Source organism: Cibotium barometz, chromosome 5 (assembly GCF_041138505.1).
Source record: "Cibotium barometz isolate CiBa-2024 chromosome 5, ASM4113850v1, whole genome shotgun sequence".
In the NCBI taxonomy this organism is placed as follows: domain Eukaryota; kingdom Viridiplantae; phylum Streptophyta; class Polypodiopsida; order Cyatheales; family Cibotiaceae; genus Cibotium; species Cibotium barometz.
The window spans coordinates 32,205,819-32,349,997 of record NC_141050.1 but is presented as its reverse complement, the minus strand read 5'-3'; the positions used below and the strand labels follow the sequence as shown (position 1 = coordinate 32,349,997).

The 144,179-nt window shown below is 45.1% G+C and overlaps 1 protein-coding gene across 2 annotated transcripts; it reads left to right on the top strand.

The window, feature by feature from the left end:
* Positions 1-30,484: 30,484 nt before the first annotated feature.
* LOC147638364 (aromatic aminotransferase ISS1-like) lies at positions 30,485-133,207 on the top strand. 2 transcript variants are annotated; one of them, XM_086798293.1, is made up of 9 exons: positions 30,485-30,676; positions 44,089-44,136; positions 44,246-44,374; positions 44,555-44,614; positions 46,410-46,566; positions 46,678-46,790; positions 46,993-47,051; positions 114,454-114,562; positions 132,366-133,207. In XM_086798293.1, exons 1-9 carry the CDS (start codon positions 30,614-30,616, stop codon positions 132,816-132,818), a joined length of 1,191 nt encoding a protein of 396 aa, XP_086654419.1. In that variant the 5' UTR covers positions 30,485-30,613; the 3' UTR covers positions 132,819-133,207. The 2 variants fall into 2 exon arrangements, with proteins under 2 accessions (XP_086654419.1, XP_086654420.1); XM_086798294.1 differs by having other exon boundaries at positions 30,604-30,676; positions 44,076-44,136.
* The last annotated feature ends 10,972 nt before the right edge of the window (positions 133,208-144,179 follow it).

Here is a 144,179-nt window from a genome sequence, read left to right as displayed (position 1 = left end):
ATCTATGCAATGACCAAATGTGATAGTGAATGGAAGTCCTCTTTTGCATTTTCTCAAGCCAAAATCTTAAAACATTGATTGCATAGTAGATCTTCTATCCCCACTCAAAGCAAGAGGAAAACCAAGTGTAGGTACCAACAATTCACAAATATTACTCTTCTTTTTCTTGGCTACACTTGTAGAGGTTTTAAAATCATTCATTGCACATTTCCTTCTTCCAATCACTCCCTTTGAGGAAAATAATGTTTGAATATGTGTCTCATTATGTACATCAACTTGATACATGGGTATATCATTCTTATTTGTCCCACCTTGTTGCATAGGAGTCCTTAGTGCACTTGTCCCCTCTTGAGATCTTTGTCTCCTTGTATCAAAGAAATCTTGCCTAGAGGATATCCAAGTGCTCATTTCTCCCTTACCAAACCACTAGGCATTAACAATGCATAGCTCCTTGCTTGCATTGCCTCAATATCCTCATCAATTAAGAGTTGCATGTAAGTATTGACAAATTGAGCCAAGTCTTTGTACTCTTTCTTAATGAAACTAGGCATTTCCATCCATATATCATGAGCTTTCCTATGCCTTTTGGTGAATGACATATGCTCTTGCAGCAGTCATACTCAACTACATCACCATCAACATACAACTCCTCTTCAAACATAGAAGATTGATTTCCCATGGGATGTGAAGATACTCTTTTAGGTTCTCCAAGGTTTGGTTCCACATGTGTAAACCAAGATGTATCATGCTTCCCATGTAGTTGAGAGAGACCGGCTTGGAAAGATGTAGGGTTCATGTCCCTCACATGAGAGGTCTTCTAGCCTTCGCCATGAATCCACTTGAGGCAGTCTTTGTAAGATTCTCATAGGGAGTCTTTGTAGAAGCCTCTTACATAGTTTTCTTGCCATGCTTATTGTTGAGATGTCAAGCTCAACATGAGCTAACACTCACGAGACGCTTGCATGACTATTCACATTTATATCACTAGCAGGTTTAGTAGTTAGAACCGACATATCTTTGCCATAGATTCGATAGCTGGACTACACTGACTAGTCCACATCTACCCACTCCTCTTAGTGTGTTCACATTATGGACCACTTGTATATACTCTATTATGTATGTTAGTCACTTTATCTTCTTTTTAGACCTCTTTTATTGTGTGAAGAAGAAGAATAATTTTCAGCCTCTCACATTGTGTGTTCTCTTCTAGGGTTTATGTGAGTGTGTGTACTTGCAAGAGATCAAGCTCTCTTTTCCCTTGCATCTTTTCACGGTATCAGAGCCTCGTTCATGCTAAGGGCTGAGCAACAAGTAAGAGAAGCACAGGAAGCGATATGAGGGTAAGAGCTTCATTTACTCTTCCCCCTTTGTGTTGGCTACTACACCCTTGTCGCGCAAGCTCTTTGGGAGACATCGGCAAACGAACTCCGATTGAGGAGATTTCTTCATGGGAAGAGAGCTACCAGGGCAACTATATTGTTTGTTGGATGACATTGTTTCGATCGAAAACTCATTTCGGGCGCGTCTGGACCTCCATTTTTCAGTTTTCACACAGGTGTTCACAAGCATTGAGGGTATATCATTCTTATTTGTCCCACCTTGTTGCATAGGAGTCCTTAATGCCCTTGTCCCCTCTTGAGATCTTTGTCTCCTTGTATCAAAGAAATCTTGCCTAGAGGACATCCAAGTGCTCATTTCTCCCTTACCAAACCACTAGGCATTAACAATGCGTAGCTCCTTGCTTGCATTGCCTCAATATCCTCTTCATCAATATCCTCATCAATTAAGAGTTGCATGTAAGTATTGACAAATTGAGCCAAGTCTTTGTACTCTTTCTTAATTAAATTAGGCATTTCCATCCATATATCATGAGCTTCCCTATGCCTTTTGGTGAATGACATATGCTCGCAGCAGTCATACTCAACTACGTCACCATCAACATACAACTCCGCTTCAAACTTAGAAGATTGATTTCCCTCGGGATGTGAAGATACTCTTTTAGGTTCTCCAAGGTTTGGTTCCACATGTGTAAACCAAGATGTATGTTGCTTCCCATGTAGTTGAGAGGGACCGGCTTGGAAAGATGTAGGGTTCATTTCCCTCACATGAGAGGTCTTCTAGCCTATGCCATGAATCCACTTGAGGCATTCTTTGTAAGATTCTCATAGGTAGTCTTTGTAGAAGCCTCTTACATAGTTTTCTTGCTGTCCTTATTGTTGAGATGTCAAGCTCAACATGAGCTAACACTCACAAGGCGCTTGCATGACTATTCGACATTTATATCACTGGCGGGTTTAGTAGTTGGCACCAACATATCTTCGCCAGAGATTCGACAGCTAGACTACACTGACTAGTCCACATCTACCCACTCCTTTTAGTGTGTTCACATTATGGACCGCTTGTATATACTCTATTATATATGTTAGTCACTTTATCTTCTTTTGTTGTGTGAAGAAGAAGAAGAATTTTCAGCCTCTCACATTGTGTGTTCTCTTCTAGGGTTTATGTGAGTGTGTGTACTTGCAAGAGATCAAGCTCTCTTTTCCCTTGCATCTTTTCACGGTATCAGATCCTCGTTCATGCTAAGGGCTGAGCAACAAGTAAGAGAAGCACAGGAAGCGATACGAGAGTAAGAGCTTTATTTACTCTTCCCCCTTTGTGTTGGCTACTACACCCTTGTCGCACAAGCTCTTTGGGAGGCATCGGCAAACGAACTCCGATTGAGGAGCTTTCTTCATGGGAGGAGAGCTACTAGGGCAACTATATTGTTTGTTGGATGACATTGTTTCGATCGAAAACGCATTTAGGGCGCGTCTGGACCTCCATTTTTCAGTTTTCATAGGTGTTCACAAGCATTGAGGGTAAGTTTCGATTCTCTGCAGAACTCTGTTTTTGAAACTGCAAGAAGGGTGATTGGCTATGCAGACATTGTGTGTGCTGCAAAGAGGTCTCAAAGTTGCCATTGGATGTATGTATGCAAAGTAAGGTCACTGGTTGTGTAAGGGCCCTGTGAGATCCCTGTCCCCACCATGCGACGGATTCGGGGTACTAGCAGTGGAAGTAGCACATCTTGCATGGGCCAGGGTCCCACACTCGGGGCCTCGCCCATGGATATCCAGACAAGAGACTAATCCGTCGTTTTTTCCAAAACCGAACCCGGAAAAAACTTCCCTTATCCAAAAAACATGGGCGATTCCAGGAGGATAATTTTTTACTCTAACGTAGTCAAGACCATTACTGATCAAACTGATCCGACTGCACCTCTAAAGGTACTCGGTCAGTTCGAGGAAGAAACTTGCCCTTGGATCATTGGAATCAACGCTTTTTTCCCCATCAAGAGGCACAGCTGTTGATTCCTATCCATAGAACAATTACTATCCGGGATTTACTTCATCTATCGTAATAACAGAATTTGAGTCTCGATTTACGGATCCATCAGTCCAGCCTAACCCCATCCAGTCCCAAGGGTTAGCCAACCACCCAACCACTGTAGTGATGCGATCCAATTAGGAATTTGGTTAGGTTTTGTCTCGGGTACCAAGGAAAAGAGTTCCAATGCCCCCTAGCCGGAAGTTCATGCAAACATAAAACTAGTCACACCACTTACACACCCAATATAAAATTACCTTTTTCTCAGCATCAGCTAACTTTAAAACAATCCTTTAATGAAACCATTATGTCACTGATGACAATCCTCAAAGTCTCTAGTTGAATCCTTATTTCCAGTCATTCATTCATCGGTGTACTTATGGCATCATTGGCAACCAGAACGCTCACCACCTGTTCACTCAGGGGCCTTTTCCATAGTTCCTAACTCATAGTAACCACAGCAATATATTCATATAACAGAATGGAATCTCCGTGGAAGATCAGCAAGATCGACCCACAGATCCATATAAATGAGCCATGGACTCATTCGTTGAGGACCAGCAAGGTCAATCAACGAGATCCATGCCCGATTTTAGAAAATAACTCTTATTCCTTATTCTAATATCTTCCACGACACACGTGTGGGTATCTTCGGCGACCCAGAGCCCGAGCACCGTATGGTCAGCACCCTCTAGGATCCTTCGCAGGTGACCTAGCGCTTCACTCATAGGCCGCTTCCTTGGTCCCTAGTCCACCTTACTGGAAGCTCACTATTTAAATCGAATCGAGGCTGGTCAAGACCTCGGCTGACCTTACTACACTAGACGTCCTCCATTGACTCTCCGTCAGCAGTTGCAACTTTATCAGTTAGGTCTCCATGACCTTAATCCACAAGACGATCATAATGCTTCCCCAGCATTCTTGACATAAAACAGTCATTTACAAATAGTTCACAAAATACAGTTTCTATATCGAACTCTCGTCTTTCCATTTTCTGGAGCAACCTCTCGAGACTCATTGATGTGCGTGTCTCTCTCGGGGTGATATTTTGGTGCTTTCGCGAGGGAGCCATTTTGCTCGCCTTCTTGTAGTCTCCGTGATGCCACAAATCCAACGCTTTAGTCAGATAATAATTTGGAGCTCATTTGCTCAAGCTATGAGCAAAAACCCCCTAGGTGTGAATCACCTCTAAGAGGCTAAAAGCCCTTACTAAAGTCCACCCGCTAGGGGGGGAGGGAGGAAAGGTGTCCTTAAACTGGATTTGCAAGGAGAAGGCTATAGCTAGAGGGAGAGGAGGGGGAGTCCTCCCTTAAGTCTATTCACACGCGGGGGGGGGGGGAGAGAGAGAGAGAGAGAGAGAGAGAGAGAGCAGCTAAGGACACTCTACCCTCTAGTGTGAGAGGAGGCAATAAATTTTCTACAGAGGGCTTACTTGGAGATAGGCAAAAATGGCTTGCTGGAAGACTATCGGGTACAGTATGGTATAGTGCTCCACAAAGTGCCGGGTGCAGACCCCTGGGTACGGGTGCTTAGCAGAGTGACGAGTACAGGCAGAGCAGGGTGCTGGGGTGTCTCGACCATGAGGTGATGGAGGGTTTATATAGGTATGCAGATACAGGTACGGGTGCAGGGAAAGGGAGAGCAAAGCGTGGGTGCACAGGATGGTGTACAGTGAAAGTACACCAACCTGTGGCTTGCATGGGCATGGGGAAAGGAATGGTACCTGTGCGTGGACAAAAGCTATGGGCATGTTACATCCTTCCCCCCTTAAAGAAATCGAGATGTCCTCATCTCGTCTCATGAATTTGGGGTAATCCTTTGAGTGTCGCTTCATCTTCCCAAGTTGCATCTTCTTCCTGAGGGTAATCTTTCCACTGTACTAGATGTTCTACAAGAGTTCTATTACGGAGTTACCTTTCTCTAGAATCTATGATCGTACTAGGCTGCAACTCAAGGACTCCCTGAGTTGGGATTACAACTTGTTCATCATCAAGAATATGATCGAGACTAGGTACATATAAGGCTTTAACAAACTTACATGAAATACATTATGAACCTTGATATGGACTGGGAGCTGAAGCTTATAGGCACTTTTACCCAAACACTTGATAACTGTATAGGACCCACAATATCTTGGGCTGAGTTTCTTATATTTTCCAAGTGACAGAGAACTACACTTGGGGTCGCACTCGTAGAAGAACTTTGTCTCCTTCCTTGAAGATCCTTTCAAACCTCCTTGTGTCAGCATAATGCTTTTGCCGATCTTGAGCAGCTTTAATATCTTTTTGGATCGCCTTGGTCTATTCTTCCATCTCTTCGAGCATTTTTATGGATGCCTCAACTCTTATGGTTGGATTAGAGAAATTTAAAGGAGATAAACATTCTTGCCCATAGAGTGCTTTGAATGGTGACATTCCTATGCTCTGATGATAAGATGTATTATAAGCGAATTCTACCAGAGGAAGGTATTGAATCCATCTTCTTGGTTCCCGTCCATAATATGCCCTGAGAATGTCTTCAATTACTTGGTTAACTCTCTCAGTCTGGCCACCACCGGTCTCTGGATGATAAGCTGTACTAAAGCAAATTTAAGTTCCCAAGGCCTAAAATAAGGACTGCCAGAACTTTGAAGTGAAATCAGAATCCTGATCTCACTGACTATCCTCTTTGGAAGACCATGAACCTTGAAGACCTCTTTGACGAATAACATGGCAACATTAGAAGATTTGAAGGTTTTCTTTGCTGGTATAAGATGAGCTACTTTGGTAAGCGAGTCCACCACCACTAATATGGAATCATATCCTCCTTGTACTGTGAGACCCCTCTTCCCCCTCCCCCCGCACCAGATTCCTGGTTGGTAGCAGCAGAAGTAGCTTCCTCTTGCGCGGAGCAGGGTTTCCCACTCGGGGCCTCGCCCTCGAATGTCCGGGCACGAGACTGATCTGGTGGTCATTCCAAAACCGAAATCGAAAAAATTTTCCTTGTCCAAAAAACGGGGACGATTCCACCTTTTTTATTTTCTTTAACGAATTTTCTAACAGGGTCAAGAGGCTAAACTATCCTTCACCTGATTAAACCAGATAGAAGGAAAACTATTAGAGACTTAACTTGAAGAAATCATCGCTTTTTTCCTAACCGAAATCAGGCACAGTCGTTGATCTAATCATTTGAGAAGTCTTCAGGTTTTTATTTAACTACTCGAGTTCTAAGCGTATTCCTATTATTCAATTTCATTATTAAAAGTCTACTGATTCCAGCCATCCGGCCCATGGGCTAGCCACCACACTGGAATTGGTAGAACCAGACAATTACTCACCTACCCATAATTGAATGCCTTTCTTAACTTTTGCTTTCGAATACAGATACGCACACACTCCTCTATAAGACTTTAACTTATAAAACAATCCATTGACAAATAGTTATTGGTTACAGATGTCATAACTCAAAATTTCATCCAGTCCTTGTTTCTAAAAAAAACAGTATCACTCTGGACTCTCCGTTTTGAGACTAGCTGGTCAGCAACAACGAGATCCAGTAACAAATTACAATAAGCATTTGTCCATCATACAATCTTCCACCACATACGCATGGGTGTCCTAGGCACCGCCCACGAGCCCGTGCATCGCCTGCTCAGAACCCTCGAGGATCCTCCTTAGGTGTCCTGGCACTTCACTCAGGGACCGCTTCGTCGGCCCTCATCCATCGTACCGGAAGCGCACCATTTTAACCGTACCGAGGCCTGGGCAAGCTTTGCCGCGTGAGCTATCCTTTGAACACTCCCCGCCGCCAGCATTCTGGCATAAGACAGTCTTTTAAGAAAACAGGGTTTCTATGCAAGTTTTCAATTTGATTTTCTTTTGAATACAATGAGTGTATCTTAAATCAGTATCCCCAAAACTTCTTGATCAAATTTTTGAATTTCATAACAGAATTCCTCGAATTCTGTAACCTTGATCCACATATCAATTCAAAGGGTCTCAAAGTTTCAGATTTGGCGAGAGTTTCGAGTGTATTTTCTTGAGCTGGTCACATCTTCTTTCCTCGAAACTGACGAAAGAGTTTGGTCTTGGTCATAGTCTGATTCAGGGTTCGAGTCTGATAGGATTTTTCCTGAACTATCTTTCTCAAAAAGGATTGATAATTCAGTTACTAATTTACTGAATTTCATTCTTTAAATTTTCACTTAATTGATTTCTAAATTAATTACCAATTCAAATGAGGAATAAATTAATCATTTATCTGAATATTTTGACTTCGATAGATTTTTTGAATTTTCTTTTTACAACCCGAGTGAATATAAAACGATAGAAATTTCTCTCTGAGAGTATTTACTTATTCATTTATCAAATACTCATAGAAATTAAACATAGAATTGAAGAGAATTCTAATTTTGATATAAAAATTCTTTGTGCATCTTTTTATGCATAAAAATCAACCTCAATGGGAATAACACTTTTATAAAAAAGAAAATCCTTTTATGTATCTATTTATACATAAAATCAATTTTAATAGGAATAACACTTTTAAAATAAAAAGAATTTCTTTATGCATCTATTTATGCATAAAAATAAATTTTTACAAAAATAACGCTTTTATAATAAAATTTACTTTATGCATCTTTCTATGCATAAAATTTAAATTCAATGAAAACAACACTTTTATAATAAAAATTTTCATTATGCATCTTTCTATGCATAGAAATTAAATTCAATGAAAATAACACTTTTATAATAAAAAAATTTCCAATATGCATCTTTCTATGCATAGAAATTAAATTCAATAAAAATAACACCTTTATAATAAAAAATTTCCATTATGCATCTTTCTATGCATAGAAATTAAATTCAATGAAAATAACACTTTATAATAATAAAAAATTCCATTATGCATCTTTCTATGCATAGAAATTAAATTCAATGAAAATAACACTTTTATAATAATAAAAAATTCCATTATGCATCTTTCTATGCATAGAAATTAAATTCAATGAAAATAACACTTTTTATAATTAAAAAAAATTCCAATATGCATCTTTCTATGCATAGAAATTAAATTCAATGAAAATAACACTTTTATAATTAAAAAATTCCATTATGCATCTTTCTATGCATAGAAATTAAATTCAATGAAAATAACACTTTTATAATAAAAAAATTTCCAATATGCATCTTTCTATGCATAGAAATTAAATTCAATGAAAACAACACTTTTAAAATAAAAAATTTCATTATGCATCTTTCTATGCATAGAAATTAAATTCAATAATTAATATCAGTGATATCCATGCATATTCATAGGTGAATATGTACATGAGGTAAAAAGGAATATTTCTTTTAGAATGCACAAACGATGGGAATTACTCTTTTGGAATAACATAGAAACAAACTTTCTTTTCCACAAAATTCTAGAAAAGATTGCCATAACCTCCTTTGTATGGCTGACCATTTCTCATTAACATTCTATTTTCAATTTAAATTAACCCCAACTAGATGTAAAGGACTCTAATCTACACAATTTTCAATTTCCAAGAGAGTAAACAATCAAAAAAGTTTAATTAATCTTTTTGTTAAACATTCTAGGATAAAGAAAGGCTGAATTGTAAAGAAGAGAAGGGGGTGGTCTTTTCATCAAGGCATAGCATTAGAATTTACTTTAATCAACTATAAAACAAGAAAATCAAGAAAATCATAAATTTGAAATTAAAAAGTTAGAAAAATAAGCTTACATAGAGTTGTAAGCTTTCCTTTGGCTTGAGGGATTAAGGGTTCTACTCTTGTTTGAAGCAAGAGTGGCAACCAATTACTTTGGAGAGGATTAGGCCAAAAACAATTGAATTATCAAGAGAATTCAATGTAAATGGCTTTGGGTAGGAGTAGATTAACAGTGCATAAACACTATTAAGCTTTTACAAAGGGGGAGGCTTCTATTTATAGGAAAAGTGAGCCTCAAACCAAGCAAACTGATTCTAGAATTTTTCAGATCAATTTGGTCAATTTTTGACCATTTTTGGGTCAGTTTAGCTTACTTTTTGGAACTAGACTTGAATTAGGAGAGAGGAGAGATAAAATATCTCATTTAATTGATTTAAAATTAGTATTTACTCATTTTTGGGGGGTTTTTCTTTTATTCTTCAATTTATCTCCTCCCTACATTTGGATTAATCTTATTGGTCCCTCAGAACCTTAATCCAAAATTTTTAGAAAAATCTGGACCCTTAGGCTAAGGTCTTTTCAACAGATTATAATTTATTTCTAATGCACCTTAGGTGGTCGTGGATATTCACCTCAAAGAGGTAGAGGTAATTCTCGTGGAAGAGGACGTTGGCAAGGCCAACCAGCATCTATGCAAAATGTGGAATGCCATTACTGTGGAAAGTTTGGTCATATGGCTCGAGACTATTACCGCAAATAGAATGATTTGAGAGGGGGTAGAGCACAACATGGTGGAAATTATACAAATAGTGGAAATTTTGGAGCACAACATGGTGAAAATTATGCAAATAGTAGAATTTTTGCATCAAGCAGTCATGATGGTAGTGAAAATCACTTGTTTGCCATGAAACATGTCGTGGGGCCTATGATGACACATGGTGACAGTGATGACACTTGGTATATGGACTCTGGAGCATCAAACCATATGACTTGTCATAGCGAATGGTTTGAACATATGAAGCTAATGGATGTGAATTTATTTTAATAAGAAAGGATATTTTTCCATCCAAAGATATCTAAAAACTGAATTATCTCTCTCTAGAATATTTTCTCTCTCTAGGTCAAAACAGGTAAAAACGAGATCTTTTATTATTCTAAAAAGGGGATTGATTACAGGGAAAGAAACTGGATATCTTGAGGGGCTGGGGAGGAATCTTACATCCTCTCCCACTACTTGAAAAATGCGAGATGTCCTCATCTCGCAAATTGGGGGTAATCCCGCATTAGTTCGGCATCTTTCTCCTAGGTGGCGTCTTCAAAAGGATAGAACTTCCATTTGACTAATAGTTCTCTCAGAATTCTGTTCCTGATTGAGAACCTTTTCTTGAACATTAAGGATTTCTTCAGGTTGGAGTTTCATCAGCCCTTAGGTTGAAGAAGTTAAGAGTTCATCATTAAGCACATGATTCGGGCTTGGTATATACTTCTTAAGTAGGCTCACATAAAATAAATTATGTACTTTGAGATGAGGAGGCAGAAGAAGTTCATAGACTAAGTCACCTACTTTCTTTGTAATCAGATATGGCCCACAGTATCTGGGGGATAACTTCTTGTACTTCCCAAGAGATAGAGAACTTCTTTTGGGGCGTACTCAAATGAAGACCATATCTGCTTCTTTGAATTTTCTATTTGACCTTTTCTTATCTGCATACTACTTCTGTCTATCCTGGGCAGCTTTTATATCCTTGTTGTTGCGGATTGACCGCATCTGCTGCTCCATGTCACCAAGCATCTGTCTAGACATCTCGACCCTAATCAATGGGTCGGACCAAGTTAATGGTGTTAGGCAGTCTTGTCCAGACTTTTGAAAGGGCTCATCCCGATACTTCGGTGATAAGAGGCATTGTAGGCGAACTCGACTAGGTGCAGATAGCTTAGCTACTTCTTCGGTTCCTTGCTCCACAGCATGATCGAAGTATATCTTCAATTACTTGGTTCACCCTTTCTGTTTGACCATCGATCTTGGGGTGGTAAGCTGTGCTGAGATCCAAGAAAGTTCCTACTCTTCAAAAAATACAGTCTAGAATCTTGACAAAAACTTAGGATCTCGATCACTTACTATCGTCCGATTAGGAAAAATTTGGACTATGAAATGGGCCTTGTAAGAAATCCTAATTTTTAGTAATCTTTTGATTAAAAATGCTAATTTTGATCCCATAGTGGAAGACAAAGCAAATGATTTCCCTATTTTTTATCAGGATTTTAGATCCTACCATCTACATTTTATCCACTCTCTCACTAGCTTTTAGTACTTTTATAGTCTATAGTTTTGGAATATTTGAACCCACTACTTTTAGATGCAAGTTGCATCACCATTCCCAAGGTTTCACTTTTCGGCCATAAGAGGGGCCCAAACTTTAACTTTTTCAAAATTTTTATTTTTTTGAGTTTCCATTAAAAAAACTTTCCTTATACATATATAAACCCAAAAGGTGAATTTTTTATATCATTTCTTAGTCATAACTACCTCATAACAATCTTGTCATATCTTTCTAACTTCTATATCTAATGATTACAAGGTGCATTCTAATATTTTATACCAAAATAAAATACAAGTTGCATTACTTTTAAAAGTTGCATCACCATGCCCATAAGTGTTTCTTGTAAACTACATTTCCTTCAACGCTCTACAAAACACAGACTTTCTGACAAATTTCTCACTCAAACACAATCAAAAATAACTCACACATGCCAAGTTACTCTGTGAATAGAAACTCCATTACATCCTCAGAAATTCATATTACAGAAGTACATCAAAGAGAAAACACTTGCCTGACAAATAACTTGACAAAACAAAACTGCCAAAAAACTACCAACTGCTTACAAACATGATTCTTCTTCCTCAGCGATTACATGTGTCTCAACTTCTACGCCAAAATAACTATATATCCCCAAAAACTACTTCACATGACTTTCTAACTTCCAACCAGATTTTAAAGGACACTTCACACTACATCTGATTATGACAATTTAAAAGACTAAGGTTTTAGACAAAAAATATCATCCAATATTCAGCCCCCCTTAAACACTTGGCACAGCTCGGTGGCTTGAGCCAACAGCAGCTGACATCAGACCCACAATCCCTTGATCCGTAAACTAGACAAGCAAAGAATCTTGCAAAGATAAAACCAAATCAGCATAAACGCCATCAGAACATCCTCCTCTTTGAAATTTTGCATATCCGCTGACTTTCCATTTGAAACATAATGCTCTACTGATTTCTGACTAATCTACTACACTACTGACTTTTTGCTGATCTGACTTCCTATCCATTCATTAAAATATTGCTTCCTCCGCATTTTGAAAATCGGACCATACTCCCTTGTCAAGCTGAATGAAAGAAACTTGATTGGCAAATTAGACAACACTTCTGGAACACTTGAAAATTTCACCACATAATTCTGCCTTGAATCCGATCTAATCTTCCACACCTATTGTGACATAGTCAGATTTGTAAAACCTGCTTCACATCTGTCAAATATCTGCACTTGAATGCTATCAAAACAACCTTTGTTATATAAATCTGAACCCAAATCTGCCAAATAGTCAATTTGATCACCAACTTTCTTCACAATGAAAACATCTTGAAAGCTAGATTGAACATTTCTCATCAACATCAGAGATTCAGATACTTCAAAACCAAAACTTTGACCCTTGACAACTTTTGCAACTTCCCTCATATAAGAGTTTGACATTCCGTTTGAATCCTCCAGCGATCAAAATCAGCCTCAATCAACTTGTGTAGGTTTATTTGGCCATCTGCTATGAAAATGTGACACCAATATGCAAGAAACCTGTATTGATACACACAGACCAACTTCGCTAAAATCTGAAAATTTCACCAAAATCAAGCAAATAATCTGCATATAATCCGCTAGGATCTACTGGACCTCTTTAGATGCAACCTGATCTACAAACCATAGAAATTGATCATTATGCACCCTGTAATGTAATCTTCTTTGACCAATTTGCAACTCCAAAATTTGCAACACATGAATATCTGAATTTTGACAATCTGCCAACCATCATCTATATTTTAGAATTTGTCATCCACATCTGACAATCCATTTTGCACAAATTCACCTCCATTCTGTCATCAACTTGAAAGCACACATCATTCAACAAAAATATATTTGAATTGACAACTTTTCCCACCCAGTTTAGAATGCACATCCATCAAACTTAAGCTTAAAATTTCATCAGCTCGCATTTCAGGCATCATATGCTGATCCCCCAAATATGTCAAACCTGCTTTGTACTCTTTAACAACTTGCTCTTGACAATCCTCCTGCTCAATTTGATCCATAAGACCTATATTTGATTCAGACCAAAAATCAATCCACTTGTTCAAATTCTTTGCAACCGAAACATCTCCTTGCTGAATACCAACCTGTGACATCAAAATATGTCCTTCAAAACATTCAGAGTCAAAATTTTGATTTCCCTGATCATCCGCAATATCACTTATATTAGTCAAAAAATCCGCTTGAATCTACCAACTATCAAAATTAGCATCTGGAAACTGCTCTGGTATTCCTGCAGCACCTAAAATGTGACCATAACAATTATCTGCAACAACAACCATGCTTTGATGTACAAGAACAGATTTTGCTCTTGTTCCGCCATATTCCTCTGAAATACACCTGCTTGCTGGAAATTCCTCCCACTAGTTTTTTGATTGTAAAATCTGTTTATAGGGTTCAAATATCAATTCTGTAATATCTTTTGGTGGCTGCAAATCCTCCTGTGCGGATCTTTCTGGTGGAAATTCTTCTTGAACTGACATATTTGCCAAAAATTCCTCTTCAACAAATCTGATTTCAGGGAATTCCTCCTAAGTTGATTCTTTATCTGTAATTCCACACACATCATCCATGGAACCTAGAAACAACTGAATCACATCATCCATGGAACCTAGAAACAACTGAATCACATCCTCCTCTTCATTCATCTTGGTATCCGCCTCTTCAATTGCGCTTTGAATGACATGAACAACATCATTGCTATGTATGATCTTCTTCTTCTCAACAACATTCCTTAGATGCAAGTGACATATGTAACCTAATGTTGAGCAATGAATCTTCCTCTTCCACTCCATGAGCATACTCTAGTGGTAGGTTAGGGGTATCTAGGGGCTCTTCTAGGCTCTCTTGGCCAACCTCCTTTTGCACCTCCTTCTCCTCCATCTTTGGTATCCCCACTTGATGGATTTCAATCTCCATGCCAACCCATCTGTCATCATCATCACTCGATTCCCCATTGAACTCATCCTCATGTGCATCCCTCAACTTCTCACATGCTCTTTGTAACTTCCCAATGCTTTTCCTACTTGAACATGACCTTCGCCTGTCTCCTTTGTGATCAGCTAACGATTCATATGCATTCTCTAAGTCATCCTCAAAATCCGCCAACCTTTCAAATGCAGTCTCCATTTCCTCCCAAGATGATGCTTTATGCACTTTATGGATGATTTTATGAAACTTTGTGCATAGGTCAACCATACACCATTTCCTACATGCATCTTTATTTGAGCACTCATCAATTGCACATGGAGAATCATCCACCTCATGCTTCCTACTCATGCAAATCTTGCACTTCTTCTTCTTTTTACCTCCCATTATGATCACGTCATTAAAATATAACAATCATATTCAGCCCTCAAAAAACATCTATCCATTCACATCTATCTGATTCACATCACATCCCATCACATCTCATCACCTCTATTCACATCACATCCATCCATCCATTCACATCTATCTGAATCACATCACATCTATTCACCTCACATCTCATCACCTCTATTCACATCACATCCATCCATCCATTCACATCTATCTGAATCACATCACATCTATTCACCTCACATCTCATCACCTCTATTCACATCACATCCATCCATCCATTCACATCTATCTGAATCACATCACATCTATTCACCTCACATCTCATCACCTCTATTCACATCACATCTCATCACCTCTATTCACATCACATCCATCCATCCATTCACATCTATCTGAATCACATCACATCTCATCACATCTATTCACTCACATCTCATCACCTCTATTCACATCACATCCATCCATCCATTCACATCTATCTGAATCACATCACATATCATCTATTCACCTCACATCTCATCACCTCTATTCACACGAAATTTTTATAAAGGAATCCCACCAATATAGTGGTTGGACGGTTGGCTAACCCATGGGCCGGTTGGGGCTGGATGATCGGGGGATTCCTATGATACAAATAGTTACGATTAAGTTACATTAGTTTGAATAAGTCCTAGGAAGGCCCTTGTTCTATGGGAGGGAGGTTGTGCCTCGCTAAAGGAGAAAAAAAGCAGTGATTTTATGGACCAAGTGCAAGTCTCTTCCTTGATCTGACCATATGACCTTCGGGTTCAGTCGGATTAGTTTGGTTAGTTAAGACTTTAACTTGATACCACAAAGGAACCACCAAGTATATTGCCAACAAATGGTATGTAACACAGTTTTTGCCCATAAAGTATATTGCCAACAAATGGTGTGTAGCACAAAGATATATCATAGTACTCCATCTCCCCTATCACCTGACTCACTTAAAAGTGACTCCTAGATCAAGGGAAGTACCCAGCATGCCTACCCAAGGTAACCATGGTAATTGGAAAGCTTATAATCTTAGTACCTCTATCCCTAAGGTACGCATAGCATTATCCACTAAGGTTTAGTGTTAATGGATGATAGATCACTAAAATCTCAACACCCTCTCTTGATCTACATCCATACCATGCAGGATGTGTAGTCAAGAAGATCACAAATAGTGTCACATAGACTCTTAAAAACATAATTAACACAAGGCTTAAAAAAGTGAATCAGTCACATTGGCCTCATGATAGCTACTCCCAGTCTTCTTGTCTTTAATCTTCTTATTCTCTTCATCCCGCTTCTTCATAATAGAACCTAGCTTCATATCCCTTTTTCTTGCAATAGTATCAAGTGTAGGGGAACTTCTTTTTCTTCTTCTCATCCATGATGAGAGCTGTTTCAACTATAATCTAGGAAGTAGGTTCCTTGGAAGTCTTCTTAGCTTCCATCCTAGTCTTCTTGTCTTTAATCTTCTTAGTCTCTTCATCCCGCTTCTTCATAACAGAACCTAGCTTCATATCCCTTTTTCTTGCAATAGTATCAAGTCCGGGGGAACTTCTTTTTCTTCTTCTCATCCTCTCATCCACGATGAGAGCTGTTTCAACTATAATCTAGGAAGTAGGTTCCTTGGAAGTCTTCTTAGCTTCCATCCTAGTCTTCTTGTCTTTAATCTTCTTAGTCTCTTCATCCCGCTTCTTCATAACAGAACCTAGCTTCATATCCCTTTTTCTTGCAATAGTATCAAGTCCGGGGGAACTTCTTTTTCTTCTTCTCATCCTCTCATCCATGATGAGAGCTGTTTCAACTATAATCTAGGAAGTAGGTTCCTTGGAAGTCTTCTTAGCTTCCATCCTAGTCTCTTCAAGAATCAGAGGAGGCAACTGATGCAAGAATCATGTTGGATTTATTTGCAAGAGCAGACACACACTACTCATAAGCATCACAGGCATACTAGAAAGTAATATGAAGACAGCTTCCTCCTTATCAATGTTGACCCCAGCTCCACTAAGCTGATCTATGAGACTCCTTACATTGTTAACATGATTAGCCACTTTATGTTTTTCATCCATTTCAAGCCTATACAATTTCTTTCTAAGGAATATCCGAGCTACTACATTAATTTGACCAAAGAATGTCTAAGACGGTTCCAAACTTCATTAGAACTCTTAGAAGAGCTCACTTAATGAATTTTATTGTCAGCTAATCCACAAATGATAAATGAAAGTGCCTTGGAGTCATTGCTTGTCCACTTAGCAATGTTGGCAAGGTCCTTGGTTGGCTTTTTCTCTCTGCCATTGATAATGGCCAAAGATCTCGATCCACTAAGCCCATCTGTATCTTGATGCTCCATGTGTGAAATTTGGAGCCATCAAACTTCTCAGATTTCTCCAAGAAATGACCAAATTGATGACTAGATGAGTGAGACATGATGCACACACTATGCCAACTCATAGACAATGATGGGAGAGATCCTTTATTAGTCACGGGATCTTATACAACTAGCAAAATGGTATGGTAATCAAACTCAACTAAATGACCCCTCACATAGAAAGGTGCCCATTATAACTAGAGGGGTACAACAATGGAAAACACTTTTCCCAGATCCCACTTACACAAAGTGATGGAAGAAACTACCCCAATAAAAATTTGCCTTCACCAAAGAGATGCATGACTGCACATAAATTTTGAGAAATCAAGTGATTTTACAAGGTAATAGTAGTAGGACTGTGACTTCTCCTTTTTGATTGTCTGAGACTCTTGAGATAATTTGAGTTATGCTTTGGTTTTGGTATGAATAAACCTAGGCATTTCTCACTGAACAAATCCAACCCTTCACCGTCACAAAATGAGATGATATGTTGCTCTTTATATCTTTAGAGCATGGTACATAATGCTTGTCACAAAGAAATGCATTCACTCTCCACTTAACATAATGAAAGACAATATGCCAAGGATGTGATAACTACTTTATCACAAAGTATTTATTAAATGCCTCAAACCCTAGAGTAATGTGACCCTTTAATCAAAAATCACCAAGGTAACTTTGAAATGGACTTGCCCTCTGGGAGGAAAGTTGTGCAAGCGGTGGAGGCTGATTCCTCCTTGATTCTTGGACCAAATCGACGTGCAAGAGGATGATATTTGATGGAAGTGAGATGCCCTAAAATGTGCAAGAGGATGATACTGGCAATCGCCTGTAATTAGCCATGAATTAGAGACAAATTAAACGTGTAGCTAACACCCGTTTTTCTATAATAACCAAGCTCACTACCCCTTTGTTGTTTTTGTTGTTGTGTATGCATCGATTTTGGGACAGACTTTTGGCTGGGCTGAATTGGCTTGTGTAGAGCCTAACACGCTACCTGCTGCTGGGTATGGCTAATTAAGGCCTCCATATCGCCACCTTCTTCTGCTCAACAAGAACTGAGATCTTCTCTTGATATCAGATCAATGGTAGTCATCATGGGCTTGATTTCTACAGGGTGAAGTTCTTGGCTTCAACGCCCTGAGGTGAGCTTCACAATCCCTCAACAATTTTCCTAAGATGATGCACACAATGCCTCAATTGAAGCCTCCAATCAAAGCTATTTTTGCACCACTCAGAAAAAAAACAAAAATTGATACCTTCTTGATGTTGATGCTTTTAATCATCAATGTTGTACACCATTGAGATCCACCATGTTTCTTGCTGATGATGGATTTGAGAAGGATCTCCAAACTCAATTTCAAGCTTGCCTCTTTCTCCTTCTCTCTTAATGTTTTAATGCTTGGCCCTCTCTCACACATAGAATGCTTATCTCCTGTCACTCTCATGTGTACCCAAGATGAAGATGAAGCAAGGATCTTCACTCTCTTAATCTTATGCATGCCACTTACACAAGCATACTGAAACAAGTACACCACAAGGCAATGTTCACAAAGATGATACTGACTAAGAGATTAAGGATATTAGAGATGCTCACACAAATGAAGGTTATGAATCTACTCACAAAGAGATTGATTAAGACTTGAATGCTTCAAAGTTCCACTCAATGAAACAAGAAAATTAGCCCACCCTTGCAACAAATGTAACAAGAAATCTCTCATCGATTTTCCACTTAATGGTAGTAGAGGATGATGGTGAACAAATAACTCATGGAACCCACACAATTCTCACATAGATAAAGCTCCCAAGAAGGGAGGCTTTGATACCATGTTAGAAAATAGATAAGGTTTCAATACCAATGATGTTAATCACTTAGATTGAGCAATAGCTTAAGCATAAAAAACCCCATACTTGAGCATACACAATGCGAATGACCTAGAGTGAAATAGATGCACTAAGAATTTAATTGATTAAGAAATAATCATCATAAATGGAAATGATAAATGATAAACAACATGATTACCTCAATGCAGTAGAGAGAAGCCTTTTTCCCACAAAGGAACCACCAAGTATATTTCCAAAAAATGGTGTGTAGCACAAAGCTATATCATAGTCTCCTCTCTTACCCAAAAAGAGTGTAGAGAACACACTTATATAGATCTCGAAGAGGGAGGCATCTAGAATCCCTAAATCAACTCCATCTCCCCCAGATTATCTCACCTGACTCACCTAAAAGTGACTCCTAGATCAAGGGAAGTACCTACCATTCCTACCCATGGTAACCATGGTAATCGGAGGGCTTATAACCTTAGGACCTCTATCCCTAAGGTGCACATAGCAAGGTTTACTGTTAATGGATGCTAGATCACTAGAATCTCAACAACATTTTTGAGCTCATATTTTTGTACCACCATGCGAAACGCTTCACGTAAATGATTATGGGAAATCTCCAAGCTTACGGCTTGTGTAATGTCAAAAGATAGTCAAAACCAAGCTTACAACTTGTGTAATACTTGTAGTATATATGCTTATACTATGAAATCAATCTAGACTAGCTTTTGGGCCCCTGAACATTACTTAGGCAGCTAGGCATTGTAAGTATCGGTCTTGTATATAAGACATTTTGACTAATGAGAAAACACATAATCCCATTTTGACTAATGAGAAAACACATAATCCCATTCTCATAATTGAGTTTAAGTGTTTCTCACTCTTATGATTGATGCTTTATTGTATGATTTCTTCTCTTTGCTTGAGGATTGTGTGGGCGAGTGATGGTGTGTTAATGCTAGCTCTCTTCTCTTCCCTTCTCCCCCATGCTCTCACTCACCAAGGCATTAAGGTAGAGGTTGAGCTTTCCAGCTCTCTCTCTCTCTCTCTCTCTCTCTCTCTCTCTCTCTCTCTCTGCTCCCCACCCATTTGCAAAGCTTCCTTGTATAGTAACAATGGGGAAGGCAAGGGTGAGGACACTAGCTCTCCACAAGAGAAGGTTGCACTACTAAGAAAGGATAACGATGCAAGATGGTAAGACCCTTGCATTCTTCATCTTCTTCTCTCTATCATGTAAGGCTCGAGTGTTCCCAAGTCAACAAACATCTTTGGTGCCTGCTAGGGAAGCACCCTAGCTTAGGACTCCCTTGCTATACTTTGCATTCATAGTATTAGCATAGCCCAATTTATAAAACCATAGGTTGGTATTTTTAGCTCTTGTTTTGTTGTTTAATTGGCTACTTTGGTGTAATAGAGCACCCTCCAAGCTCAAGTTGCATGTGTTTAAGTGTTCTCTTCCATTTCCTTTTATTCGAGCTCTTTTTTCTTGCATTTGCTACTTATTTGAGTTTTGGTTCATTTTAGGCATTAATTTAGCCATTAAACCTTGTAGAAACACTGTTAGGCTACATTGAGTATATCATTAGATAGATTAGGAATAGCTAAAGCATCCTATCAAATCAAAAACCTAAAAAATGCACCATTAAGCAAGAGTTAGAGGAGCAAACCTAGATTCTTAGCCAAAATTATGAAATCTGCTCTCGGGTTTTCTTGCATACGTGCTCAACAGAGCACATTCGCAAGTACGAATGCATGTTCTTATGTCTGATAAGAAAATTTGGAAAATATTCTCATTAAGGAAAGGTTAGAAAATATTTCCTCGGAAAGGTTAGAAAATATTTCCTCCATAAATGACCATAATGAAAAAAAACATCTAAAATTTGAACCATCATGTGGCCCGAAATTCCACCACTATAGTTGTTGGTGGAGCTATCAAACTGATGTACACACGTACCCAGACTTGTGAATGCATGTTTAGAAGTCAAACAAACACATAGTCATGCACGTTCCTATCTCATCTAGCCATGCACATTCCTATCTCCTCTAGCCATGGACGTTTGCAGATTCCCACACATGTTCCCAAACTTGTAAATGCATATTCACAAGTCAAACAGGGATCTGGCCATGCACATTCCTATCTCCTCTAGCCATGGACGTTTGCAGATTCCCACACATGTTCCCAAACTTGTAAATGCATATTCACAAGTCAAACAGGGATCTGGCCATGCACATTCTCATATCACCTGGGCATGCATGTACCAAAGTAGGAACACATGTTTCCAAGTCACACACAAACTAATTTTTTTTTAAAAAAAACCAATAGAATCTAGAGTTTCGAGTGCCACCACGCTACTTGTGAGACTGACTGTGTGCTCCACTAAGATGATCACCCTTTCACATACACAAGATTAAGAAGGACTTTTGGACTCAATCCCTAAAAAAAAGGGAGTGCCTTGAATGATTCAAAATCAAGAGCACCTTCTCAAGAGGAATCACTCCACGCTTCACAGTCCCTAGGACCTCACAATAGCCAAACAACCCTAGTGACTAAGTATTCAAGCGGAACCTTCTCAAGAGGAATCACTACACGCTTCACAATCCCTGGGAACTCACAGTAGACAAGAAACCCTAGTGACTAAGTATTCAAGCAATAGCGAAGACACTAGCTTGAGTGAGGCCTATTACTAGAAGCCTATCACTCTACAAGACCTCATATGAACCAAGAAATCAGACTAACCGACTCCCCTACATCCATTCAAAGGAGTTCTATAGATGTAATTAGATATGTTATCATAGGAGATCCAATTAACAAGAGAGTGGAAGTCAAAGAATCATCAAATTGGCCAAAGATTTTTGACTAAAAAGACCAACCATGGAGCCATGAGTTCCCAACATGAATCCTAACCAGTCTAGTTTAGGAACTGAAAGCGCCAACCCTAAAGGGGAAGGAGTAATCCTTCCTAGAACCACAACCAGCATAGCCACAATAGTGTGATAGTAGTTACATCAACAATTTTTTGCTCGACTTGCTCTCAAAATATAAACCTTAGATTGTTCAAAATTCCTTGGAAGCCTACCACATCTTTGGGCTTGCAGTATTAGACCCTGTCAGTTTTGCAACGTTAGACCTTGTCGGTATAAGCAAGGGATTTTAGGTTCAATTTTTCCACCAGGGTTGCAACAAAACAACCCAGGCCACTAGGACCAAAGAAACAACCCAAGTTACTAGTTACAATACAATAGGAATCTTACAGTTTGGAACAAGAGGCTTAGACATAGGTCCAGCAAACGAAAGGAGCCCACATCTAATAGTATGACCTAGCCTTAAAATACTACCCTCTATAGTACCCCAACTTACCTCAAGGGCAAGTATAATATCTTGGATATACCATGCATTGACTACCAGTACCCATATTATCCCTCACAGCCATTACCTCAACATCCAACTGCACTAACCACGGAAGATATCTTGAGGATCGTATCATAAATAGGGAGGAGGGTAGCAACAAGACTCGTAGAGTAACTCCACCACTAGATGCAAATGCAACCTCATGATGATGAGTGAAATGGGGGACCTTCAAGCTAAGGCACAACACTAGGTGTTGGATCTCCAAACCAAGCTCTAATTCCAATGATGATCGCAAAGCCCTAGAGCAATTCACAGAGAGAGAGCTAAAGGCTATAGAAGCTAGGCTGAAAACACAATTGTTGGTGACATTAGGAAGGACGGTTGGATCAGGCCAAAGAGATTTATGAGATTATCTGCACCAATTATGACATACAGGTTAATGACCTTAAGACAACACTATAAGATCTGCAAACCAAACATGTGACTATGTTAGCCACCAACAAGTCATCTGCAGCGTGAGTAGTACCAAACCCTAGATAGCAAAATATGATTAAATCAATGTTAAATGCAAAGTTAATGCCAAAGTTTAATGGGACGGAAGATCTCATTACCGAACACTTGGAAATGTTTGATTAAATGTATGATACATGATGACTTGGTAAGGGTGAGTGCTTTTGACATCACATGGAAGATCATTGAAATGTTGAAAATACAAGTGAATAGGGTGTGTGTGGGAACAAGCTCTTGGATAGAGGCTGTAAAAGAGAAGATGTAATTGTGAAAGAACCTGTGAAAAGGTGAGAAGAATCTACTGGGAGAGAATAAAGGGTAGCATGAGAGAATTTAGGAGTGTAGAGTTATTCTGGGAGATATTCAGGGAAAAGAGAAGAGGTGGAGAGAATCAGGCAAAAGGTGGAGATATTCTGGGAGTGAATCATGGAGAAATCAATGGGATTTGATGCTTGATGTAAACTCTATAAATTGAGGCATAGCCCTAATGAGAATTTGCTGGTTTTTGAGTATCCATGCCTACATTAATCTATTTATTAATTACCCACTAATTACATCTTAATTATTTGCTAATCACTTTGTTAATGATGTTGATTCTAGTGTTTGATCCACCATAGCTCATCACAATGCTCAAATTTCAACATGGTATCAGAGCCATGCCTAGAATCAATTAGGTTTATGAGCCCATTATAGTTAATTAATTAAGATTAGTAGAAAATAAATAATCAAAATTTTAGTGAGTTTTCACTTCTCCCCTTCACCCCCAGCCAATGGAGGATCTCTAGCACCTTGCACACATAGAATTAGGGCACAAGCTTCTAGCACATGGTAGCTAACATCTTTGGCTACAAGCCCATCAAGAAAACGCAGTAAACCGTCGGCGCTATCAGGAGAATTCGATGTTTTTTCCAGCGCATTTTTTTCTGAGTAAACTGCAGATTTCTCCTTGCTCAAATCAAATTGTTTCAATTTCTCCTAGCCCAAGGTGTAATCAAGCATGCTCTACAAGCTGGTGAAGACAGAAATCAGTTTCATCAAGTCTACAGTGAGATCCAAGCTCTTCATCAAATCTGCAGGTGACTTTGGTAAAACAGAGATTAAGCTTTCAATATTTGGTCAAATCTTGTGTTTCTTGGCTTAATCCTCTACTAGACTCATTGCTATTGATGCCTTTGAAAGCATTTGAGCTCATTTGAAGTGGAAGGCACCAGATCTGGACTCCCCACATACTCTGTTTTTTGAACACAAAATAGATCATTAATTTATTAATCAGTGATTAATCAGTGCTAATCACTGTATTTTGATGCAATTGAGGGTTCAAATTAACCATTAGGTATCTGATACAGATCCCTATAACTTCAGATTGCAAATCGGAGTTGGTTTGATACTCCAACCATCCCGTACAAATTGGTTACCCTTGATTTAATGTAATTTCTGGTAAAATTGTGCTGATAAAATTGTGAAAATCATCATTTTGCATTTAACCCTTGGTTAATGCCTGTAAATCTCACTCAAAATCAAGATTATTCACAGCGAGAGTTGCATTTGGAATGTGCATGAGAATGAATGCTATACGCATTATGTATTTGGCACATTGCATCAGTGTAAAAATGGGAACAGGCACTGCCCTTGTCTAGATTAAGGCAAGAGGTAAGACCTCCCGCATAAATTTGGGTTTGCATTGCATAATGACAAAATATAAACATAAAAAGCCCAAAGGAACTGTTAGCAAAACATTGAAACATGTTGCTCACATGGAGCAAAATGACCTGACGGACGAGCTCATGGCCCCAGCCATGAAAGAAGAAGAATATCTCTTTCCAAGAAGAGGATCCACACCGAGAAGAAGATCTGAAGGAAGACATGGCCACGAGAAGAGAAGCTGCCACGAGAAGAGAAGTTGCCCCAAGAAGACTGAAAGAAGAGACGGACGCGTGGAGAGAAGCTGCCACGACAAGAAGACTGAAGACAAGAGAAGATGTGAGGCTCCAAAGAGTGAGGAGCCATGTGAAAATCTCTGAGAGAGAGAGAGAGAGAGACCCCACAACCCAATGTAACGTGCCCCAACAAAGTAAAACCACCTCTGAGCCACCGATGATGTAGGCCACGTGGTAGATGTATGTGTGAGCACTTTAGTCAAGGTCGCGGACACTTATAGTAGCCTTGGACACATAGAGAGAGAGAGTGTCAAGGACTATGGAGTTTAGGGACTTGAGGCACTGGTCGCGGACTGTCAAGTAAGAAAGAAACTTGATACAGGGTCCAGGTGTGGTGAGATAACTTGAGGGGAGGAGTAGACACTGGTCACGGACTATCAAGTAAGGGGAGGCAAACTTGGTATAGGGTCTAGGTGTGCTAGGATTATTCACTTGAGGGGAGGTGTTGAAAATACAAGTGAATAGGGTGTGTGTGGGAACAAGCTCTTGGATAGAGGTTGTAAAAGAGAAGATGTAATTGTGAAAGAACTTGTGAAAAGGTGAGAAAAATCTACTGGGAGAGAATAAAGGGTAGCATGAGAGAATTTAGGAGTGTGGAGTTATTCTGGGAGATATTCAGGGAAAAGAGAAGAGGTGGAGAGAATCAGGCAAAAGGTGGAGATATTCTAGGAGTGAATCATGGAGAAATCAATGGGATTCGATGCTCGATGTAAACTCTATAAATTGAGGCATAGCCCTAATGAGAATTTGCTGGTTTTTGAGTATCCATGCCTACATTAATCTATTTGTTAATTACCTACTAATTACATCTTAATTATTTGCTAATCACTTTGTTAATGATGTTGATTCTAGTGTTTGATCCACCATAGCTCATCACAATGCTCAAATTTCAACATGAAACTGGAAGACAAGGCTGACTTTGACACCTTGAAGACCATATTCACAATTGGGTATTCCCATATATACCTTCGGCCTCACATGGAAGATCATTGAAACTAGAAGACAAGGCTGATTTTGACACCTTGAAGACCGCATTGACAATTGGGTATTCTTGTATGGGAACCCAATCGACCAACTCTCTACCATGTCATGCAACTAGAGAAAGAATCAATCTGAGACTACATCAACAGAGTGAGATACCTCCACTCTCGATATACTGACACTACCAAATTCTCTAGTGACGCTAGAAGGAATCCTTGACTCAACCCTGCACAATGCCTTGTACTCTAAAAAGCATAAAAGCTTTAAGTCATGTTGTAGGAGTACCATAGATTTTGATGATAACTTCATGGGAACTACTTCAAAGAATCTCTCTAAAGGTACCCCATCTAAAGCATCAGTTGGCACAAATGGCTTCAAAGGTCGATGACAAAGGGCTTTAAAGAATCATAGGCTGCACCACCAATAATAGAACACCTAGTAGCCGCACTCATGTAGTAAATGACAGAGTATGGAAAGTTGGAAGACCTAGACGCAAGGAGGAATCTGGTGCATATAATATTGTATGAGGGTAGGAAATCATGATATTTTCTATTGCTATAAGAATCAACCTATCCATTAATCACCTAGCCTTGCCTACACTGGTACTACCCATCCCAAAACCAATAATTAAATGTCAAAGAAAGCAGTAAAAAGAGTGGAGGAAAGCAGTGAGGATGGTGGTAGGATCAAAGCAAAAATAGAAGAAAGTAGGAGTGATGGAGAACTAGAGGAGAGTCCCCACAAAAGTCAACTAATCACGTAAGTGGTTCTCTAATCATTAGCTTTCTAGGTACATCTCAGGATGGGGTGGGCCCATGGTGGGTGAAAACCTTATCTATGGGATTTCTAATAATCAGAACAATACTAATTAAATGCATTTCCACAGGCATGGCCTAACACCGCACTTTCATATTCACTAAGGTACATCTCAAGATGGGGTGGGCCATGGTGGGTGAAAACCTTGTCTATGGTACAACCCATTGCTAGGATTGCTAATGATCAGAACACCACTAGGCATGGACCAACACCATACCAGCATATTCATTAAGGGCCTTTTTGCATGCAAAGTCAAGTATACACCCTTACGGGCACACAATTCACCATGTCTAAATGTATGCAAATCCCAAAAAAAATGCATGTTTAAGTTGTGCATGCATGTTCCGTTCTTGTGCATGCACATTTGAATTTGTGCTGCACATACGTCTATCACCCATATATGCACGTTCCATGCTCCGCACCCACATTCAATCTATGCATGCACGACGTTACAATCTACACATGCATTTTCTCACGTTCATGAGTCTTCGCATGCACATTCCATGCTCTGCATGCACATCCATTTTATGAACACATATTCGAAGAAAATCTTAATAAGACATGGGTAGGTGTATTCTTACAAATCTTCTTGGATGTTCCCGAGGGTTGCTACCCTCGACTTGGCTTAGAGCCTTGTAATGGAATTGAGGTTGTATAGATTAGTCCTTCATACACACTCAATAAGCGAAGGATTGTTGAAGTGGCTAACACTTCGTTTCCCACAATTATCACTCTTTTGTGATAATTTTTAAAGGCATGCTTGAATTCACACTTGTAACATCATATGCCTCCGTATGGACTGACATTGGGGTTAGGCACTAGATTGGACAACATTGTTGGGTTACTTGGTGCAATGGCTTTATGAGGATTTTTGGCAATGTGGTGCAGGCCCTTGCAATGGAAGAATTGAAGGTAGACCACATCATTGAGGTTCTCATTCTCTATTACACAATGCCTTTGAATAAGGAGGCATAATCTATGGTTGTTGTAGAGCATGTCTTGGAAGATACCCATAAGGATCATAATTATGCTCGCATACTATGCTTGTGTGGGTCTTACTACTAATAAGACTCATAGCTCTCCATGTTTAGGAATCTCTACGATAGAGTCAACCAGCACTATTGTTGTGTGCTAGTGTGGTTCATGGAGGAACCAGTTGGAGTGGTAATACCGGAGGTGGGTAAGGCAACTAGGATGAGTGGTTAGGCTAATAGTTACCTTGGGAGTATCTATCATGGTGCTAGAATCCACCTTGTCAGGTTTTCTTGTACCAACAAATGAGTTGCATCATGATTCACATGGCACTAGCAATGAGCATAAAACTATTGTAGTCTTGGCCTTAGCAATAGGAACTTCATGTTTGAATGATTTTGATGGAAATTATTCACCTAACCATATTTCTTCATGGAAATAAGGAAACTGGGATGGGTGGTAAGGCTAACAGTTACCTTGGAAGCATCTATCATGGTGCTAGAATCCACCTTGTTGGGTTTCCTTGTACCTTCTTCATGGAAATAAGGAAACTAGGATGGGTGGTAAGGCTAACAGTTACCTTGGGAGCATCTATCATGGTGCTAGAATCCACCTTGTTGGGTTTCCTTATACCACCAAACTATGAGTTGTATCATGATTCCCATCACACTAGTAATGAGCATAAAGCTATTGTGATCTTGGACTTAGAAATGGGCACTCCATGCTTGAATGATTTTGATGGAAATTATGCACCTAACCATATCTCTTCGTGGAAATAAGTGAGGGTGTCTGGATTGTGGGTCTGCCTTCAGGTTTCCCTTGGGAATGACCCTACCAATGCTAGCCTCATCATTTGAGCAAATTGTTTGCCAAATCATCCATGCTCATGTCCTTAACTAGAACCCTTTCTGGTGGTGATGGGGCTCTCTTAGCTATGGAGTCCTTGGATGATGTATCCCCTATCTCTTGGTTCAGGCTCTTTGTTCAAGTGGATGACTTCTACATCCCTATCTTGTACATTGTCTACTAGGTCCACTACCTCATGACAACACTTATCAAAGTAGTGTCTAAACATGTAGAGGTGGTTGTGAAGCCTTTTATTAATGTCTAAACATGTAAACATATAGAGATGGTCATGAAGCCACTTGCTCTTGAGACTAACCACCATGAAGAATTAGTCAATGAGTAACATGTCATCCTGAAGATGTATCATATGGAGATACTGTTTGGTAGACTCACGTCACGTTTGGGTAGGCTCATCAGTTTTGGTGAGCTCACCTCACATTTGGGTAGGCTCACTCGAGTCTAATAGGCTCACGCAGGTCTAGATAGGTTTATGGCACATCAAATTGGATTGCTAGGTTCATGTGGGGTTGGTGAGTAGATTTGGATGAAATAGGCTCTTACACAAATTTGGTGAGCTTGGCTCCCCCATCATGTGGGTTTGGTGAGCAGATTTGGATGAAATAGGCTCTCATATCAAATTTGGTGAGTTTAGCTCTTACATCACATGTAGGTAGGTTCATGTCTAGTGGGCTCCCATCTACTGGCTCATGTCTAGTGGGCTCACGTTTAGTTTGGCTAGGCTCACACGGATTTAGATGAATTAGGCTCTCAATTTTGTATTAAATATGGGTGTGGAGGACGAGCTCTATCTGTCTAAATGGAGGCAACAAGAGGGTTGCCTTCACGGTGGTTCTCACTCATAAGAGGTCTTACAAAATATAGGCTTACATCGTCGTCTTACAAAAGATAGGCTTCTGTAATATGCGAGTAAGATGGCAAAGCGTCTTACAAAAGATAGGCTTCTGTTACATATGAGTAAGATGGCAAAGCATCTTACAAAAGATAAGCTTCTGTTACCATATGAGTAAGGTGGCGAAACGCCTTATGTTTGGATGGGTGGGAAAACCCATATTAGCATGGACTGTCACCAATCCATGGCCCACTCGACCACCTAGAGTCACCTTGGACCACCACTTGGGACCACACTCACCAACTCATTGATGTCCATACGGCTCTCCAAATTTGCAGCAACCCTCCACAACACAACATGTTTAGATCGAGGAGATTCTCTTGCAACATAGAGACACTCCTCCACATGGCGAGCCTGTTCACAATTAGATAGGAGGGCCATTGACATCCATATGAAAATCTACATCAGCCCTCTACAACACAACTCTAGATCGAGGAGATTCTCTAGTGACTTAGGGACACTCCTCCACATTGCAAGCCTCTCAACAATTAGATATTCCCACATGCTAGATATTTTGGATGGGGATGAGGATGATACCCACACACATGGATCTTTTTTGTGTATTGATGCAAGATTGATATATAGATGTATTTCCACATGTATTCACATGCTCACTATAATCATGATGATGACGCGATAGATATATAACTATTGTATTTTTTTGGAGGAGTCTTTTTAGTTTTTTTTCAAGTCATCATATGGCCCTTGTACCGCATTTGGTCATAGGCCCATTTGGTCTTCAAAGACAATAATATAACTTTCTTCCTCTCTCTCTCTCTCTCTCTCTCTCTCTCGTGGGGTCGGATCATTGTGGAGGGACTCCATCTCTCACACAATGCTTCACCCTCGCACTCTCTCTCTCTAGGCTAGGTGGGGGAAGACCTAGATGATCACTCTCATGTCTCTCTGTTAGAGCTTAGAGGATAGGGGGGGGAGACCTAGATGATCACTCTCATGTCTCTTTGTCAACTAATTAATGAATTTTATTTATCGCTCATTGTGTGCCCCTATTGGCACGAATGTTTTTGGTCACAAATGTCTAGCACGGTTAGACTTTGGTAGCACGGCACAACAGTCAAGGGCTCGTGTTTACATGGTGGTCGCCCTGTAGGCTGTGAGTCATGTGTGCAAAGGGACCACCGTCTATTTGATGTGGTCATCACTGCTGACTGCAACTTTGATTTTGCTGACCGGGCAAACAGTTTGACCACCCTTTCGTCCTTTCTGGTTAATTCGGGTCTTTAAACACACGTGACCATGTCATTGTAGCGAACACTGCTCCTCTTCTGAAGCAACTACCTGCTGCGTCTCTCTCACGCTCTTCTGTGCAACTGCAAAGCCTGTCGCGCACCCCCGTGATCTACACTGCGTGCAGACCATGGCGGGCGCCTCTCGACTAGCTAGACGTGTTCTGGCCACCGAAACCCCTGTCATGATCCAGGTATGCCTCCTTTGCGTCGGTCAATTTTTTCTCTAATTTGTAAGATTTTATGTTTGCGCAATCTTCCATTATCAAGTATTTTCTGCTAAATCGATCATAATATAAGTGGTTAGATCTGTTGATGCTGCCCAATTCTTGGAATCTTCCACTTGAATTGTATGTTTCAAGGGCAAAAGGTCCTTCTGGTTTCATATTAGGTTACGCTTATAGTTATGTGGGAAAATGGGACCTGTTCAAAGCAAGTCGATCGTTAGACCCAAGAGACAAAATACTACAACAACTATTATCAACCAAGCACAGAGAGATTGCTCATGCATCCACAGCGCAAAGGGAAAAGCGAGGTTGTTAAAAGAACCATGGGAGAGCAACCCACACATTAAGGTGATATTTCTGTCGGCTGCAGCATATGTGGATGGACCTGGCTGTCGGCCAGTGCATGGAAGAGGCCTCTACCTTGCAGCTCTGGCCAAAGAGGTGGGTTAATTGTGGTCTAATTTGCTTATGGTAATGCCTATCAATCTGGACACTATTGCTTCGACACCTGCTCCTCTACCCTTTGATTATGTGTAAGATGTCATAGCACATACTCTGGGTTATGCAAACCTTAAACTTGAAGAGTAAGGGCTAATAGCCAATGTTGCTGCTGCCACATGCTCCTACTAGGTGCTACCAAGGGTGTTGTGAAACAAATAGGGCAAGGTTGAATCAGCTTCGGGTTTCTTGGAAAAGCTCAAGCTGCAAACAAGTTTTCTAAGGTTATTAAGCGGAAGCGAGTGGGTTTAAGTTTCCTTACCTTATGGTACTTTAGGGCTAGAGATTGTACTTGTGTATATATGAGGGTCACTTAAAAAAAGAAGAAGGCACGTTTTATGTATGAACAGCCTCTTGTCAGCTGAAGGTAACTTGATCTATGTGCTTTTTGGCCAAAAAAAGAAAGAATTTGCCTGTTGCAAATATGCAAGTGAATATGTGGTGGCCATGGTGAGATCTGCTACTGAAGGCTGTTGGGTGTGTCTCTAGAGTTGGGCATGAGGATGGACTGTATAATGTGTGTTTAGATTTGGGCATTGCATAATGCTTTCCAATGAGAGGGAAGAGCTGCTGTGGTGCTGTTGCAGCAGTAGAGCAAGCCCATGGTGTTGGCGGTTTGTCGTGTTTCACATAGTGTTCTTCTTTCATGCTGTTTGAAACATGGTGAAAAATTCTTAAGCCTCCTTGTTTTTCTGTTATTGCTCAATGTTTTTTCAAGGGTAGAGTGGCTGCTGCTTGTAGGCAAGCAAGTCCTCCTGTAGAGGAGGATCACAGAGTTTTATCTCCCTTGGGGGATGTGATGAACCTCTTTATCCTGCTTTCTTGTTGCCCTTGGTTGGCAGAGGGGACACGCTTCGTGATTGAGAGCATTACTCTGGTTATTATGTTCCTCCAGGTGAGTTAGTGTCTTGTTTGTGTTGCTATTTGCTAACAAAACCTAAATCCTCTGCCTCTTCCATCATACGACACATGCACCTCAGAGCACCCGTGGGCTTGTCAACGTCCAACTTGAGATAGCCCTTCAACCTTGCAAGGATAGAACCACCACCTAAAAATGGCGGTGGAACATTGAGCGATTGTGATAGGCAAGCGTAGACCTTGGAGCCCACTTAACTAGTAATATGATTAAACTCAATAATCACACACAATTTACAATAACCATGACATGAAACACAAGGCTGGAATGCGGCGCCGCAACCCCCCCCCCCCCCCCCCGCCCCCAACAACAACACACACACACAAATCTTTCCGCGCCCAAGATATTATTGAAGGGAGTATTTGTGAGTGCTTCCAACTACGAAAAACATATCTTGAGCCTTCCTTGAACTACATCAGCATACACTCTCTGTATTGGGCCAAAAATCGCAGTCTGTACTTGGCTACCAATTCCCACGGGAGTGAACTGAGCTTTGCTCCTTCTCTCTGTTGTTGAGCTTGTACACAGGTGTCTTCAAAATGGTATTGGAGATGACAAACTCTGTGTTTGCTGAAGATAGAACTTCCTTTGCTTTGATTCTCAAGTGGCCCTTCTGCCATGGTTCAAATATGGAGAAAAGTTCCCAGATCAAGGGGCTATTCTAAGTGCTTTTTATAGCCACGTTTGATAGCAGCCAATGGGATTGAATCAGGGGCAGAAAATGGGGTGCTTCAGTGGTGGTTAAGTGGTGGCAGTCAGCTGAACTGGGCGGCTGCAAGTGACGAGAGGGTGGAGGCAGGTGGCCAACAGGCCTAATGGGCAGAAAGGGGTAAAACAGGGCCAGAATGGAGTATGTGTGAGTCTGCGTGTGAACGACCTCTTATGAGGGTGGATAAGCATGCATTAAATAAGGGTAAAATGGTTTGGTGTGAGAAAGGCCTGTATAACAAGGGCTTGTACTTCATTTTATATATCTATCCAATCAGTACATTGAGTTGTGCAATCTCTCTTTCATGACTTGAGCTTGTCACATCTCTCTCACTTTCTCTCTCTGTCTGTCATCTCCACCATGGTTGTCTTCCACTGGCCATAACCTAGCCTTGTGTGCTTCATTTGGTATCAGAGCTACAGGCGGATCCTAGGTGAACGGTTGTGCAATGCAAGCCCCGCCATCTCGGCCAGGTTCAGCATTTCCGCCGTTGTGCCACCAGCCCAGTGCTAGAAGCTCGGCTGAGCCGCCCATCTTCCAAGCGGAGCTAGCCATCGCAAGCCCCTCTGGAACAGCCCTCTTTTTGGCTCCCAACTCGGCATGCTCTTGAGTCTGAAATGCCCCGACTTCATTGGTACGAACCACCGACCACTACCTGCTGTGAAGCTGCCATGTCATCAGCAACTGCAACTTGCTGGTAAATTTTGGGGCTTTTGTGAACCTTTGCATCTATGTCGAAACTAATGGCAGCATGGCAGCTGCAAAGCACACAAAAAAAGTGCCCTTTTCTAAACATCAGAGAACTTAGCTCAATCTTGCAACAACATAAATTTGGGGATCTTGTTAAAAATCTACTCAATATGATGGCCCTATCAATAGCAGCAATAGGCAGGTTCTTTCCCATCTGGTATTGGGTTCCCTGCCTTGCAAACCAAAATGTAGCTTTTACTTATGCGTGAAGGAGTATGGGAGATAGTCTCGGGCGATGAAGAAGGTTCAGGAGACGTTGTGCCAGAAAAGCACAAGATATGGTGACAATGCAATGAGCGAGCTATCGCCTTGATTGTCCTGAGCCTGTTAGATTCTTTGGTGCACCATATTGACTTCAAATCAACATCAGAACAAGTCTGGGCAAAGCTGGAAAGCATCTTTGGTAACAAAAGCACTAACTCAAAAATTTATTTAAAGCTCAAATTTTATGATCTCAAAATGCATGAAAGTGAGGAGTTCAGTGATCATTTGGCCAAATTTGGGTCAATAGTCTAGCAATTAGTTGGCCTTAAAGAGGTCGGCCAGCAGCTTGCTCACGGTGCGGCAGGAGTCTCAGCGACATTGTCTTTGGGATTGCTGGAAGGCTCAGCAGATTTAGTAGTGGATTCTCCGCATCTTCACTATGGACAGGGCATCGACCCGGATCATTACATGGGGCACTGTCGCTTGGGCCATAGAGGCTGGAGTGGTCAGGGCTTATGAGGAGGATGGGGGAGGGCTAGCCCTTCAGGTCTCTCACCATCGTATTTCAACAATACCAGTCACAGCCCCACCTACAGATGTCTGGCAGCCAGGATCATGCCAGAGATGGGAGATTTGCAGTTTGTTCAAGCCGTGTTATCCCTCGCATGCTCTGGTGAGCATAGCCACTTGTCTTCATCTTCTGGCTCACATTGATGGCCAACTATTTTTTTTTTCCCAAGAAAAAGATCCTTCTATGTTAATGAAAAAACAACCACAAAGGGCTAGATACAACCACGAAGGGCTAAATACAAGCTCGCCCCATTTAAGAGCAGGAATCAAATGATCAAAAGGGGAAGAGACACTTCTCCTCCGGCTAGCCGCGCTGTGAGGAGAAGGCTATCTCATGCAGGGGGGAACCACACAGGTGGTCTGTAATGCCAAGTGGGGTCACCACCTCTATCTGTGAAAAATGGGCCAGGCCTCCAAAGCCTCAAGAAAGCTTCCCGCCGCTTCCGCATGCGGTTAGAACCTCCCTATAACTTCCCCCCACTAACCGCGGAGGGTGTGAATGATATCGAGCCATATGCTCCTGATCCTCCATGTAGCAACACCAAAGTTGGAAGATCTAGTTGCCTTGCTCCTCGAGAAGGATAGAAGAATCAAAGAAGACCAACAAGCTAGCAATAGTACTAACTATGACAAAGCCTCTGTGGGAGCATAGAATTGGAAGAATAACAGGAAGATACAATGCAGGTATTGCAAGAGGATGGGGCACAAGGAGCCCAACTGCTTCAAGAAGATGGAGAAAGAGCAAGCCAAGCACCATGCTAACCTTGTCTCAGAGGAACCATTTGACGAGGAGAAAGTAGAAGAAATCTATGCAGCAACAGCCCGGGTCTCCCTCGACAAGGTAGACCAAGAGTGGGCATTTTAGTTCTTTACCTTATGTGTTTGAGTCAATGAGGGCTCTCTGCCTTGGGTAGTCTCCCGAAAACCTAATTGTATCTATGTTCTTTTGTGTGCCTTGATTTATAAAAAGCTTCATATTTTCCTTATCCCAGTTAAGAGCCAGGGGGGTGACTATGTGTTGACCTCACTACCTCGGTCTTACCTTGATATGAGAGACTACCATGGCACGGGAGGTGTGGGTGGTGAGTCTAGCTCTTAAGTAGGGTGGATGAGGTAGGTGGTAGAATCTTTTTTGTGTTAGGGTCTCACCACCTTTGCTCCGATGGGCGGATTGTTGGGATAAATCGGAGCTTATATGTGTGTAACAGTGTGTGAATAGGCCCCTAAAAGGTTGGTAGTGTGTATGTGTGGGTTTGTGTGTGAACCACCTCTTAAGAGGGTGGATAAGCATGCATTAAATAAGGTCAAATGGTTTGGTGTGAGAAAGGCCTATATAACAAGGGCTTGTATTTCATTTTATATATCTATCCAATCAGTACATTGAATCATGCAATCTCTCTTTCATGACTTGAGCTTGTCACATCTCTCTTACTTTCTCTCTCTGCCTGTCATCTCTTCCATGATGGTCTCCCACCCGCCATAACCTAGCCCTGCCCGCTTCAGAATATAATTTATTGCACACACCTCAAGACATTATCTCTTACTACAAAGCAAGGAATGCAGTGCCCAAGTTGCATTGGAGAGTCTCCCATTCTCATAAGCTTGTACATCCATCTTAGGTATGGGCACCAAGCCTCTGTTTTCCTCCAAAATCTAAAGTGAGTAACAATATCTTGTTTATATTGTTCCACTCTCTAGTGCAAATCTTGCAGCCATGGGTGCATTTGATTGATGTTTTGTGATTATGCCAAAGACCATTGGTCCTAGGTTATGGTAAAGGAGCAAACTTGTGGCTGAGGAAACCAAGGGCATGCGGAATTGCAGAAGCTAATGTGCAGCCGGAGGTTCACATAGCATGTTCATTAAGTGGTTGTGGAGTCAACTTCGCTTTGATTCATCGTACGAATAGTGAGATGTGTATTCCTTGTGCTCAAATGAGGTGTGGTGCAAGCTAAAGTGAGCCATGTTTTTCATGATAGTCCATGTGTTGGGCAGTAATGCACGCTACGTGAAGTTGATAAGACTTTAGAGATTGAGAAGACATGTGTATGTTAAGTTGAGAAGACTTTAGAGATTAAGGAGTCCTATAAGTTGGGAAGGCTTTAAGGGTTAAGAAAATCTATGTGAAAGGACTTGATATGGTCAAGAGTTTAATTTTGGCAACAACGAAATAACTAGCAATTGGAGTACACTCTTCATTACTTTTTTGGAGAAGAGATGAAAGTGAATTTGGTAATGTAATTATGGACACTTCATTCCTACAAGGTAGAAGGGATGCAAGAATTTATGGTATGTGGTAGTACCAAGTAGTACTTGTGAAAAGAATGCAAGTGGCCAATGAATGCTTTCCAATCAAAGAGAATTCCGAGTCAATGCATCTCTACCATGCCACTGAATAGAAGACAAGGCTAATTTCCAATCACGAAGAAGGGAAGATGCATAAGGGCATCCCGGAATTTTTCCTTCAAATTTACTAAGCACTGCTTCCTAGTGAGAAATGTGCCAATTGCCATAAGCTCTCGTCTTGATAGAAGCACACATGCAAACATGTTTGCAAGCATTATGGCCCATGGCTCCTGAAGTTGAAAAAAAGTGGGAACCATAGTGGCCTTTTGTCTCGTGTACGCCCATGCCATGGCTAATCCTCGGCAATGAACAACATTAATCCTTGATTGATACATCAATTAGGACAGCATTTAGGTCATCAACACCATCTTCATCAGTAGCATCATTAGCATCAGTAGCAGTAGTAGTAGCAGCAGCAGCAGCATGGAAGTAACAAGTGAACTGATTGGCTTTGTAGCAAATTGAAATAATAAGAGATTATGTTTGATTTTGGAACATAGCGAGACGATTGTGATTGTATTCTTTCTTGGAAACTTCAAGTTAGGATTAGGAGCAGCAAGGTACTCACAATAGAGCTCAAACAGAATGAGAGTGAGAGGAACACAACTCAATGATGATTACCAAGTCGAATGAGTGGTACAAGATACTAAGGTTAAGTACACCCCAAATGATAAGGTTAGAGGGTGTTCATATGCATGGGAAAAAAACCCTCCTAAAGAGGGGAAAAGTGTCCCAGCTAGTCCTAGAGTGTTCACACACCATTGCCCATGACATATATGTCTACAAAACCCCCTGGAGTGATGCTGTGAACATGTATAGGGATTTGGAATATCAATCCACAAAAGGCAATAAGCTTAGAGCTTTGCGGAAAGTTTCAAGCTTTTTCACAAGGAAGAGCCTTTGTGAATAGATCTACCACATTGTCATGTGTAGAGATGAAACACTAGGTTCCTTGTAACTGCCGATGCGCTCTGAGGGTTAGCGTAGATAGAAGTGGAGGATTAATGTCCAACACTAACATCTGCCAAAAGGCATCTGAGCCATACACACTCAATGGTAGTTGTAAATGCTACCTTGTTCTCAGTCTCATAGCTAGATGTGGTGATATGCATGAATCACCAAGAAAGAAACAAAATCCGCTAGTGGACACTCTAGTGTCGTAACATCACTGAAGGCATGCAACTGTGACTCACCCCCTCGGGATAGAACAATCCAAGGAACTGGGTAGCAGAAAACCTGCTTGACAGCTTACCGGTACTTGGGCAATGCATAAATCTACTCAACTGTGAGACCACATACTGAATATTTGGCCTCGTGTTGCATAGGTAGATCAAGTATCCAACAACACGACATACAATCCTCAAGATTAAAACTTTTAAGCAGTCTCTGTATGTACTTTGATTGCATCATGACTATCCCATCATCACGCTTTAAGAATTAAATCCCCAAATAGTAATGCAATGGGCCTAAATTTGACATCTCAAAAGAAGCTTGTAATTCAGCCTTAGACTGAAATTTGATTGACATTTGGGCGTGTGAGTAGCACGTCAGCAACGTACAAGACGATGACTAGCAAATCCTCTTTTGTCTTTTTAACATAGAGGGTGATCTCTGTGGGACTATGACAAAGCCCATGTGAAACCTAGTATGTATCTATTTTCTCGTACCAAGCTTGGGGAGCCTGCTTAAGGCCATATCATTACCTGCACACTTTGTTTTCTTGACCCTTGTAAACAAAAAAACCATGAGGTTGAGATACATATACGTCCTCGTGCAAATCACCGTTCAAGAAGGCAGTTTTAATGTCCAACTGAGGTGCATTCCATCCATGATGTGCTACCATAGCAATGGTGCACCTCATGGTGGTCATACGAGACGTGGGAGCAAAGGTCTCATCATAATCTATGCTCTTTTGCTGTGCATAGCCCTTTGCCACAAGCCTATCTTTGTAGCGATCAATGCTACCATCAGACTTTCTCTTAATCTTATAGACCCATAGCCTTCTTGCTGAAAGGCACGTCAACTAAATCTCAAGTGCCATTTTTCAAAATGGAATCATATTTTTGCTGTATGGTGTGCATCCAATGATGATCCTCCTGTGCTTCTTCAAAGGAAATAGGTTCCTCGTCATTGCAAGTAGAAGCAATGAGAGCATGATCCACAAAATGCCCAGATGTATGGCGAGAACTAGCACATGTTCACCTTGCCAAAGGAGCCACTACATTGCTATCCCGCAAGGTTTGCAACAGCCAAAGAGGCACTGATTCAGCTTGCTGAATTGCTGTCCTCTCTTCTTTCACTGCAGCATCAATGTCTAATGTTTGCTTGATCAATTGGTGCAACATCTAGTTTAGCTGGTTGCTGATTTTCAGCAAGTACGGGCTGATTTCCAGCCATAGGTTGAGTGTCCATATGCCCAGCACCACCTGGTACGTGTGTCCCATACAAGGGGTGAAGAGTATCAAAGAGATCCTATGAGCCAAGAGATGGCTATTTTCTGCATTCAAGCAAGGGCTGAGATGAATTTCCCACAAAGACCACGTCTTACGACTAACCATAATCCACTGAGAAGTAGGATGGTAGAGACGATACCCTTTACTCTCTACACTATAGCCCACAAAAATACATTTCACTACCTTGTTATCAACTTGGTATGGTGTTTGCTCAGGTAGAAGAGCATAAGGCAAGCAACCGAAGACACACATATGAGCCACATATGGCTTTCTATCATGCCAAGCAGATGGATTTTTATCATGCCAAGCTTCGTAAGGAGTGATAATCTTCAAGGCTTTTGTTGGACACCTGTTAAGTACATATGCTACACACATAAGAGCTTCCATTCAAAATTTGTGAGGCAAACTTTGGCCTTTAACCATACATCGTGCCATCTCCATGAGAGACCTATTCTTTCTCTCCGATACACCATTTTGTTGTGGTGTATATGGCACGGTACATTGGTGTTGAATACCCTTTTTTGACAAGTATGCATTAAACTCTTTCGACATGTACTCCCCCCCTCTATCTAGACAAAGGGTCTACACTTTGCAACCTGATCATTTCTAGCCATGTGCTAAAAGTGCCTAAAGCACATAAACACCTCTGATTTTACCTTCATAGCATAGACCCAGCTGAATCTGGAAAGGTCATCAATGAACGTGACAAAGTAGAGGCATCCTCCAATAGATGCTGTCCGCATCGGACCACATACATCACTATGTATAAGCTGCATCACACTCCTGCACATACATCAGGAGTCCATTGATGAAATGGAACGAGAGAAAGTTTGAAAGCCATTCGTGCTGGAACAAATGCAATAGAAGTATAGATTGCAACAACATCACACATCTGAGTAGATAGGAGTCCATCAACTACTTTATTAAGTTGAACCTCTCCTCCAGAAAGTCCATATAATAGAGAAAAACCATATACTAGAAAGGACGAACTTGCTCCACCCATCAATAAAATTTTCATAGTTGTCTCATTTGATCTTATATCCTTTTTGGCATATCTGGATAAAAGGTAGGAAAATAAGCTTAAGCACTCCGAGCAGCCCTCACTGAACCATCTTTGGGGAATGATGCACAATGCATTTTGCCCAATATGCAACCCTCATAGACATGCTTGATGGGTGCATCAAGTGGTGGCAAAGCTGAAACCATGTCATGCCTTTGAAGGCGTAGGAGACAACCAAAGTTTGGGTGACCAAACTGAGCATGCCATAGCTTAGCATTTGTCATCCTTGATGTAGTAGCAAAACTCTCTCATATACATCAAGCCTATAGAGTAAGAATGTGGGATGAAGGATGTCTTCTATGATTCTTGCAAGGTGTGGTGGAGTTAGTGGCATCTCCTATCACTGGTAAATGCCATTGGGGTGATAGGCATGTGGTGGAATCTCGTATCTCTGGTAGATGCCCATTGGAGTGTCAGTGCGGTTCTGCCAATGCTGGTGCGTGCACCTCTCATGTATTTGGGTTGGTGGTGTGCTTCTTTTTGTGGATAGTCCACTGAATGCTTCAGGATGGTTCGTCGAGCGTCCGGGTGATCCGGTGTGGCGGTGATCCACTGTGATACCTTGGGATGGCCCAATAGGAACAGACAGCCTAGTGTGGGCACCCTTGGGGGCTGCAGGTTGCCCACCACTAGAGTGTGCACCGTCCTTGGTGAGGACGAGAGGGGGAGAACTTGCAACAGGCCCTTGAAACCTGAGTGAGATGGGGGTGAGTCAATAGTCCTCTGCCATAGGATCAAAATTTGGTACAAAGTTTGAAGAGGAAGATTTTCTTTTGACCAAGAGGAACGAGGGCTGCAGGCTAGTGCCTAGGATGTGGCTTCCGGAGAATCAAAGTCTACTTGGAAGAAGCCACCACCAAGTAGCTGAGGATCCTGGAAATGCTCAGTTAGCTCAGTGGGGAGAGCTGCAAGAAGCCAATCCCATACCTGAGAAATGGGCAGGACGAGAGCCATAAATCCGGCTGATAAGGGTTTGCTGTGTTTCCTGTTCAATATCACTCTGCAGGACCTGGAGCTCGTCTTGGGAGAGAAGTTGATAGTTCGTCCAGCCAATGGGGATGAAGAGGGATTGGCTTTGGTGGATGCCATAATGCCACTAAGAACGGAATGGCTGACTTGAACACAGGAAGAATTTTCTGTACGCTGATGCAAGAAAGGAAGATGAAGAGGCAGGAGGACAGGCTGGATGCGGAGGAGAGGGTCGAGGATGGTGGGTGGCAGAGAGGAAGGGGGCGGGCAGTCCGAGAGGAGGGGTCCGGGCTGAATGGCTGGCTGTCAGGAGGGCTGGAAGGTGGGGGCGCACATGTAGGCAAGGAGGATGGCCCTGAAGCGGTACTGGATGACGTGCAGGAGGGGAGATGGGCTGGAGGCAGGTAAGGAGGAGCGCACAGGTGCGCAGGCAGGGAGGAGAAGGGCGGACTGAATGGCAGGTAAGAGGGGGTGCAGCATTACGGGGAGCTCTTGTTGATCAGGATTCAGTTTGTTGTCTTGAACCAACACCACTATAAGGAGTTTAATTGCAGGCGAGGTGAGAATAGAGCCAAAGACAGTATGAGGGGAGGACAGGTCATGGCCTTTTGAATAGGTGAAGTGTTTAAGGCATGTGGAGGAATGATAGGATAGACTAGGCATCTCATCCACACATTGTTACAAACCCATTCAACTCAAGCATGTAAGAACATGTGCTGTTTCCTCTTGTACACGTAACTTGAGTTATGGTGGAGCATACATAGTCATTAAACTAGCTAAGAGAACTCATTATCAAGCCTAAGGGATTCTGTCACACATGGCATACATTCAGTGAATGTATCCTTCACTTTTAGTGCTCTTCTTGTGACATGCGAGGGATTGATCGTAGTAAAACAACCTTAGCCTTAACTAAACTGTACTTAGTAAAACTTAAGAGATAGAGAAAGGTTTCAATGCAATGCAATGCAACTATATTAAATGCAATGGTTACAATTGAGATCTGAAAAGATCTATGATGAGGATGCTAACTGAATACTGAATGCTGTATGCTGAATGCTGAACTCCACACCTTCCTAAGGGCCTTGGGCTGAAGACCACCAAAACGATGAGAGAGATCTGGACTGAATGATGGTCCAAACTTTTATATGGGAATTTACTGCTGGTCGGTTGTGCCTATTGCTGTCGGCTGAGGGAATGTGCCCACGACTGGGATTAATGCCAGTCGGCTGGCTACAGTACCCTGTTGGCTGCCCACAATGTTGGCTATAGTACCCTGTTGGCTGCTGAATACTCAAGTCAGCTGCTGAATATTCCTGTCGGCTGCCCACAATGTTGGCCTAATGCTTGAATGCCATGCTTAATGCTAAGAATGCTCTGATAAATGCTCATGAATGCTAAGAATGCCGTGCCACCTGTATACCAAGTGGGTGTGCATATGACATTCCCCTTTGCTAAACTGTTGCTAGGTGGCACACCTGACAACCCTTCGACTCCTCCGTTGATCCTCCTTGACTGAAACCACTGCCCCACTTTGTCTTCTTTTGCTGGGACTGAGGTTGATTGTAGAAGTTGAATCCTTTGAGCCAAAGACTTCTCCACTACGGGAATTGCATGGCAAATGCTGATAAGTCTGCTTGGAAAAACTTGAAGCACCATTGGCTTGTCTGTGGAATCCTTTCACGCACCATCTCCGTCGTTCATGGACCTCTGAACCTCCTGAGGGTATGTTGGAGCAACTTCCGTCTTCTTATGTGGACGTGAACCCCCTGCTGATGCCAGTTGAAGCCCAAAATTCCATTTGCTCTTTTGATGATGGATGTCAATCTTCCCCAAAAAGCTCATGGGTAAATCATGTATGCCTTGCAGATGCAAGATGAAATGCTTGAATGAATGACTGCCTATATGGTGATTGCAAGCCACGTGCTACAGCCTACACTATATGCTATGCAAGAATGCAAATGAATGGGTTACTGATGCATGCCTAAGGGGAAAACCCTAAGGATGGCCTGTAAGATCTTGAGAACTGGATTTAACTGAGCGGAAGCGACTTTCATGATGCTTTACCGAATGACTTAAGGGATGAACTCAAGCTGGTTACCCTGTAATGCTCTGATACCAATGTAACATGTGAGGGATTGATCATAGTAAAACAACCTTAGCCTTAACTAAAGTGTACTTAGTAACACTTAAGAGATAGAGAAAGGTTTCAATGCAATGCACTGCAACTATATTAAATGCAATGGTTACAATTGAGATCTGAAAAGATCTATGATGAGGATGCTAACTGAATACTGAATGCTGTACTGCTGAATGCTGTATGCTGAATGCTGAACTCCACACCTTCCTAGGGCCTTGGGCTGAAGACCACCAAAACGATGAGAGATATCTGGACGGAATGATGTTCCAACCTTTTATATGGGAATTTACTGCTGGTCGGTTGTGCCTACTGCTGTCGGCTGAGGGAATGTGTCCACGACTGGGATTAATGCCAGTTTGCTGGCTATAGTACCCTGTCGGCTGCTGAATACTCAAGTCACCTGCTGAATATTCCTGTCGGCTGCCCACAATGTTGGCCTAATGTTTGAATGCTATGCTTAATGCTTGCTTAATGCTAAGAATGCTCTGATAAATGCTCATGAATGCTAAGAATGCCATGCCACCTGTACACCAACTGGGTGTGCATGTGACACTTCTTACACCCTTTCTCAACCTTTATTGAAGCAGAAGACTAGATTCTTGTTGGATGGCCTCTCAGCACATTGACTAAACATTTGCTATTAGCTCTGGATTCATAGTCTCGAACACGTTCATGACTCCTATTTGCTTCAAGTGCATTCCCATGATGGGTATCTGCATCTATAATATGTAAAATCATTTCACAATGTGATTAGTGCTTTTTTGCAGATGCAAGAACTGTTCCGTGGTACAACGGACTGCATGTCACTTGCTCAGGTGTCTTTATTATCCATGTCAGCTATGAACTTCTTTTGGGTGTATATGAGAGTGTACAACTCCAAACAAACTTGATTCCTGTTTTGACAATTTTGGGCTGGATGCACAGGGAATTGTGTATTGGCAACCACCGGCTCAAGCCCTTGAAAAAATAAAGGAGTCTGTTTTTACGCCATCAATCAGCAATTATGGCCCCGATGATGGGCTTCCAGAACTCAAAACTGCTCTTGTAAACAAGGTACAACACACCAAACCTTTTTATTTTATCTGGTGTCAACGGTAATTTGAATCATTTAGTCACCTACGCTGATCTTGCACAGCAGCCCAATGTTATAGGGCTTAAATGATCCTCTTCAATGCACATATACGTGCTTTTGGGTTTGCTTTAGTCTAACTTGAATATCTTCTTTCTTTCCAGTTAAGGTCCGAAAACAAATTGAGCAGATCTTCTGTGATGGTTACAGCTGGAGCCAACCAGGTATCTCGTATTTTCATGCATCGTAATTTTGTTGAAATAGACTACTTGAATGCTTTTTACAGTTTTGTAATCGTGTACAAAGTTAGTTTTGGAGTTATTATTATTACTTTGGAGGTGGGGTGGGAGGGGGATAGAAGCGTTTAGCATTGGGGTTCTTTTATGCTTGCCCTAATGGTCTCAATGCATCTCTTTGGCCAAGAGCTCAGTCTTCAAGCCCAAATTTTCATGTAGAACCAGTCTCAACAGCAAAAAGTGAGTGCCAGTCCAGTGAAAGGAAGTCAAACAACTTTGCAGACATTCTGAATAGCAAGTTGGCTGCCTCAAAAGGTAGATTGCACCTTTATAAGTCTGTTATATAAAATAACTAGATTGAGCTGGTAAGTAGGTAAAAAACTGTGAAGGTCACAGGGAAGCGTTGGGGGGACTACACTTGCGGGGTAGAGCCCTTAATCACAATATGATTTGATGCAGGTTCAGGAGGAGTCCCAAGTTGGTGCAATCCTCCTTGTAGTGAAGAGTGGGGCATGTCTCCATCCCCACATGTATTGGATGGAGTGCTGTGGTAGTCCTCTGTGAGTAGTGCTGTGGTAGTCCTCTGTGAGACTTGTCGGGCTACCAGGCAGTCTCCTGCATTGCGCCAGAGCTAAAGGAATTATCAGTCTTAGTTGTTATCCTTTGATCTCCAAATTGGGGGAAGGTTGTCCATTGTGCCAGAGCTAAGGGAACTATCAGTCTTAGTTGTTATCTCCTTTGATCTCCAAATTGGGGGAAGGTTGTCCATTGCGCCAGAGCTAAAGGAATCATTAGTCTTTATTGTTATGCTTTGGCCTCCAGATTGCGAGAAGGTTGTCGATGTTCATATTGATGCACCAAATTTTGCAATGGGATGCAGTTTGACTCAACCTAGAGAAGGTTATCTTGATTTTTCCATGTACTTTGCAAATTGGCAACATAATGATGCTGAACAGAACTAATTTAGTATTGAAAGAGAAGGGGTAGCAATGTGCAATAAAAAAGTTCTATCATTCTGTTGTGCAAAACCCCTTTGAATTTTCATCAAGCTCCTGAACAAACCATGTGTTACGGGAAAAATCTTTAGATGGTTTGACTGTCAGCCTTCAAGACTCAAGTACCCAGTCTACCAATGGTGACCATCCAGGATATTACCACAAGGCCGTAATGGGCTCTCAGTCAAAGGAAAAAGGTGACCGTGCGGAGGTAGAAGCTGCTTTCCAAAACTCACTGAGAGTCTGAAATGTCATACCTTGCATTGATGAGTGTTATTGTCTGTGACATTGTGAGGAACGTGACTCTGCTGGTGAAACCCAATCAAAGGTCCAAGGGGCGACCTTAATCTGGCAACCAACGTTGAAAGAAAGTTTTGGGTATCCTTAGATCTGATATTAAATGTAAGGCCTTTGTCAAAGTGAAATTGAGCAACAGAGAGGAAGATGTAATGGAAGGCTTGAACTATCTCACAAGCCCACACAGACACCTAAACTATTGTAATTGTATATTGTCTTCAATGGTCTGTGGGGCTGCTCATGAAATGCTTTTGCTCACAAGTATGATTATTTTTCTTTCTAAGGTTTAATGCTTAGGCTTTGGCCAGCCCCTGTTCACATCCTGTAGCATGCCCCACACTTGGGCGCCTTGCCTTGACAGCGTTGTTTTGGCAGCTTTGATGTTTGTTTAGTCAATTAGGCTTTGCTCATTTTTCGGTGAACGAGTTTTCTGTGTTGGAATTTTCATGGTTCATCATCTGCTTACCTTGGATTCTGTTCATATTGACCAGGCTTTTGTGAGCCTGGTTCTTACTCTGTGTGACGCAGGTGATTCAGTGGTCATGTTTACTCCCTACTACTTCAATGCATACATGAGCTTTCAGATGACAGGAGTTACAGACATATTGGTTGGCCCCAATCATCCGGCCACTCTTCAGCCAGATGCAGGTCATTCTCATTTTGAAGTGTCTACCTAGATTGCCATTGTTAATAAAGGTTGCTCCTACAGTTAATCTATAGTGTAATGTAAACATATTGTTTTTGGCTTCTGTTGTTCAGACTGGCTTGAAGATGTCCTCTCTCCAAAAGAAGGCAAGGTCATTCCAAAGCTAGTCACTGTGGTGAACCCAGGGAACCCATCTGGCATGTGTATTCCAGAATCCCTTTTACAGGTAGGTTTCTTACCTTTTTCTTTCAAAGGTGAAGATAGTTCTTCTCGAAGAATAACAAAAAACACTTGACATGATAATGAAAGGACCAGCAGTGGATATCTTTTTCCTTTAGGGCATCCAACTATGGCATCAAAGACTTTGATAACTTCTAAATTATCATGCTTACAATTGTTTCCTTGTTTGTCCCTCTGTGTACATGCAGAGAATATCCACATTATGCCTAAAAGCAGGAGCATGGCTTTTAATAGACAACACTTATGAGTAAGGAAAAGTAGTTTCTTTCATCTGCAATTCAACACTTTTTTTTTCACTCGTGTTCACCACGCAAATAGTTATTACATCATCATTCATTAGGAACAAAATTATATGATTTTGCACGACGATATACAACTATGGGCCATCGCTACAGCTGAAGGTGATATGTGTCACCAGCCAAATATAGTTTCTCGGGGGGGATAAATTTGAGATAGTTTTAGTGATTAAGAAAAACCAATAAGTAATTGTCCCTGGATAAGCATTCTGCCACAATTGCAGAAGCTACCTTTGGTTTCTTGAAAAAATCATACTCAAAGGGCTCAGGGGTTTCAGCTTCAGACCATCAGGTCTAGATTGGTGATATTTTTCTACTGTCCTTGTTAAGGGAGGCTGTCTTCATCATGGACAAGATAGCTATTCATTCTGGTCTCCTGCTTTTGTCCCTCATATACAGGACTGTACTCTCCTACCACCATTGATTTGGGCTGATCACACATGGCTTTCACTATCTCTGATTCATTCCTGCTTCCACCCCCCACACCTCCCATGATTACTTCCATCCAAGTCCACTTTCATCATGACCTTGACCACATCTACAAAGAACATTTGGAACAATCCCTTTTTGTACTTTTTCTCTCTGCCCTTCTTACCAACCCCAATTCACAGATCACATCCTCAATGAGTCAGCATAGGCTTGTTATCCATCCGCCATTCGTGCCTCGGGTATAGCGCGAGTTGGCTCAAAACCTCAGAATGTGTGGAATGATGATGAGTGCACCGCCATGCGGTTTCACCTCCTTGGAGAAAGAGCAGATGGACGGATCTCTGCACGTGAGATGCAAGGTTAGCTCCACCACCTTACATGGAGGAAGAAGTGCACATTCTGTGCTTAATGTGAGGAAAAATTGTACCGCCTTTTTTTGATTGAGGTGTTGACCATGTGCATGCACTCCTATGTTTGCCATGTGAACACACTCTTAGGCATATTACAAAGGTTAATAACCTTAGGAAATAACTCATACCTTTTCATATTCCACCTTTTGCATTTTTCACCTTCACGTGCAGGAGGTTATAACTACCACTCATCTTTGTAATCGACATCATCATAGCAATCGTGGAATGAAGCTTTAATGGAAATCTGTCTCATGAGTGCATTTCTTGCTCTACTCAATCTGTTAATGGCATTTTGCCTATAACACTTGGCGACCATGATTATTCGATTTCCCCTCTTGGTGAAGAAGATGCTATCCATGAAATGATCATCAGGGTGAATTTGTGGTGCAACTGGAATAAGGCGGTTAATAATCTCTTGTAAGGACGACGGGCTCCATTTTCTGTGTGTGCAAGAAGAACAGAGATGGCTCTTTGATTTCTTCACGAGGACAATGACGTTGTGGGGGGGAGGTTGAGGGCAGTCGCAGGTGTGGCAGTTATTTTTCGTGAAGGTGATGGCAGATGGTTCCGCAATGGTGCTGCAGCCGTGCTGACTGAAGTAATTCTGCCAGTGGATGGTACTGGGTGGCACTGCAGCATAATAGGTTTGGCGGCTGATAGCCAGGAGGTTTCCTTGGGTGTGACTAACCTTGTGCTAGACGGTCAGGATTCACATGATGATACGCAGCTTGAGCATGGCAGTGATGATATGGTTCTTGATGTTCCATTGGAGGAACAGTTCCAGATCACCCTTCTGTTGCAGATGGAGAGTGTTCTCATGTAGATGATGCTAGTGAGGATGTGCAGATCCTTGATTCAGTTTTTAGTGATGGTGTACTCGATGAGGTTATCATCGAGCTTCTTGATGATGATCCAGAGAAGCTAGTTTTGGCTAGCATAGATGCAGATATGAGGGCTCTCTTTGAGCCTATACACCATGTTCCACATGATTGTGAGGCAGATTTGGCAGCTCCATCCTTTGAGCCTATTCTGCATGATGGTGGTGATCGCTTTGATGTGGTGTTATTTGATGGTTCTCCAGGTTCTCAGGATATTGATCTTTGTGCTCATCATGTTGATGGTATTTTTTATGGATCATGCATTGTGCATGGATGATGTGCTTACTTGTGATGATTCTCTTCATCACGATGATGATGGTGCGGTGATTATGCAGTTTTTGCTTTCTTTTGATCATCATGGTGATGATACTTCTATTGATGACGGGCATAGTCATCCGCTATGTGCTTCATTGGATGATATGTTTCGAGTTCTTGGTGATCATGCACATGATGTATACGAGGAGGATGCTCCAGATGCAGATTCTGTTATGATTGTCCCTTGTGTAGCAGATCATGGTGGTCCTATGCATATTTCTTTGGTGGATGATCCGACCATCCATAAGTTCCTGATGCAGATGCTTTTACTTCATTGCCACACTTTCTTGGTGGTATGCCTTTCTTGGCATGTATCCTAGCTGCCGGAGGATCAACATTGATATATGTACCAGCTGCTAGTGGTTCTTCATCAACATTTTTCTTTGGTGATGGGGCTACTCTTAGCCTATGTAGTTGCTGGTATCTACATTGACATATTTTCATGCAGATTGTCATGCTTGCTGCATGACAAGGTCCCACTCCATGCTCTTGGAGTGTGGATCTCATTATTGATTCATGGATCCATATATTCATATTGTATGATATAGCATGTTATCACATGTACATGTTATGTACACAACACTGGCGTGACCCTCTCATGTTTTATGCGTTTGAGTCGTCGGATTTTCTATCCAATGAACCGGGTGTGCCATGTGTTGACCGTGTGCGCGCACTCCTATGTTTGCCATGTGAACACACTCTTAAGCATATTATGAAGGTTAATAACCTTTATTAAATAACTCATACCTTTTCATATTCCACCTTTCACTTCCCACCTTTTGCATTTTTCACTTTAACATGCAGGAGGTTATAACTACCACTCTCATCTTTGAATGATCCTAGCAATCCTAGCAATCTTTGAATGAAGATTTAATGGAAACTCAGTCTGTTAATGGCGTTTTGCCCATAACATGAGGACAGCCTTGATGCTTGGCGCATCCTTGGGGAAAAGAAGACTGACATACCTATCGCCAATCCTACCAGATGGGAATCTTACGCACAAGGGCTTTATGATGTCCCCAACCAACTGCTACCTGATATCATATATCCCTCACCCATCATCATTCTTCATCTTTCACCACATTGACCGTATACCAACCTTCCCTAATCCGAGGGCTCTCCCGAACACCTCGATTAGGCCTACTAACTAGAGGTTAGCATCAGGTACATAACACAGACCTACAGGTGGAACAATGGAAAGCCGGCATGGTGCAAGTGACGGCAACTAGGCAAGTGGGCCATTACAAGGACGGAAGAGTTATCATCACGAAATGTCGTAGACGTGGGGTCTGCAAGACCATGGAATCACTAGAATGGCTGTATGGACACATTGTGGTCAGATTCAGAAGGGCCAACAGAGATATACATAGGCCGGGATGTCAGCTTCTACATAGAGACACAACAAACCCCTGAGAGAGGGCTATTCGAGATCACTGGATATTCATGGGAGTCCACATAGAGGAATCAGACATGTACTTCTTGGGGGGGGTTGTGGGGGGGTGGAGTCTTGGTGGTAAGACAAGGATCAGGAGGGGTGTGGTGATGACAGATGTCTTTGCCTCACCTACGCTTAGATACTCACTATACTCAGGTGAGACGAGGAGGCCCATTTCATTTGCAGATATTGTCGAGTTTTCTCAGGTAGAGGGCCTTCTCCTCCTAGGAGACTTCAACGCCCAGACAACTAAAGCACAGGTGCAGATGTATGACTTCCAGGCAGACCCTGTTGTCCTCTCAGAGATGGTACTGAGGGACTTGGGCTTACAGAGGACTTTTGAAGATGGGAGGGATGCATGATCTAGCCATGTATAATGGCATGTCCTGATGGCCTAGGGCCAGTGGGCTCACATGTTTCTCTTATAATACAGGGTTGAGCACGGTAGACTATCTATGGGGTCTCCTACTTTTGTCCATCATATACAGGACTTCACTGTCACACCACCACAGATTGGGGCTGATCTCACATACTTAGCTTTCTCGATCTCTGGCTCATTCGTGCTCCACCCCCACACCTTCCACCACTGTTTTCTCCCAAGTCCACTCTCACCATGACCTTGACCACATCTACGAGGTTCATTTGAACCAATTCCTTTCTATACTTGATCTCTGTGCTCCCCTCACTTCACAACTCACATCTATCCTTCATGAGTCAGCACAGCCTTGTTATTCATCTACCATTTGTTCCTTGGGCTATATAGCATGAGTTGGCTCACAATTTCAGAATGACGAGTGCCGCTTCACCTCCTCTAAGAAAGAGCTGATGGACAGATCTCTGCAGATGAGATGTAGAGGTTCTTCCGCTGCCTTACTTGGAGGCACATTTTTGACTTGACTCGAGAGGATGAATTGTACCTCCCTCTGAGTGAGGACAACTCCACCGATGCTTGGCACTGTCATCATTTGGCCATTTATATGGTTTTCCTTAGTTTCTCGTGCCCAAATGTGGCCAGTGTGTGGATCCAAGTGTTCTGGGTCCCAGTTCTGTGCTTTTTGATGTGCCAGACTAGTGCTGTACATGTTCCATGACTGGGAGATTTGACCATAAATCAAGTGCACATGCACACATGTTCGCATGCATGACATAGTTTTCGCGTGATCTATATTCGTGTGTTTGCTTGCTATGAATGTTGAGTTCACGGGCTTGGGACGCCTAACCGTGCGAGTGCCTTGTATTCTGACGTGTTTTGTGGCCTGTGAATAGCTGGTAAGTATGCCCGAAACCTTTGTTTATTTCACTAAATTTTCTATGTAATGTTATAACCTTTGCAAGTTCACACTCACTAAAAATTGGGCAGACAACAGTAGCGTGACCTCTCCCCCCCTCACTGCTTGTTCTTCTCCTCCACCTGCGTTTCCCCTTCCCCTCCCCTCTTTGCTTTCCTCCCCTCCCCCCATCCCTCCGCTTGTGCCCTCCGTCCCCCCCTTCCCTCCCCCCTCCGCCTGCACCCCCCCTGCCTTAGCCCCCTGTCAGGACTATGGTCCTACGGAAGTCGAACCCTAGCATAAGTTAATAGCTTTCGGAGTCTCGAGAGTATTATTAGTGCTAGCGGGGTTCAGGGGTTAATGGGTGTTAGGGTTTGGTCGATGTGTGTACACATCTAAGTTAGCACGGCTCTTAAGTAAGATGGGCGGCCGGGCTAGGAGGTGTGGACACAGGCCAGGGTTTTGGTATAAAACCCAACGAGAAACCCTAACTCGTCATTATATGGTTGGGAGGTGAACCGACTTCCACCCTCTCTTCTTCTCCACGCCTAGGCTATGGCGGCTTGAGGAAGACGCAGTCGTAGTGGAGGCGTTACACTGGTATAAGAGCCAGCGGCGTCAGGCACGACCTGCACGAGAAAGAGCTCGACGCTGTAGCAAAAGAAACGAGCGCAGCCGTCGCCCGTACGGTGACCTACACGTCTGCGCCTGCGTGAACAGCCCACAGCGAGAAACCCTAACTCGTCATTATATGGTTGGGAGGTGAACCGACTTCCACCCTCTCTTCTTCTCCACGCCTAGGCTATGGCGGCTTGAGGAAGACGCAGCCGTAGTGGAGGCGTTACACTGGTATCAGAGCCAGCGGCGTCAGGCACGACCTGCACGAGAAAGAGCTCGACGCTGCAGCAAAAGAAACGAGCGCAGCCGTCGCCCGTACAGTGACCTACACGTTTGCGCCTGCGTGAACAGCCCACAGCGAGCGCCGCTGCCGCTTACCCGTCGTCCGTACGGCCACCACAGCTCGACGCTGCAGCAAAAGAAACGAGCGCAGCCGTCGCCCGTACGGTGACCTACACGTCTGCGCCTGCGTGAACAGCCCACAACGGACGCCTAAGGCGGCGACCAAGGCAGTCCGGCAGTCCTAGAAGGCGATCGGTGAGCGATCGTTGGCGCGCCGTTGGCGAGCGCGCGAGAATTCTCCCTTACTTGAGTGGCACAAGGGGGAGGCTTCACCATCCAAGGAGTGGGGTTTTGAACCCACCACCTCAAGCTCCAAGGCAAGTGTGCTAGCCACTTCACCTTTTCACTTGTGTTGTTCTTCTCTTCAAAAGAACTCTACTTATTCTTTCAAGGGAGGACACAAACTACAAGAAAAGTGACACAAACTACAAGGAAAGTGACCTTTTCACCTTCAACTTTCCTTCCTTCAATTTGTGAGAGGAGTTTTCTATGCTCCAAGTTTGGAAGTTTTTGGTGGACGGATCTTCAACGACATGCTACATGCAACACACTTTTTTGCATGCATGTGTTGATTGACGACTCGAGTGGTGGTTTCTTCTCGATTTCCGTGCGTGCAAGAGGAATTCTTCTACGACGCTTCAATTGGAGTTCGCTTTTGAAGGTAATCCGTTCTCTATTTGTAAGCACGTGCATACCATGGCCTCAGCGGAACCGTCTCATGTTCACTTTGATTTTGAGAATGATATGCCTGATGTTAGTGAGGCACGCCCTTTGGGTGGTGGTGTGGGTGATTCGCGACAGGCCGTTGCGCCTGATCGGGATGCCAACATGACCGATGCCGAAGGGGGTGCGAGTCCACTAGACGATTATGGTTTGGTAGACACGTTAGAGTTTGGGCGTCTCACTTCAAGGGTAGTTGCACTTGAGCGCACTATAACAAATGTCAATACCAATCTCACAAACATGAGCACGCTTTTTACTGAATTTATGGCACGGTTTGCAAGTGGATCGGCGGCAAGTGGAGGGCCTATTCCGATAGTTATGCCTCCTCTTGTTCCAAATCCTACAGTAGAATCTATTGCACCCTCTCCAACGCAGGAAGGGGCTATGTTGAAAAACGTGAAGCTGCCTGTGTTTAAGGGAGAGGAGCGCGATCGTAACAAGGATGCGGTCCATACATTTTTACATAAGTGGACGGACTTGCATCGCTTACGCCGCACTCCCGCTGCTGTTATGGTCACTGAGACGAGTCTCACACTTGAAGGTAAAGCCTACAAGTGGTGGATGAGTCTACCTATTGAAACTCGCCCTAAGACTTGGGAGGAGTTTGCGGTAGCTTTTAAAAAGGAGTTCTTACCGCAAAACGAGAAAGATCGGAGTTGGACAGCCTGGGACAAGTGCAAGATGGAAGGTCTTACACTTAATCAGTTTGTGTCCAAATACCGTGAAGTCATTCTTAAGCTAGACGGTTTGGACGACTTTCAAAAGGTTCGTGGGTTTGTTAGAGGCCTTGATAAAGAATATCAAGCAAAGGTTAAAACCCAGTATCCTAAAACTTTGGAAGCGGCTATCCAAAGTGCCCTTATCTTTGATGACACCATGGATAAGAAGGGCATGGATAGACCGGCCAAATTCAATGGCTCGCAATTTCATCCTAATAAGCGTAAACTTGCCAGCAATTCTACTGAAAACACAAAGAAGTCTAAAGGGTCAAGTGGTCCGTTGTCTCCACAAGACTATGAACGGGCCAAGAAGGAGAAACTATGTTATCATTGCTTAGGTAGTGATCATGAGAAGAAAAATTGTCCACAGTTACCTCGCAAGAATAAGGATAAGGTCAAGGAGAAGGCTGTACACATGGTGCAAACGCTTCCCTTGGATGCTGATCCTAAGTATTCTGCGGTAGAGGTTTCGCACACTGCCGAGATGCATGAGTGTAATCTCACTGCATCTATGTGGCAAGAGACAGTTGGACCACATGATTTGGTCCGTATGCATGGGTCCATTTATGGTCATCGAGTACGTATTCTCATTGATGATGGTGCCACGCACAATTTCTTGAACTATGCATTAGTTAAGAAATTAAAGTTGCCGGAGACAAAGAGTTCTCATCGTTATGTGGTGTCCACCATTCAGGGGGATGATCACGATGTGTGGGATACTCTAGTACGGCAAGTGCCTGTGTTTGTGCAAGAACACACTATGGTTCTTGACTTTCAAGTGATGAATATGTCTCGTGCGGATGTCATCTTAGGACAGGAGTGGTTGTATGGGTTAGGGTCATCACTCAAAAGGAGTTATGAACATAATACGTTTACGTTTGAGGCCAATGGTAAGCATGTTTTACTTATTGGGGAACGTGATGTACCCCCAACACCACTCATATGTAATGCCGAACTCTCTTTTTTGGAGCATAGTAATCAAATAGAAGAAGTCTATTTTTGTTATTGTGTGTCGCAAACTAGTGGGTTTGATGTGCATGATGTTTCTTCTTCAAATGAATCTTCCTCAGCGATGCCTTCTTTCTCTTTACCTTCTTCTAAAATCTCTTTAAATAATCTTAAGCAACCAGTTAATGCTTTGTCTTTGCAACAACTGTTACAAGAATTTAAAGATATTTTTCCTAATGATTTACCAGAGGGTTTGCCACCCGAACGAGCTTTGCCTCATCGCATTGATGTCGTTCCGGGCACCAAACCAATTAGTAAGCCGTCGTACAGGCTTAGTGCGACTGAAGCAGCTGAGGTGGAACGTCAGCTTGCTGACTACCTTAGTAAGGGCTTCATTCGCCATAGTGCTTCACCATGGGCATCGCCCATTCTTTTGGTGAAGAAAAAGGATGGATCCATGCGCATGTGTGTGGATTATCGCTCCTTGAATGCGGTAACCATTAAGAACAAATACCCGCTACCTAAGATAGATGAGTTGTTTGATTAACTCAAAGGTGCGAAGTATTTTTCTAAAATTGATTTACGTTCAGGATATCATCAAGTGCGTATTAACGCTGATGATATAACCAAGACTGCGTTCCGGACTCGCTTTGGACACTATGAGTTTTTGGTTATGCCGTTTGGGCTTACTAATGCCCCGGCAACGTTTATGACGCTTATGGATAGCGTACTAAGGCCGTACTTAGGCAAATTTGTCATTGTCTTTCTTGATGACATTTTGGTCTATAGTTCGACTTTAGAAGAGCATTTGGAACACTTACGAAAAGTTTTTCAGTTACTATGCGAGAATGCACTTTACGCGAAAGAAAGTAAGTGCGAATTTCTCAAGGATAGCATACAATACCTAGGTCATGTAATTTCTGCAGACGGAATTGCTATGGATGCTAGTAAGGTTGATGCTATTATGCGATGGCCAACACCTCGAAGTAAGGAAGAACTTCAAATCTTCTTGGGAATGGCAGGATTTTATCGCAAATATGTGAATGGTTATGCAAAGATTGCCGCTCCCATGACTGATCAATTGAAAGGTGCGGCAATTACCTTTCAATGGTGTGAGGAGCAACAACGTAGCTTTGATAAGCTTAAAGTTGCTTTGGCTACGGCTCCCATCTTGGCAATTGTGGATCCTCAAAAACCATTTGTGATTGAAACGGATGCCAGTGCTAAGGCAGTGGGTGCGGTTCTCATTCAAGATGGTCATCCTGTTGCCTATGAGAGCAAGAAGCTCAATCGTGCTCAACAAAACTACTCAGCTTACGAGCGTGAGCTCTTTGCCCTCATATATGCCTTACGAAAATGGCGACATTACTTATATGGTGCGCAATTCGAGATTGTTTTTGATCACGAAAGCATAAAGTGGTTTATGAACCAAACAGATTTGCAGGGTCGAAAGGCCAGATGGGCTGAGATCCTTCAGGAGTATGATTGCAAGCTACGCTATCGCAAAGGACGTTACAATATTGTAGCTGATGCTTTGAGTCGTATGCCAGAGATTAATTCGCTCTGTTATTCACAGAGTTGAAAAGCGAATTGTTAGAATCTTTACGAGGCAAATGCAAGCAAGATTCAACATACTCAAAGGTGTGGAATCATGTTCAAATGAGGGGTCCCTCTCAGTCACACGGCAGTGTTCCCAGTTCTTCCACACATGGTTCTTCTTTATCACAAGATGAACTACAGCGATGGAAAAACTTTTCCATCGATGATGGATACTTACTCCACAAGGGGAGAGTTTGTGTTCCATTGGACTTAGACACTAGGCGCCAAATTCTTTTTGAGTGTCATGATAGTCCAAGTGCAGGTCATGCGGGCATTCGCAAAACGTATGCTCTCGTAAGAAAGCATTTCTATTGGCCTGGACTTCACAAGGATGTTACTGACTATGTTCTGCAGTGTCAGAAGTGTCAAGTGAACAAAGCAGAACGTCTTAAAGCTGGCGGGTTACTGCATCCATTAGAGATTCTCGACGGAAAGTGGGAAAGTATCTCTATGGATTTTATAACGGGCTTGCCCACAACGAATCGCGGACATGATGCCATTTGGGTAATCGTGGATCGATTAACCAAGCTTTGTAGGTTTGTGCCTACTAAGAAAACAGTTACAACTCCAGAATTGGGACGCCTTTTCGTGGAGAATGTTTACCGACTTTATGGCTTACCGTCCAATATTGTCAGTGATCGCGATCACAAGTTTAACAGCCATTTTTGGCGAGCAGTATTCAATAAGCTGGGTACTATAGTACAGCTGATCATCCGTAGACAGATGGTCAGACTGAACGGGTTAATCAAGTGCTGGAAGATATGCTTAGGGCATATGTCAGCAAAAAACAATCTGATTGGGAGTCTTATTTGCCTATTCTTGAGTTTGCTTACAATAGTGCAAAGCATGTCTCGACAGGCTTTAGCCCTTTCATGTTGATGTATGGTTTTCAGCCACGTTCACCAGTGTCGGTGGGACTGGCGAATGAGAAAATCAGTCAGGTTAAGGATTTTATCCAAGACCATATGGATATGTTGCGCCTTGCACGATTAAATGTTCGTCAAGCGCAAGATCGTTACAAGAAGTTTGCGGACCAGAAACGTAGGCCACTTCACTTTCAAGAAGGTGATTGGGTGTTTCTGAAGGTACCAGAAAACTCCACCAGTTTAAAAACGGGTCCCGTACCAAAATTGTTGCCCCGATTTTGTGGACCGTTTAAGATACTCAAGAAGGTGGGCCCAGTAGCCTATAAACTTGAGTTACCAGCACATTCCAAGGTTCATCCCATCTTTCACGTAAGCCGTTTGAGGAAACGCCTTATGGGTCATGAAAGGCCGGTGAATGATTCTTTCTTGGTAGAATATGTGGAACCTCCAATACTGCCTCATGAACCAGAAAGAGTATTGGATTACCACATGTTACGTACTCGCCACCAAGTTCGGAAACAAGCTCTTATCAAGTGGAAGGACCGTCCAGAGGAAGGCTCCACTTGGGAAAACATTAGTGTGATGAGGAAACGTTTCCCCACTTTTGTTTTCGAGGACGAAAACTCTTTTCGAAGGGGAAGAATGTCAGGACTATGGTCCTACGGAAGTCGAACCCTAGCATAAGTTAATAGCTTTCGGAGTCTCGAGAGTATTATTAGTGCTAGCGGGGTTCAGGGGTTAATGGGTGTTAGGGTTTGCTCGATGTGTGTACACATCTAAGTTAGCACGGCTCTTAAGTAAGATGGGCGGCCGGGCTAGGAGGTGTGGACACAGGCCAGGGTTTTGGTATAAAACCCAACGAGAAACCCTAACTCGTCATTATATGGTTGGGAGGTGAACCGACTTCCACCCTCTCTTCTTCTCCACGCCTAGGCTATGGCGGCTTGAGGAAGACGCAGCCGTAGTGGAGGCGTTACACCTCCTCCCTCTCGTTTTCTCCTCAGCGTACCCCCCCCCCTCCCCTCCCCCTCTTCTTTGTGGTCATTGCCTCCCCCCCACACCTCTCCCCCTCTCTGCCATTCTGTTGCTCTCCCCTGCCTTCCGCTCCCCCCCATCTCACCTTCCTTCCCCTTGTAGCCTCTCCTTCGTCGCCTCATCCCCTCCGTCGCTTGTAGGTAGTTCTCTCAGCTCTAGGGTTTTTTTTGTTCTTCGGCAAGTCTCGGCTTCATTTTGGTCTTCACCCTCAGGAGGACTCCATGGCAGCTGCTCCGTCATCCCCGACTGAGGCCGCCATTACTTGCTTATCCTTTTCGGAAGCGGATCTCTAGCTTCTCGCTTCGATTGTTGCATCATTGGAGGTATCCACTCTAGTATGCAAGATTGTTGGTAGCCGCCCAACACGTGGACAGCTTAGGGATCTTTTGCAGGCGAGCCTCATCGGTGGGCCTGCAAAGATTACAGACATTCACCCTCTGGGATGTGGCTACTATCAGGTTGAGTTCGACTCACCAACAACGTTAGACCGAGTCATGCAGTTGAGCCCGTTGCATTGTGTATCGCCCAAGTCTTCTTTGCATGGTGGCAGCACGGCTTCAACCCTGCATTTGATCCACTTGCTGGCATGCGGGCTTCCCAGTGACAGTCTGCTTCCTAGGCCTTAGGAAGGAACACCTTCCTCTTGTCCCGGTGATCAGTGGTGCCATCGCGAGAGTGATGGTACCCCCCCCCCCCACTGCTGCCTCCACTCTCACACGGGCAGCTGGGATTCCATCCCTTCACATTCGTGTTGCCTCACCAGATTTTGTATCTCATGTTATATCTATTCCATGCATGTGGGGCGAACCTATCCTTCAACGAGTGGTGTATTCAGGCCTTCCAGGCCAATGCTTCATTTGTAGGCAGATGGGACATCTAGCCCGAGCTTGCCCTCGGCGTCAGTCCAGGAGACTGCCTCCCGTGGTCTCCCCTCCCCCTTTTCCCAATCAAATCCACACCAGGGGTTAGAGAGAGAGAGAGGTAGGTTTTCAGGCAGTGGGGCACTAGGTCCCGACTGCGGATGACCCAGTGGCCCGAGAGTAGTGGACTGTTGGCCCGTGCCCGGGCTGTCAGCCGGTCACCAGAACCGAGTGCTTCCGCCACGCACACCAGGCTCACAGATTATAGGAGGATTCGGTTTTGTCAAAGAACCGTTTCGGGCATTTATCAAAGCACCCACCCGTTGGCAACAGGTCCCCTCTAGTCACAGAGTGGGCACCTCCAGCCTCCTTGGTTTGGCGGTCGAGTTCCCGTCTGTGATACCTCCTTTGGCTCTCAGTGCCTAGTGAGGCTATTAGACCCCACTGAGCCCCCGGTGAGCCTCTCCCAACAGCTTTCTTCTTGACATGGATTCAGCTATTCCAAAGGAGTGGCTAACTCCTATCCCAGACCGGACTCTCCCAGTATGGTTTGGCGTGTTTACCAAGCATGATATTCTTGTGGCTGGTTCATGGAGTGGATGAGGGTAGTGGTCTGCTCACCTTTTCTATTGGATCCCATGGCAGGATAGAGAGATCTGAGCTTCCCTTCGAGGATTTTAGTGACTACACCCTACAGAGGGTAAGGGTGATTGGATTTCAGGCATGGGAGTGGCACATAGACCCACCATCGGCCAAGGTGGCTAGGGAGAGATTCTGGCGACTATGGATATGGGAGTGTTGACATCTCACGCGCCTTTAGTGGGACCCGGGGGAGTGAACTTGGCATGACCCCGTTGATCAGGAGGAGACTTTGAATGCCCCTTTCTTTTCATATACAGCGTGGCTAGGCGGCAGGATCCAGATGCTAGAGTTTGATGGCACCTCGGCAGAAGCAGCAGCTATAACATGCGGAAGCACTGGGAGTCTTCTTTCAACCCTAAACACTACTAGAAAACATCTGATGCAAAACGCACATATAAAGAGAGAGTAGAGAGAGAGAGATGTGCTGGAAATTCAGTATATTTATATGGTACAAAAAGGTACCTAATTCTACAGCCCTAGGCTGCCTTCATGAAAAGGTGGTATACACCCAAAATAGTCCTAGTCTAAGACCCATTCCATGAGGGAATGAATGATTAACTCAATGAGCACCTACGCCTATTTATAGGCTTCTTGAACCTTAGGAATGCTGGCCGACTGCTGGTCGGCCAGCCGACTGGCATACTTCTCCATTAAACGCTGAGCGCCTGTAGCCGCCTTCATCAGGTACAGCTGACTCCACTTTGTTCAGCCGACAGCCCCTTGTCTTGCAACCGACAGCCTCTTCCAAGTCTTCCATGCCTTGTACCAATTCCAACACTGCCTCTTCTGCACTTTGTGCTCAAAATCCTAGCTCTAATCTATTTTTCTGGTTGCCCCTTCAGGATTAGTTCCAGGAAATGTCCATGGGCAAGCATGCACATGACATCCCCCTGCTAAACTTGATGACGGGATTCCAACTTGTTCTTGGATGACTGTCATCATCCCATTCTTTTTCCCAAAGTCTCTCTGTCATCCATCCATCTCTGGCAAACCTTTTCTCTGAAAACCCGGCCCCGGTCTCCAAAACCACTCTGACTCTGAATAAGATCTATGCATCTATTCCATCCAGTCCCCCATCCGTTCCTGCCCTGACTCTAAACACTGTCGTGGTCTTCATTCCTGAGAAATGAGTTTGGCACTCTCACATCACCCCTTGGAGGATAATCCTCCCTTGGGACCGTTGCCCGAGAACCTATCTGGCTCACAAGACTGCCTTTGTGGAACACCACCAACAAACCTCGTGGGAGCTCTTCCCGTTCCTGTGTTCCTTGCCTTGGGCTTCGTACTCGTGTACTTTCTTGTACCTTGGATCTGTACACCGTCATATGGGACTGAATCAATGTTTAGCTTTGCTGAGCTTGATGCTCTGATACCAATGTAACATGCGGAAGATATGGGAGTCTTCTTTCAGCCCTAAACACTGCTGGAAAACATTTGATGCAAAACGCACATATAGAGAGAGAGTAGAGAGAGAGATGTGCTGGAAATTCAGTATATTTATATGGTACAAAAAGGTACCTAATTCTACAGCCCTAGGCTGCCTTCATGAAAAGGTGGTATACACCCAAAACAGTCCTAGTCTAAGACCCATTCCATGAGGGAATGAATCATTAACTCAATGAGCACCTACGCCTATTTATAGGCTTCTTGAACCTTAGGAATGCTGGCTGACAGCTGGTCGGCCAGCCGACTGGCATACTTATCCATTAAACGTTGAGCGCCTGCAGCCGCCTTCATTAGGTACAGCCGACTCCAATTTGTTCAGCCGACAGCCCCTTGTCTTGCGACCGACAGCCTCTTCCAAGTCTTCCATGCCTTGTACCAAGTCCAACACTGCCTCTTCTGCACTTTGTGCTCAAAATCCTAGCTCTAATCTGTTTTTCTGGTTGCCCCTTCAGGATTAGTTCCAGGAAATGTCCATGGGCAAGCATGCACATGACAGCAGCTCATTGGCAGTCACACAGGGCCTCTCACATCGCTTCCTCTCAGATTTTTGGAAGAGGCTTTGGGACAATTTTTGGCCTAGAAAGATCACCCTCTTTCTTTGGCTGATGGCACACAGGAGCTTGGCGGTCGGCACTTGGTTGGCAGTTGGAGGTCGGCCAACCGCTTGCCCGAGGTGTGGCCACCCCAGGAGTCTCAGTGACATTGTCTTTGGCATTGCTCGAAGGCACAACAGGTTTGGTGGTAAGAATCATCACATGGCGAACCGTCGCTTGGGCCACATAAGTTGGGGTGGTCAGGGCTTACAAGGAGGATGGTGGAGGGCTAGCTCTTAAAGTCTCTCACCACTGCATTTTGGCAGTACCAGTCACTGCCCCACCTACAGACCACTTGCGATCGGCTTCATGCTAGAGATGGGAGATTTGCAGCAGCATTGCAGCTTGGCATATATGGCGGGCTCGATGTGGCGAAGCCATTGAGGGCACCCACACTCCGCGAGTGTGGGAAGTTGCAGGGTCGATCTCACCGCATGCGGAAGCAGCAGGAAGCTTTCTTGAGGCTTTGGCGGGCCGTCCTGTTTCTCACTGATAGAGGTGGTGACCCTACTTGGCATTACAGACCACTGGTGTGGTTGCCCCCCCCCCCCCCCCCGCTATATGAGATAGTCTTCTCCTCTGAGAGCGGCCAGCCGGAGGAGAAGCATCTCTTTCCCCTCCTTTGATTACTTGATCCCCCCCCTGTACATGAGGGGAGTTTGTATATAGCCCTTTGTGGTTGTTTTTAGCTCTTCGTGGTTGTTTCCCAATAACTAATAGAAGGATCTTTTTCTTGGAAAAAAAATTGGGCGGACACATTATTAAAGTGCTGAGGGCCAAAACCCACTGGGCACCCAGGTGACCATAGGGTGTGGGCTGAGCACCTGTTAAGTGTCCCAATCCCACCCATGTGGCACAAGGTTGGTGTGGAGACTGGCAAGCTCATGCACGCTGCCTCCTCTCTCCCACTTACCATTTTTCAGGCGACCATCTTGTGCACGCTCTCGTCATCGTTTTTGCTTCTACCAAGTGCTACAAGCATCTTTTTGCAAAACTGAGCACATATCTGTGATCAGGAAGTTGAAGGCGTCTCATTTCATCCCTTGCTGCTGCAAATCGTCATCTTTCACTGCTACCGAGCTGATAATCGTTTTTGCTCGTGAGGGCTGAATTTTCATCTGTTGGTGAAACCGAGCATATATCTGGGATCTACAGGCTGAGGGTGCCCCATTCCATGCCTCAAACATCAGTTTTCTGAAAACCCTAAATTTGGGCCTGTGCAGGCTGCCACATCAGCAACCAGCCTGTAGGGGCTGTCTAGGCAGCTTGTGTGAAGAGTCTTGTTGCGGCCGGAAGGTGTATTGCTGCTGATCGACCACATCTACAGTGCTGAATTCTGTTTTGGAGCTGTTTCGGGCACATAGTAGACGAGAGTTTCATAAAAAAGGTTTTTGAAACGTGTTTCGAAACGTTTCATTGCCAGGCCCAAAAGTATAGAAAAGGTTTCATAATAGAGGGGTGGGGGGGGGGTGGGGGGTGTATATGGTACCCAAAACAGGGACCTTCAACAAGTTTTACACAACTTTATAAGACTTTCAACAAACGGCATGTCAACTTGAACTTACAGACATACAAAATTGTAAATAAAAGCAAGACATTACGATTTGCATATGTGAAACTGAACTCTGAAGTTTGAGACGTGTTAAAACTTAACACTCAAGTTTCACCAGCCCACATAGCACAACTTACAAGTAACCAAAAAGATTGTCTAAAGACTCAAGAGTAGCAATCCATAAATCAGAAATGTGACATGGGCCATGGCCATTGGCCAAGGCAACCGACAGTCTAGCATAAAAAGGGCCCAAATTTTCAGCCGTACGTTTTCTAAACCTGAAAATCCCCAAAATCTTGAAAAAAAAAATAGCAGATAAAAAACTCGTTTCAAAAAAACTGAAACGTTTTGTACTTTCAGTGAAGTCTAAAACACGTTTCATTGCTACTTTGTTCAGGCAGCCAAAGTGCCGGATTGAGTCCTTGGGCAGTGCCCATGATAGTTAGGGAGACCCTAGCGCAGCCGGAATAATCTAAGGACTAGCTGCTTGTGGAGATTTGGCCTGGGGATGTTCTCTAGTGCCACGAATTGAGCTTTCAGCTGAGATCTCGTTGTTAGGGGTGTAGGTTGTGCTAGTACGGTGTAAGCCCAGCGTGGCGTGCAGTGAGACAGACTCAACCACGTGTCCAAGAGATAAAGATATAGAGAGGGCGGAGAGAGAAGGGAATAGGGATCTTGCACAGTCACCACATTGAGCAGGGAACAGGCCCTGCCCCCTTTCAGAAATTTATTCAGGAACAATCCATGGGCACGCTGGCCAAGATCAATACAATCAATGAATACAAAAAAAAATAGATATGCCAATGTAGGATATCCAAGTCGATGTCGATGTTGAGGCACAAGATCTTTGATGCCGAGCACGCCACGGGGATGACCCACAAGTATCTCTCACGGGCTAGTACCATATCCAATATCCACATCCAAATCCAATGAATCCAAGTCGAAGTTCCAAGTCCAAATCAAATCCCAAACCAAGAACAGATCAAGTCCAAGTCCAGATCCATGTCCAAGCTATATGTTCCATGTCCAAGTTCTCCATGTCTATGCTTCATGTCCGAGCTCTATGTCCAAGTTCTCCATGTCTATGCTTCATGCTCAATTACACAAGGTACACAGGTGACATGTGTAGAAGACGAAGTATATGTTGACCAGCAGTAGAATCTGTTGCCCAACCCCGGAATAAAACAGCCCTGAGTAGGCTTGGATGAACCAAAGTAGGTCTATGTGACTGTATGGTATAGTTAACTGGTGGTGGCAGCCAAGTAGGTGGCAACAGAGGTTCAGTCGGCAGCACAGAAGGTTCTGAACCTCAACTTGGGAGTGCTGGTGGCACACAACAGTATGCAGCAGGTAGCGGAGGTGGCGCAAGAGATCGTACAGCGCTGGCAGCAACTGACCTAGTTGGCTGTAGCGCTGCAGTAGTTTGGCGCTGTTCTGTAGGTGGCGCACAGGTAAGGCAGTATGGCAGTGAGAGTACCGTACCGCACAGGCAGCCGCAGCCAAAAATGGAGATGGCAACGCTGGCTGGAACAGCAGTGCTGGCTGGCGGCAGCGGGGTAGCACATATATGATGGTTCAGATGGCAGATGGCTGCAAAGCCAGGTGGTAAGTGGCGACTAGGTGATGATCCAGTTAGCCCTGCCTGTTAGCAAGTGGCTGACGCCAGTAGGTACTGGCTGCGAACAACGGTGGCTGCAGGCGAAAAGCAAGTCAGCAGCGCATAACAGAATAGGAGGCGGCCAGCTGGCAGGTGATGCTGAGAAGGTAGCGCACAAGAGGCGATAATCAGGGAAGGAGCAGCGCCTATAGATGGAAGTCAGTAAGGTGGCGATGAAATCTTAGGTCCCAACGATGATGAAGTTGATGATGAGCTTCTCTCTTCTACGTTGGAGGACACCCCCTTGATGTTGATGATGAAAGAAAACCCCTAGCCTTGTTCAATGATCTTAACGTCTTGTCCCTGATGATGATGTTAATGAAGGTGAGGATAAACTCCAAGCTTCCATGGATGATGAGAAGGGAGGGGTTCATGCTTCTTTTATGCCTTGGGAAAGCCTTGTTGTTTGCCAAGTACATCATGTAGCTCCATATGTTTCAAGGTACTAGCCCCATCTGGTGAGCTTGTGCATTTGGTCTTTCCCCATATTCGTGGTGTCATCTGCTCATCTAGCAACATCTCAATCCCTTTCTTTGACCAATAGCTTTGTTCTTGATGGTTCTTCGTCATGGCCTGTCACATGTGTTAGATAAAATAAATGCATACTCACCTTCTGCAAAGACTAGACACAAGATAGTCAACAAACAAGTATGTAGCTGAAGCTCTTGCCCCCCCCCCCCCCCCCCCCCCTGCTCGCGCTGACTGCACGCCCTCCCCCCTTTCCCGCCTTCGCGTCTGCTCCCCCCCCCCCCCCCCCCCCCCCCGCCTGCCCTCGCGTTTGCCCCCCCTCCCCCACCTGGCTGTTCTGCGCGCCCCAGCGCTGTAGCGCCGCCGTCCCCTGCTCCTGCTCCTCTCCTTTGCGCCCTCCCGTCTGTCTTTAGCGCCCCGCCCCCCCTTCAGCCGCCGTCGCCTACCATGCGCCAGTTATTTTGACACTTGAGAGGACACGAGAGCCCAGCTTGCAGTTGAGGATCCCAGAGAGGGTACTTACAGATCCTAGTCTCGCTGTGAGGACATTGAGAGGATCTGGCATGATAGTCAGTGCTCTGACCAGGATGCAGCAGGCCAGTGTGCCCAGGGACTCATCGAGCTTTGCTCTTTTCTGCACGCTGCAGCTTTGACACGGCTGGGAGAGATTCGCGAGCGGGAGCATCGGTTGAGATGCAGCCTTGCTTCGCTTCAGCGCCTCAGGAGCAGCAGCGTGCATGTGAGTGGGTGGCGTCCCAGCTGAGCCAGGTACGCCAGGAGGTTAGAGAGGTAGAGGAGCAGAGACATGAGTTTTACTATCGTCGCCAGGCCTCTCAGTGGACGCAGCTTGGTGATAGAGTGATTGGGGAGTTTTTTGAGATTACTGGACCCCGCCATGCTCGAGCAGGAGTCCGTCAGCTTGGGAGGCCGGACAGATCGGTAGCTACTGAGCCCGGGGAGATCAGAGCCATTGCCACTGGGTTCTATAGAGACCTGCTTTCAGCGGAGCCAGCCACTTAGGCTCGGGATGCTTGCAGACAGACTGTGTGGGCCCATGTGCAGAGGAGGGTCACAGATCGTATGCGTATAGTTCTGGGTGAGCCTCTTTCAGAGGTTGAGCTTGCTGAGGCCTTGAGGGTCCTGCTGCGCCATAGTTACCTAGGGGAGGACGGACTGATGCCTGCCTTTTTTATGCGCTATTGGGACCTTGTGGGCCCAGGCCTCCGCAGGGGCTTTTAGTATGTTTTGGACACTGGGGTGATGCGTGATGCCACAGAGCTTTTCAGAGGGCTTGATCTTTCTTATCCCCAAGGGGGAGGAAGTATCAGATGATATTCGGCATTGGAGACCTATTACGATCCTCAATACTATCTACAAGGTCTTAGCAAAGGCCTTGAGTTTGAGGATCCAGCCCTTCCTGGGGGAGTTGATTCATGCTACCCAGACAGGATTCGTCAAGGAGCGTAGTATCCTTGACAACATTTTCACCTTTTGGGAGGCGACGGCCCGAGCTAGATTTCTTAGTGAGGACTTGGTCGTGATGCTTCTCGATTTTGAGAAGGCATACAATAGAGTCGATTGGGGTTTCTTAGAGGGCACTATGCTTCGCCTGGGCTTTGAGCCAGGTTGGATTAGAGGGGTGGCGGCTCTGTATTCCACAGCTCGTAGCCAGGTGTTGATTGCAGGAGGATGGGGGCCGAGTTTTGAGCTGACCAGATCAGTCCGTCAGGGGTGTCCTCTCGCCCCGTTTCTTTTTCTCTTCTTTGCGGAGGCTATGAGCATGTATTTGACGGAAGAGGAGGTTGGTTTGAGAGGACTCCAGCTCCCAGTCCGGGGGGAGGACCTGCTCGATGCTGAGTTTGCTGACGACACGGGCTTATTTTTGCATGGCCAGGAGGCCAATCTTCTTCGGGCAGAGCAGTCGTTCCAGGTTTTTAGTGCAGCTTCGGGAGCATTGATCAATTGGTGCAAGACAGTGGCCTTTTGGATTAGTAGCGCTCCCACTCCGGTATGGAGCCCGGACCCCGGTTTTAGATGGATTCCTCCTGGCACAGCAGTGCGATATTTGGGATGCCAGATTGGACTAGATTTGTCACCTGAGCAGCAGATTGCCCCGCTTCTTCTGAGCATTCGGAAGAAGCTTTTGTATTGGAGTACAGCTCGACTATCCTTGGCTGGGAGGGTGGTGGTGGCAAATGAGGTGCTTTTAGCGACCATGTGGTACATTACGTCTTGCTGGATCTTCTCGAGCTCTTGCATCAGCCAGGTACAGAGGCTGATCAGGAACTTTCTTTTGTCTGGGCGAGACGGTCAGCTAGCCCGGGCAAAGGTTGCATGGGCAGTTATTACACTTCCGCTGGCTCAGGGAGGCTTGGGCATTATAGATCCAGTCGATTAGAGTAGAGCCTTATTGGGGAAGCTTATTGTTCGGGGGCTGCTTCCAGGCGCTGAGCCTTAGAAAGAGCTTCTCTTGCAACGGCTGCAGGCTCGGGCTTCCCCAGCAGGGGGCACTTGGGCACGAGAGATTCGATGGATCTTCATAGAGATGAGGAGGACAGGCCTCAGTAGAGGATGGGAGGACAGATTTGCCTTGAACATCCTGAGAGCTTGGGAGCTGCTGAGACCGGGGCTCTCTCAAAGACCTCCTTCTTGTGTTGAGGAGCGGGCCAGACAGCCGCTCATCTGGAGCCCAGCGGTTCGCACAGAGCAGGGTCATATGTTGGGTTCTCGGCCTCGTCTAACCTGGGGACCTTTGGCGGCAGGCCCAGCACGTAGCTTTGGAGAGTGGCAGGCCTTCTGCAGTCTCCCAGAGGAGATCCAGGTGGAGAGGCTGAGTCACTTCAGAGGGGGGTTGATTATGAGGGATGACATGCAGGAGGCACTCACAGAGGAGTGGTTCACGCCTATCGAGCTAGTGGCCCCACGGTGGATGGGAGCCTTTGCACAGTTGGAGATCCCGATTGCTGTCAGAGCTTGCACTGAGGATGGCAGATGCCCCTACTATGAGATTCAGGATGAGGGTAGACTTCAGAGAGTGGAGGTGGAGTCGCCTTTGGTTGCAGAGTGCACCTTTCAAAGGATACGGGTAGTGGCCGCCGCTTCTCGAAGTGGCATATTGACCCAGATCCTGCAGATGTGCTCTCGGATTGGCGCATGTGGGCATATGCAGCAGCGCGCCCCTTGGCCCGGCTCTAGTGGGTGTCACCAATTGGCCGACCATTTGGTCCATTCCTAGTTTTTGCGTCTCGTTCACTTGAGGCCAGGCCGGTGTCTCGTGTGAAGAGGCCAGTATTTTGCTGACATGGATGGGAGCCAGACTGGTGCCACCCGTGTGTTAGCAGGATGGTGTCGTATGGACGGGAGCCAGACCAGTGCCACCCGTGTATGACCTGGACTGTGTTCGATCCATGGGACTGTCACGCCATGGAAGAGCCAGTATTCGTGCCGTGTTTTACCTATGGGACTGTCACACCATAGGGAAACTCGTGCCTGGAACTGTGTCTTACCTATGGGACTGTCACTCCATAGGAAGACCAGGTTTTTATGTTTTTATGTCGTGCTAGTTTTGTGCCGACAGATATTTTGTACTTGTTCCATGAACGGGAGATATGTCCATGTTACTATTTGCACATGCACACATGATTTGCATGCTTGAAACTGTTTTCGCATGACATGTATTTGTGTGTTTGCCTGCCTGACGTGTTACTTACTGAGCGGGGACGCCTGCCAGTGAGTCGTGAAGTCTGCTCTGTATTCTGACGAGTTTTGGTGCATGTGAACAGGTGGTAAGTATGTTGCACATGTTGTTTTATTATTTTATCTCTAACCCCTTTGTTTTATAAGGTGACGTGTTCACATTCATTTAAATGTGGGCACCACTTTGGGCACCCACTTTGGGACTAAGGTGGGGAGCCCCACTTAAGTGAGTGTGGGGGTGGGCATGGTCACCCACCACACCCTTTTGGAACTGGCCACCCACATGCAAGCGTGGGGGGGCCAGCCAAATCAATTGGTTAAACTCCCTCTCCAACCTTAATAAAAGAAGAAACCCCACGACCTCATGGGCACGCATGATTTTTGTGCGCCTTCATCGCATGTTGCTGACGGCTGCGCTATTCCTCCAGACGTCGACCACCTCAGGCTGCGCATGTGCTCCTACAGGCGACCCTTAGCCAACGGCTGCCTTCCCTGCACAACGATTGCTGCAGAGCCCTTTTCTGTTGGCTGCGCCTGCCTCTCTACAGGTGGCTGAGCATTGATACAGGCGGCTGTCACCTCCACAAGCACTGCAGGCGGCTACTCTCCCCAGGCGGTTGGCTGCAACTGCAGGCGATTGCCATCTTCCCCTGCACTGCTGCGCCTGTTTTACTGCAGGCTGTTTTGCCTACACAAAGGCGGCTGCTACCACCTGAAGGCTCTACTACAGCCGGCTGCTCCTCCAGGCGTATCTCCTCTTCAGGCTACAGCCAGGCGACAGTACCTGCAGGCTGCCCATCTTCTACTGGTTGCACCTCCCCATGCTCCCTTGCAGGCGACTGGCTACTATTCATGCTTCTCTACTGTTTATGCAAACTCCTGCCTGCACATGAATTTCTGCAAGTAACTGTGCACTCCATCTCCAATCAGGCAAGAGGTTGTGCACTCCATCTCCAATCAGCAGCCAGGTCTCTCTCTCCTCACTTGCAAGTGGATGTTTCTCTCTCACAGCAGGCGGCTGTGTCCTTTGTGGTGGTACATCCTCTCCACTGGTGTTCTACAAGGAGACTTCGCATCACCTGGGTGACTTCATCATCCTACAAGTATTGGTTTTCTATCAACCATCTACAAGTAAGTGATTTTCAGATTTGAGTAAAATATTTTATGTTTAAATCTGATAAGGGATTCATCCCTCTACGGCCACACCTGTTCGGTGCCGGGTTGTCCAAGCTGTATTGGCGAACCTCGGTCCAAAGGTGCTGAGATCGGGAGAGCCAGGCGTTAGTACGAGAGCGCCTGTTTGTGCGTGGTCTCGGAACACCAGTGAGGCGCTCTCCGCGGAGTCCAGTGAAAGCACAGGACCGTAGCGATTGGACCACACTAGTGGTCGTTCTGCTTCGAGTTTTCTACATCGAAATTCGAGCCTATTTGTTTGGTACTGTTTTCATATGTACATGGACATTATCTGGTTCTCAGAACCCATGGAGCATTGTATTCATTAAATACTCCCAATAAATATATCATATATTGAGGGGGGGGTCGGCCCGTTCCGGTCCCAGTGCTGGTGTCCATCTTTCCATTTCTGTTCATTTAAATTCAAGTTGTTTTAAAGTTGTCCATTTCAAATTTGTGGATTTAAAGTTGTGCTATTAAGCGTGTGGATGTCCAACGGAGTCTTTCCCACTTGACGGGATCAGTGGGACCCTGGTGAGTATGAGTGGCATGATCCTTATGCATCCCTTGAGGCCACAGAGATTACCTTTTTTCAGTATATTGTTCGGTTGGGGCGGCATATTTTGAGGGCGAGGAGGATGGTCTCTCCAGCTGCAGCGGGGCACTGGCGGCTACAGGGACTCTCACAGGAGTTCCTGGAGGATTTTTGGGCCCGGCTCTGGGCTAGTCGACAGGCCCGTAGGATCTCGACTTTCCAGTGGCTGGTCGCCCACAGGGGCTCAGCAGTTGGCACCTGGCTTGTCTACAGCGGTCTTCCGGCGGCATGCGTCCGATGCGGCCACCCTATGGAGACATAGAGACATTGCCTATGGGACTGCCCTCAGGCGCAACAGATTTGGCTGCGGATGCTGCGTATTCTGGCCCCCCTCTCTCCAAAGGGTATGTATACGTGGGGTGCCGCTGCTTGGTCGACTTCGTCAGGGCCTGCTATGGGCTATGAGACGGAGCAGGACAGCCAGGCCATCAGATTCATTAGGGGCCAGCCTCGCCTTGTTCCTTCACCGGATTTCTCGTCCGCCAGCTGGACATAGGAGAGGGATCTACGATGGGAGCTCCTCAGCAGCCTCACCATCTGGTTCACCTGGAGGGCCCGGTGTTTCAGGGCCTTTGAGGGGAGACTGGAGCCACCAGCAGAGACTGTTCGGGGGATTTGGTAGGAGTTGAGCCACACCTTGCGAGGACAGTATGACCGCATCCGGGGCGACTCGGATGAGGCGATCTTGCGGCGCCAGGCCTTTCACACCACCTGGCGCAGCGGCCCCTTCTATACCCTACACGTGGGGTCCCCCCGTGGGCACTACAGGCCACCTGTTTGGCTTTTCCCCCCTCCTATTGTATGATATAGCCCCTCAGTTCTTTGTACTGATACTTGTACTTTTCAGCACCTAGGGAGAGTCTCCCTGGTTGCCTTGCTTTGCTCTCAGCTCTGTTTTTCTTGTGAGCAGGAGAGGATCTTTTGTAGCCCTTCGGGCGTTTTTTATAACTAATGAAAGGATCTTTTCTCGGGGGGGGACAAAAAACGAGTATGCATCATTCGCGTTGACTGGGTACTCTAGGTACTGGCCAGATAGTTTGGAGCCTAGGAGACTATCACATGCCATAAATCCAAGCATTGTCCACACATCAAAAACAGCACACAAAGTCAAAGAAACTCAAACATACATCAGGATGCAATGCATAAGTAATGATCCTCCTGTTCATGGATTGTCCTGTCTGGTTTCATCGAAACCGTGCTGAGCCATCTGGCCACTAGGACCGCTCATACTATTCTCAAGGCCATTTGGTCACTAGGACCGCCCGAGAGTTCATCAATAGTCATCTGGGCCATTTGGACGCATTGACCGCCCGACTATGAAATGCAATACAATCATTTGGGCATCTGGTGGCAATGACCACCCAACTAAGAAATCTAGTAGTCATCTTGGCCATCTGGTCGCAATTACCTCCCGAGTGTGAAGTCCAATATAGTCATTTGGGCCATCTGGTTGCAATGATTGCCCGACTGCGAAATCAATATTTTTGGCATCGTTGCCATCCAATGGGTCATATGGAATCGTTGCCTCCCATATACAAATCTCATTCTGGCATCGTTGCCATTGATGGGTCATCTGGCATCGTTGCCTCTCATATACAAATCTCATTCTGGCATCGTTGCCGTCAATGGTTCATCTAGCATCGTTGCCTCCCATATACAAATCTTGCTCCTTGGGCTATCGGGTGTCATTGCCACCCAAACTAGAGCATGTCCAAATAACCATTATAAGCAGATTAATGATCAATTCCAGTCCAATATATATACAGTGAAGAGGGGTAGAGGCACAATCCCTCCCTCTTGAATCTGTCTTGATCGCAAGACGTCCATATCTGTACTTCAAATACATATGGACTAACCACTTTCTCATAAGCTCGAAGTATATCTGGATAGTCCTAGAAGCATTCACAGGGAATGGGCATTTTTAGACTCGGGAATGTTGGGGATGGCAGCATCTTCCCGTTCCCATTCCTGTCCCATGTCACTCTATAGTCACGGGGAATGGCCATTCTCAATCTTTTCCGTCCCCGTTCCCCGTCCCCATTTCGTGTCCCATGTGACTATGCCTAGAAGAACTTCTCTGGCATCCATTTCGCATTCAATAGCGAATAATTCTTGAATTCTAAGAGGAACTTTCTGACCACTGTCTTTCCTCTTTTTCTCACAGAATGAAACACAATTTGTTTTGGCTCTTCCACCCTGGATCCTTCAAAATAAGTTACTTTGGGGATAACCTGTACATGGTTTCAATAAACTGTCATGGAAAACATTATATATCTTCCAATGATCTGAAAGGTCCCATCGATGACATACATGGTTGATCTTCTTGGTATCCTGAAAAGGTCCATATACCATCACGCCCTGACTTTGGCAATTTAAAGATAAAATCCGTAGTAATATTCTCCCATAGAACATTCAATGGGTGCAATAATCTTGTTGGTGTTTGTCGATCAAACTCGACCTTTTGACAAACCAAGCATTCTCGAACATATAACTCAATGTTCTATACATGGCCAATAAAAGTAGCTTTTCAAAGCTTGAGTTGTAGTTAGTATGCTTCTTTGCCCTGCGTAAGGTGAAGCATGGATTTTCTTTGTTCACTTTTGGCCTTGAATCCTTTGTGTCACATAAACGGGTTTGCATAATAAGAAAAACCCTTTTTGATGACATAGGAAGTCACCAAATCCTTATTTTGTAATCTGTTCCAAAACATCTTTGAAGTCCTCCGTGGTAGCATAAAGATCCTTCATCAAAGTGAAATCCATAGGGTAACCCATAGAAACCTCATGGCTCAGGGCTCTCCGAGATAATGCATATGTTACCTTATTGTTTTTTTTACGTTCATAGGCCACAATATGGCCTTCTTGGTTCAAGACTGCTCCAATGCAATCTTCATCATGTTCAACCACAAAAAGGTCTAGAATAACCAACACTGGTTCTTTGCTAGCATAAAGTCTCAATGCTTCAAAAGGCTTCTGTTTTAGCTTTGGTCCAAAAAGATTCCATAGCTTTATTTGTCGAAACATGCAATGGGCTAAGTACCACTGCAAACCACTTAACGAACTTCCTGGCACAATGTCAATCTGATTATCTTCCGATCTCTTTGGCTTCTTGCTTTGGCTTGCCGAGACAACTTACAGCTATATGTCCCTTCTTTCCACAATAAGCATCGATCTTGACGCTCTGCTCCTTTACCTTCCTTTCTCTTGCTTGTCCTGAAGAGGCTAATTTGAGATAGCGGGCCTGGGAATAGTCTCCCTGTTTCCTTCACGAGAAATGGAACGAGTAGCTGTGGATCCTTCTGCAATGGTGACTCCTTTGGCACAAAGATAAGCTTTAGCAGCTTCAAATCCTTCGGTTTTGGTGGCTTGATCCTTGATGAAATCTTCAGACATGTGAGCCCTTCTTTAGTCCTTTTCCTTCCTGGCTCTCCAAGGTAGGAATTCTTCATCTAGGAGAAACTGTCTGAACTGTCTGAAAGTCATGATACTATTTTTTTTTTCCCCCCCCGAGAAAAGATCCTTTCATTAGTTATATAATAAAAAACGCCCGTAGGGCTGCAAAAGATCTCTCCTGCTCATAAGAGAAACAGAGCAGTGAATACAGCATGGCAGCCCGGGAGACTCTCCCTAGGTGCTGCAAAATACAAGCATCAGTACAAAGGACTGAGAGGCTAAATCATACAATGGGGGGGGGGAAGAGCCAAACAGGTGGCCTGTAGTGCCAACGGGGGGATCTCGTGTGTAAGGTGTAGAAGGGGCCACAACGCCAAGTAGTGTGAAAGGCCTGGCGCCGCAAGATCGCCTCATCCGAGTCTCCCCGGATGCGGTCGTACTGTCCTCGCAAGGTGTGGATCAACTCCTGCCAAATCCCCCGTACAGTCTCTGCTGGTGGCTCCAATCTCCCCTCAAAGGCCGTAAAGCACCGGGCCCTCCAGGTGAACGAGATGGTGAGGCTGCTGAGGAGCTCCCATCGTAAATCCCGCTCCTGTGTCCAGCTGGCGGACGAGAAATCCGGTGCCGGAACCAGGCGAGGCTGGCCCCTAATAAATCTGATGGCCTGACTGCCCTGCTCCGTCTCATAGCCCATAGCAGGCCCTGACGAAGTCGACCAAGCAACGGCACCCCACGTAAACATACCCTCTGGAGAGAGGGGAGCCAGAATACGCAGCATCCGTAGCCAAATCTGCAGCGCCTGAGGGCAATCCCAAAGGCAGTGTCTCTGTGTCTCCATAGGGTAGGCCGCCGGAAGACCGCTGTAAACAAGCCAAGTGCCAACTGCTGAGCCCCTGTGGGCGACCAGCCACTGAAAAGTCGAGATCCTACGGGCCTGTCGACTAGCCCAGAGCCGAGCCCAAAAATCCTCCAGGAACTCCTGTGAGAGTCCCTGTAGCCGCCAATGCCCCGCTGTTGCTGGAGAGACCGTCCTCCTCGCCGTCAAAATATGCCGCCCCAGCCGAACAGTATACTGGAAAAAGGTAATCTCTGTGGCCTCAAGGGATGCATAAGGATCGTGCCACTCGTACTCCCCGGGGTCCCACTGTAGCCGGGCCAAGGGGCGTACTGCATATGCCCATATGCGCCAATCCGGGAGCACATCAGCAAGATCGGGGTCTATATGCCACTTCCGAGAAGCGGCGGCCACTACCCTAATCCTCTGAAAGGTGCACTCTGCAACCAAAGGCGACTCCACCTCCACTCGCTGGAGTTTGCCCTCATCCTGAATCTCATAGTAGAGGCAACTGCCATCCTCAGTGCAAGCTCTGACAGCAATCAGGATCTCCAACTGTGTAAAGGCTCCCATCCACCGTGGGGTCACTGGCTCGAGAGGCGTGAACCACTCCTCTGTGAGTGCCTCCTGAATATCATCTCATAATCAACCCCCCTCTGAAGTGACTCAGCCTCTCCACCTGGATCTCCTCTGGGAGATTGCAGAAGGCCTGCCAGTCTCCAAAACTACAAGCTGGGCCTGCCGCTAGAGGCCCCCAGGCTAAACGAGGCCGAGAACCCAGCATATGACCCTGCTCTGTGCGAACCGCTGGGCTCCAGATGAGCGGCTGTCTGGCCCGCGCTCCTCAACACAAGAAGGAGGTTGCTGAGAGAGCCCCGGTCTCAGCAGCTCCCAAGCTCTCAGGATGTTCAAGGCAAATCTGTCCTCCCATCCTCTACTGAGGCCTGTCCTCCTCATCTCTATGAAGATCCAGCGAATCTCTGGTGCCCAAGTGCCCCCTACTGGGGGCGCCCGAGCCTGCAGCCGTTGCAAGAGGAGCTCTTTCCAAGGCTCTGCGCCTGGAAGCAACCCCCGAACAATAAGCTTCCCCAATAAGGCTTTGCTCTGATCGACGATCTATAATGCCCAAACCTCCCTGAGCCAGCGGAAGTGTAATAACTGCCCATGCAACCTTTGCCCGAGCTGGCTGATCGTCCCGCCCAGACCATAGAAAGTTCCCGATCAGCCTCTGTACCTGGCTGATGCAAGAGCTCGAGAAGATCCAGCAAGACGTAATGTACCACATGGTCGCTAATAGCACCTGATTTGCCACCACCACCACCCTCCCAGCCAAGGATAGTCGAGCTGTACTCCAATACAAAAGCTTCTTCCGAATGCTCAGAAGAAGCGGGGCAATCTGCTGCTCAGGTGACAAATCTAGGCCAATCTGGCATCCCAAATACCGCACTGCTGTGCCTGGAGGAATCCATCTAAAACCGGGGTCCGGGCTCCATGCCGGAGTGGGAGCACTACTGATCCAAAAGGCCACTGTCTTGCGCCAATTGATCAATGCTCCCGAAGCTGCACTAAAAACCTGGAGCGACTGCTCTGCCCGAAGAAGATTGGCCTCTTGGCCATGCAAAAATAGGCCCGTGTCGTCTACAAACTCAGCATCAAGCAAGTCCTCCCCCCGGACTGGGAGCTGAAGTCCTCTCAAACCAACCTCCTCTGCCGTCAAATACATGCTCATAGCCTCCGCAAGGAAGAGAAAAAGAAAGGGGGCGAGGGGACACCCCTGACGGACTGATCTGGTCAGCTCAAAACTCGGCCCCCGTCCTCCTGCAATCAACACTTGGCTGCGAGCTGTGGAATACAGAGCCGCCACCCTCTGATCCATCCTGGATCAAAGCCCAGGCGAAGCATAGTGCCGTCTAAGAAACCCCAATCAACTCTATCGTATGCCTTCTCAAAATCGAGAAGCATCACGACCAAGTCCTCGCCAAGAAATCTAGCTCTGGCCGTCGCCTTCCAGAAAGTAAAGATGTTGTCAAGGATACTGCGGTCCTTGACAAATCCTGTCTGAGTAGCATGAATCCACTCCCCCAGGAAGGGCTGGATCCTCAAACTCAAGGCCTTTGCTAAGACCTTGTAGACAGTATTGAGGATCGTAATAGGCTTCCAATGCCGAATATCATCTGATACTCCCTCCCCCTTGGGGATAAGATAAATCAAGCCCTCTGAAAAGCTCTGCGGTATCACCCCAGTGTCCAAAACATGCTGAAAGCCCCTGCGGAGGCCTGGCCCCAAAAGGTCCCAATAGCGCATAAAAAAGGCCGGCGTCAGTCCCTCCTCCACTGGGCAACTATGTCGCGGCAGGACCCTCAAGGCCTCGGCAAGCTCAATCTCTGAAAGAGGCGCACCAAGAACTGAACGCATACGATCTGTGACCCTCCTCTGCACATGGGCCCACATAGTCTGTCTGCAAGCATCTCTGTCCTCAGTGGCTGGCTTTGCTGAAAGCAGGTCTCTATAAAATGCAGTGGCAATGGCTCTGATCTCCCCGGGCTCAGTAGCTACCGAACCATCCGGTCTACCAAGCTGACGGACTCCTGCCCGAGCATGGTGGGGTCCAGTGATCTCAAAAAACTCACCAGTCACTCTATCACCAAGCTGCGTCCACTGAGAGGCCTGACGACGATAGTAAAACTCATGTCTCTGCTCCTCTGCCTCTCTAACCTCCTGGCGTGCCTGGCTCAGCTGGGACGCCAACCACTAACATGCCGGCTGCTGCTCCTGGAGGCGCTGTAACGAGGCAAGGCTGCGTCTCAGCCGATGCTCCCTCTCGCGAATCTCTCCCAGCCGTGTCAAAGCTGTAGCGTGCAGAAAAGAGCTAAGCTCCATGAGTCCCTGGGCACACTGGCCTGCTGCATCCTGGTCAGAGCACTCACTATCATGCCAGATCCTCTCAATGTCCTCAGCGAGACTGGGATCTGTAAGTACCCTCTCTGGGATCCTCAACTGCAAGCTGGGCTCCCGTGTCCTCTCCTTCCATGTCAGGATAACTGGCGCATGATCTGAAAATGAGGTGCCAGCGAGAATGCCGACGGAGCCCCCTCGCTCCCCTAACCAGTCGCCCACATAAAAGCGATCAATCCGTGATAGATTAGTCCCTCCCTGTCGGCGATCCGACCGAGAGAAACTAAGACTTTCCTGAGAACGGGAGAAGGCCCCATGCTGCCATGCATCAGTGATCCTCAGTGTCATGCAAAACCGGTCCCAAGCTGCAAGCTCCGTGCCGTGCACTGTAACATGACTGCCTCCCACCCTATCGGCCGGGTCCTCAAGCATGTTGAAGTCTCCCCGGACACACCAATGTGCGGCCTCTGGCAATGCATCCGTAACCTGGGTCCAGAACTCTGCTCTGGCACTAGCATGATTAGGCGCATAGACGTTGAGCACGCCCAATAGCTCATCATGCATCCTCATAATGACATACTGTGCTCTACCAGGCACAATGATCCCTCGATCCACAATGGCCTGCCGCCATACATCTGCAATGACCATGCAAACTCCTCCCTGTCCACCCAAAGGACCAAACCTTGCAGACCAAAAGGTATCCCATCTACCAGGCATCACCGAACCATATCTCCGGATCCTGCTCTCACCCAAGTGGTGCTCCTGCATCATCAAAATATCAATGCTGCCACCAACTAGGCATCTCTGAAGCTCCTGCCTCAAGCAACCTCGATAGCGTATAAAATGTGCTCCGCCCAGGCCCTGTACATTCCATGAGATGATCCTCATGGATGACCTGCTGAGGTAGATGCTGTCTCAGCCGTGCGGCGGGCCTTCGCAAGCGGCTTGGATGGAGAGTAGTCCCCATCCAAGCGGCTGCGAATCTGCCCACCCGGTGTACTGCAAGAATCCTGGATCAGGCGCCAGTGGCTGTGGCCCATGGCTACTGCCTCCCGCTCTGACAGAGCAACCTCGTGTATACATTCATATCCAGGGTCGCGTGCTAAGTCTGCCACTATACGCACGACCAAATGACGAATCCCTGAGGCATCCACACTCCCGGGATCCAAGAAAAAATGAGCCAACTCCCAGAGCCGGCCTATCTCATCTGTCACCTCCAAGTCGCTCACATGATGAGAAAACTTAACTGCCTGAGTCTTCAAAGTGCTAATAGCGAGCTCTAGAGTCCACTCCCGGTCGCAAGGGCCACAGAGAGGGAACGAGAAGGCCACTGCTGAATCAAGTGCCTCCTCCCCGCGGGCCGGAGGTATCACTACATGAACTGGGATGGGAGCTGGCTCATGGGGGCCCTCTGCTCCAAAAAGCCGAGTGAAGGCGTAACCAAAAGCCTCTGATCGCTGTCTAACACCGAGGCGACTCAGCCGATTGCGGATAGATGATATCCGTGAAGCCCGGATCGGCATGGTAGGTCTCCTCTGTGGTGCTCGAGTGAGGTCGGTGCTCAGCGCCCTCCGGATTGCGGGCGAGCGCCAGGGGACTGCCAGGGTCTCCCGGGAAGGCGAGGCGGGTGGGGGAGGAGGAGGGGGGGGCGAGGGGGGCGGAGAGGGAGCCGCTGCCGAGACCGGAGCGGGGGCGAGAGGAGGCGAAGGTAGAAGCGAGGCAGTGGGAGGGGATGGGGATGGGGGTGGGGGTGGGGGGGGGTGAAGGAGGGGGTGCTGGCATCTCCTGGTCCTCAGTCGCTGCAGGGGTCTCCTCCTGGAGGGGAGCAAAGCTGTTCCTCACGGGAACCCAGTGAGGCTGAGATTGTGGCTGCTGCTGCAGCAGTCTCTGTGCGTGCTGCTGTGACTGTCTCCCTCGGCGGCGCCCCTGTCCAGGCTGCCACTTCGAGGTCTCTGTGGCCTGAGCAAGTGTCCCGGAGGCAGCCTGCCGTGCCGCATCTGTGGGCGGGCCATCAGGGGCTTGCTGCTGTGGTGAGGGTCGAGGTCTCCTGCGAGGGCAGGCCTTGGCCAGATGGCCGACCTGCCTGCATATGAAGCACTGGTTCGGGAGCCCCGAGAACTCCACTCTCTGATCAATCCATCCCCCCCCCCTATCCTAGGTAGCTGAATGACCTTAGGAAGGGAGGAGATGTCAGACACCAAAACTCTGACGGAGGGTAGCCCAGCTGCTCTGGCCACCACTGAAGCTGATGTGGGCCAGTCTCGAGTACCGAGCCCACCAATGCTCCTAGCCGAGAGAGAAGCGGAAGATACTCCCGGCGGAGTCCAAGGAAGCAAACTGTAACATGAAAAAGGCGCTCTCCCTGCTCAACCGCTGCTGGAGCAAAGCCATGCTGCCAAGGTCTGAAGAAAGCCCGAGCACCCTTGATGTCAAGGGGACTCATGGCAAGGACCTTGGCCACACTCTGGGCGGTCTTGAACTCGATCTGATAATGTCCCCGGCCCAGAAGCTGTACGTCCAGGATCTTGCCCACATTTGCAAGAAGGCGGGCCTGGACAAGATCCCGGATCTCCCCTCGGCTGGGGCGAGTGCCGACTATACGGCAGATGGTGGAATGGGCCTGAAGGCGTTCGACCTCTGCAGTGAGGCTGGCTTCCTCTTCCAGCGAAAGAGAAAGCCTGATGGGGGTGTCCTCGGGGGCGGGCGAGGGGGCTGCGGATGAGTCCCTCTGAGACGAGGCGGGAGGAGTCTCCATCAGAGTCTGAAGCTCAGGCGTAGGCGAGGCGAAAGCGGAAATCCTGCAAGAAACGGGCTGCACACAGAGAGGCGGAAGACCAGAGGAAAAAAGAAAAGCAAAACCCCCTGGGGGGCGGAAAACAGCACGAAAAGGGAGGGGGGGGGTAAAAACAGGGGGGGGGGGGGGGGGGGGGCGGTGTGCGGCAGCTGCGCGAATGAGGGGGGGGGGTTTGGGGGGGGGGGTTTGTGCGGCAGCTGCGCGAATGAGGCGGGGAGGAGAATGATGGCGGAGGGGGGTCGGGGTGATGCGGAGGTGAGATGGGTGCGAAGCAGGGGATGGGGCGAGAAGATGAGGAGGCGAGGAGGGAGGGGGCGAGAAGGCGAGGAGGGAGCGCAGCAGCGAAGCAGGCGAAGGGGGGGAGGAGAGATGGGCGGCGGGCAGAGCAACAAGGGAGTGGGGCGCAAGAACTACAGGAGGCCGGGGGGGGGGGCAAGAGCAAGCGTAATGGCGGGGGGGGGGCGCTGGTGTGCAGGTCGCGCAGGTAGGGATGGGGCGTAGCTTCAGCGAGCAGCGTTTTTTGGTACTTTAAGGTGCTGTCCTAAATCTGCAAGTCATGATACTCTTATGATGACCCTAATTCCCATCCTGAAGTCCTGTATTCGCCTCATAGTTGTTCCCTTCAATAGGCCCTTGGCTTCTCTCTTCTCATGACATGGCTCTGTCACCCCAAGAAAGTGTTTTCAAGAGAAATCCTACTCTGATACCAATGTAAGCCTAGCGGGGCGTGAAGTGACATACTCAACCATGTGTCCAAGAGATAAAGATATAGAGAGAGGAGAGAGAGAAGGGAATAGGGATCTTGCACAGTACACCACATTGAGCGAGGAGCATGCCCCGCTCCCTTGTAGGAATTTATTCAGGAACAATCCACGGGCATGCTGGCCAGGATCAATACAATCAATGAATACAAAACAAACAGATATGCCAATGTAAGATGTCCAAATCGATGTCGATGTCGAGGCACAAGATCTCTGATGCCGAGCACACCATGGGGATGACCCACAAGTATCTCTCACCGGGCTAGTACCAGATCCAATATCCAAATCCAAATCCAATGAATCCAAGTCCAAGTTCCAAGTCCAAATGAAATCCAAACCAAGTCCAGATAAAGTCCAAGTCCAAATCCATGTCCAAGCTATATGTTCCATGTCCAAGTTCTCCATGTCTATGCTTCATGTCCGAGCTCTATGTCCAAGTTCTCCATGTCTATGCTTCATGTCCAAGCTCTAGTTCCGAGTCCAAGGAACCTCAATTACATGAGGTACACAAGTGACACGTGTAGAAGACGAAATATATGTTGACCAGCAGTAGAATCTGCTGCCCAACTCCGGAATAAAACAGCTCTGAGTAGGCTTTTATGAACCAAAGTAGGTCTATGTGACTATGGTATAGTTAACTGGTGGTGGCAGCCAAGTAGGTGGCAACAGAGGTTCAGTCAGCAGCACAGAAAGTTCTGAACCTCAACTTGGGGAGTGCTGGTGGCACATAACAGTATGCAGCAGGTGGCGGAGGTGGCACAAGAGATCGTACAGCACTGGCAGCAACTGATGCAGGTGGCTGCAGTGCTGCAGTAGTTTGGCGCTGTTCTGTAGGCGGCGCACAGGTAAGGCAGTATGGCTGTGAGAGTACTGTAGCGCACAGGCAGCCACAGCCAAAAATTGGAGATGGCAACGATAGCTGGAACAGCAGTGCTGGTTGGTGGCTGTGGGGCAGCACACAGATGATGGTTCAGATGGCAGATGGCTGCACAGCCTGGTGGTAAGTGGTGACTAGGTGAGATGATCCAATTAGCGCTGCCTGTTAGCCAGTGGCTGGCGCCAGTAGGTATTGGCTGCGAACAATGCTGGTTGCAGGCGAAAAGCAAGTCAGGAACACACAACAGAATTGGAGGTGGCCAGCTGGCAGGTGATGCTGAGAAGGTAGCGCACAAGAGGCAATAATCAGGGAAGCAGCAGCGCCTGTAGGTGGAAGTCAGTAAGGTGGCGATGAAATCTTAGGTCCCAGCGATGATGAAGTTGATGATGGGCTTCTCCCTTCTATGTTGGAGGCCACCCCCTTGATGTTGATGATGAAAGAAAACCCCTAGCCTTGTTCAATGATCTTCACATCTTGTCCTTGATGATGATGTTAATGAAGGTGAGAATAAACTCCAAGCTTCCATGGATGACGAGAAGGGAGGGGTTCATGCTTCTTTTATACCTTGGGAAAGCCTTGTTGTTTGCCAAAAGCTTGTTCATGCTTTTGCTTTGCCTTTTTATGCTTTGCTTTTCCCTTTTGCCTTTGCTTTTACTCTTTTTACTTTTATTAATAAAATATTACTCAACTTTTGGAGCTTTGCTTTTCTAACTTTAAGGCCTTAGAGTTGCTTTTTGAGAAAGTGCCTTTTAGCTTTTTGGTCCAGCTCGGTCTCCTCTTTCCAATGGTGCCCTTGGCTCGTGGTCAACCTTGTTTGACTTTTTACTTTTTCTTGCTTTTTGACAAAGAATGGTGCTTTTTCTTAATCAAACCTTATGGACCTTGTCCCCATGTCTTCTTCCACCTGTTTGGTGTCCGGGCACGGGTTTCATCATGTGAAATAGAGCTAGGAGGGCCAAATAGTTGCATTACGGGCACATCGGATCAGTGTGTGGACCCGGAACACCATGGAAAGGCTTGCATCAATCCAGGAATTGACGAGGTCTACTGGAAGGTGGCTACGACTACGGAAACCATCCCTGACAAACTCTGGTTTGATGATTATGTTTTCATATTTCATTATGGCAGATCTGGCTTAAAAGCCCGTGGAGCATTGTACCAATAAAATACTGCAATAATATACTTGGTATTGAGGGGGCGGGGGGGGGGGGTCGGCACGGGATTCCAACCCCAGTGTGGTGTTACTGAGCATTTTCTCTTTTGAGTTTTATCTATGTCTTGAGCTGTCATAAACATCTTGAGTGTCTAAGTGTTGCTAAACCACGATACGGTGCCCAATACGAGCTTACACATTGAAGGGTTTATTACATTGGTATCAAAGCACGGTTGTTTCCCTCTCCTCATTAGGGCAACAATCTTGTGGGCTTGGACATCGTGTTAATAGCACACTTGACACTATGGACAACCAACCAAGAGGTGAAGAGGGTGCCCAACTCTAGAGGGTACTCTAGTACTACACATGCCTCGGATGCATTTGGTGGCCGATATGTGACAAACCCTCATGACCTAAATGTGTTTTTGGTGGGACAGCCATCCCATGGCAACAAGGAAAAGGTTTATGAAGAGGAGCCCAATGCATTGAGGGCTGAATTGGATTAGTAAAGAGACAGTTGCAGGCAAGAGAAGAGGAGTTGAAGCTTCTTCATGAGAACCCTCAGGTTCACAAGCTCATTGAAGCCACCAAAGTTGAATGCATGGTGGGCCGTACTTTTGACTCCATGGCCAGGGAGTTGGGTGTGAAGCCAAGGGAGTTGGCCCTTACTTGTTGCATCTGCTTCTCACGGGAGACCAACCACAATCGGAAAAACAAATGCACAAACTTAGATCACTTAACCTTGACAATTATGAAAGAAATAAGCATCCACAAATTTGAAAATGACAATACATGACTTGACACCACCACTGGGGCCGGAAAGGCCAACACCCCCTCCCCTCCCCCCCCCTCAATACAAATTGTATTTCTTGGAGTAACAAGTTTCACGGGCTCGTACTAACACTTGGCAAGGTGATTCACCATGGAGGGAGGAATTTCTGGTATCCCAAATGAAAGCTTTGCTCCCAGATTCCCAGGCCCACTGATCCTCCTTGGCTCTCAAAACTTGAGAGCATGGTCAGGGCAAGCACAAGGAAAATATGATCTCACAGAATCCTTGTGAGACAGAGATAGCAGGTACTCCACACACAAATCAAGGAAGAAAAATAATCTCCTGTATCACTCTGTACGCAGCTCTTACCTTGTGGAAAAGAGAGGATGTCATAACCAACAATTTCCTTCTCCTCTAAGACACAACCTTCAGGTCAATCCGCAAAATGTGAGATAGAGAAAGATTCGATAGCTTTCACTATAGCCCACTGTGTGAGAGAAAAGAGTCCGGTGCTTCAGTCCACGGGATAAGAGAGAGAGTCGGGTTTGCTGCAATCCATCGGTGATAGAAGGAGCCGGGTTTGCTGCAGTCCACTTGGAGAGAGAGAGCGAGTAGGGTTCGCTTCAGCACACCGGGTGAGAGAGAGAGAGTCGGGTTATCTTCAGCATGCTGGGTCAGAGAGAGAGAAAGTCGGGTTCACTTCAGCATGTCGGGTGAGAGAGAGTAGGGTTGGCCAAGGCTCTTTCCAACTTTCCTCCATGTCTTGCTCTACATGGCCCCTGTCCATGTCAAACCTTCATGGCAAGTTTTATTTATGCAAGAATTTTCTTTAAATAAACTTTGGGCACCCACACTTGCTATTGTCACCTGTTCACAGTCCAACGGATAAGAGAGAGAGAGTCGGGTTTGCTGCAGTCCACCTGTGATAGAAGGATCCAGGTTTGCTGCAGTCCGCTTGGAGAAAGAAATAAAGATATATTAAGCGTCTACTAAAGACCCAATGGGCCTATGACACCAAAGTGATACAATAATGTCCATGGCATATCTCATCATGGAATGGAAAGTAAAACAAAAAGAAAACATAAACATAGCTATTTCACTGGGGAACAAAACTGTCCTTGGAAACTCATCATGGAATACTAAGAACATAGAAACATGAGAGCAACATCAGCTTCGAGTAGATGGTATACAACTCTCCAAAATATCAAGCATGGGGCTAATGAGTATGGCCGAGAGGTCTCCCTCAGCTATGTCATGTGGAAAGGCAGCTTGATGGCGATGGAGCATGTCTTGGATCTGGAGCTGATGAGGTGATCGTGGCCAACGGGGGGGCCGAAGGCGTCGGGCACGCTGGAGTGCGGAGGCTCGGTCCAAGGTAACTCCTCTCGGGCGAGGTAGGTCTAGAGTAGCTCGTGGAGGGTCCACAAGATTCACTATATTGGTGTCCTCCACCTCTTGGGTCCGGAACAAATTGGTGATGGTTGGCTGGCGAGGGAGGGGGCGGGGTGGCTAGGGCCGAAGCTCTCTCAAGAAGGTGTCCCTGTATCTGCAGAGCTCAAGCAGGAAGAGGCCTAGGCAACGCTGGTCATGGAAGTCAATGATCCTAAGAGAGAGAGAGAGCGAGTCGGGTTCGCTTTAGCATGCCGAGTGAGAGAGAGAGAGAGTCGGGTTTGCTTCAGCATGCTGGGTGAGAGAGAGAGAGAGAGAGAGAGAGAGAGAGAGAGAGAGAGTCGGGTTCACTTCAGCATGTTGGGTGAGAGAGAGAGTTGGGTTTGCGAAGGCTCTTTCCAACTTTCCTCCACGTCTTCCTCTACGTGGCCCTCGTCCAGCCTACTTTCGTGTCAAACCTTCATGGCAAGTTTTATTTATGCAAGAACTTTCTTTAAATAAACTTTGGGCACCCACACTTGCTATTGTCCATTGCCAATATTTTAATGAATGTGAACTCATAACCTTATAAATACAAAGCTTAGTATTAGTTATAAATATAACCTTAGAAGATGGGCAAAAAAAGTACTTACCACCTGCCCACATGCCACTCCAATGCGTCAGTAGACACGCCCACCCACGGTACATTAGGGGCGTCCCCGTGCAGTGCACTGGCACGACATAGCAGGTCGTCACACGAAAACAAGTCACGCAAAAACATGTCCAACATACAAAGATGGATGCACCTGCACATGTAATGGACGAAATCTCCCTTTCATGAAACTTGTACAAGACATTCTGGTCGGGCACAAATTTGCAGAAATCTTGCGTGAGAGAATGTGAAAATCTTGGCCTTCCTATGAGTAACAGTCCCATAGGCAAGACACGATACAAACATGGGTCCTTCCATGGAGTGACAGTCCCATGGACAAGATACCGTCCTTGCCATACACGGGTGGCACGATACAAGCTCCCATCCATATGACACGATCCTGGTCACACACGGGTGGCACGAGATTGGCTCTTGTCCATGTGACACAAAAAATTGGCCCTTTCACATGCGACACCGGCCTGGTCTCATGTGAACATGGCACGAATCTGGCCGCTCTATGGAGTGACAGTCCCATAGAAGTGGCACTAGAAATGGAGATGGACCAAATGGGCGGCCAAAGGCCACCATTGCTAAGGCCCACCAATTCAGAGGGCACATGCCACTGTGCCTCATGTACCTCGTGGCATTCTCGCCGTAATGTGCAGGATGCCCATGCATCTAGGGCTGCCCCATTGGATAGGGGTAAGAGAAAGAGGGAAGATCAAGAGCCTAGTACAAGAAGGCTCAGGGACTTAAAAGTAGGTAACAAATATGTCAAGTTTGAAGCTTACCATGGGGAGTATGATGCTTCCGAGGTGATGGTTTTTGTTGCTCAGTTTGATATTGCATTTACTGATGAGGCTTTTTTTATTCCGAAAAGTACAAAATAAGACATGTAAGCATGTTTCTTAAAGGGACAACTACTCATTGGTGGATCTCAGAAAAGCTCTCAAGAAATCCTATTGCCATTTGGGAGGAGTTTAAGGAGAACTTTTATGCTCAATTCCTATCTCCAAATGTCGTTCGGCAAATCACTAAGAAGTGGGACAAGCTTGAACAAAAGGACAATGAGTCGGTCAAATCCTATGTAGCCAAATTTTGGAAGTTTCCCCATTCATGCATATTGGAGAAGCTGAGAAGAAGCGGAAGTTTGAGTCGGGTCTTCATCCGGTGTACCAATCGGGGTTGGAGTTGCATCCAAACCCCACCTTGCAACAGCTTATAGCTTCCTGTCACTTGCACACCCGAAAGGTGTACAAGTGACATGGCATCATAAACATTAATCAGGAATTAATCGGGATTTATCAAGTTTTATCTGGTATTTTCCAGCATTTTATCAGGCATTTAAGCATTGTATTCAGCATGTATCTCGCGGTATAGGCTGAGTACATCATCTAAAGCAGCACATTAGACTTCATTAGGCTTCATAGGCATTTATGGTGGCAGCCGACAGCAAGTAGGTGTCAGCCGACAAGTATTATGAGCATTTATGGGCAGGTCATGAGCATCTAGGAGTTGGCAGACAGCTTGATAGCTGGCTGACCAGCATCATTCACACATATACATAGAAGCGCATGAGTTTAGTCCAAGCATCTCAGCTTCTCTTCAGTGTTTCCTTCCCAGGAGACAAAGGAAGTCAACGAGAGAGCAGTTCACTCAGCATACAGTCATCATAGGCAGCATATTCAGTCCATGATTTCATCTCTTCTTAGCGTTTCTAGTCCATGGAGCAAGGGAGAAGCAGATCAACAGTTTAGCCAGCATATTCAGCACATAGCTCAACATTTCTACCTCCTACATAGAGGGAAGCCGTCATCGAAGGGTGGACCTCAGCATTGGAGCAAGGAACAGTCCTCATCATCAGCATTCACCATATCCCTCTCATCCCGAGAAGGATCTTCATCTAGGACAGCATCAGAGATCTATGTCTAGATCTTCATTTTACCCATTCATTTTAATATAGCTGCATTACATTGCATGTTGGATGGCTCGGCATGCTTTAGCTGTATTGATTTGAAGAGTAGGTATCACCAAGTGCGTGTAGTATCCCAGGATGTATATAAGACGGCATTTCAGACAGCTTTTGGTTGGTATGAGTACTTGGTCATACCTTTTGGTCTTACAAATGCCCCTACAACATTCAATAGAATGATGGACCGAATTTTCCGACAACATTGGAAATTTACAGGTGTCTTTTTCGATGACATCTTAGTGTTCTTTAAGAATGAGGAAGAACATCGAACTCATTTGGCCATTGTTTTTGATAAGCTACGAAAGCACAAACTATTCATTAATGCCAAGAAGAGTGAATTCTTTCTTTCAAAGATACACTATTTGGGTCACATTGTCTCAAAAGATGGTGTTTGTATGGACCCAACAAAGATTGTTACAAATCCGGAGTTGGTCGGAGTTATCTAATGTACACCAATTTTCTTGGGCTATGTTTATATTACAGGCGATTCATAAGACACTTTGCTCTTATTGCCTTGCCGTTACATGAACTGACTAAGAAGAAAGCATCATTCAAATGGACTGACGATGAGAAGAATGCCTTTCATCATCTCAAGGATGCAATCATAAATGGGCTAGTATTGATCATTCCAAACTTGCATAAACCATTCAATGTGAATGTGATGCATGTGGGGATTGCATTGGAGGTGTCCTAAATCAAGAAGGTCATGTTGTAGCTTATGAGAGCCGATGATTGCATGATGCCGAGATTCACTTGGATGTCCATGAGAAAGAACTCTTGGTTGTAATTCATGCCTTGAAGATTTGGAAACATTACCTAACTGGGGCTGATTTTATAGTCAAGACAGATCACCAAAGTTTGCAGTACTTTCTCACGCAAACGAAGCTTTCTGAGAAACAAACGAGGATGACAAATTTTCTCTATGTTTCATTTTCAGATTGTACACAATCCGGGGAAGAAGAATCTGGTGGAAGATGCATTGTCCGGGAGACCATATGTGGCTACAGTTTCGATTGCCTCACATGGGGACTTGTCTGCCATGTGTGATTTATACACTCAAGATACTGATTTTCAACATTTATGGACTGATTTGATGGTTGGTCATGCACATGCATCTAATGTGATAAATAAGGATATCTCATGAAAGATAATTGCCTCTACGTTGTCTCTGACATGAGACAAAAGGTTATGAACGAATGCCACATTGCTATGCTTCTCCTTATGCTATTCATAGAGGTATATTGCCTACTATGCGCATGATTGAGCTCTATTTCTTCTGGCCAGGTATGCGCAAGGACATAGAGGCATTGATAGGTGAAATTCGATTGGCAGAAAGCTCTAGGTTTGCTTCAACCATTGCCCATTCCTTCACAGCCATGGGAAAGCATAGCTATGGACTTCATAATGGATTTGCCAAAGACCCAACAGAGTAATGATGCCATTTGGATGATCATGGACAGGTTTAGTAAACAAGCACACTTATGGCTTGTCAAGAAGACCATAAAATTGGAGCATATGGTGAAGGTGTTCCTTGAACAAGTGTTCAAACGTCATGGTATGCCGAAGTCCATTGTGGGGGATCGAGATCCCAGAACTACGAGCCTCTTTTGGAGGGCTCCTTTTGATAACATGGGGACCAAACTATAGTTCTCATCAGCTTATCATCCCCAAATTGATGGCCAAAGTGAAGCTGTGAATTCAGCGGTGTTAGATCTTCTCAAATGCTATGTTGTAGACCAAAAGACAGCATCTACCGCTAGTAGAGTTTGCCTATAACAACATGGTACATGCATCCACAGGAAAGGCCCCATTTGAGATTGCATATGGCAAAGTGGTTCTACCTCCCATCCTTCACACTAAGGATGAGATCTTTGCTACTGATGAGTATGTAAGAGATCTTGATGTAGCCTTTGCACAAGTACGGACAACCATTGCTAGATCTCAAGATAAGCATAAAAAGGCTGCTTACAAATATAGAAGGCAATTGGGCATCAAAGAAAGAGATTGGGTACTGCTGAAATTTGAGAAAGCAAGACTTCGCAAGAGGCTAGGTAAAGAGGGAGCATATCCTAAGCTCTCTACTAGGTATTATGGTCCCTTAAAAGTAATCATTCTGATCAATGAAGTTGCCTTTAGGTTGACATTACCTAATCATTGGAAGATTCACAATGCTTTTCATGTGAGTTTGTTGCGGAAGTACATGGAGATGGAACCACAAGAGCCTGTCATGGAAGACCCACCAAAAGTTGATGAACTAGAAGAAATACTTCAACCAGAATAGATGGTCTTCCACGAGGACAGAAAGCTAGCTACAAGCAAACTTTCCAGGCGATACCTTGTGAAAACTATCTTCCCATCGATGCAAAGTGGGTTGACGAGGACTTCTTCATTGACTATCCAAAGCTTCTATAGGCGTACCTCAACACTTTTTAGTTGAGCACAACTGTTTAGAAGCTTGGGGGGATGGCATCATTTGGCCATTTATATGGTTTTCCTCAGTTTCTCGTGCCCAAATGTGGCCATTTTCTTGCGCCCAAATGTGTCTAGTTTCTCGTTCCCAAATGTGGCCAATGTGTGGATCCGAGTGTACTGGGTCCCAGTTTTGTGCTTTCCGATGTGCCTAATTCGTGCCCGCAAATGCGAGTGCTTTCCATGACTGGGAGATTTGATCCGCCTTCCCACAAAGCCCACCAATCCCTTCAACCCACTCACCCGTATTAAGGGTGGTGGAGGGATGTGGGAGGCCTAAGGGTCCTTTGACCCTTATACCAAGGGTTTTCAACCCTTGTCAATTCATGTGGGATAATTCCCTTACATGTGGTAGCTCAGGAGATGGCTTCTCTTCCAACATGCTGTAGGTCACCAGAGCCAGTCCATTAGATTCGATTCACCAAATACAACCTTGAAGTGGGTCCAATGGTGGACATCTTGAAAACATAGCACTTCTCACTTAAGGACCCTTGACCCAAGAACCTCCTTATGTTCGCATGCATGACATTGTTTTCGTATGATTTGTATTCGTGTGTTTGCTTGCTATGAATATCCAGTTCAAAGGCTTGGGACGCCTACCCGTGAACCGTGAGAGTGCCTTGTATTCTGACATGTTTTGTGGCTTGTGAACAGGCGGTAAGGATGCCCGAAACCTTTGTTAATTTTCTATGTAATATTATAACCTTTGCAAGTTCACACTCACTTAAAAATGGACGGATACTTTATTATAATAAAGTGCCCCGGGCCCAAACCCACTGGGCACCCTGTTTGCCCAGGTGACCATAGGTGTGGGCTGGGCACCTTGTAAGTGGCCCAAGCCCACCCATGTGGCACAAGGTTGGAGACCAGCAAGCTCATGCATGCCTCCTTCGCTCTCCCACGTATCATTTTTCAGGCGACCATCTTGTGCGGGCTCTCATCATCATTTTTGCTCCTACCTAGTGCTACATGCATCCTTTTGAAAACTGAGCACATATCTGTGATCAGGAGGTTGAAGGCGTCTCATTTCATCCCTTGCTGCTGCAAATTGTCATCTTTCACTGCTGCCCAGCTGATCATTGTTTTTGCTCGTGGAGGGCTGAATTTTCATCTGTTGGTGAAACTGAGCATATATTTGGGATGTACAGGCTGAGGGTGCCCCATTCCATGCCTCAAACATTAGTTTTCTGCAAACCCTAAATTTGGTCTTGTGGAGGCTGCCACATCAGCAACCAGCCTGTAGGGGCTGTCCAGGCAAGAGTTTGTTGCAGCCGGAAGGTGTATTGCTGCTGGTCGACCACATCTACACTCTGGAATTCTGTTTTGGAGCTGTTTTAGGCGGCCAAAGTGCCGGATTGAGTCATTGGGCGGCGCCTGTGATAGCCAGGGAGACTCTAGCGCGGCCGGAATAGTCTAAGGACTAGCTGCTGCTGGAGAGTGGGTCCGGGAATGTTCTCTAGTGCCAAGATTTGAGCTTTCAGCTGACATCGCGTTGTGAGGGGTGTAGGTTGTGCTAGTACGGGCACACTAGACCAGTGTGTGGACCCGGAACACTAGGGAAAGGCTTGCATCACTCCAGGAACTAACGAGGTCTGCTAGAAGGCGGCTATGGACTCCCCTTTTCTCCGGATCTCTCATGAGGATACCAACTGGTTTATTTGGTTAGATCTTCTTGGCCTCTACACCCATTGCACATGGATCACACCTTCAGAGCTCCCAACGAAGATGCACTTCTACAGAGATCACTTCCTCATGCTCACTGAGGATGGATTCATCCAGTAGCTGGGCTCGACCTGAATGCTCACATGTCCCATGCCATGCGGATTGCGATTGGCTAGATACAGGTTTCATCCCACTGCCTCAGAGTGGAGACAGCGCGTCTTTAGAGCTGGGGAGCTCATCCGGAGATCCAGATAGGAGAGGATTTGTCGATTATTCCACCTAGAGGTTGAGATAGAGGAGCATTACGTTTGCCGCTACCCAGTATACTATGAGATCCGTGGGGGGTTTGACTGTCTGTTTCGTGAGGGATTTGGTCCACTCTCCAGGATCATTGACTTCTCGGACTAGCGTTGCCTAGGCTCTTCTTGCTTGAGCTCCGCAGACATAGTGACACTTTCTTGAGAGAGCTTCGGCCCCAGCCACCCCGACCCGTCCCTCGCTAGCCAACAATCATTTTGGAGAGTGGTATACCATCTATTGGGGGCTGATGCTCTTCACATGTTCCATGGTCTTGGTATTCCATGATGAGTTTCCATGGACAGTTTTGTATCACCCCAGTGAGATAGCTATGTTTTGTTTTTATTTTATTTTCCATTCCATGATGACATATGCCATGGACATAATTGTATCACTTTGGTCTCATAGGTCCATTGGGTATTTACTAGACTCTCTCTCTCTCTCTCTCTCTCTCTCTCACACACACACACACACACACACACACACACACACACACACACCATTGTCATAGATTGAGCTTACTCTGTCCTTGAACCCCCATCTCTCCTACACTCACATCATGGAAATCTTCCACCCTCTATAGCTGGAGGTCCAGATCCGTGGATACCAACATGGTATCAGAGCCCATTCATATGCTGCATGCTGCATGCTGTTTTTCTGATTTCTGTTTTAAACATAGCATAAAATGGTCGAGAATGAGACATGGAAGAAGCTGAAGAATTTTTGGATAGATCGAGGTGAAAAGTTTACATAAAGTGAAATCACAACCTACTACAAGGACCACATTTTTGAAGAGATGAGATCACCCACGCCCATCCCAAACCTTGACACATGGGAGACCTATGCATGTAAATTCTATAATCTCACTAACCAGGCCCAATAGGATCAGGCCCCACCGGATATATCACACGTGCCACATCTCACCTCTGTGGTCTTCTTTACCATTATCAACATCACAAAATCCCAATTAAAGTTGCATAATAGTAGAGCTACTGACCATGGGGATTTCCGGAGGGAGCACTTTGATCATGGATGGAAGACCTTTGTCCCTACCTTAGCCAACAATTTTTTAGGGTTTTACATAAGGGATGATTTTCCTCCTCTTTGACCACGAATATCATTGTCCAAATCCACAAAAGAAGAGACCCTTGGATCCTGGTAACTACTAGACTATCATGATTGGTCATCTTTGGCCAGGTTTTATGGTGCAGTGTTGGAGGAAGAGTTGAACTCTTCGGTAGAGAGACAGGCAGAAGGCCACAGGTTAGGCAGCATTTAGGTGGACTTGTTTGACACGATCGTATCTTTACCCTCAAGGCTATCATTGACGACACGAGAGGATGAATGTAGTGAATCTACTGCTGTTTTGTGGGCTTCTGTAAGGCATTTAAGTTGGGGGGTGGGTGGTGTAGACATTTAGCACCTATTCTTTTGTATGTTGATATTATAGTCCTCATTTCAGATTTAGCAGAGATTGATCATTGCATAGACATCTTGATGCACGTCAGTCCTTTTGTGCGGAGAGGGATCTTGAAATGAATCTTGGTAAAATAAAAATTATAATTCTTAATACCTCAACCAGTCTTAGAAACCGTATTCTAGACTGTTACTTATATACATTATCTATATACACTAGACAAAGAATGCCTTTTGAATAAGAGGGAAAGGCATCGTCTCTCTACAGAGCCAGACACCCCACTCCCATATATCCAGACCCTCTTCCTATGAGCTCTAGATTGTTGACATACTCCAATGACATAGAGATGCACCAACACAGGAGGCCGATATTGAGGCTGTGTTTTGTTTATGATGGAATGACACATGGCTCCTTCTGAATGGATACATTATAGTCATCTCTACTTGTTGGGCCCACATAGTCGGCAGACACTTCTACTTAGTTTTTTCTCTTTTTCTTACCATGTCTTGACTTTTAGTCCATTCATGGAACACTTGTACTAGTTCTCTCTCTCTCTCTCGCTCTCTCTCTCTCTCTCTCTCTCTCTCTCTCTCTCGCTCGTGTCCTGTTTGCGCCCTTCGCTGCCCTCCCAGCCTGTTCGCGCCCTTCACGGCCTGCTTCCCTGTTTGCGCAGCCTGTGCACAGCCTGTTCGCGCCCTTCGCCGCACTCTCTCCCGCGTGCTTCCCTGTTCGCGCCCCTGTTTGCCGCCTTCTTCCCCTGTTTGCGCCCTTTGCCGCCTGCTGTTCACGCCTTTGCCTCTGTCCTGTGACCTGTCTGCATGTAACTCTGTCCTGTCTGGTCCCAGGAATGTAGAATGTCTCTACCCCGGACTAATGGTTGAACCCTCAACCATAAGCCACTCCTGGCCTTACCCCATCGCGCATCGGGCCTGCTCCCGTCTTCTCCCGTGTCCTTGACCACAGCTTGGTTGTGACAATGGTGCTCCCTCTTGAAGACAAAGTGAACAAGATCGAAGAACAGGCTCAAAAGCCCCTTTCAGACCAAAAGAAACTGATAGACAGGACATTGAACCAGCATCAAAAGGAGATTCATGCTGTCAAGACTGAGATTCAAGGCAAAGAGAAAATGTACAAATAGCTACAAGCTGAGATACGACAAGAGATGGAAGCTTGGAAGGATGCATGCCTGGCTGCATGCATGGAGAAATGTATGGAATATGCAAGGAAGAGATACACAAGTATGGCAAAGAGGAAGGAGAGCTAGCCACACAAGAAGCTCTTGCTCTAGAGATTGCCCAGTTGCGAGATGCCAATGCCAAACTTGAGGCGGAACTAGAGAAGGCTAAGAAGGCAATCACAGCAGAGATTTAAGAGGCCAAATCAGGATTCCAGGAGGAGCATGCAGGCCTCTAAAAAGACATGGAGGCAACCAAAGAAGAGGTTGGAGAAACCTCCAAATGGGTTGAGGTTGTGAAAAAGCAGAAAACAGTCCACACCCCGAGTGCCACATCCATCATGACAGCCACGCTTGAGGATGAGAAGCGTCGCCAATCTAGGGCTCCACATGTGCGAGTAACAGGCTTGCAAGCGGGCAACTCACCAAAAGAGGATGGTGAGACTTTATGTAGATAGATGGGCCTCACTAACACACCTTTTGTAGATGCTTGGCGAGCCGGGAAGGACTTGACGAGGGAGAGGCCTCTCCTCCTCAAGTTCAAAGATACGGAGTCCCGTTTGGCTTTCTTGAAGAAGAGGGCCACCCTCCGAGCCACCAAAATATACCTTGGAGATGACCTCACCCCCCTACAGGTGGAACACAGGAAAGCTGGGATGGTTCAGGTTATGGAAGCTCGCAAGGCAAAAAAATGTCGTGATGACGGAGTCATCATCACAGATAAACGCCCCACTTAACGGTGCGGGGCCTATGAGACCATAGATGCAGTGAGGATGGGAGTATGGAGTTGCAATGGAACTCTATGGTCAGACACAGGAGGCTTTACAGAGACTTACATAGATAGGGATATTATCTTCTACACAAAAACGCATCAAAGTCCTGAGAGAGGGCTTCCCAAAGTGGAGGGTTATACATGGGAATCAGCTTTCAGAGGACAAACACACCACTTGGGGGGGGGGTGCGTGGTTCGGGAGGAGTGGCATGCTTGTTTCGCTCTCATTTGAGAGGCATTCTCACAATAGTTAGACACGATGAGGAGGCTCGTTTTATGTAGATGTGATTAGCCAGGCCAGGCTTGAGAGTGATGCATATTGCAATATGCTACATCCCACCAGAGAAATCAGAATATGCACGCAGGTTAACAGAGAAAGGGGAGACTCCCTATGCGCCATTATTTGCAGACATTGCAGAGTTCTCCCAGCAAGGAGAGGTCGTCCTATTAGGAGACTTTAATGCACGGACAAAAGGGGAACAAGTGCAGAAATATGACTTCCAGGGAGATGCCATTATGTTGTCAGAAATTGACTTGGCTGAGATGGGCCTCCAGAGGGACAACCAGGATATGGGGAATGCAACATCATATGGTAGACACTTCTTGGAGATGGGGTCTATGCATGAGCTGGTCATATATAATGGGTTTTCCAGATGGCTGCAGTCGGACAACCTTACATCTTTTCCGCATGGGGGAGGCACTAGTACGGTGGATTACCTCATGGGATCTCCCACTCTTATACCACACATCTCAGACTTCACCATCCCTCCTCCCCCCATACTAGCTGACCGTGCATTACTTTCTTTCACGATCTCATGCCCCATCGTACTGCCCACATCCACACCCCCTGTCACCACCTTCACCCGGATTCATTTCCATCATGATCTTGACCACATCTATGAGGACCACCTCTCCTGCCACATTTCAGCTCTTTACTTATCCCTTCCTATCTCCACATTCACATCCCAACTTTCCTCCATCATCCATGACTCCGCCCACGCTAGCTTCCCCTACACCACATGCTCCACAACAAGTTTGCCAGTGGGATCCCAAGTTCCAACCCCAGAATGGATGGTGTGATGAAGAGTGCAAAACCACTAGGCTCTGCCTCTTACGCGAGAGGGAACACGGGCTGATTTCAGCACATAAGATGCAACGCGTCTTCTGTATATTCACTCGTCAAAAGAAACGGGCATTTCTCACCAGATGAGAACAAGAGTTATACCAACTCTTTTTGAGGGAGGACAACTCAGAAGCTTGGTGCATTTTGGAAGAAAAAAGAGCACCTACACCTATCATAGATCCTAGCCTTTGGGAAGCCTATGCACGACAGCTGCATGATGTGCCAAACCAGCCTATACCACAAATGTCACACATCCTAGGTCTACATCATCTTATCTCTTTGATTCCCCCAATGTCCCTAGGGCTCTTAAAAAGCTGCATAATGGGAGAGCAAAAGATCATGAGGATCTACGCGCGGAACATTTCGCCCACGGGCACCACGTATTGGCTCCCATTCTTGCCAGCCTTTTTAACAAAACACTTTGAGAAGGCTTCCTGTAACTTGGTTGAACACAATGCTAATCAATACACTTAAATACACTAAGATTTGATGGACACTTCCTCAAATACAAGAAGTAAATTGCTGAATTGACAAGACGACTCTCCCTCAAATAAAGTATATTGATCTTGGGAGAATCAAGTACATAGTGTCATGGGCATTTTTTACCAGATTTGCATACCAATGCATATGAATATAGTATTCCAAACAAGTGGTTGTCGTTGTAGACTTGCAATCCACACTACCCTCTCCAGTGTCCATGTTCCCTGCCATCTGGTCTCTATTGTTCCACCAACACATGGTAGCAACAATCTGCAAGAGAGCACGTAGGACAAGAGAACACTACACAGGGTATGTGATCTTGTAATCCGGTTCCTCCCTCCTGCTAGTTGCTTTCATATTTAAGCATTAAAGCTTACCAATTGCAAGTAGAGTCGATGACAGCGGAAGTCTTCGTGATGGAAGTCCTTGGAGTGAAGAGATCGTCGATTTGTCGCAATTCTTCGCGTTAAAAGTTTTCAAGAGGATGAAGGGAACCTTGGGAAAGCTTCCCCCTATGGTTCAGCTTGAGAAAGGAGGGCTAAAATTAGGGTTTTCAGCAAAAAGACCAGAAATTACAGCAATAAAGAGAGCTGTTTTGCTGAATTTCAGTCATTGGGAGTGTGTAAGAGAGTAATTAGCATCCGGATTCACTCTTGGAAGCTTGAAAATCACCTTAGCAAGCTTGGAAATGGAGTTGGGAAGGAGAATGTGCAGAAAATGCAGCCCAACAGCCCTCAAGAAGGAGGCACCAATCTTTAGAGAGAGGAGGAGGAGAGAGGTGGTGAGTTGTCCAGTGTAGGTGGCAGGCAGGTACTTTGTGGAGCAAGCTAGAGTGGACACATTGTTGGTTACTCCCTTTGTACAAAGGGGATAAGGTCTGGGCGGTGGACATTGGGTTATGTCCACCTCGGGATATCAGTGTGTGTGAACACCGGGCTGGTCATAATTTATAAGTGAGTTTTGGTCGCCCAAAACTTAATGAAATGTGTACACACTTACTTATAAATTAGTGCCAACTCCTAAGGCTAGGTTTATGACCAATACTTACCACTTGTCACATGCCACATAACCATGTCAGCAGACAGTTTCACACGCACAATTCGCGGGCGGGCGTCCCCTTACCCAGAACTACACATTGGTCAGGCAAGCATGAAAACAGCATGCAATTTCAATTTTAAGTAAGAACATAAAGATGCTATGCAATGCAGCATTGGTATGGACAATCCCCGTTCATGAGACTATACCAAATTAGACGTGCTCCAGGCAAGTACAAGAGGTACCAGACCCTATGGAACACCAATCCACCAAGCATTTCTGGGCATGTACACGGAGGCACAAGTCCCAACGGAAAGCCAAGTCCACAGTATCACATGAGTGGCATCAATCCCCGGCATATACAACTGCCATGGACACCAGTCCGATGTACATACATGATAAGAAAGCACGGGTGGACCAATTGAATGGCCAAATGGTGATATCCCTCCCTAGCTTCTAAACAGTTGTCCGCAACTGAAAAGCATCCAAATATGTCTGAAGCACATGCGGGCAATCTCTGAAGAACTCTTCATCTACCCATTTAGCATCAATGGGAAGATAGTTCTTAAACTTCACAAGGTAACGCCTCTCAACTTTGCCTGCAGTAAGCTTGCTTTCCTTGTGATACACAATCTGCTGTGGCTGCAAGATTACATACTTGCGAAGGAGACTCACATGAAAAGCATTGTGTATGTGCCAATGATTAGGTAATGCCAATCTAAGAGCCACTTCATTAATCTTCTCGATCACTCGAAAAGGCCCATAGTATTTGGTTGCAAGCTTAGGATATGCACCCTCTTTGCCAAGCTTCTTTGCAAGTCTTGCTTTCTCAAATTTCAGCAATACCCAGTCATTCTCTTTAACATCCAATTGCCTTCTATGCTTGTCGGCAGCCTTTTTATGCTTGTCTTATGACCTTTCAATGGCTGTCCGCACCTGAGCAAAAGCAATATCCAAGTCTCTTACATAGTTATCAACTGCAAATATCTCATCCTTTGTGCGAAGGATGGGTGGCAAAACCACCTTACCATAAACAATCTCAAACGGAGCCTTTCTCGTAGATGCATGCACCGTGTTGTCATATGCAAATTCCACAAGCGGTAAGTACTTCTCCCAAGAAGACTTCTGATCCCCACATAACATTTCAAGAGATCCAACACGGCTGAATTTGCAGCCTCACTTTGCCCATCCGTTTGAGGGTGATAAGCTGATGAGAAGTCCAATTTGGTGCCCATATTATCAAATAAGGCCCGCCAAAAGAGACTTGTAGTCCTGGGATCCCTATCCCCCACAATGGACTTCAGCATGCCATGATGCTTGAACACTTGTGTAAGATATATTTTAACCATATGCTCAGCTTTGATGGTCTTTTTGACCGGCAAGAAGTGAGCTTGCTTACTAAACCTGTCCACAATTGTCCAAATTGCATCATTACCCTGCTGGGTCCGTGGCAAGTCCATAATGAAATCCATTGTAATACTTTCCCATGGCTGCGTGGGAATAGGCAATGGCTGAAGCAAACTTGGTGCCTTTTGCCTATCAAATTTCACCTTTTGACAGGTGATACATGCACGTACATGTGCCTCTATGTCCTTCTGCATATGTGGCCAAAAGAAATACCGCTCAATCATGTGCGTAGTAGGCATTATGCCTCTATGACCAGCATATGGAGGAGCATGGCACTCATCCAAAACCTTTTGCCTCATGTCAGACACCACACATAGGCAATTATCTTTCATGAGATAACCCTCTTTGATCACATATGAGGCATGTGCATGACCAGCCATCAAATCAGCCCAAATAGTAGCAAAATCAGCATCCGTATGATACAAATCACGCATGGTAGACAAGTCCCCATGAGAGGCAACCGAGATAGCTGCTACATACGGCTTTTGTGACAATGCATCAGCCACTACATTCTTCTTTCCCAGGGTGTGCAAGATCTAAAAATAAAACATAGAGAGGAAATCGGCCATCCTCATATGCTTCTCTGACAACTTAGTTTGGGTAAGAAAATACCTCAAACTCTGGTGATCTGTCTTCACAGTGAAATCAGCCCCAAGAAGGTGATGTTTCCATATAGTAAGTGCATGAATTACAGCCAAGAGCTCTTTCTCATAAATGCCAAGAGATAGCTCTGCATCATGCAATCTACGGCTCTCATAAGCCACGGCATGTCCCTCTTGATTAAGGACAGCTCCTATGCAATTTCGAGATGCATCACATTCCACACAAAAAGGCTTTTGCAAATCCGGAATGATCAACACTGGACCATGAGTAGTTGCATCTTTCAATTTGAGGAATGCATCCCTCTCTACATTAGTCCATTTGAACACGGCCTTCTTCTTTGTCAAATCATGCAAAGGAGAAGCAATCCATGCAAAGTGCCGAATGAACCTGCGGTAGTAAGAGCATAATCCAAGAAAACTACGGATCTCATGCACCGAACTCAATTTGGCAATTCCGAATTGCATCAATCTTTGCAGGATCCATCCGCACTCCATCTTTGGACACAATATGCCCAAGATAATGTATCTGTCCTGAAAGCAGTTTTGTGTACATCCTCAGGTACTACGTGCACTTGATGATATCCACTCTTGAGATCAATTTGGCTAAAGCATGCCGATCCATCCAACTTGTCAAGGATGTCGTCTATGCGTGGAATCGAAAACCGATTCTTGATGGTAAGCTTATTCAAAGCTCTATAATCCACACACATACGAAAGGATTCATCCTTCTTTTGAACCAAGAGGACGGGTGAACAATATGGGGAAGAGCTTGGCTGAACCAAACCCTTCTCAAGAAGCTCATTCACCTACTTCATGATCTCCTCTTTTTGGGATGCTTACACGATAGACTGGCCTATTAGGCGGTGAGCTACTCGGCACAAGATCAATGCGATGATCTTCCGGTCGTATGGGTGGCAACTCATTTGGTAACTCATCAGCAAAACAATCATTATGCTCTTGCAAAAATTTCAGCCTATCGTTACTAAGAGTGTTTACATGTACATTATTTTCCTCAACATGATCTCGTGCAAAAATCAAGTACGCAAAAACACTCTTTTTCATTACTTTCGTAATTTGTACATGAGATACAAGGGGAATGGTGTCACCCTCTTCACCAGCATCAATTACATGCTCTCGGCCTTTATGCATGAAGGTGATCCTGTTGGTCTTGTAAGCCTGGCACGGATCAATACGTATATGCCAAGGCTTTCCAAGCAATACATCAGAGCCATTCAAAGGTGCCACAAGAAAATCCTCATGATTCACATAGCCTTGAATGTTTATGCGCAACTTGCTAAAAATAGGCATGACCTGCACTTCTCTACCAACAAAGGTAGTCCCTGCTTCAATTTGAGGACCCATGTCCTCCACTTCAATACCCAAAGCAGCTGCCATCTGTGTGGATATGAAATTTTCAGATGCAAAATCATCAAACATGAACAAAGCGGGCTGATCCTTGAGCTGTACCCAAGCTTTACATACAACCCCTGTCTTTGCTATCATGTGAAGTGTTGCCCTACACATCCGGAACCATATGCACATTAGGCTTTGATGCATTTGCATTATCACGCTTCTTCTTGTTTGGGCATGCCTTTGCAATATGCTCGGTGATGCCACAAAAAAAGCATTTCCCCTCACTTATATATTGCTTTTTCTACTCTGGAGTGAGACCATAGTCTCTTAGTTTGAAGGGACGCTTCTTGGTAGTGTTATTTTCAGCCTTTGGACCGTTTTTATCTTGGTTTTAGTCCTTTTTAGGTGGTTGTCCATCATTTTTAGATGGACCATTTTTATCTTGGTTTTAGTCCTTTTTAGGTGGCTGTCCATCATTTTGCAGGTTTTGGACAGCCCTCTCTTTGCCTTGAAATGAGGGTTTAGCCTTATTGGATCGACTAAACTTGAGTTCCAATTACTCGGTGGCGGCGGCGGCTGCGATTAGTTGGTGTAAGGTATGACGAGGATACATTTGTAGTCCCGCTTTGTACACGGGTTGCAATCCCGATTGAAACCTTGTCTTCCTTTCCGCCTCGGTGACATGCATAAATGGAGACATCTCCAAAAGTACTTTCCAAAACTTTTGTATATATGCATTTACCGATTCTCTCTCATTTTGCTTCACCCAATTCCACTTCATTGTTATCTCATTCAATGCATTGGGAGGCAAGAATTGAGCATAGAACCTCTCCTTGAACTCTTCCCATGATCTAACAGGATTCGGTGAGAGCTTCTCCATGAGCCACCAATGGACAGCAGTGCCTTTCATAAACATGCTTACATGCCAGATCATGGATTTCTGAGTGAAATCCTCATCACTGAAAGCAATATCAAACTGGGCAATAAAAGCAAGTGCCTTTGATACATCATATTCTTCATGATATGTGTCAAACTTCATAGATTTGTCTCTGGCTTTGAAGTCACGAGACTTTGATGCATGTGCCTGCATCTCAACATGCTTTCCTCCATGTTTGTCCATTGGGACAGCCCTTGTGACTAGCATCATTTTAGGACCAAAAGGTGATGCATAAGGCATAGATACATGTGCCCTGTAAGCATGAGGCATGGCTGGCCCCTCAACATGCATTGATACATTTTCAGCCATAGCTTCTTCCTCACGAGCACACTCGAAGGCATGAGTGGCATGAGAGATACATGGAATACCTGCACCAACAGAAAATTGCAGCCCATGATGCATGTGTTGTGCATGCACATTTTCAGCTGGCAATGGCATTTGACATACATTTTGACCACTGCCATAAACATTGTATCCTTCACGGGCTACATGAGGTATTCCTGCATGGCGTGAAGTCACTGATTGTTCCTCTCCCATAGCATGGAGATACATCCTCTTAGACATAAGTTCTTGTTCAGGCACCTGGGGGGATTTCAAGACATGTGGGATGGTTGCCTTTTCTGCATAGGCATCCTCGGTATGAGCCAAGTATGCACGTGCTGCATCCCTCGGTTGCATGTGCAACTCTTGAGCAATCATTGCCATTGCATGATCCATATAAGATTCAGATTTCTTGGCCTTCAAACGGTCATGTACTAGTGGATCCTCACGACGGTAGAGATTCAATTCTTCTTGTTGTGCATGAAGAAGAGCCATAGTTGTTTCTCGTATTGGTACGAATGGGTTCGTACCGTACGGTTCGTACGGTACGATACTGTACGATATTATACGGTACGAGTTTTTTTTTTCCAAAAAAAAATTCATTTGAAAAAAAAAAATTCCAAATGCTTAAGAAAAATATAGAAACCATGCTTTATGAAGATCCCAAATGCTCGCAATACTTCGCAACTTTCGTGTCCACTCAGTATTCCATATGGGGTTGTTGAGAGACCTAAAAAGTCTAGCGAGGTAGACCGGTAGTGTACACTTGATTGGTAGGATGAGAGAATCTTGCTACATCACTTGGGGATCCCTGGTATAGGTAGGCTAGACAATTAGATTCTCAAGTTATGTACGAGGGAGAAGATTTGGACATGGCCATTTTGATCTAGAGAGGAGTCCCTAAACTTATCACCCTAGATGCACTTCTCGTATTTGTGCAAGGACGGTCCCTTAGTCATAAACGCTACACTGGGAGACCTTTGGTATTGCATTACCCATCCAGGTTCTTTTTTGGAGACAATCGGGAGATCCAACCGGGAGAGACACATATCCATGTTCTGGTTTCTCAAGCATTATAGACTCCTCCCCTCCCAACCTTCCCTCACATTCAAGCTTGAAGCTCCATAGGTTGTAAGTGTAAAAAATAAAAACCGTATTTTATCTTACGGTAACCAAAATTTTCATATCGTACCAAAAATTCACGTACGGTATCGTATTTTCGTACCGTGACAACCATGAGAAGAGCTTGCATACGAGTAAGTTCAGCCTCAAGACTATGGACTCTTCTTCTTGCATCTTCTCTTTGCTACGGGACGGCTGTCCCACATATTCATGTTTCCTATTGTGCACCATATGAGTTTGCTCATCTTGTAAAGCATTGGAAGCATGCATTTCATTGTTTCTACCTCTTGTGTTAGCAATCTCCAACATTCATTGTATGGCTGTCCATAATGTTCTAAGTGTAGAGATAGCTAGTGTTCACGGTGATCGTCTCTCACGATAGAAGTGAAAGAGAACCGTATGCTCTGATACCAATGTAACTTGGTTGAACACAATGCTAATCAATACACTTAAATACACTAAGATTTGATGGACACTTGCTCAATTACAAGAAGTAAATTACTGAATTGACAAGAGACACACAATGAGCCGGAACGGCTGACTCCTCCCTCAAATAAAGTATATTGATCTTGTGAGAATCAAGTACATAGTGTCATGGGCATTTCTGACCAGATTTCCATACCAAAGCATATGAATATAGTATTGCAAACAAGTGGTTGTCGTTGTAGACTTGCAATCCACACTACCATCTCAAGTGCCCATGTTCCCTACCATCTGCTCTCTATTGTTCCACCAACACATGGTAGCAACAATCTGCAAGAGAGCACGTAGGACAAGAGAACACTACACAGGGTATGTGATCTTGTAATCTGGTTCCTCCCTCCTGCTACTTGCTTCCATATTTAAGCATTAAAGCTTACCAATTGCAAGTAGAGGCGATGATAGCGAAAGTCTTCGCAATGGAAGTCCTTGGAGTGAAGAGATCTTCGATTTGTCGCAATTCTTCGCGACAAAAGTCTTCAAGAGGATGAAGGGAACCTTGGGAAAGCTTCCCCCTATGGTTCAGCTTGAGAAAGGAGGGCTGAAATTAGGGTTTTCAGCAAAAAGACCAGAAATTACAGCAATAAAGAGAGCTGTTTTGTTGAATTTCAGTCATTGGGAGTGTGTAGGAGAGTGATTAGCATCCGGAATCACTCTTGGAAGCTTGAAAATCACCTTAGCAAGCTTGGAAATGGAGTTGGGAAGGAGAATGTGCAGAAAATACAGCCCAACAGAAGGAGGCGCCAATCTCTAGAGAGAGGAGGAGGAGAGAGGTGGTGAGTTGTCCAGTGTAGGTGGCAGGCAAGTGCTTTGTGGAGCAAGCTAGAGTGGATACATTGCTGGTTACTCCCTTTGTACAAAGGGGATAAGGTCTGGGCGGTGGACATTGGGTTATGTCCACCTCGGGACATCAGTGTATGTGAACACCAGGCTGGTCATAATTTAGAAGTGAGTTTTGGTCGCCCAAAACTTAATGAAGTGTGTACGCACTCACTTATAAATTAGTGCTAACTCCTAAGGCTAGGTTTATGACCAATACTTACCACCTATCACATGCCACATAACCATGTCAGCAGATAGTTTCACACACACGGTTCACGGGTGGGCGTCCCCTTACCTGGAACTACACGTTGGTCAAGCAAGCATGAAAACAGCATGCAATTTCAATTGCAAGCAAGCACATAAAGATGCTATGCAATGCAGCATTGGTATGGACAATCCTCGTTCATGAGACTATACCAAAATAGACGTGCTCCAGGCAAGTACACGAGGTACCAGACCCAATGGAACACCAATCCAAGCCTTTGACTCCGTCCCTCGATCTTGTCTGATAGGACGCTTGCAGGAGCTCCAGTTCTCACATGAGATGATATGGGGTGTGATGGCACTATATGAGGCAATACTCGGCCGAGTACGTGCACCCGCTGGTGGGACCTCGGGAGATATATGTAGCACTATCGGGGTTAAGCAGGGCTGCCCACTCTCACCTACACTCTTTGGCCTATACATTGATGAGATCGCAATATTTGTGGATAGTTTCGGAGGTAGAGGTTCACCATTGGCTCAGATAGTAGTTTCCATATTGCTATATGCTGACGACATTGTCTTGATCTCAGATTCAGCCGAGGGTTTACAGAAACACTTAAATGCATTGGACAGATTCTGCAAGGAGAGACTTTACGGTCAATTTGGGCAAAACCAAGGTTATGGTCTTCAATACATCTTATGCAGTCGCCTCACAATTTTCTTTCATATACAAGGATTCCCTAGTGGAGATTGCGCAGAAGTATGTGTATCTAGGAGTCACTTTTAGAGGCCCTTTGTTTTGGATGACCACAGCTGCCACTGACCGACTTGCGTGGGGTCACGCCTCCCTAGCCCATATGGAGAGAGAGTGTTTCCAGGCACATTTCCAAGAACCCCGCACTAAGTGCTGGCTTTTTGATACTCTAGTACGACTAGCGGCTATGTATGGTGCAGCCCTTTGGGGGCCAGGCCTAGGGAAGGATCAGTGGAGGAGCATAGAGAGGCTACAAATGATGATGTTGTCACACATGATCAAGAGTAAGCCATCTGTACCACATGACATTCTACATGCAGAGTTTGGGGTGGCCCCATCGGTTACAGATGCCCTTTTTCAGACTCTCACTTATATTCAGCATGTATACATGCTTGACAAAGAGCGCCTCCCACGACTAGCACTAGAGTCCTCTATGCAATTATACGGTGAGAGGGAGAGGGAGCGATTGAGACGAGCTAGATTGCCCTCCTCAGTGACACGGCCACCACCATTACCGACACATGCATGGTTCTCTGAGGTAGTCGAGTGGTTTCATGCACATGGCATACAGATGGACCGTCTCTGTCAGAATATGCAGCGGAGATGAAGACAAGATCTGAAAACACCTAGAGCAAGTGCACAACAAAAAAACGCAGAAATGAGAGAGAGAGAGAGAGAGAGAGAGAGAGAGAGAGAGAGAGAGAGAAGCGTATAACTCTGCTATATACACAAGAAAATCCTGGAATACAAGATGAATGGTGTGGGGGACAAGGAGCCATTTTATATGGCCCCAAGCAGCCAGTCGGCTTGCTAAAAACAACCGACAGCCCTCATAGCATGTCCACGACCTGCTCCCACCAGTCAGCCAGCAGTAGAGCTGTCGGCCAGCTCTGGACAGTCAGCCAGCATACAGGGGAGAGCTTGGGGGCAACAGAGCAGTGATACAGCCCTCCACACCAAGGGAAAAAATATGGAGAGGGGAAAAATGAGAAAACACCTAAATCAGGCGGGCACACCCACAACAGAGGCGGTGGTGTAAATATACAGACAAGAGATGACTACTAACACCCCCTCTCAACTCCTGGATGTGGAACCAACCCCAGTGAGCTAGAGTGCCGCCGGAGCATAGCCTAAGGTAGAGACTTCGTGAAGAGGTCCACTGCACTTTCCTCCGTCAAACAGAACTCTAGCAAGATGTCATCAGCAATAATCTTTTCACGAACAAAATGCCTCTTGATGACCGCGGGTACCACCAGTGGAAACCCAATCCCGCCAAGTAACCTCTGCAGCCTCCTTACCTCACAAGCAGCACCACAAACAGCTCCTAAGCCAAGGGAAAAACTGTAGCCTGATGTCAAGTTCCTCGTGTATGGCTCTCCTCCCCAAACTGAGTCACTCCAACTTCGAAGTCTGACTCCATCCATCAATCCCCCTCCTGTGTAAAAGAGTCCAAGATCCTTTGTACCCTGCAAATACCGCAACAAGATCTGCAATCCTGTGTCCCAAAGAGTCCTCTGCAAACATGAGCTCAACAGCCTCACCAGGAAGCACCCGTCCAATCTAGTATGCATCAACCAAGACAATGAACCATTCTGCTTCCGAGTCAAGGAGGCATCATACTGCTCACAAGGGTCAACAACTGTTACGGTGGGATGCCAAGTCCTGGAAGCCTGCTGAAGACCACTCAAGGCCTTCGAAAACCTGTAAACCACCCCCTCTGAATCCGGAACCACAAAGCCCGGAGAATGTGCAACATCCACCTCCTCCTGCAAGTAATCAACTGCCACTTGCCTGGCCTTCCAATAGGTCCCCGTGGAAAGAGCTTCCTCAACTACAGGAGTTTCTTTGTCCCGAATGCTACGAGACATCAGAGCATAGGTTACTTGTAAAGTTTCCTCTGACTTACGAACACAAGAACTACCAACATCTGTACTGGAAAGTTCCTGCCAACTGCTGCCATCATCTGGCAAGCCATCCACCATCTAGTCCGGGAAAGCCTGCACCTGCATCGTATCCACACTTAAGTGGCCATTACGAGACTGCCACTCGTCACAAAACTGAGCACTGGGAGAAAGTGCTGAAAATTTGTAAACTCTATTCTCCACTCCGCTTTCCCAAACTACCTGGCCTGTTGCTTTGTCCCGAAGAGCAACAAAATGCTCATCAAACTCCACCCGTATGCCAGCCTTGCAAACCTGATGCACTGACAACAGATGAAAACCAAGTGATAGAATATACAACACTTGGGAGGAATGCTTCCCCCCTCTGCCATCGGGAACTATCTCCAACCTGCCCTCACTATGAACTGGGATAGTGGATGTATCCCCAATAAGGATGTGTCTAGAATACCTGCAAAGATCCTGTAAAGACGTGCGGGAAGGAGTCATGTGCTTGGAAGCACCACTGTCTAGAATCCACTCCCGAGTATCCTTAGCGGAGAGTCCTCCAACCTCCTCCCTGCACGAAGAAGATGAAACACCGGTGTCCATAACCTCCAGGTGCACAAAAGCTGGAGTCTTCACGGTTGTTGCTGAGGATTCTGCACCCTTCTCGGTGCTCCACTTAGAACACTTCCTCCAATAGTGGCCTTTCTTGCCACAATCATTACAGGTCCTCTTGGCCTTTAGTTTCTCTCGGTTTGAGTCGGGCTTCTTCTCAAAAGACTTCTCCAATGAAACCTTCCCTTTGCCCTTGTTGTTGTTATTACGGCCTTTCGATCGTTGGCCAATTAAGGCCTCAAAACCTCCGCCCTGTGGAGGGTTCATGAATCACTCTTCCTGGTTCAAGACCATGGGCACAAGCTCCTCCCATGTGATGGTGCTGAGCTTGCCACTGGTAATCAACAAAGTGTAAAAGGTTGAGTATTGAGAGGGAAAATGTGACAGCAACGTTATGGCCATATCCTCTGATGATATCTCTTTCCCTGCTTGGAGAACTTCCACTGCTGAAGAGCGTGCAGCTTGTTGATGTGCTCCCGCATCGTCGATGACTTTGCCGGATTCATCACTCGCATCTAAAGTTCCAAGGAGATTCTCTTCATGGGTGACACCCTGTTGTAGCGAGAAGCCAAATGCTACCAAATACGTCTAGCCAGTGTCATATGCTTTATGTGGTTGATCACCTGCGGTGTGCAATTGAGGAAGATGAAAGAACGGACTCTGGCATTGACACGATCCTGTGCCTGTGCCTCCCGTTCCTTCTGAATAGAGGGTAACTCCCCTTCCTCTAACTCCGGCCGTGGAACCCCAACAACAATGAAATCAACAAGGTCATAAGACTCCAAAACAGATTCCATCATTGCCTTCCATATGCCGTAGTTGTTCCCGTCCAACTGACGATCCACCGGGAACGTGGGGAGTGTCGGGATCTTCACATGCTTCTCAGCCATCTCAAGTAAATCTGCCATTGCAGGGGTGTAATTGAAAAGAGAGGGTGGGTGGGAAAAAATGAAGCACTAAACATGCAAGTGGCTGTCCAACAACAAGGCCCGCCTTTCGCTTGCTTCTCCTCTTCCCGTACGTCCCAAAACAGTCCTCCAATCAACACTACAAACAGCCCCCCTCTTGCTCACACAGTTCCCAAGATCTTCCAAGGGCCTAGAGCTCTGATACCATGTCAGAATATGCAGCGGAGATGAAGACAAGATCTGAAAACACCTAGAGCAAGTGCACAGCAGAAAAACGCAGAAATGAGAGAGAGAGAGAGAGAGAGAGAGAGAGAGAGAGAGAGAAATGAAATGATATATTAACGTCTTCAAAAGGCCAAAATGACCTACGAGACCAAAAAGGTTACAACAATTGGTGGATCTGATACAATGTCTGTGTAAGAAAATGTCTATGAGAGAGAGAGAGAGAGAGAGAGAGAGAGAGAGAGAGAGAGAGATTAACGTCTACGAGAGGCCAAAGTCAGCCTATGAGACAAAAAATAATACAACTGTGTTCTTCCGGTCATCGGAAGAAAAGAAAGAAAAGAAAAAGTGTGCATGTGTCTGGATACAATTGTGAATCATCATGGATCGGTGGAGCCCATGGGGATATGGATGGAGTGCTAAGGCAAGATGCATCTCTATATGCTGAAGGGGTAGTACAAGCATGCTATGCAGATCTATGTCTAACTCCATCCAGTGCCACAAGAGGGATATAAGATATCATACAACGCCAATGCAAAGGCTGTGAATGGCGTGAACATGTACCCTGAGTCTGAATGAAAGCGAGCTAGCCTCTCCTGTGTCTCCATCTGGTGTCTCATTCGGATAGCTGCTATCTCTCCGTGACGGAGTCGGGGTGCTCTATGTCCAGTCTGTCTAGGTCTCCTCCTGGCTCTCAATTCCTCTGCTCTTTGTGCGGTCACCCCACGTGGTACATTAGCTGGCATTGGCATAGCTCTCTGGAAGAAATCTGTGAGCTGGGACTGTCTTCCACCCCTAGTGGGAGCGGGTGTCTGGAGGAATCTCTCTCGAGAACTATGAAGCTCTAGTAGTAGTCTGCCAAGCTGTCGCTGGTCCGAGGCCTCCATCAACTAATGTAGTGAAGAGTACTCCTCAAACAATCCTGCATATCTATCTCTAACCCCCTGGTGGGCTCTACATCTACATACTAAGTGATCCTCAGTCTCCACCTCCTCGCGGCACAATCTGCATATTCGCTTAGCTCTGGGAACCCGTGCCGCTCTCCCAACCTCTATCTCTAGCTGATGTGATGAGACTCGTAGCTGTCCAATAGCAACGCGAGAGCTGTGGCATGTATACATCCATGTACCACGGTCGATGTATAAACCCATCCTGTGAGATGCTCATAAAGTGGTCTCTGTAATACAGCATCTTCGGTGGTAGTGGGCTCTCTGGTGCTGTCCATGTCTCTTGTATGTAGTGCTGCCATATGTCCTGTCTCATCACTCTGTTCCTCTCATTGAGAGAGAGGTAACCCCGTGGAGCAGACTGATCATACTGAAAAGGTGGCAACCGCTCAATGTCTATCCCATGATGTGAGAACCACTGTAGCATCTGTGCATACCAAGATCCAGTGTGTCCAGCCTCGGCCAGCTGTCTGGATGCCTCAAAAGCTCGGCGGGATAATCTATCCGTGGGCATCCCCCTCATCCTGTATATAAAGGAGAGAGAAGCATATAACTCTGCTATATACACAAGAAAATCCCAGAATACAAGATGAATGGTGTGGGGGGCAAGGGGCCATTTTATATGGCCCCAGGCAGCCAGTCGGCCTGTTGAAAAACAGCCGACAGCCCAGCATGCCCACGACCTGCTTCCACCAGTCGGCCAGCTCTGGACAGTCGGCCAGCATACAGGGGAGAGCCTGAGGGCAGCAGAGCAGTGATACAGCCCTCTACACCAAGGAAAAAAACATGGAGAGTGGGAAAAACTGAGAAAACACCTAAATCGGGCGGGCACACCCACAACAGAGGCCCTGGTGTAAATATACAGACAGGAGATGACTGCTAACAGTCTCCCCCCGTTTTCCCCATACCTTGATCTCTCATGTCAGGAGATCAACCGGATCACCCGGTTAGATCTACTCGGGCTACACATACACCAGACATGGGTGTCTCCCATCAGAGATTGCTAAGAAGTGTGAGTTCTAGAGAGATCACTTCTTGAGACTTCGGGATACATATAGATACATATTTCACATGCCATGCGTATCACGATCGGCCAGCTCAAGGTATCCTCCCACCGCCTCAGAGTAGAGACTGGTAGAGCTAAGGATATCCCACATGAGGAGAGAACATGCATAGTATGCATCTCAGGAGCGGTAGAGGATGAGGCCCATTATTTGCTCAATTGCCCGGCTTACTATGAGATACGGGGGAGATTCCATTGCCTCTTCCAAGAGGGATTCGGACCACTCACACGGGTGATACAATTTGAGGATCAGAGGTTCTTGGGCATGTACTTGATGGAGCTTAGACGACACAGGGATGTAGTGTTGAGGCAGCATGTTGAGAGACAGCCCCGGCTCCAGCAGGACACCTCACAGAGAGCCATCACAGATTCCTTTGTGGTACATACATCCACATCGGAATCTACTGCCCACAACAGTTCCTCTACTACAACATCAGAGCCCACCACCCGTACCCACGCCCCAGAGGAGTTCTTAGTGAGAGAGCTCGATCCATTCTGCGAGCCAGACGTCGCCAATCCAGAGCATTAGGACCCTCCACCACATAGAGACTGATTCGTGAGGTTCTCCGCCGACATGTCACGCTCCCATCAGAGAGGCCTGACATTCACTCCACTATCAGATCGGTTCTGGCCGAAGCGGGTATCGACATTAGCTGATCACAGCATATCTCACTCTACACAGGATCATTTGTTGATCACATGTACTCTCAGATGTTTTCATTTTTACTTTTTCTTTCAGTTTTCCATGGCTGAGTATATCCATGGTACCATTGTATTTCTTTTGGTCTCATAGGCCCTTGGGGTCTTCCATAGACGTTAATATAACTCTCTCTCTCTCTCTCTCTGTCTCTCTACTTCGCTTCTAGGACCTCTCCATTCTAGACAGCCCCATGGCGGAGATATTTGATCTGAGGAGAGCACAGCACTTCGAGTGATCAGCATACATGGATCTACTTGATATACATTTTCCAATATTTTCTACTCAGTATCATCTAGGAGTCTTACTTACAGTTCTTATCATTGTAGGACAATCACTTTATTGTACTTTCTAGTTTCATTTAGTTGTTCTCTTTGATGAGACACCAACTTCAGATGTACTCTCAATTTTGGTCTCATAGGCCATTATGGCCTCTTAGAGACGTTAATATATCATTTCAATTCATATCATACTTGTATCACCCCTTCAGCATATAGAGATGCATTGGTAGTCCTAGTACTCCATCCACACCCTCTCGTTTGTACACCACCATTGAGTCCCCTATGGTCGTGTTGTCATACTTGTACATTTTATTCTCACTCCACATTTTCCTCTTGATGACTGGAGGAACATCATTGTACTACTCGTTTGTCTCATAGGCCAATTTTGGCCTTTTGCAGACGTTAATATATCTTTCTTTCTTTCTTTCTTTCTCTCTCTCCACAATATTATCCTTCTTAAGAGAAATCTTCTGTTTTTTAAATTAATGTAATTTGTTAATCCTTTAATTCTAACTTGGTAGCCGAGGTATCCGTTTTCTATATTTAAGTTAATTGTTTTATGCTTCAGGTACTTTATGTACAATGGACTTAAACATTCTTGCATCGAAGGGGATCACATCGTGAACATATTTTCTTTCTCAAAAGCATATGGCATGATGGGATGGCGAATTGGATATGTGAGTACCTTCATTTTATTCCATAGTCTCTCTAGTGTGGTGACTGGGGGAAACATTGTCTTGATGGGGCTGATTATAATTCAATATTAATGTGATTTAAGAAATCTGTTACTTGTCATAAATGTGTTGGCTTGTAGGCAGATGCTATAACCAATCATGATATTCAGGGTATCTCTGACTAGTTTTTCTCCTTAAATTTAAATTCTCTCACTCTCTCATACAGTCATAGATGTCAAGGACCCTCTTTGAGTCCCTGACATTGTATCATTGTACCGGTGGCACTTACAACATGTTGTGTAGATGTTAATAGAACTCTCTCTCTCTCTCTCTCTCTCTCTCTCTCTCTTTGTTATTCAGTTGGGTAGGAGAAGGCATAGTCTCTCTCTCTCTCGTTTCGCCGGCCACCCTCTGCTCTGGGCGCCACCCATCGCCGCCGCCCTCTGCTCCTATTTCACCCATCGCCCTCTGCCCTAGACACTGCCCATCAGCCCCATTATGTCCGTCCCCCCCCCCCCCCCCCCCTCTTCCCCCTCTGTGCACAGTAATGTAGAATGTCCCTACCCCAGACTAATGGTTGAACCAGAAACGAGAAACCACTCCCGCCCTTACCCAATCACGCATCGAGCCGGCTCCTGTCTTCTCCCATGTCCTTGACCACAGCTTGAGTTGGGTGATTGTGACAATGGTGCTCCCCCTTGAAGACAGAGTGAACAAGATCGAAGAACAAGCTCAGAAGGTCCTTTCAAACCAAAAGAAACTGATAGACAAGACATTGAACCAGCATCAAAAGGAGATTCATGTTGTTAGGACTGAGATTCAGGGCAAAGAGGAAATGTACAAACCAGCTGCTGCAAGCTGAGATGTGACAAGAGATGGAAGCATGGAAGGACGCATGCCTGGCTGCATGCATGGAGAAATGTATGGAATTATGCAAGGAAGAGATGCACAAGCATGGGGCAAAGAGGAAGGAGAAATTGCTACACAAGAAGCCCTTGCTCTAGAGATTGCCCAGTTGCGAGACGCCAATGCCAAACTTGAGGCGGAACTAGAGAAGGCTAAGAAGGCAATCACAGCAGAGATTCAAGAGGCTAAATCAGGATTCCGGGAGGAGCATGCAGGCCTCTGAAAAGACATGGAAGCAACCAAAGAAGAGGTTGGAGAAACCTACAAATGGGTTGAGGTTGTGAAAAAGCAAAAAACAGTCCACACCCTGAATGCCACATCCATCATGACGGCCACGCTTGAGGAAGAGAAGCGTTGCCAATCTAGGGCTCTACATGTGCGAGTAACAGGCTTGCAATCGGGCAACTCACCAAAAGAGGACGGTCAGACTTTATGTAGACAGATGGGCCTCACTAACACCCCTTTTGTAGATGTTTGGCGAGCCGAGAAGGACTTGACGAGGGAGAGGCCTCTCCTCCTCAAGTTCAAAGATACGGAGTCTCGTTTGGCTTCCTTGAAGAAGAGGGCCACCCTCCGAGCCACCAAAATATACCTTGGAGATGACCTCACCTCCCTACAAGTGGAACACATGAAAGACGGGATGGTTCAGGTTATGGAAGCCCGCAAGGCAGGAAAATGGGTCGTTTATCATGATGACCGAGTCATCATCATGGATAAATGCCCCACATGACGGTGCGGGGCCTATGAGACCATAGATGCATTGAGGATGGGAGTATGGAATTGCAATGGAACTCTATGGTCAAGAGGCTTCATAGCGACTAACACAGATAGGGATATTATCTTCTACACAGAAACACATCAAAGTCCTGAGAGAGGGCTACCCAAAGTGGAGGGTTATACATGGGAATCAGCTTTCAGAGGACAAAACACATACCACTGGGGGGGGGCGGGGGGCGGGGGGCGGGGGGCGGGGGGCGTGGCTTGGGAGGAGTGGCATGCTTGTTTTGCCCTCATTTGAGAGGCATGCTCACAATGGTTAGACACAATGAGGAGGCTCGTTTTATGTGGATGTGATTAGCCAGGCCTGGCTTGAGAGTGATGCATATTGCAGTATGCTACTTCCCACCAAAGAAATCAGAATATGCATGCAGGTTGACAGAGAAAGGGGAGACTCCCTATGCGCCATTATTTGCAGACATTGCAGAGTTCTCCCAGCAAGGAGAGGTCCTCCTATTAGGAGACTTTAATGCACGGACAAAAGGGGAACAAGTGCAGACATATGACTTTCAGGGAGATGCCATTATGTTGTCAGAAATTGACTTGGCTGAGATGGGCCTCCAGAGGGCCAACCAGGATATGGGGAATGCAATCATATGGTAAACACTTCTTGGAGATGGGGGCTATGCATGAGCTGGTTATATATAATGGGTTGTCCGGATGGCCGCAGTTGGACAGCCTTACATCTTTTCCGCACGGGGGAGGCACTAGTACGGTCGATTACCTCATCGGATCTCTCGCTCTTATACCACACATCTCAGACTTCACCATCCCTCCTCCCCCCATACTAGCTGACTATGCATTACTTTCTTTCACAATCTCATGCCCTATCTTACCGCCCACACCCACACCCCCTGTCACCACCTTCACCTGGATTCATTTCCATCATGATCTTGACCACCTCTCTGCCACATTTCAGCTTTCGACTTATTCCTCCCTATCTCCACCATCACATCCCAACTTTCCCTCATCATCCATGACTCTGCCCACGACAACTTCCCCTACACCACATGGTCCACAGCAAGTTTGCCAATGGGATCCCAACCCCAGAATGGATGGTATGATGAAGAGTGCAAAACCACCAGGCTTCGCTTGTTACGCGAGAGGGAACATGGGCTGATTTCAGCACATAAGATGCAAGACATCTTCTATACATTCACTCACCGAAAGAAACAGGCATTTCTGGCCATACGAGAACAAGAGTTATACCAGCTCTTTTTGAGCGAGGACAACTCAGAAGCTTGGCGCATTCTGGAAGAAAAAAGAGCACCTACACCTATCACAGATCCTAGCCTCTAGGAAGCCCATACGCGACAGCTAAATGATGTGCCCAACCAGCCTATACCACAAATGTCACACATCCCTAGGCCTACATCATCAGCAAAAGATCATGAGGATCTACGCATGGAACATTTTGCCCATGGGCACCACGTATTGGCTCCCATTCTTGCCAGTCTTTTTAACAGAGCACTCTGTGAAGGCTTCCTACCCTCCTGGACTACCAACACCATTGTCCCCATCAACAAAGTAGGAGATCTTCCGGACCCAGGTAACTACAGGACTATCATGATTGGTCACACAATGGCCAAAATCTATGGAGCAGTATTAGAGGACATGATGAGCTCTATGGCAGAGAGGATGGGAAACATAGCATCAGGCCAAGCAGGCTTCAGGAGAAACATCTCCACGCTGGACCGTATCTTTACTCTACGGGCTATCATAGAGGAGGCGAGGTCCTCAAAGAGACATGTGTATTGCTACTTTGTGGATTTCCGCAAAGCCTTTGACTCCGTCCTTTGATCTCATCTGATATAGGATGCTTGCAGGAGCTCCAGTTCTCACATGAGATGATATGGGGTGTGATGGCACTATATGAGGCAGTACTTGGCCGAGTACGTGCACCCGGTGGGACCTCGGGAGATATATGTAGCACTATTGGGGTTAAGCAGGGCTGCCCACTCTCACCTACACTCTTTGGCCTATACATTGATGAGATCGCCGTATTTGTGGATAGTTTCGGAGGTAGAGGTTCACCATTGGCTCAAACAGTAGTGCCCATATTGCTATATGCTGACGACATTGTCTTGATCTCAGATTCAGCCGAGGGTTTACAGAAACACTTAAACGCATTGGACAGATTTTGCAGGGAGAGACCTTACGGTCAAGTTGGGTCAATTTGGGCAAAACCAAGGTTATGGTCTTCGACACATCTTATGCAGTCGCCTCACAATTTTCTTTCATGTACAGAGATGCCCTAGTGGAGATTGTGCACAAGTATGTGTATCTAGGAGTCACTTTTATAGGCCCTTTGTTTTGCATCACCACAGCTGCCATTGACCGACTTGCAAGGGGGCATGCCTCCCTAGCCCGTATGGAGAGAGTGTTTCGAGGCACATTTCCAAGAACCCCACACTAAGTGCTGGCTCTTTGATACTCTAGTACAACCAGCGGCTATGTATGGTGTAGCCCTTTGGGGGCCAGGCCAGGGAAGGATCACTGGAGGAGAAAACAAAATACTCCAATAATATGCTTGGTATTGGGGGGGAAGGAAGGGCGGGTGTCGGTCCAATTACGACCCGAGTGTGGTGTCATTTAAAAAAAAACCCAGAAAAGAGACTTCTATTAAGTACGAAAATTTTTTACAAGAAATTCAGACCAAGTAAGGGGGAAATCTCAACCAATCTGTTGTGAGATTGTCTTTGTGTTGTGCTGTTTTCAGCATTGTCTCTATCTTATGATGTTTCCATTTCAAAGTGTTCAAGTTTGAATTATTTACGAGAGTTGCCCAATTAGTGCTCACACCCAATTGGGTGAATTACATTGGTGTTCAAGTTTGAATTATTTACGAGAGTTGCCCAATTAGTGCTCACACCCAATTGGGTGAATTACATTGGTGTCAGAGCACGGTTGTTTCCTTCTCCTCAACAGGGAAACAATCTTGTGGGCTTGGACACCGCATAAATATTGCACTTGATATTATGGACAACCAAGCAAGGAGTGGTGAAGTGCCAAATTCCAAGTGATATACATGCCTCGGAATCTATGCATGATAGATATGCACCTACATCATGTGCTTTGGATTATGCACGGGTTGGGCAGCCATCCAAAGGCAAAGAGATCATGCAAGAAGATGAGCCTAGTGCATTAAAGGCTGAAATTCAGCTGTGTGAAGACAACTACATACAAAAAAAGAGGAATTGAGGCTTCTACACAAGAATCTAGAGGTTCGCAAGCTCATTGAAGCGACAAAAGCTGAATGTATGGTGGACCACACATTTGACTCCATTGCAATGGGTGTGAAGCCAAGGGAGCTATCCCTTAAATATCTCATCCGGAACGGAGATGTGTTGGGGGGTGAAGCAGGTGAACTGAAATTCAAGAAACCGCCTTGCATAGAGCCGGATGGTGCTATTCTCGCAAGATAAAATCTTTTGTCATTGGAGAGGAGCCTTCGCTGAATTCTCGCCATGCCTCTTCACCTCATGGGTCAAAGGATGAAAGATACGCTTATTCAAGTTATGCCTTTCATGGTGAACATGACCGTTGTGCAGGACTTTGTCTATTGAATTGGCTCGTGGAGAGACCACACATGGGCTGAAATTTTCTCGTTATACAGGTGATGCACATGATGAACATGCAACCCATGATACTCATGCTTTAAGAGTATTCTCATGAGCAAGAAGATGCAAGAAAGGATGTACACATGCATGTAGGAAGACCACTATTGCCAAGGCCACCTATTCGGAGAGCTCATGCATCATATCATACCAATGATGAGCACTATGTTGAAAGGGCTGCTTCATTGGAAAGGGAAAATTGGAGGAGCATCATGCCAAGAAGAAAAAGGAATTCAAGGCGGCGACAAGTCGGTCAAATTTGAAACATATCATGGTGAGTATGATGCAAGCAAGGCAATGGCTTTTATTACACAATTTGATATTGCCTTTAGTGGTGAAGACTTTACAAAGAAGTCTAAGACTCGCCATGCAAGTATGTTTCTTAAAGAATCGGCTTCACATTGGTGGATTACTAAGAAGCTCTCCTCATCAGCTCTCAGGAAGAGTTTAAGGAGAGATTCTATACACGATTTTTGCCCCAAATGCCGTGAAGAAGATCATCCGCAAGTGGAACAAAATAGATCAAAAGGACAACAAATCAGTGCATTCTTATGTTACAAATTCTTTAGAAGATCTACTTGGAGGCCTCACCATTTATGCATCTTAGTGAGCTCGGAAAGAAGAGAAAATTCGAATCTGGATTGCTACCCCTCTACCAATTGGATCGGGTGTAGATATGTAGAAAAGCCAAAGTTTACAAGAGCTAATTGCTTCAGCCCTCGCCACCAAGCAATTCGAGCAAAAACTACAGCATTCCGACAAGGATGTGCATGCTAAAAAGGACAAGAAAGGGCTGTTCAAAACCTGCAAAAGGTAGACAGCCACTGAGAAGAGACTTTAGAGATGCCAAAGGAGGTGAGAAAGCTGAAAATACTTCATCTAAAGACAACTCCAAAAAAAGGCACAAGTTTGATCTCACCCCGGAGCAAAGAGAGCAATATGCTAAAGAGGGTGACAGGATGAACAAGGAGTTTTTCCAGACACATAGCCAGCGGAGGTCTGGAGAGAGGGTTCGAGCTTTGAGAGACAGTTCAGGGGTGGTCAGGACAGGGCTAGAGGAGGTTATGGGGATGGCTACGGAGTACTATGTTGCGCTCTTCATGGCAGAGGAGTATACAATTGAGGTGGAGATAACCAGGCAGAGAGTTTGGGAGTGCACTGGCCGCGTGTCACGGCAGAGATGGGGAGAGGCTCGATGGCACCATTTACAGAGACTGAGCTGCTAGATGCATTTACAAAGCAGGAGGGGCAGACATGCCTGGGGGAGGACAGCTTATCCAGAGCTTTTTTCATCATGGGTTGGGAGTGGCTGAAAAGGCCATTGCTCCTTGCCTTTAAGTGATGTTTTCCTCGGGCAGTATGCCAGAGAGTTTGGCAGCAGGGTTGATTTGCCTCCTCCCAAAAGGGGGGACAGACAGGAGCTTCAGCAGTGGCGGCCTATCACTTTGTTGTCAACGGCCTATAAGGCATTGGCAAAGATGATTAGCAGTCCGGTTGAGGCCTCTGTTGCCAGATATTGTGCATGATACTCAGACAGGATTTGTCCAGGATCGCAGCGTTCTGGACAACATCTTTACGTTCTTTGAGGCGGTAGAGTGGGCATAGCAGAGTAGACAGAGCTTGGTGATTCTGTTATTGGACTTTCAGAAGGTCTATGATAGAGTTGATTGGGCCTTCTTGGAGGGCACTCTGGAGCGGATGGACTCCCCCCTGGAGTGGAGCTCGGGTGTGTTTGCACTATATAGATCTGCCGGCAACAAGATGTTATAGGAGGACAGATGGGGGAGGCCTTTTTTCTTGAGTAGTCGGTACGGCAAGGATGCCCACTGGCCCCCTATCCCTTCTTGTTTTTCGCAGAGGCTATGGCTAGCTACTTGAGGGATGCAACCACAGGATTGCACGGACTGCGCTTGCGGATTGAGTCTGGCCAGGCTCTTCTTGATGCAGAGTATGCAGACGACATGGCTCTCTACGTTGAGGATGATGAGGAGAGCATGGAGAGTGTTCGAGCTGCTCTTGACACCTTTCGCCTCACGGCAGGTGCCAGGATCAACTGGAATAAATCTATGGGCTTTTTGACAGATCTTGATTCTACCTGCGCTTGGGGCCAGACTTTAGGTTTCACTTGGGTGGAGAGGGGACAGACTGCCCAGGTACTATTGGCAACGGCTTGGTTTGTTGCCTCCTGCTGGTGTTTCTCCAGATCTTGCATTGCTCAGCTCTGGCGGTTGATCCGCAATTTTTTATGGGCGGGATCGGATGGCTCTCAGGACACGAGAGCGAGGGTGGCCTGGCACACTATCATTCAGCCACAATCTGCAGTCGGGTTGGGAATCCTGGATCCAGAGTTGCAGAGCATTGCCCTTTTGGGAAAATTGTTTGTGAGAGGCTTGACTCCAGGGTTGCACACTTGGAAGGTGTTATTACAGGAGGAATCTGACAGTGTACTCCATGGAGGGGAGGAGCTTGGAGACCTTCTCTATGATATATCTTCACAGACGCGCTAGCCTGCTCCCCAAGGTCGCCTTTCCTCCACAGTCTAGTGGTTGGATGATGCGACTGTATCGGCACGTGGGGGTTCTGGCAAAGGCATCAGTGTGCGGAGGAGGGAGTTTGATTCAGCCATCCCCCCCACTTGGCTTGGTCGGCAGGGGTGGGCGCTAGCAGGGAACGAGGACGCTTGTTGGCAGGGACAGTTTTCCAGACTGGGTGTCCCTCTGCTTATTCGGAGGGGCACAAAGGGTTGTTTGCGGTCGTTCTACAGTGTGGTGGAGGGTGGCAGGCATCAAAGGGTCACTGCCCCAAAGTCGAAGGTGGTAGAGTTGCATTCGTGGCACCGGATTCGAGTCGTTGCTCTTACGGGCAAGGTTTGGCATCTGGACCCTGACCCTTCAGGCGAGGAGGGACAGTGGAGGCTATGGTTGCGGGAGGGATGAGCCTTGGGTGAGCTGGCTTGGGATCCTTGGGAGTGGGAGTGGCCACCTTTTCAGGAAGACAGAGCTCCAGCTCCTTTTTTTTTCAGTACACAGCCAGGATTGGATGCAGGTCTCTCCTCCGCCAGCAGGAGAGGGCTCCCTTGAGGGCACGACTGTGGAGTGATCAGGGGATTGGGGCCAATTTTTTGGCCAGATTCTGGCGGGCTCTGTGGGACTCGTGGAGGCCTCAGCGGATTACATATTTTAGTCTCCCCGGCATTGTATACGGCCCTGCCCGGCTTCTACACTGATTTGGAGAGGAGCATGCAAGATCTTCCGGCGGGTGGCCTTGGACCTGGGTTTTGTGACTTGGGGGGCTTTCTGTTGGCTTCTTCCGGGGAGGGGGCGACACTTGTTGTATGAGGCTCATCCAGAGGACACGGTATTTCATATCCACGGGGACTTGTGAGATCGGCGGCCTTGAGAGCTTGCCATTTGCTATGGGGCAGGATACTGCGAGTTCTCGGGGGGAGATTGTCAGTATCATTGGGAGCATGGTGGGCTGGCACATTTGGAAGGCCAGGTGTTCTCAGGTGTTCGGTGCTGAGCTTTCCCCCACCATACAAGTTTTGGCAGAGTGCTGGGGGGACTTGATTCATGCTCTTCGTGGGGAGTGGGACCAGATCTAGGGACCGTCCATGGCCTGTGAGGAGCGGGGCAAGCGGACGTGGAGCCTTCTATGCCTTGATAGACCTTGTACATAGCTTTTTCTGCTTTTTGTCACACTAAGTAAGCATTGTATTGGTTTTGTGCACATCTTGCGCCGTTGCTTTTGGAATCATAGTCACGAGAAACGTTTCGAGGTTTTTTTCGTTCCGAGGTTTCTGGGGCTTTGTTTCGAAAGGTTTCATCCCTCGGTTAAGAAACCGCAAGGTTTTGAAAAATTAATAATTTCATAAAGTATTAAATACTTAAAGAACTTATAGTAGCCATCTAAAAACATAGTGTAATGATGAAAAAATGGTCTCTTCTCACACATCTCGGGGAACCATCCTTCTAAAGAGCTCCCACACGTGGCCTTGACAAAGACAGTGAGGCATTATGGCAATTTCGCTTGATTAGATGCCACAAGTGGCTCAATCAAGGACTCTTAAGAAATTGAAGAAGAGAAGGTAGAAAAAGGAGAAAGAAGAGAGAAGAAGAAGAGAAAAGGAAAAGAAGAGCAAGGGAGAAGAAGAGCAAGGAAGAAGAGGAGAATGAAGGAAGGAGGAGTAGAGGTGAAAGAAGTAGTAGAAGATGGAAAAGGGAAGGAGGGAGGCTGGAGAAGAAGAGGGAAGGAAGGTGATGATGAGGATATGGAAGAAAAAGAAAAAATCCTAGAAAAATCAAGGGGAAAAAAACAAAACCTAAAACTTGGGCAAAAGTGCCATACTGGAGAGGTTTCGAGGTTTTTAAAAACCGTTTGGAAGTTTTGAGGTTTCGAAAGCTAGAAACAGGTTTTTTTGTTACTATGTTTGGAATATAATCAGAACTGATTTTTTATTTTTTTATTTTATATGCTAAAGAGTGAAAGTGCTTTGCATGTGGAAGAAAAGATCACATGTTTAGGGAATGCCCGTAATGCAAAAAGAATGAGAGTGACAAACAGCCCAAGGTAATGTATATGCCGTTCCCAATGTACAAGGAAATACAAGTCATGACGGTAATGTGAGAGTGGTATGCAAAGCTTGGGGACAAATTAAGGACGAGTTCGCTCTCTTCATGTTTGATGATTGTGCAACAGATAACTTTATCTTCGTTCAAATGGCTGCCACTTTGGGCATTGAGGTAAGGGACTTAGGACCCTAAATTGAAGCGAAAGCCGCTTTTGCGGACAAAGAGGTGCAAGTTACTGTTGGAATTAAGTGCACACTAGGTGTACTATTTCTCTAGTCTAGTTTCAGTCTTTGTGTCTTGAGTCTAGTGCCATGTGGCACCTCTACATTTATCCCATAAGTGAGTCTACTCAATCTTGTACTTCTCACCTATAAATTGTAGGTGTCACATCAATGAATGTATCAATCTTGTGTCTTGTCTACACTCATCTCAAGGTAACTCTTTGTCTTTCATTTGTTCTTGTTTCATTTCTAGTTTTGCTCTTGCTTTCATATTTTCTACATGGTATCAGAGCAAGGTTTGCTCCTCTAGTCTTGCCACTACCCTGCTGCTGCCCGCCATTCTCCCGGAGCTGCTTCCATTTCTGCCCCGCCATTTGCTGTGCAAGCCTCTACATCTGCTGCCCCCCCTTTCTATACCTCTTCATCAAGATTGGACCTGCGCAGCTGCTCTGGAAGATGCCGTTCTGCTGCCTATCTGCGCAGATTTCTGTCCGCCATCTTCTGCGCTGTATCTGCCCCGACATCTGCTCCTGCTCCTGGCCCCTGTGCTGCTCCTGAAATTCTGCGCCACCTTCTTCAACAGGCTGCACTTCTCCAAGAGCTGCCCGAGGTTCTGCAACAAATTCTCCACCTCTGCTCGCTCTCCGGTCTCTCTGGGTATTGTGCCCCTGTACTACATCTCTCTCTATTTGCAAAAATCTTTGTTCGCAGCTCTCTCTCTCTCTCTCGGGTTACCCCTGAAAGGGTGGAAGACTTGAGGGAAAAACCAAAGTGGATTATCCTTTGTATGCTTCAATATTTTCAGTTCTATTTTTTTTTTCAAAATTAATTCAAAACTGAACTCTATCTTGTAAGGGAATAGACACTGCCCTTGCCTCATTAGCAAGAGGTAAGACCTTCCCACATGGCATCTTCTACCCATTCTCTCATGTCTGTCGACAAATTCAATGGGTCCAACTTTCATACTTGGCAAATCAAAATCAAGTGCCATCTTATGAAAGAAGGCCTTTGGGATGTTGTTCATCATACTCCCGAAGATTCCGACATTGAGCAAGTTATCACTTATGCTCCCACTGCCAAGAATGACAAAGCCTATGCTATCATCTTGCTCGGTCTTGGAGATGATTACATTCATCACATCTCCGACATACAGTCTGCTTCTCGAGCATGGATCACTTTGGATACCCTTTTTGGACCCCGCTCTAAAAACTCTAAGATTGCACTTATGATCTCATTCTTTGATCTATATATGCAAGAGGGAGCTACTATAGCCTCTCATGTCAATTATTTTCGTAGTCTTATGGTTCAGCTTGCATCAGTGAAGTCCCCCATCTCCGAAGATATTGCTATTGATGTGCTTCTCAAAAGCTTACCTGACACCTATGCTACTCTTGTCACTACCTTCAAGTATCACAATAATCCTACTCTTGAAGGTATCATCAATGCTCTCCAAGAAGAGGAAAGAACAAAACAACAAAAGGTAACTGACACTGCATTTTTAGCAAAGAAAGGAGGTTCTAAGGTAAGAAAGCCTTGCACCCATTGTGGAAAAACTAATCATATGGAGAAGGACTACTTCAAGGCTCATCCATGCACCATTTGTGGCCGTGATAATCACCGGGAGGACTGCTACTCTAAAACCTCTACATCAGCCCCTGCATCTACCTCAGCCAATGTTGCTGCAGCATCTACATCAGCAGATCTTGCTGTTCATTCCTCACATGATGAGGAATGGGCTTTCTGATTACTTCACCTTTCTTGTCTACCACTTTGACTACCGATGATGTAGGTCAAGGGGTTCTAGTGTCTTACTCATTATGCTTTTTGACCTCTCTCTTGTCCCTACCCAAGAGGCAGAGATTGCCCTTGAGGAGGGGATGTCTTCAAGGTCCATCTGTTTGTCTACAGTCAGTCTTCTGTCTATCTAGTCTTGTCTGTCTGTCTATCTGTCTATCAATCTGACTGTGTCTTGTTTTAGATCCATCTTGTCCCTACTCTTGGGGACCCATATGAGGATATCACTTGAGGAGGGGTGTCTCAGGATCTTTTGTCTCTCAGTCTATCAGTCTTTATGTCTGTCTTCTAGTCTTGTCCATCTTGTCTTCTAGCTTGTCTCTCAATCCTTGTCTAGTCTCTCTGTCTTGGTCTTATCTTTTGTCATGTTATCGTCTTGTCTTTTGTCTTCCTCCTAGTGTCCACTTAAGGAGGGTGTTGGAAATAAGTGCACACTAGGTGTACTATTTCTCTAGTCTAGTTTCAGTCTTTGTGTCTTGAGTCTAGTGCCATGTGGCACCTCTACATTTATCCCATAAGTGAGTCTACTCAATCTTGTGCTTCTCACCTATAAATTGTAGGTGTCACATCAATGAATGTATCAATCTTGTGTCTTGTCTACACTCATCTCAAGGTAACTCTTTGTCTTTCATTTGTTCTTGTTTCATTTCTAGTTTTGCTCTTGCTTTCATATTTTCTACAGTTACGCCTATCATAGGCAAGTTGCGTGTACACATTTGAGGCTATTTGGATCATGAAAAGTTTTTGGTCGTCCCTCTAAATGGTTGTGATGCATTGCTCGGCAAGCCATGGCACCATTGTCTTGATCCCGCTAGGATAACAAGACAAATACGATCACTTCTATGCATAAGGGCCACATGCATGTTATTGATGCGGGCAAGGAGGGAGACTCTATTCCCATTGTATCTCACATACATATTAATAAATCCATGAGAAAAGGGTCTTTCCGAATACTTGGTTTTTGTTTGTGATAATGTTGATTATAATGATGTGCATGTGGATACTCTTACTCAAGAGATGCTGAATTTTCTTGCTGAATTTAATGATTGTTTTGCCGATGCATTGCCAAGGGAGCTACCTTCTCTAAGACCCAAGGATCATCGCATTGATATAGTGCTGAGTAGTTCACCACCTAACAGACCTGAATACCATGTGAGTGCCGCGGCAGCAGGAGGAGATTATGAAACATGCAAATGAGCTTTTAGAGAAGGGTTTAATTCAGCCAAGCTCTTCGCCATTTTGCTCACCCGTACTCCTTGTACAAAAGGAGGACGGGTCATTCGTATTTGTGTTGATTACTGGGCGTTGAACAGGCTTACTATCAAGAATAGTTTTCTAATTCCATGCATGAATAACATTCTTGATAAGCTTGATGGGTTGGCATGCTTTAGCCGCATAGATATGAAGAGTGAGCATCACCAGGTGCGTGTGGTACCACAGGATGTACATAAGACGGCATTCCAGACAGCATTTGGACTTTGAGTGTTTGGTTCTCTATTTCTCTTTTCCCAACCTCCCCCCCTCTTCTTTCTCTCCTCTTGCTGTGCACAGCTTCTGAGGAGGCTATTTGCTCTTTTTTTACAGCCCTCTTTCTTCCGAGAAGGCTTCTTGTGTCAAAGGACATGGCTTCAGGAGATTTCTCTATTGCTACTCCTCTTGTTGATACTCCGGCTCCTTCATTGTGTGGATCCCTTGCTCCTGCTCCACAAGTGGTTCCTCTTCCCAATATTTCTTTTTTGAGTTTCTCTCATCTAGGTCTTACTCCCACCCCTACCCATATCCCATCCTACAATCCTCCCCAAGTTAGTGACTCCTTGAAGCTTCCAACAACCAACTATAATACATGGTCTTTCTACACTCAGTTATTGCTGGAAGGAGCCAGGGTGTGGATGGCTATCTCCACACCTCACTTGGTGGACCTTGCTTTTGAGAAGCATATTGGATGCTCAGGCTCGTCTTATCATCATCCATTGCATGACTCCATCTATACAGTTACAATTTGTCTCCACCGGGAGTAATGCTCTCCAGATGTGGACAGAGATTCAGAGGACGTATGGGAGAGTTTCGAGATATATATATATATATATATATATATATACAGTTTGTCTCCTCCAGGAGGAGTAATGCTCATCAGATATGGACGGAGATCCAGAGGAGGTATGGGAGAGTTTCGACAATGAAGATTGCCAAATTGGAGTTAGATCTAGAGAAGCTTACAATCAATGAGTTAGATAACTTGATTGAGAAGATTGGAGAGTTCACCCGTATAAGTTGCAACTTGAGGAGTACGGAAGCACCATCAACAATCCATCCATAAACTTCTTGGTAAATTGCCTGCTTCCTTTGATTCTTTTAAGGATAATATTTATTTCCGTGATCCTCTCCCCCCTTTTGAGGAAGTCGTGAGTTATCTCCACGACAAGTGCATGCTTCACAGAAAAGGCAAGTTGGAGTCTACTTTTGTTGTCTCTGACAAGGGCAAAGGCAAAGGCGGAAAAGGGACCAACAACAACAACAGCAAAGGCAAGGGTAAACAGGATTTAAAGGAGTCCAAGGACAAAAGCAATGAATGTGATTACTGTGGTAGGACATGTCATACTGAGGCTCTCTGCTTTGCTTGTCATGATAACTCTCGATCAGCCAAAGCCAAGTATAAAGCCCAGGATGCTTCCAAAGCATCTGACAAGGACAACACCAAAGACAAGGGCAAGGACAAAGTTTCAGATGAGAGATCTGCCAAAGTTGCATACATGGCAGTCACAGATTTATATACTTCTTCACAGGATTCACTCGTGATCACAGCGATGACTTCTCTAGAAGAGGTCAGTGACACATCTGAAGCAGTGGAATGGGTCGGTGATAGTGATGCTTCTGTCCACATGACCAATCAAGCCCATATCTTGGAGGACTACCAGACTCTCTCTTCTTCAGTTCGTATCGGCGGCAACTCTTCTCTTCCTATCACCGGTGTTGGTAATGTTTCTTTGGGTTCCTCTGCCACCTTACATGATGTTTTACATGTTCTACGGATTTTCAAAAATCTATTTTCTGTATATACAAAGCTTCTTAGAAGGGACTTGGTGTGTACGTTGATGATGAGGTCATTGAAGTGATCGATAGGAAGAATCTCTCGGTTGCTACCAATGGAGTCCATGAAGGGGGTCTCCACAAGATGACCAACTTTTCTTCACAGATCCCTCGCCTTGACTCACATATTCATATGCTTTTCTCCCCCTTGATGGCTTTGGTTTCTGAGGCAGATACTTCTCTGTGGCATTCTTGCTTCGATCATGTACCCATTGCTGCCTTACAGAAGCTCCATTCTCAATGAGTTGTCAACGGACTACCTCAGCTCAAGTCTCTTTCACACATTTGCTCATCTTGCATGATGGGCAAGCATCATCGAGATGCGTTTCTAGAGGAGGCCACTCATCGAGCAACCCGAAGACTAGAGCTTATACATGCAAATCTTTCTGGACCCATGGAGGTTGAGTCTCTTGGAGGGGCTCGATATTTTCTTCTTGTGGATGATTTCACTCGCAAAAGTCTGGGTATGTTTTCTGGCTCGCAAATCAAATGCTTTTGCCAGTTTCAAGACTTGGATCGCGATGGTGAAAAATCAGTCAAGCGGTACAGTTTCTTTTCTCCAGACTGATAATGGTGGCGAGTTTATACCGTTTGATAACTTCCTTGCGTCAAAGGGCATTCACCAATAGACCACAATTCCTTACACTTCTCAACAGAATGGAGTTGTGGAACGGAAGAACCAGACCGTAAGAGAGATGGCTCGTTCTTTGTTGCATCATGCTAGTCTCCCTCCTGCTTTCTGGGGTGAAGCTGTGGCTACCTCAGTTTATCTCATTAACCCCTCTCCCACAAAAGCAGTTGAGGGGATGACTCTGGAGGAGGCTTTTAAAGGATACAAGCCTTCTGTTTCTCATCTACGTGTTTTCAATTGTGTTCCTTATGTGCATGTCCCAGATCAGAAGAGGGCCACACGCACCACCAAAGTCAAAGCGGATGATCTTCACATGCTACAGCCTGAGATCCAAAGGGTAGCACTTCTGGGATCCGGAGGTTGATGACATTTCCCGTGATGCTCAGTTTAATGAGAGCTTTGTTTGGTATCGACTCCTCTCCACCAGATGCATCTTCTGACTTTCTGGATAATCCATTCCCGGCCGATGTTAGTGATCTTATACCTCTTCCACATCTCGCTCCTCTTCCTCCTACTGCAGCTCTGGTGCTAGCTGCTACTTTACAGCCATCAGTTCTTGTTGCACCAGCTTCTGTAGCTCCCAGTCCCTCTACGAGTCGGGGTTACCCCCACCAGTGCTTTACTTCACCCAACAACATTGGATGAGTCCTCTACTACAGCTGGATCATCTTCCCCTCTTCACGCTTTGAGAGGAAGGCTGACCTACCTCTGTGGGTTCAGCGACTCTTTAGAGATTTTGGTCTCACTAATGCACAGCTCCATAACCAAATCTCTACCACCACCCCTGGACCTCGTTGTTCGTCACATCTCATCACACAGTGAATTATAACTCTCATGAGTTCTCTCCAGGAGATCGATGAGCGTGAGAGTTCAGAGGAGGCTCTTTCACAGCCGCAGTGGCGGCAAGCCATGGACACAGAGATGTCCTCTATTGAGAGGAACCACACTTGGTCAATGGTGCCACGGCCTTTACATCGTCGTGTGATTGGTGTGAAATGGATTTTCAAATTCAAGTTTCATGCATATGGTACTTTGGATAAGTACAAATCCCACCTTGTTGCTCGAGGATAGCTCAGAAGGCAGGTGAAAACTTTGATGAGACATTTTCTCCTACAGCTAGGTATGCCACCATCAAGGTTGTTTTGGCTCTGGCTGCACATATGGCTGTCTGTAAGAAGAGTTTTTTGTCATTCGAAAAGTGTACATAACATTTTTAATTGAACCTATTGTTACTTTTTGCAATGGTGAATGTTTTCTATTGTTGGCGCAGAAATGTACATTGTGCTGTACAAAACCCCTTAGGCAGTGGCTTTGTCTTAGAGGTTATTTGAAACCGATAGGGCCCTTGTTCGGACAGGGTGTCTTGGATAAATTCCACTAACCCCATGTATAGCCCAATATGGAGATGTTAGTCAGTCCAGACAAGCAAGTAGCCTATTTTGGCAGGTGCTTAACCTCTTAAGCCGTCTACAAAACATCTGGCCTCTATACATACATGAGCGCACTCAACCATGGCAACTCCTTGTAATGGCAGCCTTTCATACATGAGCCAGGCATCTCCCAGACATAACAATATGAGGGTGGAGCATTGTTATCTAACAATTAATGTAGGCTAACTAAACTCGTTGTTATCCTGACAAGGTTAATCTTTTCCCCTCGCTGATGCAGTCATACATTCATGTTTTTCCCTTATTTTTTTTCCCCAAATTAGCCTTATGCAGATCCCCCCGTAGTTATCATTTTCATCCGCCCATAGGCAATGCTGCCGAAGAAGCACCTTGTGGGGTTTTGAAGACCTCCTGGTCCTAGTCAAGCACCTTTACCACTTGAGCTATCACCTTATTGGCTGCAGTCATACATTCTGCTTATCATTACTTACTCACTACGTAATATTTCTCTATAAACTGTTTGTGATGCCACCTTCTATTGTGTTGGTTGGAGTTCTTGGTTCTCATATTATTTTTTTATAGCCATGCTTGCCAGAGTAATAATATTTTACCATTTTCTTGTACTTCTAAAAATAATCATCTAGCAATATTTTTCTTGTTTAAAATCATTTTTCTTCTGGGAAGGTAGCTTCTTCAACGTGTGAGAGACATGCAAGTTTAATTAGCAGAAGTGTGCATGCATGTCTGTCTGTTTGGTGTATTGTGTGTGTTTTGAAATAACTTGGCAAACTTAGTAAGGTGTGTTGCAATGCAGATAGCATACCCATCAGGTGTAGAGGGCCTTGGTGCTCAGCTGCTGAAAGTGCAAGACAACATTCCAATCTGTGCCTCCATTATTGGACAAAAACTGGCTCTGCTGTCTCTGGAAGTGGGTTCCGAGTGGGTGCGCGAGCACGTGCAAGAGCTCTCAAAGAACATCGATATAGTGAAGGAAGCATTGTCGCCCTTAGGAGAGGAAGCAGTGAAGGGTGGTGAAGGTGCGATCTACTTGTGGGCGAAATTGCCAGATAATGTAATGGACGATGTTGCTGTGGTTCAATGGTTAGCGAAGAAACATGGCATCATGGTAATTCCGGGCAGTGCCAGTGGAGGACCAGGGCATATTCGAGTTTCTTTTGGTGGCTTGCCTGAGGACCGCTGCAGGTTAGCTGCAAGCCGGTTGAGGAAGGGCTTGGAGCAGCTCGTAGCAGAGGGGTTGGCTCCATGACCAACCCGATTTTTGACCAATTCCAAATGGTGATTTTTCTTAGGATTTCAGAAGTTTTTTCTTTCAATATTCATTAAATTACTTGAATAATATGGAAGTGATTCTTCGTTGGGAGCTGCACAGTCTCCTTGTGGAACCTCAGTGGGGATGTGATGGCATGTCGCAAATGCATCTTGGCAGTATGGAAAAGCAGTATGCCCTCATATTCTAAGCAATCTATAATGTGCTTCTATGTGTTTTACCATACATGAAGGGTGTATGTGCAACCCAATATATATTTTTTGTATCAAAGCTGGGCAAAGCTTCATGCAACTGATATGTGCGCCATGGACATGAACAAATCTACCCTTTTACCAATAAATGAATGGCCAATCTCATAAATTATGCTACGCTGTATCCTCACATTGCCCTTCTGATCTCTCTACCTTGGCTTGAGATGACCCGAGCTTTGGGGCTTACCATGCCTTTTAGCTTGGGTGCTCTTCGATACTTTATTGCCTCTAAGGTCCTTTTTATTCCGTGTGAATACTTGTATGCGTGGCTTTCACTATTATTCATTTCAATTCCATGCGAATTAATTTTGCTTTTTTTTTTTGGGGGGGGGGGGGGGGGGTGTGACTTCCTCCATGTGATTGTCCCAGGCAGGGTTCGGGAAAAGACGGGTTCGCTTTAGCCTAGAACTTGCTCAAATCCTTCTCAAATTCTTATGAGAAGGAAATAAAACCCTTTCAAAATTTATAAGTTTTAGTTATATTTTCTAAGTTCACATAGAAAATACCATCTCAAAAATAGCAAAGGATTCAGTTCCTTTTCCCTAAAATTGTTTTCCCGAACCCTGGGACTCCTAGGTGAGCTCATTTTTGGAATCCTTGGGCTTTTTTAACCTGTGTGAGCTCCTTTTCTTGCGTCACCACGTCATTGATACCTAGGCCGGTGCTATTCAGAGTGGACACCACTCTCTTGTTCTCCAACATCCCCCCTTCGTGCTCACATAACCCAGTTTGTAGTGTAATTTTTCCAGTTGAAATTTAAAAAACCCAATTGGAATTCGGCATTGTCTTTAATTTTAAGGAATGAAATTTATATGTTTTATTTATAAATACCGAAATAAGTATGGTTTTAAGAGATTTTTAGGTCTAAATCCCCCCCAATCTTGTGGTGGCCAACCTCGTCACACATCTTTTCTACATCCGAACTCTTTACTGTGGAAGAGCGTTTCCTCCCGGCCTCAATGTCCCAGCACTAGAGGATTTCATCCTCCTCAATACCATGAAAATGCTCATCCGAGGAGCAGTAAAAGTGGCATACCGCCTATTGCAGAGCATGCCCAACAAGTACCACACAAGGGCATGTATCAAATCATCTACAAGTACTTGGAACACATGCTCGCCACCTGAAATGCCGCACTTGAAACCATACTTCCAAGCGAGAAGATGAGGAAGATAAGATGAAGAGGATGAGTCATAGATGGAGGAAGATCCAAAGGGCAGAAAGGGAACCTCCCCCCCGGCAATAAGGGGATGGCAAAGAAGGAAAATACGAAGCAAGATACAGATGAGGGACATTGGGGCCAACAAAAGGGGATCCACCTTCTCCCTCAACAGTGCCTGGTGACAACCCAGCCACCACCACCTTCTTCCAACCTATCCACTCCATCCTCTTCACCCAAAACCCTTCCACAGCCTCCGCCATGTCTCTTCCACTAGGCAGTCGGTTGCAACTGAATTTGATACCACCTTTTTGGGGCTTCTACAGCAACTAAACCATCTCACCACTGAGATCAAGCTGACCCACTGGCACTTGAGAACATCTCTCGGAAACAATGGGAAGCACCCAGCCTTGTCCTTGACCGCCCATGAGCAGCAAATAACTTATCCTTCTAATACTTGGGACCTCATCTCACAGGGCAACTACCTTGACAGTATCAAAAGCCCCTTCGACACAATCGAATTGTGATTGGTGAACTAGTACTTGCAAAAGCTTTCTGCCAAGTGGAAGAATGACAACCCAAAACACAGTTGAGGTAGTTAGCGCTATACAGATCCCTAGTACCGCAAAGTCGAAGATCACATGAAACTGCAACCCGAACAGAGGAAACATTATCGCTAGAATAATTACGAGATCATCTTGCCAATCAAGAGAAGTTGATTTTGGAGCAAGTTTTGGTAAATACAGGGAGTGTGGCTCTGCATGAAGAACTTCAAAGACAAGTATAGCCACATGCCTTTTTTTTTTTCAAAGGGTCAACTTTTCATTCTACGGCATTGTCAAATTCTTCCATGGCCACACCATATAGTCACCTTCGAGAATAGGTGGGACACACAAGAGACAGTTTTTAGAAGAGCTTCGCAAAAATGTGCGGACCGGCTGCTGGCTATCATGTGAATGCTTCATAAGCTTGTTCCTTAAAGATTAGCGGCATCTTCGGTGCCCAAACTTGGAGATGCGAGGATGTGGTCACCTTTAAGAGGGGGTGAGATAACCATTATGGTTAACATGGTCTCACTTGTCCTTTGTAAGGTACTTTGCCATCTTACTTTTTGTAATGGAAGTTATTTTTTGTAAGGTAGTAATTGAACTTATAAACGACTTGTGTTTAATGCCAAATAAGGGTAGCCTATATACTTGCTTAAGCTAGACATAGAGTGCCAAGGACTATTTAAGTCGTGGTTGGCCAAGTGTGTTAACTACTCCACTTTAAAGTCTGTAAGATATAAGACACTTTGCTATCTTACCTGCTTGAACGGGCACCTATCTTTTGTAAGGCAACATTGGAACATATTAAGTGGCCTTACTATGAACCTATAAACTCTAAGGACTTCATGTACATAAGTGCTTAAGACTAGTAATAGTGATCGCACCATTTTTAAGTCTAGTCACTTGCATTCAAGTCAATTTTGACAAAAAGCAATACACTCTCATTTCCTTACAATAAAATACTTGTAAGCTCTTCTTTTCTCTGCTCTTGCTTGCTTGTATGCCATTGGATCCTTGAATGCTTGATGGATTGGTTGCTTAAATAGGTTTTCTTATACATTCATTGACGGCTTTTGTGAGAGGACCATCATGAAGGCTAACTCCTTATCTCCATCATGAAGGCTAACTCCTTATCTCCATCAAGGCAAAAGAAGCTCTTACTTCATCCCCATAAGCCATGAAGCATTCCGATGTGACAACAGAATGAGGACGTGATGAACGAGCTACCACACCCACATCGGGGAGCTACACTTGTGGCTCGAAGGTAAGACCAAGCTCTTGCATCGAGCATATTTGGCACCGTTGACGGGGACTGGTCTCTGTTTTTCCATTCTTTTCAAGCTATTGGGATCACCTAATATTGCCATGTGTTGATTAGAAGGTTACACTCTAAAAAACATATGTTTTGGTGCTTGGATGAGTTTAATTTTTTGTTTTTATTTGGTTTTGAAGCTTGTTTGCATTCTAGTTACATGTCTTAGAAGGGAAAACCCTAACTTCATTGGTCTTTTGAATGATTTTGAAGTCCACAAGCTTTTGATCTTGTTATATCATTCAAGGAATAGCTTAGCAATTATGATTAGCAGTGGAGTCGACTCAAAAAACATAACATTTAAGCTACATTAGGTGTGGATTCGAGTGATAAAGTTGATTTTATTCATGCATTTCATATTTTTTCATGCTTTGTTGGAATTGGTAGCTTAGAAGCATGCAAAATCAACTAAAAACGATTAAAAAACACTTAATCACTTGTACACACAAAGTAAGATTAGGAACCTTAATCGTTCCATTTCAAGTTCAGAAAGCCTCAAAAAACTCTCAAACTTACTAGGCCAAACCATCTCTTGGGTTGGAAGACATGAGTCCACACTCTTGTAAATGGAAAAGACATTGATTCTTTATTTACTAACCAAGGAGTAAAGATCCCCTTTATCTTGTGCATCATGGCCTCACCTCTACTAGTAGACAAATTTTATGAAGACAGCTTTCACACTTGCAAGTAAAAGTCAAGTTTGCACTTATGTGGGAAAACATTTGGGGCATTGTGAGCAGGAGGGATGCATGTCCTATTGAGGAACAAAATCCTTGGAAAGGTAGGGATAAAAGTCTTTATCCATAATAGCACAGGGACTAAATGATTCATTTATTCATCATATTACATTCACAGCCACGCATCAAAGGAGGCTTCAGATTCTCTAGATAAATTATTTGGGGCTAAGGAAAAACACTTAAAAATAAGTTTTAAAGTCTAGTTTTTTTGGGCTTAAAAATGGGGTTCACAGACTCATATGATGCTCACATTGGAAACTTATAAATCATATGATGCTCACGTTGGAAAACTAAAAGCATAATGTAGCAAGAGGACAATGCAAATGTAACTCTTTTGAAGAGCATGCCTAGGGAATTCAGCAACTTTGTGTCAACACGTTAAGAATTTTCTAGGTACAACTTTTGAAGGAATTGAAAGCTCACTCATGGAGGAAAAGAAAGGCCTCAAGGAGGGACTTCAACATGGAAGAAAGAACCTTCTAGCACAAACAGAAGCAAGTTAAGAAGTGCACATATACTATGGGGAAAATGGCCACTTGGAGAAAGAATGTTGGATCAAAAGGAAGGACGAGAAGTGGAAGTGCTCTGCCAACACCATGGAGGTTGGAGGTTTGAGAACATGCCACCATCCTAACATGAGGCTGAACATTTATTCTGAAGACGTATATTCTTGTCTTGTGTTTTCAGGTCATTGCTTGTAGCTCAAATATCAAGATGAGATCATTCATTCTAAAGACACTTTATAGTCATTGCTTTATAGTCTTCTCTTGTGTTGTAAGGTCTTTGCTTGTAGCCCAAATATTAGGATGAGATCATGTGTACCTACCCTAAGATCATCATCAAGGGAGGTTGTTGGAATTTGTGTGATCTTGGGTCCTTTAATTATTTGATGGGTTGAGCGTAAACCTTAGAGAGTGTGTGTATTTATCCAGGGAGCTCCATTTGGATGTAAGGAAAGTAAGTTCATACAAAAAAGGCATGAGCTTGCACATGGGAGCCTAGAGACGTGAATCTAGAGGCAACTATATACGTGAACCTAGAGACTGTGTGTATTTATCTAGGGAGGTCCATTTGGATATAAGGAAAGTAAGTTCATATACAAAAAAGGCATGAGCTTGCATACAGGAGCTTGCATACAGGAGCTTAGAGACGTGAATCTAGAGGCACCTATATACATGAGCACGTGAGCGTAGAGATGTGTCTAGAGAAATGAGCCTATATACGTGAGCCTTGAGACATGAGTGTAGAGGCATGAATCCATAGACGTCCTGGAGACATGAACTTGCATGTGTAAGCCTAGCAGCCCAAAAAAAAAACAACAACAACAACAATAATAATAATAAAGTGTATCTAAAACCATTTTCATACATGTACTAGAAACACCAAGGACCTTTGATGCAAACTTGATCTAGACAAGTTATTGGAAATGATAATACAATCAATTGTAATTCTAATTGTTGGAAATGACATTATAGTCAATTGTAATGCATCAAACCACACTTTCTCAAACCCACCAAGCCTTCAATCCAACTATGATCGATAAGTAGCTCAACGACCGCAGTTTACGAAAAATGAGACATGTCTCTTTTATTGTACTACTAGGGACAAGTGTTCCATAATAATCACAATAGTGCAAGTGCACACAATGTAAGCAGGAGTCGTGCTCTCCATATGAGCCCATTATAAAATTGCCTTTACCATGAAAACAAGTTCTAGTTCTCCGTTTGACAATGAAAATGGAACATGGGGAGAGGTAGGGATGTCCGGAACTACCTCATTAACAAAGGAATCCATGAGGGAGCAATCTCATAACATGTCCTCAGCCACAACGAACCTATGCAACCTCAAAGACAAGCCAATAGAGGATAACTACCATTGGAAAATGCATTGCCCAACCCCATATGATAAGAGGTCCCATACCCTGAAACATAGGGTGAGTAGTGTGCAACCACCTCCTTACGTTCCACCATGATGTGAATAAGTAAAAGACAGGACAAGGATGGCGTTTAAAATGGGAAGGGGGGTTGTGACGAGCATAACACCTAGAGGCTCAAAGTTGGGCAAAACCAAGCTAATCCACATCTCAAGGATGCTGACCAAATTTGATGGAACTTGAGATCCCATTCAGTACTTGGAGAAGTTCGATCAAACTTATGAGACCATGGAACGCATTGATGAACCCACCAAGATTTGTTCATTTTGGACTTTGCATTCAAGGTAAAGTAGGCCAATGGTTTCTATCTCTAAACCTACTTGAAAAAGCCAGCTATTAACAAGGTCTTGGGACACACTTTCATCGTGGTATTCTTACCCAGTGGAGCCCAATTGCACAAATCTATACTTTCAAGGAGAGAGAAACAATACTAGATTACATTGCTAGAATCAAGTCTCCATATGAGATATAACGCCCAATTTCTCATCGATCAATTTATGATTGGTCTAAAGAGCAAGAGGTTTCATGACCATTCTCTACAATTCTAGGCACTACATCTTCGATGAGTTCTACCTTCGAGACAATAGATCTAGTAGATAATTAGCAAGCCAAGGATGTAGAAGTAACCAAGAGTTAGGGAATACATCGTCCAAAGCCTCAATAGCCAAGGGTCCCCAACCAGCACTAGCTAGAGACCTAGTGTTAAGGACATGGGCATGGATAAGTTGGCAAAAAGTCAACTCAACTCTTTAGGCTAGGAGTGGCAGTGGTAGGGCCAACAACCCTAAGGCGAGCCCTAGCTAGTACCTTAAGTATGAAACCCACATCTCTTCCGATGAGAGATATGGTTTAGTGTACAATTTATCACCATAACCATACAAGTATAAAGTGTTTGATGTTGAGGCTTAGGCAACAACAGTTCTGTTCTCTCATTGTTGCTAACACCATGGGAAACATTATACAACCTATTGCTGGTACTAGGGAAACCCGATAGCCTAATCTATGCTCCTAGCACCCCAATCTATGCTTGCTACACCAAAGTAACCACTAGCCCTACTACCCATACCAAATTCTTCTCAATTGACGCATAATCTAGTGCTGATTTAACAAAAACCTATACCAAGAAGTATGTATAGACCACCACCAATGCCATACACACCTCCGCTATTACCACCCCAGCTAGTTCCTCTTGGAATTGCACCAATACAATAGTATTGGTGACATTGCTAGCAAACTTTGAGAGTCCATAACAGGAGAGCTATGAGTCATATGAGCAATATGATTCATATGGATATCTAGAGCAACCTTCAGCCATAGACTATACATCTCTTCCAAAGCTCTCTGTTCTAAGCCATGGTGCACAACAAACAGTGAGAGATATCAACAATATGGCATGCAGGCCACGGATACAATGTTTCCAATGTAAGGGTCTGCACCCTGTTGTCGAGTGTCCTCATAAAACCATCGCACATAGTGTCCAATTCTATCCTTGAATCGAGTGCCAAACCCCAATGTCATTTTATACAAAAGTGCATGTTACAAATTTGGATTCAATCGTGTTTTCAAGGATTGTCTTAGCAGAGTGATAGTCATCCCAATACATCATGGCCGAAGCATCAATCACATCAGCGAGCCTTAAGTTGTTAAGTGTACAAGGTGGACTTATTCATAGTACCCCTTTAATGCCATCATCACAAGGCTCCAAACCAAGTTGAGGGAAGTTGCCAAGGAAACATCCAAGGCAATGAAGAAGCAAAACACTTAAGCTTCGACCTTGGCCAGCAGCCTAAGAGCTAGAGGTGCAAGCCCTAAAGGCTATAGTAGCCCCTAAAAAAGCTAAAGAACTAAAACCAGGGGTGCATAAAAAGAAACCCTCAAAGAGCACGTGGAAACGCAATGCACGATCAGTTGTCATGAGTGATCAACATCATTATGACCATTGAAAGTGGTTCGGATGAAAGTTGTCTCCCTCATGTGGAGATAATGAGTGATCTCCTATTCAAACGAGCTCTTCCCAAAGAGAAAAAACCCATTAACTATGCAAACCTTTCAAAGAAACTTAAGAGTACTCTAACCCCATCTTGGAGAAAGAGCAAATGAAACACGACCAAGAGCTTGTGATGAAGGTGCAAGCTAGTACTTGAGCAAGTGGTTGAGTACGAACCACTGCTGAGGAGATCACTGACCCTATTCTAGAGCTAATAATAGAATCAAGAGGGGACCTTAGTGTCTGCCTGACCAAAATTGTAACCATTCTAAAGAGACCGTAGAAAGACCTGAGTGTGAGTACACAGCAGGTCTCTCCGAGCGGGCTTTGGAGTGGGTTTTTTTTCACAACCAATCTCTCTCTATAGCCTTGTCTTCTCTCTCTTCTCCCCTCCTCCCTACTCCCACCTTAGCCCAACCCGCCTCCTCCCTACTACACCTCAGCTCATCCCAACCCATCCCAGCCCACCTCCACCCTACTCCCACCTTAGCCCAACCCGCCTCCTCCCTACTACACCTTAGCTCATCCCAGCCCATCCCAGCCCACCTCCTCCCCCCTCCTCCCTACTCCACCTCCACCTCAACCTTGCCCATCCCATCCCATCCCAGCCCACCTCTCCCCCTCCTCCCACTGCAACCATATGCTCTCTGTATGCTGTCTATCTCTCTCTCTCACTCACTCACCCACTCCATGCCCTCCCTCCCTCTTCCCCTTTCACTATTTCTCCCTCTCTCCACATGTCTTATACTCATTCCTCGCTTTCTCATCACCTCCTCTCCCCTTCTAAACCCATTGCAACCAACTCCTTCCCCCTCTCCCTCTCCCTCTCTTTCTCATCACCTCCCCTTCTAAACCCATTGCAACCAACTCCTTCCCCCTCTCCCTCTCCCTCTCTTTCTCTATCCCTCTCTTTCTCTATCCCCCCCCCCCCTCTCTCTCTCTCTCTCTCTCTCTCTCTCTCTCTCTCTCTCTCTCTCCCTCTACACTCTACACTCTCTCTCTCTCTCTCTCTCTCTCTCTCTCTCTCTCTCTCTCTCTCTCTACCTCTCTCTACCTCTTTCAATCCACACCCTCATGCATGCTCTCTCCACCTCTGTCTATCCTTCTTTCTCTCTCTTTCTCCACCTCTCTCCACCTGTCTTATGCTCATTTCTCTATTGTCCTACTCTCATGTCTCTTCTCCTCTACAATGCCTCTCTCACCTACTCTCATGTCTCTAACTTCCCTATCCCTCTCTCTTTACACACTCTCTCCCCCTCTCCCTCTCTCTCTACACACACTCTCTCTCTACCTCCATGTACACACACTCTCATGCATGCTCTCTCCATCTATGTCTATCCTTCTCCCTCTCTCTCCCTCACTGCCACCATATGCTCTCCCTTTGTTATCTATCCCTCTCCCTATCTTTGTCCATGCCCTCCCTCCCTCTAAGCTCATGCATTGACGATAAGGACAAAATCGGCAAAAAATTTTAATGTAGTCTTATTACAAAGTTGTTCTTCATACACAAGGCTTGTTGACCACTTATACAGTATGACATTGATGTTTAGGGGAGCAAGTCTTTGAAGAAAGAAGGGAAAAGGTAAGGAAACACCTGCTCAAGACGAAGAGGAGCAAGAGGAAGAATCAAGCAGTGATAATGATGAAGACAAAGAGGAGGATCTTGAGGGTGACTCCAATGAAGATAAAGAAGAGGATAATGATGGTGAGGAGGGCAAAGATAGTGAGAATGAGGATGATTTATATACTCATTGCAGTCTCCAGCAGAGAAACTAAGGTATACCTACACAGGTATGCCAAAAAGTTATTTTTTGAATTCCTCTATACAATACTCCATAACTAACATATGGGTTCTTTGTGAACAGAGAAGCAAGAAGAAAGGAATGAGAAGAGGAAAGCCTCACTTGGCTCCTCTCCAATCAACATCAGGTCCTATGCATAGTACTCTATTGCCAATAAAGATAAAGCTTCCAGGTTGAACGTTCTAGGACAGATAAGCGACGTGGAGGAAAGACTCATTGAAGATATAGTTGAAGGTACTATGTACAACACTTAAAAAGTAATCCTAAGATTGTTTAAGTGTAATACACTCATTTAATTTGCACCATGTTTTTCTTGGAACTATGGAATCTCATTGTATAACAAAACGAGCAAGGTGCACATGGCCAAACAAGTGCAAGCATATCCACATTAATTGAGGGTCCACCTAGAGATTACACAGGTAATATTGGTGTTAAATTCTATACACTATTAGTTTTGAATCCACTACATAGACTTATGTCACTCTCGTGGTTTTGAATTTTGCAATATTATTGACTTTGGAAGATAACGGTGCTTGGAAATCCTATTGAGATGGGAAGGGCATTTAAAATTATACATTCCTTGACAAATTTGGGCACCTTCATGATGCACTGCAAGGTGTGTGTGCCACAAATGACACGCTCACAATTCAAGGCACTCCTTCTAACATTGGGTGCCATGCTATTATAGTGAGGCAACCCATAGGTGGATCTGTTTCTGGGTTAAATGAAAATGAAGTCCTAGCATGGAACGACATAGTAGGTGAGCCTTGAAGTCCAACACTTTTAACGTTCCCTCTCCCTCATCATTTCTTTAGGTCTTTTTTATGCATTTCTTATTGCCATGTTTGCGATGTAGATGGGGACGAGCATCATATATTTGACTGATCTAGTATTGTTCTTGACGATAATGTCACCTTAGTTGTCATTGGAAAAATGGCGCAAGTTTCAAATCTGGTGGAAAAAGCACAAGTACATGGCTGCATAATGGTCAATCTCTTGAATGTTTAATGCAGGATTGAAGTAGGGCCAGTGTATGGAACTTTGGTGAGCTCAACTCTTGCAAATTTTTGGTGTGTTTTTTGCATTTGAATTTCATTGGTTTCCTATTTATTGACACTTGTGAGACCTACTTTAAAGCTCTATACTCTCATTTGTGCAACCTTCATAAGCATAGTGGCCTCCACCACCCATGAACTGATTTTACTGTCAATAATAATGTCCAAGCTAATTGGGTGAGGTCAAGAGATGGATGCCCTTGGCAAGGTATGAATTAGCATATTGTTCTTATTTTATGTTTAGAATTGAAGGATCTCGCCAGTAATATGGCTATTGGAATTGATTACTTGCAGGAGGCTGTCAGTATGGAAGAGAGTTCTGGGAATTCATTCATAAAGTCATGTTCAAAAGTGGGAAATGTTGTTGTTGAGCTATATTCAGGAGCAAGATATTTTTTTCTAGTGGCATGTAATGAGGGCATACGTATTGTATGTGTGGAGCTTGATGTGGCTATTGTAAATGCTGTTCTATATACATTGGCTTCTTAAAGATCACATCAAATTAATTTGTATATTTTGTGTTCCTTTTGATCTCATGTATTTGAAAAAATAAGGTGG

Bases quoted from the DNA above. Each gene is read 5' to 3' on its own strand.
- LOC147638364 (XM_086798293.1), top strand. From the start codon at position 30,614: ATGGCGGGCGCCTCTCGACTAGCTAGACGTGTTCTGGCCACCGAAACC. The intron at 44,375-44,554 runs GTACAACACACC...CTTTCTTTCCAG, and splicing joins AAACTGCTCTTGTAAACAAG to TTAAGGTCCGAAAACAAATT. The intron at 44,615-46,409 runs GTATCTCGTATT...CATATTGACCAG, and splicing joins TTACAGCTGGAGCCAACCAG to GCTTTTGTGAGCCTGGTTCT.